The sequence below is a fragment of the Erinaceus europaeus genome, chromosome 8, assembly GCF_950295315.1.
Source record: "Erinaceus europaeus chromosome 8, mEriEur2.1, whole genome shotgun sequence".
Classification (NCBI taxonomy): Eukaryota; Metazoa; Chordata; class Mammalia; order Eulipotyphla; family Erinaceidae; genus Erinaceus; species Erinaceus europaeus.
Window position 1 is genome coordinate 97,865,571 of NC_080169.1, and position 144,179 is coordinate 98,009,749.

The 144,179-nt window shown below is 39.4% G+C and overlaps 1 protein-coding gene and 1 long non-coding RNA gene across 5 annotated transcripts; both read right to left on the bottom strand.

Moving 5' to 3' along the window:
• Positions 1-3,817: 3,817 nt before the first annotated feature.
• Positions 3,818-7,853, bottom strand: LOC132539793 (uncharacterized). Its single transcript, XR_009551087.1, has 3 exons — positions 7,369-7,853; positions 4,875-5,038; positions 3,818-4,318 (listed from the first exon to the last, which is right to left on the bottom strand). It is a non-coding gene; the product is annotated as an uncharacterized LOC132539793 (long non-coding RNA).
• Positions 7,854-30,074: 22,221 nt separating this feature from the next.
• ZNF800 (zinc finger protein 800) lies at positions 30,075-85,075 on the bottom strand. 4 transcript variants are annotated; one of them, XM_060196521.1, is made up of 6 exons: positions 84,934-85,075; positions 84,316-84,438; positions 77,380-77,475; positions 64,487-64,630; positions 59,342-61,034; positions 30,075-31,209 (listed from the first exon to the last, which is right to left on the bottom strand). In XM_060196521.1, the coding sequence occupies exons 2-6, from the start codon at positions 84,374-84,376 to the stop codon at positions 31,017-31,019; spliced, it is 2,187 nt and encodes a 728-aa protein (XP_060052504.1). In that variant the 5' UTR covers positions 84,377-84,438; positions 84,934-85,075; the 3' UTR covers positions 30,075-31,016. The 4 variants fall into 4 exon arrangements, with proteins under 4 accessions (XP_060052504.1, XP_060052505.1, XP_060052507.1 ...); XM_060196522.1 differs by lacking the exon at positions 84,934-85,075 and adding an exon at positions 84,577-84,800; XM_060196524.1 differs by lacking the exon at positions 30,075-31,209 and adding an exon at positions 56,367-58,132.
• Between the last annotated feature and the right edge of the window lie 59,104 nt (positions 85,076-144,179).

Consider the following 144,179-nt stretch of genomic DNA (forward strand, 5'->3'; position numbering starts at 1 on the left):
AAATTTTGCTCTGGGTCACACTTTGTTTCCCTGACCGGGAACTTTGGTTTCTTGTGACCCTAATCATAGAGCTTGGGAGATGCACGGAGATTTCTCCTTGGACTTTCTGGATTCCCTCACCCATGTTTCCTGAGGAAAAGGACTACATTTTGCTCCGGGCAACAATTTGGTTCTTTATGACCATGATCGTAGACCTTGGGATATGTACGGAGATTGCCACTGGGACTTTCTGGACTTCTTCTCGCATGTTTCCCATGGAGAAGGACTACTCCAATTTGAGGAATGTTCTCCAGTACCCTGGCAGTCCCCAAGAATGGAGACACGTGATTAGTTCTACTCTCCTGATTGGATTCTTTCTTCGATGGGAAGACGCTTTTAAAAGTAGATGCCTGAAGCAATACAGCAGGAACAGTCAGAAGCACCCTAAATGGAATTTTGAAGAGCTTTTTGGACTAGGACACCCTCCGGGGACTCATGATACTACATGGTGAGATCTGGTTAATCTGGTTAAAGTTGCATATCATAAGAGAGTGATTTGAATGACTGAATTTTTGTATGACATTGACTTAAAAAAATGCTAGACGCAGCCATTTCTAGAGACATCCAGAAACAATCCAAAAAATTGTTTTTTCCTCCTTTGATTTCTTTTTTTACGTCTTGGCATAAATCTGAAATGTTTAATCCTGAAACAGTATGAATTATGGGCGGGGAAGATAGTGCAATGATTATGTTAATTATTCTCATGCCTGAGGCTTCTGCCATGGTTCTTCTGTTTACCTTTCCACATTTTATTGAGTTTAAACTGTTTAAACAACCTTAAAATCATACTAGAAAGGACTTCCAATTATAATGAAGTTATCAATTATAGTAAACTTCTAATCTGCTAAAAGTTTTGTTTGACAAGTAAGTGAATTTTAGCTGTCAAGTCTTCACATGAAAAAGCATCTACTCAAATGGAATTCCTGGAAATCCATTTGGATCCTGTTCTCTGACATCGCCCACAAGATGGAATGACTACAACACCCCTGGAAACCAATGATGTGACCTGGCATGACCTGAAGAAACAGATTCACAGACTACAAAGATCACTCTCTACAGAAAAGCAGAATTCTGGTGGCTGACATTCCCCATTGAGACAGACATGCAGCGTTTCATACCTTGGCATTTTCTTCTGTGGTCAGCTACTTTGGACTGACACCTCCATCGGACTTACTGGTACACGCTGCTATGTTTCTCAAAGACTAACTTCAGCCAGTTGCCTTGGGACTTTATAGACCATGTCCCTCGCCTGCAGGTTCTTCTCCCAGAGTCAGAAAACTCCCCTTCCTTACTAGGTCATGCCCACAGAGGCAGGAAACACCCTTTGAGACAAGAGATGCCCACAGAGGCGTGAACGCCCTTTTGAGGCAAGAGATGTCCACAGAGGCATGAAGCGTCCCCAGAGGTAATAGATGCCCCCAGAGGCAAGAAATGTCCTTTCGCCTGCTAGGCCTTGCCCTTTGAGGCAGGAAATGCTCCCCTTGGCATCACACTGGTTCTTGCTGCTCTCCTATTTTGTTAATCCATGTCATATGCCAGTTCTTTTGAAAATGCCTGTATGATATAGGTTTCTGTTCACCCCTACACTGCTATTCCCCTGACAGAGATGAAGCCTTTTACAGACATTGACCCAGTTATATATGGCCATAAAGTAAGAGAGAGATGTTGGGGAATTGTGAGGATGTGGTTGAGCTTGGAAGGGCTTGAGCTTGAGGGGTGTGTCAATCCTGTTAGTCTCTCTCTCCACGGAGAGGTTGAGCAAGGAGGGACAGTAGAACCCCAAAAGGTGTGCCTCTTATCAGTCTCCCTGCCTCACAAAGTGCCCCGCAATCCCAATACTATGGCCATTAGTTTAAAAGAAAGGGGGAATTGTTGGTATGCTTCTAAAAACCCTTTCTGTTTCATTAGTTTAATACCCCCTGCTTAACACTGTATTCTATTTACATAACTACTGTATTCTATTTACATAACCACTGCTGCGGTCTATTTACATAAATCACTTTTACATTTACATAAAGCACCACCCTCCCTCCAGGGCATTGGTGGTTCAGTGGTAGAATTCTTGCCTGCTCCACCCCCTCTCCTTGTCACACCCTGATTTTCACCAGTCACTTTTCTCTCCACCCTCTGTATGTCACATCTTGTTTACACCCTACTTGGAAAGTATGTAAGGACAACATTGTTCGTTTTAGTTAGTTGGTAGTTGTGTTAGTTTTAGTCTAGCTCAGTTTAGATTGCGCTGCGTCCTGCATGAATAAAGAGATACTGCGTACAGCTTAACCATGAGTCCCTGGTCGTCTGTCTCCTCTCGTGAAGCCAGCCCGACACTCAAATGCACTGAATTATTCCCTTGATTCCCACCAAGGGTCAGACCAAGTGTTAGCCATTGCTGGCTGAAAAGAGGTTCAGGGAAATGAAGCCTTTGGCACGCAGAAGAAAGCACATAGAGCTGGAGAGGGAGAGGCGAGAAAAGGAGAGGGAATAAGGCTGAGGCCACTGACCACTAGGCCCATACGGCCCCGTCTTCACCTTTTTATTGTTCTCTTTATTGTTGAAGGAGGGAGGAGGCTTCCAATCCTAGGCTGTGAGGCCCCCATCTGCCAAGCTGACCTCTCTTCTATCTCTGTCTTCGTCTGTCTCCTAATAACCTTTATATCGTAGGCTGAAGCAATCAACTTAGACATGCGTAGTCATTGCTACATCAGGCATCAGCATTACACCTGTCAATCATTTTTAATTGCTGTATCTGTGAATATCACGCCTGCCACAAACAAAACCCTGATTCATATGTTCCTCAGATGTTTGTTTCTCATCATTTCTCCCGTCTTTTAGTGGCAGGCTGACAGTTAAAATTTCATAGTCAGCCTGGAGAGGTACATTTAACCTTGTAAAACTTCAGGCTCCTGCTTTTATGCTACAGAATTTCTCCATTTCTCTTTTGTTTTGATTTTTTTAAGTATCTTTTATTAGACAGAGATCAGCGAGAGAAAGTCATTCAGAGTATCACTGGCACATGTGAGGGCAGGGGTTAAAACCTGGGACATTATGCTTGACAGTTCAGTGCTTTATGTGCCATGTCACACCCCCACTTCCTTAATCCTCCATGCCATACTTTTTCTTTTCAGAAGCCTGGATTTTAGTATCTGTATGATTCCACCACTTCCACAGATTCTTTTTTTTTTTTTTTTTAATATAAGATAGAAATGGGGGGGGTGAGGTAAAGGGAGAGAGCATAGCACTGCTTCACTCCTCATGAAGTGCATGGTGCTCTGTGCTGAAGTTTCAAACCCAGATCCCCATGCATGGCAAAGTGTGTGCTCTCCCAAGTGAGCCACCTCCTCGCCCCCGGCTTAATGTCTATGATATTTTTTATGAGTGAGTGAGATAGCAGAGAAACAGAATACAAAGCACTGCTCCACTTTCCAGAGAGTTTCACTAGTTTTGTCTTTGTTGTTCTCATGGAGTATCAGAGATCAGACTCAGGTCCTCACATGAGGAAGGCAGACACTCTACCACAGAGCTACCTCCCTGACCCCTGTACTTTATCTATCATGAAAGCAAAACTATCTGGTATTTATTACTTTTGTAAATCTATATATTATGGCTATGTCAGGCTCAGAAAAAAAAAAACACTGATATTCCCAGTCTGATGTCTTAGTAGCAACTTAACCAGATAATCTTTTTAGTTTTTTTTAATTTTATTAGTGATTTAATATTGATTTACAAAATTACATGTCAACAGGGATATAATTCCACACCATTCCTGCCACCAGAGTTCTGAACCCCCAATCCCTCCATTGCAAACCACCAGTTCTCCTAAGGTTGCAGACATGGGTCAACTATCATCTCTAAAAGTATTTATCTACATTTGTACACAATTGCCCCCCTTTTCTTCCAGGTCCAATCCTCTCTTGTCCTCCAAGCCACTCATGACACTATTGCAACATCCAAATGTCCCTCCCTTTTTCTTCCTTTCTCTCCTGATGGAGCCAGAGTTCAGAGCCTTCTTATCCTTTTCCTCTTATCATTTCTCCCCCACTGGGAGGATGGATCAAAATTGATTTTGGGCATTATGGGGTGCAGAAAGTGGAAGGTCTGGCTTCTGTAATTGCTTCCCTGCTGAATATGGGCGTTGATAGGTTGATCCATATTCCCATCCTGTCTCTCTCACTCCCTGATGTGGTGGAGCTCTGGGGAAGTGGGGCTCCAGGACACATTGGTGGGGTGGTCTGCCCAGGGAAGTCCAGTTGGCATCATGGTAGCATCTGGAACCTGGTGGCTGAAAGAAGAGTTAGCATATAAAACCAAACAAATTATTGACTAATCATGAACCTAAAGGCTGGAGTAGTTCAGGTGAAGATTTGGGGGTCTCCATTTTGTAGACAGTTAGTAGACCTATTTTAGTTATATTCCAAAGGGCCCATAGACTAGGAAAGCTATCAGGGGAGGGGATGGGATATGGAGTTCTGATGGCGGGGATTGTGTGGAGTTCTACCCCTCTTATCCTGTGGTTTTTTTTCAGTGTTTCTTTTTATAAATAAAATTTATATAAAAAATAAATAAATGCGGGGCCAGGTGGTGGTGCACCTGGTTGAGCGCACGTATTACAATGCTCAAGGACCCAGGTTCAAGCCCCCGGTCCCCACCTGCAGGAAGAAAGCTTTACGAGTGGTGAAGTCATGCTGCAGGTGTCTCTCTGTCTCTCTCCCTCTCTATCACCCTCTTGATTTCTAGCTGTCTCTATTCAATAAAGATAATAAAAATATTTTTTAAAAAATAATAAATAAATAAATAAATAAATGCATTCCAACACTATTGTTAAACAAAAAAATTACTTTTGGGGTGCAGAAGGTAGGATTCCGGCTTCTGTAATTGTTTCTCTGCTGGACATGTGCATCAGCAGGTCTGTTTATCTTTCCATAGTTGGGTAGCATTCAGGAGAGGTGAGCTTCCAGGACACATTGATGGGGTTGTCTGCCCAGAGAAGTCAGGATGGTGTCTGGAAAGTGGCAGGACATAAAAGTGAGACAAAATGGTTAATGAGCAGGAACCAAAAAGTAGGGATCTTATGGTGGAAGAAAGTTAGGAGATCCATTTTAGGCATGTTTCTAGGAGCCCATGACTATGGCAGTTTTTGCTTGAGTTTGATAGCTAGCATGAAGTTGGATTAAAATATTGTCTGAGATCAACCCCACCAATGTGCCTTGCAGCTCCACTTCCCCAGAGCCCTTCCCCACTAGGGAAAGAGAGAGACAGGCTGGGAGTATGGATCGACTTGTCAATGCCCATGTTCAGCAGGGAAGCAGTTACAGAAGCCAGACCTTCAACCTTCTGCATCCCACAATGATCTTGGGTCCATACTCCCAGAGGGATAAAGAATAGGAAAGTTATCAGGGGAGGGGATGGGATATGGAGGTCTGGTGGTAGGAATTGTGCCAAGTTGTACCCCTCTTATCCTATGGTTTTGTCAATGTTTCCTTTTTATAAATAAAAAATTTAAAAATATATTGTCTGAGAAAATGATGTCAGTGAACCTGAGAAGTCAACCTCACAAATCTTCAAATCCAGTGAGACTTTTTTTTTTTTGAGACTTTTCTTAACACATGGGACTATCTACATCCATGTTAGATGGCACATCATTTAACTAAGTAACAGATACCAGATTAGTCTAGGGTTTAAGGTATAGGATACAGGTGTACACGTATCCATAAGCATGGGGCAATCATATAACTAAAAGTCAAAGTGTTCAGTAATGGTTGAAGTGCTTAAAGAAGACATCAAAATTCTATAATTGATTGGACTTAAACCAAATTAGCTGGGAAGCCTAGTAAAAAGGCCCAAAGAAGACAGATGCCCAAAACCTAACTCTGGCTGGGCTCAACAAATGATACTCAATGCCTAAACAACTGAGAGAAAATCTAGGATCATTAGATAAACTGAGGACTACAAAAGTTGGATAACAGCAAGAGACTGGCCCTGGGAAGTCCAGTTGGCATCATGTTGAACCTGGTGGCTGAAAAAGAGTTAAGATAGAAAGCAGAACAAATTATTGACTAATCATGAACCCAAAGGCTGGAACATTGCGGATGAAGATTTGGGGGGTGGGGGGGGTCTCCGTTTTGGAAAAAGCTACTTTAGGTATATTCCAAGGGGCCCATGACACAACTAGTTTTTGCCAGAGCCTGACATCTAATATGCGGGTGACCTAAGCTATTGTCTGGGGGGATGGTGTCATAGTTGGAAAAAGGACCAGAGAGTAGCTCCCAAATATGGGAAAAGTATATAAATATTGTTAACTGTAAACCCCACCAGCTTGATCTGGGACCCATATTCAGTACAGGAGCCTGTGTAACCTCTGCATCCCTGTAGGTCTGAGCTCACATTCCATAGGCACTGCTAGGAACATTTCAAGCTGTGCCAATTTCAGGACCCATCATCCTTGGGTGATAGGCAGAGTATGCTATCCAACCTCCCTTTACAGAATGGAACATTCCCTATCATTGTTGATCCATATTGAGGGCCAGGTCCTATATGGGCCCACAGAGAGGTCCATTTTGTTGTTCCTGATGGAGATGACAAGTGACAGTGGTGAGAGGGATCTGTTAGAAGTCTAGGTCCATCATGTCTGTGTGGGAATCCCAGGACTCCCTGATTAGGGCCCCAGGTGATGGGATGGCTTGGTAGTGACTAAAGAGTCATCATTAAAGTTTGCCGGTCTCTTGCCCTTATTCAGCTTCTGTAGTCCTTACTTTGTCTGACAAGGTTATCTTTGGAGTGGTTGAGGGATGTGCAATAGAAGGTAGGTGAGGAGGGTATCTAGGTCTAAGTAGAAACTGTTTTATTGGGTACTTTATGGTGTCTTTTTAGGTCTTTCTGCTTGCTTCCTCTAATCCAACTTTCTAGCCCTTTTTCTCTACTCTGACACCATTCTCTCAGGCGATATTCGTATCCAATCTCAGGCTAGCTACCAAATTCAAGCAAAATTATCATAGTTGTATGCCCCCAGGAACATGCCTAAAATGGATTTCCTAGCTTTCTTCTACTCTAAAATCCCTAATCTCATCTACTCTAATCCTAGTTTTTGGTTCCTGTTCATTAACCATATTGTCTCAATTTAGGTCATCCCACCTTCCAGATAGCAAGTTACAGTTGTTACCGTGACTCCATCCCGACTTCTCTGGGCAGACAACCTCACCAATGTGTCCTAGACCCTCACATGTCCAGAATTCTGGTCCACTAGGGAGATAATAGAAACAGGTTGGGGGTATGGATACACCTGTCAATGCCCATGCCCAGTGGAGAAGCAGTTATAGAAGCCAGAACTCCTACCTTCTGCTCCCCCAAAACAACCTTGATCCATACTCCTAGTGATGGAAAAGTGATAGGATGAAGAGGGCTCTGAACTCCAGCTCCATCAGCACCCAGAGAGAAAGAAAGAAAAGGAGAGGGACATATGGAAGTAGTTATGTTGTCATGAGTAGCTTGGAGGGGAAGAGAGGATTTAATCAGAAAAAAAAGGTGGGGGCAACTATGTATAAATATGGACAGATAGTTGTAGAGATGATGGTTGGCCCGTGTCTACAAATTTAGGGAAACTGTGGTGGATTGTAGTGGGGAGATTGAAGATTCAGAACTCTGGTGGTAGTAATGGTGTGGATTCAAACCCCTGTTGCATATAATTTTGTAATATGAAAACAAATAAACAAATAAGAAAATGGTGTCAGAGTAGAGAAAAGGGTTAGCAAGTTGGATTGAGGCAGAGAGTAGCTCCCATTCTTGAAAATAATTCTGTGGATAAAATTAACTATTAAGCTCTATCCACCCTGACCAGGGCCTATATTTATATTTACATTTTTTATATTTATATTTATCTCCAGAGCCTGTGTAACCCCTGAGACCCCATTAGTTTGAACTCACAGCTTATGGTCACAGCTGGGAACATTTGCAGGCTGCCTTCATTTCAAGACCAGTCTTCCTTGAATGGTGGGGCAGGATACCCCAGCTTCCCTTTGGAATCTGGGGCAGTCTCTACCATCGCTGCTTTATGGTGAAGGCAAGGTCCTAGGAGGGCCCACAAGAGGGCTTATAATTATGTTACTGATAGAAATGACCAGTGGTGGTGGAGAGAGGGATCCATTAGAGGTGTAGGCCCATCATATTTTTGTAGGAATCCAAGGATTCCCTGACTAGGGCCCCAGATGATGAGGTGGTGTGATATTGACCAAAAGGGTCATTATTAAGTGGGCCAGTCTCTTGTCCTTATCCAACTTATGTAGTCCTCTCTTTGTCTGATGACCTTAGACTTTCTCCCAGTTATTTAAGCATTGAGTGCTATTTGTTGAACCCAACCAGAATTAGTTTTTTGGGGACCTATCTTCTTTGGGCCTTTTACTAGTTTAACCAGGTAATCTTGTCAATTTTTTATCATTGATGTGACATGAGTTTACATTATAAAATTTTAGGGGTATAGTTTTACACTTTCATATGTGTATACAACCACCTGCGCCCACCAAGAAAGCCCCAGTATCACTGCACCAAATACCCCCTCTAGTTCTCCCTGCTGGAAATCCCTATGCCTTCCCTCTGATAACCACCATAGTGTTTACACAGTCTTAAGAATACCCTCTTTGGGCCTCTACAGGACCTAGCCCTCAATGTAGAGCAACAATAGTAGGGGTTGCCCCACTCTCCAAAAGGAGGCTGGATCAACATACTGTGCTACTTGAGGAAGACTAGTCATGAAATGAGTGCAGCCTAGAATGTTCCTAGTTATGATTATGGAATGCGAGATCAGATCTACAGGGATACAGAGGTTGTTCAGGCTCCTGTGCTGAATACTGGCCCCAGATCTGATTGATAGGGTTTATAGTTAATGATTTTTAAATTAATTATTTATTTATAAAAAGGAAACACAGACAAAACCATAGAATAAGAGGGGTACAACTCCACACAATTCCCACCACCAGAACTCCATATCCCATCCTCTCCCTTGATAGCTTTCCTATTCTTTAACTCTCTGGGAGTATGAACCCAAGGTCATTGTGGGATGCAGAAGGTGGAAGGTCTGGCTTCTGTAACTGCTTCCCTGCTGAACATGGGTGTTGACAGGTCGATCCATACTCCCAGCCTGCCTCTCTCTTTCCCTAGTGGTACAGGGTTCTGGGGAAGCAGAGCTCCAGGACACATTGGTGGGGTTGTCTGTCCAGGGAAGTCTGGTTGGCATCATGCTAGCATCTGGAATCTGATTGAAAAGAAAGTCAACATACAAAGCCAAAAAATTTGTTGACCAATCATGGACCTAAGGGCTGGAATAGTGCAGATGAAGAGTTGGGGGTGGGGGCAGGTCTCCATTTTGTAGATAACTAGTAGGCATATTTTAGTTATATTCCAAAGGGTCTGTGGCTATACTAGTTTTTTTTTTTCTTTTTCTTTTTTCCCCTGAGCCTGAAATCTGATATGCTGGTGGATCCAAGTTATTGTCTGGGGAGATGATGTCATTGGAAAAAGGACCAGAAAGCTGGTAACAATTTTTATATACTTTTTCCAAATTTGGGAGCTACTCTTTTCCCTTACCCAGCTTTCTTGTCCTATTTCCAGTTCTGATACCATCTCCCCAGACAGTACCTTTAGCCCACCTGCAGGTTAGCTATCAGGCCCAGGCAAAAATTAGTAAAGTCATGGGCCCCTTGGAATATACCTAAAACAGACTTTCTAACTTTTTCCAAAATGGAGACCTCAAATCTCATCTGCTATATTCTTACCTTTAAATTCCTGCTTATTAAATATTTTTCTTCTTTATATCTCAATACCTTTCAGTCACCAAGTTGCAGATGCTACCATGATGCCAACCTGACTTCCCTGGGCAGATGAACTCACCAATGTGTCCTGGAACCCCACCTCTCCAGAGCCTACTAAGGAAAGATAGAAGCAGTGTGGGAGTGTGGGAGTGTGGATTGATCTGTCAATGCTCCAATCCACTGGAGAAGCAATTACAGAAGCCAGACCTCCCACCTTCAGCACCCCACAATGATCCTGGGCCCATGCTCCCAGAGGGATAAATAGGAAAACTTCCAATGGAGGGGATGGGATATGGAACTCTGATGGTGGAAACAGTGTGGAATTGTACCCCTTTTATCCTACAGTCTTGTCAATCATTACTAAATCAATTTAAAAAAAGAGTAAGCTTATATGTTTTCTTCAGATTTGTTTATTCTCTTCATATGAGTGAAACTGTCTGGTACTTACCTTTCACTTCCTTATTTATTTCACTTGGCATAATCACTTGTGGCCCCATCCATTCTATGTCGGGAAGATCTCTAGCTGCCTGAAGTTTGCCTGCTCAGATTGATGGTCATAGAAGTTTCTAGCTTCACCTTTGAGAATTTTCTTAGAATTTTCAGAATACAACCATTACTGCTCTCAGGTCCCTGGGGGAGTGTTGAAAATGAAAGATGGGGGTGGGGGGAGAGAAAGAGAGTGAATATAGATTTGCTTTGGTTCAGTTTCTCTGTTGTCTCCTCTCTGTTATCCTCCTCACTGGGAGCCTTAACCTGTAAACTCATAGGACTCCACAATTATGTTAATAATAACATTAGCTATAAGGCTCCCCATCATGAAGACATGGGATTAAGTCTCACTCAGGATCCAGCTACCTGGCTGTGGCTAGAAGGAGCTTAGATGCCATCTTTATCTCCATACCCATGCTTTCTTTTACTTATTTCTTTGGAAATGCATCCATGACCTTATATAACTAGAATCTAAATTCTACTAAAATAGGAGAGATAGCATAACGTTTATGCAAACAGACTCTCATGCCTAAAGCTCTGAGACTCCATGTTCAATCCTCCATACCACCAGGAGCCAGAGCTAAGCGGTACTCTAAATTATATAAATTATAAATTATATACATATATATGATTCTAGATACTGCTAAGCAGTGTCCTCAGCCCAGTGTTTTATTCTTTAAAGAGAAAGGAAGAGACGCCAGAGTACCATTCCACCATCCAAAGAGCTTCCACTATGTTGTCCTTTGTGATCTCATGTGGTACTGGGGCTAGAATCCATGAACACACACACACATACACACACACACACACACACACACACACACACACACACACACACACACACCAAATATATTCTTTACCAAGTGAGTTATCTCCACAACACCACTACCCCCATCTCCCCACCACCACCAAATAATTTAACTTGATCAGGTATGCTGGGTTTGGTATCTCCCAGGTTAAAACTCAAATCACTGGGAGCCAGTGGTAGTGCAGTGGGTTAAGCACACGTGGTGCAAAGCGCAAGGACCAGTGTAAGGATACAGGTTTGAGCCCCTGGCTCTCCACCTCCAGGGGAGTCACTTCACAGGTGGTGAAGCAGGTCAGCAGGTGTCTATCTTTCTCTCCCCCTCTTTATCTCCCCTTTCTCTCTCCATTTCTCTCTGTCCTATCCAACAACAATGACATCAATAATAACTACAACACTAAAACAACAAGGGCAACAAAAGGGAATAAATATTTTTTTAAAATGTTAAAAAAAAAAAAAAAAACAACTCAAATCACTTCCCAGCCAAGGAATTTCTGTGCCAGCTTGACAAGAGGCCACTGACTGGCTGTGTCTATACTGGCCTTTTCTCATTAGTGGGGAGGAGTGAGACTCAGCATCAAGCTTAAGAGGAAGAGTAGTCTTTCAGTTTACTCTTTCAGAGTATAGCTGCACAACTGTCTCTTATGTCAGAGAAATCTTGCATGCTAAGGTTCTAAATCAGGAATTGACAGCACAGATTTTACATTGGGGTTTGATAACAAGTGTGCATTAATAGGTTTCTGGCCTTTGTGTCCATATTTCTCACAAGTTCTTTGAAAAGATGGTCGATTGCTTCAAGACTAAGGTTATATATGTTTGGCACTTGTGATCAAATAGTACTCTTTCATTTGCACTCATGATTCTAGACCCCTAACATTCTAAAATCATTGGATTTGAAAATTCTAGTTAAATGCTCTAATTCACATAGACTATTGAGTAACTAAAAGCATTCTACGTTTTGTGCCAGATTTACTTTTTAGTACTTCACTTACTTAACCAGATTGATGTTCTCGGGCTATTTTTTAAGAGTGAAGAATAAAGGACAGAGACCCTGAGAGCCAAGACTGATGGATATTTGCCTGTATTTTCACAGATTGATTCCAGTGGGGAGAGCCATTCATCATCAACAGCCTGAGGTGATGGTTTAGTTTTAAGTCAGAAGCTAACACCACTGCCAATGGGCCCATTGATCTTCTGCTCATGCCATCCTTGGCCTATCCGTTACTTCTTAATAATAGTTCTTTTTCTCTTTTCTTAGGAAGAATTGATTTTTAGGCTTAGCCCTTATGAGTCATAAAAGAGAGAATATTAAGATTTTTGCCTTTGGAAGATGAAAGACCATGAAAAGAATGTGGAATTAAAATGGACCTTTATTTTTAATATTATATTCTTTCTGGAAAAATCAATATGACTGAAAAGGAAAAAGGAAAAAAAAATATGCCCTAAAGTTACTGAAAATAAATTTAGCATATCTAAATCAGAGAGAAATACTTAAGTTAATTTTATTTAAATTGGGAGGAAAAAAAGCAATAAACTTCTAAGAGAGATTAAGAAGCATGAAGCCCCTGGAGGAGTTCTGCCTCTCTACGTGTATGCATGAAACTTTCCCAGTTTCTACTAAGTGGAAGGAGGGAAACTCTTAGAAGGAAGAGCAGTAGCAGTGAAAAAGCAACAGCTAACTTTGTAGTATTTACGTCATGCCAGGCCCAAAGCAAGGTCTTTACATGCTTTGTTTAATTTAGTCCTAAAGCAGATCTCTCAAAGATAAGTAATTAGTTACCATTATTCCCATTTTATAGGGAAAATACCCAAGACATACATATGAATGGTTTATTTAAGATAGTATGATTACTAAGTAGTCAGGCAGGGTTTAAGCCTAAGAATTGATCCTAATGCCCAGACTCACAATTTCAGGAATGACCAATTTTTACAGGGTCTTTAATCCAATTTCTTGTTTTTGTGGATGAAGAGGCTACAATCTAGAGTGTAAATGATTCAAACCGGATTATATAGCTGGAGTTAGTGGAAACATAGGCTAGGAGGCCAGGTCTCCTTACTTCTAGATTGGCATTATGTAAAGTGAACTAAAAAAAAACAACCCCTATATCTTGTGGAGTTCATCCACCATTCCATTTCCCATAGAGATAAAAACATACAGCATCAAGTTCTCGCTCTCTCTCTCTCTCTGACACACACACACACACACACACACACACACACACACACACACACACAAATGTTCATTAAGAAACAGTATTAGACAATCTGAGCAAGCACTCTCATAGGGGATGTCTGTAAGGAGGTAGAGCATATCTAGGCAGGGTTTTACTGCGCAAATTCAAGAGACTTGGGGAAAGCTAAGTGTTAAAGGTTTGCTACATTTGCTCTATATATTCATCTGTGTCTCCCCACTCTCCCTCCATCAAACTTCTTTTGCTGCATTTCAAAGTCAGTTGTAGGGGGTCTGAGAGAGAGCTCAGTGGCAAGAACCTGCATGCCTGAGATCCAGGTTTGATCTCCTGCGCCTCATATGCCAGAGCTGAGTGGTACTTTGATCTCTCTTTCATAAAAATAACATTTTTTTAAGTTGCAAACGTTAGTTCACTTTATTACTAGATAAATTACCCAGTATATTGTCAACTATAGTCCTGCAGAAAATCAAATATTTGCTTATAGATCTTTTCTCTTTTGGATATAAAGTTTACAGTGAAATGTACACATTTTGATCCATTTATGAGTTATCTTGACAAATGCACACACCTCTAATTCACCCCCATCGAGGGATTAGGTTTAACCCAAATCCATATTAAGGCATAAAATACTATCCTTGAGGACTCCAGAAATTGCCTCCGGCTCCCCTCCCTGACCGCAGGGACAGCCACTCTTCTGATTTTTCTTTTTGTTGTTGTTGTTATTTGTTTGTTTCACCATAGATCAGTTTTACCTGTTCTAAGACTTTGTGAAAATTGAATCACAGTTTAGACACTCTTTCGAGTAAGTTTTTTTTTTTTAACTCAGCATAGTGTTTTTGAGATGCTTATATGTGCTTATGAGTAAAAAGGTCTAATTCTTTTTACTGGTGAGTGGTACCTTGTTGTGTCTATACACCACAGCTTGTTCCCTCTTCTTGAAGAACTTCTCACGTGTTTCCAGTATTTAGCTGTTTATGAAGTAAACTGTATTTTTTAACAGGTGCTTAGGTAAGCATGTTCCTTAAGTTTCCATTAAACAAATACTAAAAGTAAAATTATGAGGTCTTGGGGTAGATACATCTTTATATTTAATCTTTATGTTTAAGAAGCTTCCAGATGGGAGTCGGGCTGTAGCGCAGCGGGTTAAGCGCAGGTGGCACAAAGCACAAGGACCGGCATAAGGATCCCGGTTCGAACCCCGGCTCCCCACCTGCAGGAGAGTCACTTCACAGGCGGTGAAGCAGGTCTGCAGGTGTCTATCTTTCTCTCTACCTCACTGTCTTCCCCTCCTCTCTCCATTTCTCTCTGTCCTATCCAACAATGACGACGACAACAACAATAATAACTACAACAATAAGACAACAAGGGCAACAAAAGGGAATAAATAAATAAAATATTAAAAAAAAAAAAAAAGAAAAGAAGCTTCCAGATACCCTGCCCTTTCTGTAATTGTAATTGTATAACTTCACATTCCCTGCAACAATGATTATAAGGCAATTCTAGTGGTTCCAGCCTTTGGTGTTGCCTGTTTTCACAGATCCTTTTTTAATTTTTTTTATTTAAAAAAGGAGACAGTAACAAAACCATAGGATAAGAGGGGTACAACTCAACTGTTTCCACAGTTTCAATGATTCTGGCAGCTAAAATTTATTTAGAAAGTCCATCTATTTTCTTCTCTCGCAGATTACAAGGAGAAAGCAATAATCCCTTTCATCTGCCTCAATGTTCATAATAGGATTCATTGGCCACTACTTATGTGCCAGATGCTATGCTAAATAAGTATATGACCTAGTTGTATAGAACTCTTATTATCATCATCTTACTGATGAACTGAGACTTAGTAACTGCATCAAGGACACACCTCAAGTCAATGGTATTGCCTGTACTTGCTCTGACTCCTAAATCCACAGTTGAACCTCTTTGTACTAGCACGCAACCCAAGGCTGGTGCTAGGAAAGAAAGTGCCTTCATATTTGTAGCCACCAACTCTCCTTTCTTCTGTATAACTAAGCCACCATTGTTCATTGATGAGAGGACCACATTCAGAGAACTGAAAAGCAGTAATCATATTTGTGCTACAAAGTCAGTGGCACTACTGCTTCAAAGTCAGGGTGTAAATGTAAATAAATCAGTGCTCATCACAAAAATAGTATGAAATAGGACCTTTAAAAAATATTATGGGGGACCAGGCGGTGGCGCAGCAGGTTAAACACACCTAGTACGAAGCGCAAGGACCCACGCAAGATCCCAGGTTCGAGCCCCTAGCTCCCCACCTGCTTGGGGGGGTCGCTTCACAAGTCTGTCTTTCTTTCTGCCTCTCTATCTTCCTCTCTTCTCTCAATTTCTCTCTATCCTAGCCAACAACAACAGTAACAACAAGGGCAACAAAATGGGAAAAGTGACCTCCAGGAGCAGTGGATTTGTAGTGCACACACTGAGCCCCAGCAATAACCCTGGAGCAAATATACATATATATCTTTATTTATTGAATAGAGACAGTCAGAAATCAAGAGGGAAGGGAGAGATAGAGAGACACCTGCAGCCCTGCTTCACCATTTTCAAAGCTTTTCCCTTGCTGGCGGGGGAGGGGGGCTTGAACCTGAGATCTTGTACATTGTAACATGAGCGCTCAACCAGATGTGCTGCCACCTCCCAGCACTAAGAATAGTCCTTTTTTTCCTGTGTGTCCACATACTCTCTGAAAAAGAATAGATTCTACTGTCACCTCAGGGATCACATTCACATATAAGTGAAAATCAGCCTTAAATTTTTCTGTTACACAGCAAAAATAGTGAACTTTGCATTATTAGAGATAGTGAGTTTTAATTACAGCTGGTGTTTATTCTGTTGAGAAAAATGATTTTATTTTAACTTAAGGGATTACTTAAATGTGATTTCTGCTGGCAGCCTAGAGGAGTATTATTGACTGATACTTCTACAATAAAAAGATGTGAAACTCAAATACACTAGTAAATATTTAAACACATTATCTCCAAATTAAAGGGGGAAAATCTTACCAAAACAAATAGAGGGTTAGCCTTGAGAAATAGAGAAGTATAAGTAGTATCCTAATTGATGCTTTCATTTTTATTTTCCTTAATTGTCAACTTTAGCCCTCTTGCCATCTTTAGCATAATAATATAGTTGTAATTTCTATTGTAAGAGTATTTGACTTTTATTAAGTTTCCCAAGGACACTGAGTTAAGTAATTCCATAAATTCCAGTTTAGTCAGCATCAAAAGATAAAATTAGTGCCTGTGGCCAGAAACTACTAGATGTCAGATTCACACCCCCATCTTTTGCTTATCTCATTAACCACACTCTCCATTCATACTTTAATTCTTTTGTCTTCCTTCCTACTAACTTATTCAATCAAAATGAACTAAATTTCTTTGGTGGGAGCCCCCGAAAGAGTGACAACTCAAAAGCAAAGCATATTCCTTCTTTTAGTTCCTTCATTGTCTTCTCATCTTACATGAGAACTCAAGGGCCTAAAAGAAAAACCGCTGAAGTATGATATATTTTAATTTGATGATTCAAAAACACTTATTTGGACCAGAAACTCAGTCATTTTGTAATGGATTTTTGCAGGTTACATATCTGTGGTCCTTTATTTAGTTTCTCCGACTTTATGACTATGATATAATGCTGATGTGGGCAAGTGCTAGAAAGAGTTATATTCAAAAGGATCATCTCCCAATTACTTAAGAGATATTTCCTGGGCAATTAATCAAGAGAAATAATTTCTGACATTCTACTGAACTTAGTGTGCTGTCTTACAGTTTAAGTAGTCAGCAAATATCTACACTATGAGATACGAGTAGGAACATTTTTTAGGGCTATGAACTTTAAGCCTTGCCCTCATTGTTCTTTCTTTCAGAACCTGTTTGCTTTTATTAAATTTAGGGCTTCTGTTGGCTTAAAAACAGAATCATTCTAAGATTTGTAAGAACTATGGTGTTTATCTTTGAAAGGTGGTAGGGTAGGAATGCAAAAATTTGATGGTGGCTGCAGTGTGGAGCTATACCCTGTAATCTTACAATCTTGTAAACTACTGTTAGTCACAAATAAAAAATGGGGGGGAGAAAGAAAGAAAGAAAGGGGGAAAAAGAATCATATGGCAATTGGGCGCTTTCAGAAATTCAAACATGTCATCCTATTTGATTTATTACAGACACAGAGAACAATCATATGTCGCTGAATAGTGAACACCAGGCAGGTAAAACAATAGCAAACTGCTCTAGAGTATTATTTTAGCCTGTGAAATTAGGTTTGCATATATCATTCCCAGATTTCTGATACTACTACAAACAAAAGCCTAAAGTGAAGGATGAATTATATTATTTATAGGAAATGTACTTTCTACAAAGCACTTTACAGGATTCAGATAAAAGAAATATGTCAAGGAAATTTATCAAAGCAATCAAATTAATTAAATTGCTAATTGTAGATCCTTCTAGTAAGGAACAATTAGTGCTATTAAAGAATGATGTAGGGGGTGGGGTAGATAGCATAATGGTTGAGTAAAGAAACTCTCATACCTGAGGCTCCAAAGTCCCAGGCTCAGTTCCCCATATCACCATAAACCAGAGCTGAGCAGTGCTCTGAAGAAAGAAAGAAAAAGAAAGAAAGAAAGAAAGAAAGAAAGAAAGGAAGGAAGACATAGAAATAAAATTGCAAACTTAAGATTTGTAAAGCTAGTACTATTTTTCAGCTCAAAATTGATAAACTGATCCTAAACCCTGCCATCAAAATTGAAAGTTTAATCCCCACCACGAACAAGTAATGAAACTGCTTAAAAGGGAAGTATAACAAGTCTCTAAGCACCATGCTCTTTATAAATAAAACTGAAATCTGACTTATGATAAATCAAAGTAGAGAGATTTTTTTAAAAAGTCACCCAGTTATTATGTGTTCCTTCAAGTTTGGGGCTCCGATAGTTGGTATGTGATTCTGTCTTGTATTGGTTTCCTACTGCTGCTGTAACAAAGAATGAAAAACTAGGTATCTTTTTTTTTCCTTTTTAAAATATTTATTTATTTATTTATTCCCTTCTGTTGCCCTTTTTTTTTTTATTGTTGTAGTTATTATTGTCGTTGTTGGATAGAACAAAGAGAAATGGAGAGAGATGGGGAAGATAGAGAGGGGGAGAGAAAGACAGACACCTGCAGACCTGCTTCACCACCTGTGAAGCGACTCCCCTGCAGGTGGGGAGCCAGGGGCTAGAACCAGGATCTTTATGCGGGTCCTTGTGCTTGACGCCACTAAACCCGCTGTGCTACTGCCTGACTCCCAAAAACTAGGTATCTTAAGACATCACATAAAGTATTACCTTCCTGGTTTCCTTGGTGCATCCCTACAACCTCTGCTCTTTCATTACATCTCTAACTTTTGCCTCCTCTTTCACTTAGATCCTTATGAGAAAGAAAAAAAAAAAAAAAAACAGTATAGCCACAGGCTCTTTGGAAGATAACTAAAATATACCTACTAGCTATCTACAAAATGGAGGACCCCCCCCCAACTGTTCATCAGCACTATTCCAGCCCTTAGGTCCATGATTGGTCAACAATTTGTTTGGCTTTGTATGTTGACTCTTTTTCAACCACCAGGTTCCAGACACTAGCATGATGCCGACCAGACTTCCCTGGACAGACAACCCCACCAATATGTCCTGGAACTCTGCTTCCCCAGAGCCCTACCCCACTAGGGAAAGAGAGAGGCAGGCTGGGAGTAAGGATTGATCTGTCAACGCCCATGTTCAGCAGGGAAGCAATTACAGAAGCCAGACCTTCCACCTTCTGCATCCCACAATGACCTTGGGTCCATACTCCCAGAGGGTTAAAGAATAGGAAAGCTGTCAGAGGATGGGATGGGATGCAGAGTTCTGGTGGTAGGAATTGTGCGAAGTTGTACCCCTCTTATCCTATGGTTTAATCAATGTTTCCTTTTTATAAATAAAAAATTTTTTAAAAAAAGGATCCTTATGACATTGGAATCACCCACACAATTCAAGATAATATGCCCATTATGAGGTTCCTAGCTTGATAACGCCCCTGTAGTGGTTCATTTCATAATGCAAAACAATCATATTCATAGGCTTAGGTATCCTGGGGTGGGGGCAGGTGGGTGGCTCATTATTCTGTCCACACCTCAGGAGTACCTATGGCTAATTGGGAGGTACTGGGACATTGATCCCATTGGGCAATCTGTTCTTAAAGGGCTGGTCAGAGTAAAGGATAATGTAGTGTGTGTGTGATTCCTAGGTAATAGGGGAAATACATTTATTCTAGAAGTCTAAGGCCTCAAAGAAAAGTAATAACCAAACAGTTCTTCAGGCACTTCCTAAGGAGCAAACAATGTGCTCAAGAGAGAGAGAAAGAGAGAGAGATCAGTCTTCTTCTGTTTGAGGTCTAGTGCTAGCAAGTGAACAATTTGTTATCAGTCTACAAAGTTGAAAAAAAAATATAAGAATCAAAAGCAACCTTTTAGGAAACCTTATAGAGGTTTGACAGAATAATTTTATGCCTGCAAAATGTGATCACTGAAAATTTGGCTTTGTATTTTGTATACTTCATTTGGCTAGCAATTTTAGCTTTCTTGTGTATTTTCAAAAGTATACGCCCACAGCAGATTGGAAATCATTTGGAAAGTATTGTTCCTTCTCTCTTCCTCTCACCAATAAACAAACATAACAGCAAAACCTACTTCTCCTCAGAAGCCCTGAGCTAGAAGATAGTGCATCACTCACAGAAGGTGAAAGATCTCCTGGAAATATACAAAGAGCTAGAATCATTGTAATCATTTAACAGTCCCAGGGAATTACACACCAACTCATAAATTCCCTGGCTTCCTACCCCTTCTCCCACCTCAGGTTCCCAAACCAGATATGAGGCAAACTAGGATTAAGCCCCCAAATGGGGGAGAAGCCAACACACCCTCTACTTTCCGTAGTCACCTCTAAAGGAGGTGGGGAGGCTCAACTTTAAACCAAGTTTAGTGTTTATTTTTACAAGGGACTAGACATTTTAATTCCTGAACTGAGAATGTGCCCTGTAGTTTAAAAACAAATACAGGGCTTTTTTTTTTTTTTTTTTTTCCCACTGTATAACAGTAACCAGAGAATTCGTATGGTCTCTCAAATTTTTAATACAGGGTGCACAGAACCACTTTAAAGGAATAGTTGACAAAAATAGAAGTTACATTATGTTTTTTTTCCCCTCAAGTCATGATTGTTCAACTTATTAATTATGTAACTCTTAGAGATAAGGCAAGTCTTAATATAGAGTCACTTGTGTGATGATTTAAGGCAGCCTTTCTCAACCTCAGTTCTTTTTTCCCTATTGGGCTACATAATTCCTTTGGGGAGGCCATGGGGGGTCCTGTGCATAATGAGGTGTTTGGCAGCATCCCCTCACATCTGAACTTTAGCCTTTTCACCCTCAGTTGTTACAGTCAAAATGCCATGTGCCAAATATCTGCTTCAAAGTACCCCTCATATCCTATGGTTTTTGTCAGTGTTTCCTTTTAAAACTAGAAATTAAAAAAATAAAAATTCCCTCAGTTGAGAGTCACTGATTTAAGTAAGACTTCTTTCTACTCATCCCTATTTGACAACTACTATCTGAGGAATGGAAATTCTATCACTCAACATACACATTGCTCATTCCAGGCATGTTCTTTGAAAATCAAAGTCCTCTGAGAAAGGACATAGAGCTGTTATCAGTCACTGATACCTTAGTGTAAATAGGATCACCAGATTTTGTTCACAGAGTGACCTTTTTTTTTTTTTTTTTATACTCATTAGCTGAATCAAAGTGGGAGGCACAAAGACCTGGGGAGATTCTTTTCATTCAAAGACATCTCTTGAACTCATCTTCTCTGCACCCCTACTACCAATTGACCTCTACAATATATTTGGCACTTATATTTACTGCCACTAATAAATTTTATCATGTCCTCCTATAGCAGTTTCATGTCCCTTAATCTTAGTGCCCAGATTGTCCTTGTAGTGATCTTTCAACATGCAGTGTCTTTACTTATAAGTATTTAAAGGCACGCCATTACTGAGAGGAAAGCATTCACACTCTACCCTAACTCCCTTTACACTGAATTATTTTCTGAGGAGAGACTTTGCCCTACTATTCCTTTCTCTTTCTCTTTCTGTCATCATCTGCCATCTGCTGCAAAACTCCCACTCAACTTTCAGTTTCAACTCAGGTACTCCAGTCCTTGAAAATCCTCTGGTTGGCACAGCAATATTGAAGTGTTTCTTTTCTCCCCCCAATATCAGTGATCATATCTTTAGCACAGCCTCACCTCTTTGTGTGTTTTTCTCACCAGATTCTTTTCTAGACCTTGAGTTCATTGGAGGTAAAACTCTTGGACTGACTGTGCACCTGAAGAAAGTCAAGCTGCTGTTTATTGAACTCTCTGCAATCAGACTTCTGAGTTCTCTCCAGTCTCCTCTGGTCATGGGTGGGGGTAGATAGCATAATGGTTATGCAAAAAGATTCTCATGCCTGAGGCTCGAGAGTCCTAGGTTCAATCATCATAAACCAGAGCTGGCTCTGGTACAAAAAGAAAAACAAACAAACAAAAACTGGTTACACTGTATGCCTTGCTTTCAATTCCTTCACACAGACTTCCTTCAGTTCTAACTCCACATGCTCTCACCTACCTCCCACCTAACCACTGGTCTCCTTGTTTGCAAGGTCATTTCTCCTCCCTCCCCCCCCCCCCCCCAGCCTACTCCTCTTCCTGAAAACTCTTGTTGTTCACTTCTGAACTACATGTGACTTTTGAGAATTTAACTTGAAGTTCGGACCAAAGGAGACAGACCCCTCTGCTACTCTTCCAATGAATCCTGTGTTTCTTTTTATACCATTCTGCATGCATTACAATTAGGTGTGACATATTGTTCTAGCACTCAGGTGAAAGAGATGTGCATTACTTTAATATTCCAAGTAAACTTAAATATGATTCTGAACTTCCTGCACACCACTCTGACAAAAAAAAAAGTCAAAGGCAGTCATATTTTGATAAAGTTGTACAGAATTCTGGATGCTTCTAGGGAGTGAAGATTTGGGGGTAAAAGTTTCTGATCTTCAATCCATTGTAGTTCACAATCACTGCTGAGCTCTTCATTGTCACTCATTCGAAGAGAGGTGGCTGGTCTTTATGCTGAGCTTCAAGGTCCCATCAGTCATGGCACTCAGGGCTCGAGCAGTCAAAGAGGACTCTGCAGCCATTTCCCTCTACGGCCCCCAAACTTTTTAATGTGTCACTGCTACCAGGATTTCGACTTTTGCTTCTCACCCTCTAAATACTAAACTTACACTTAACATTTCTGGGGTGGGGTGGGGTGGGGTTGGGGGTAGAGGTGTGGAAGGCAAGAGTGAAATGAGATTTATGTACCATTTACTCAAGTAGCTTCAATGTTATAAACCAAGACAATGAATATTAAATGGGTTTTATTATTCTATGTTAAAAAACCAATGTGTGTGTTTATGTGTGTGTGTGTTCTTTTTTTTTTTTTCCTAGATGGCCACATTCAAATGAAAATTCTTGGATTTCTGAGTCCCATGTTATAGCATAGTGGTCTAGTGAAACAGGGCCCTATCCCATCTCTCCAGCTGCATTCCACAGAGGAGTACCATATACACCTGTGTGGATGCTCCACCCTGCAAAACTAAACTCTATGGTCAGGGAGATCACTGTGGTAACACACAGGAATTGCATGCAAGAGGTCCCAGGTTCAATCTATGGCACGCACACACACACACACCCAGCCAAATCTGAGCATTGTGCTGATAAATAACAATAATAGTCAATTAATCTAAAAATCATGTACACACCCCTGCAAAAAGCCATTCTGTAGCCACCCCTTGGGTGAAGTGTTGCTAAGTCAGTGTGACAATAAGAAGAACCTGATGAAGGTCCAGGTGATGAAGTTCTTTGGGGTGAGAATTCTGGATCCCAGGGACACAGGAAATGGTCTAAAAGGGTGGAGAGGGGGGGCCTTGGGGTCAGGCTGGGCATATTCCTTTGGTTACAGACTCTTCACTCAATAGTACAAGAGTGAGCAAAGCAGGGCCCTGTGTGGTACCCAAAGCAGGGTCTCTCTTACCTGGATCTGAGGGCATATTGAAAGCAGGTCCTTGGCCATGGATAGGCCTAACTTCTCAGCACACAGAGACACTAGAAAATAAACTCAATTTATATATTGAATCAACTGAGAGTTATACTATCAATAGGAATTCAATTGATACAGATGTATGGAAGCTGAATGAAAGTAGCACTGGGATATTGCTAAGCAAATAAAACTGTTTCCTGAAATTTTATTAAAAATATTAACAGGTTTTACTAGAAAAAAAATCTATCTAAATCAATCTCAATGTTTAAAAGGCATTATTTTAAAACAAACTTGTAAGATTTAATGCAGGACTTCTCAGAGACTTTAACATAAGAATACGGTCTGTGGGGACCAGGTGGTGGTGCACCCAGTTGAGTTTCGATGTTATAATTCAACCCCGTGGTTCTCACCTGCATTGGGGGTGGGGAGCTTCATGTGCAGCCAAGCAGGGCTGCAAGTATCTCTCCTTTCCTCTCCCTCTCTATCTCCCCCTTTCCTCTCAACTTCTGTCTCTATCCAGTAAGTAAATATTTTTTTAGGTATGTGATTTGTGAACTTCCAAATGGGCAAATAAAGTCAATAATATTTTCCAAAGTTGAGTGTGTGTGTATGTGTGTGTGTGTGTGTGTGTGGTGTGCACGTCAGCTAAAGCACACACATTATTTCTTGGCGCTGAATTCTGTAAAACACCATCAGTGCAAAAAAAAAAAAAAAGATCACTACCTTTATCAAAGATCTTGAGTGCAAGTGACAAGAAATAACATATTTAAGGAACAGAAGAAATAAACAGAAAATTCTCATGGGAGTCTTCAAGGACTAGACTTGAAAAGCAAGCATTCTGGGTAGTAGAAACCACAGCAGGAAAAGCCCAATCCTTACAATGAATTGATTAACTTCCAAACATCTCTACTTCCGACAATATAAAGAAATGCAAGTAAATGCTCACGAATAATAAAGACAAAACCAGAGTAGGGAGATACCCAGGTGTATCATCATGCCTGAGACCCTAAAGGACTCAGGATGACCCCCAGTACCACCACACACTGGAGTTGCACAATGTTCACTTTGGACTTTCTCCCCCCACCCCTAAACCATATATCTAGGGGCCAGGTGGTGGCACACCTGGATGAGTTCACCCATTACCATATGCAAGGACCCAGGTTCAAAGCCCTGATCCCCATCTTCAGGGGAGAAGCTTCACAAGTGGTGAAGCAGCGCTGCAGGTGTCTCTATTCTTTTCTATCTCCTCCTCCCCTCTCAATTTCTCTCTGTCCTCTCAAATAAAATAAAATATTAAAAAGAAAAGAAAAAGAAGTCTAAAAAAAACAGTATGCAAAAGAATATGAGTCCAATTCTATCAAAAAAGAAAAATGTATAGAAATAGTTCTATAAGAAATTAACAATATGCTAACAGTGCTTATTTTCTAGATAGTAAAGTCACAGGTCAACTTCATTTTATTTAAGCACATGAATTATTGATACATTTGTTAGTATAAAAATAAGTGTTTTAGAATTTCTTTTTCCAAGTCTAAAAATATAGTTTTAATGGAAAAATTTTCTGACATCCATGGTCACATTTGTCAAATCCAACTCAAATTTCATAAACTTAGATGATGAGTTTTTCTAGCTGGCAGATGACCATTTCAGTTCCATATACCTGAGTATTTCTATGCAATAAGAATTTTAAGAATTTTTTTTTGGTCTTTTACATAAGTAACTAGGACATTATATATCAATCACAATTGCAGTAATGTGCTGGTACTAGTGATTCACAAGTTCCTGTTGTCAGTAATTAACATATATATATATATATATATATATATATGTGTATATATAATATCACTAGTGAGCATTATTGGTAGAATCGTATAACAAGGATCTCTATGTATGCTTCCATGCAACTTCATACACAACCATTTCACAGATAAATTAACTTTTTTTCAAACAAAATTAACTCTTTACTAATAGAGTAACATAAATATTAATAAATTTATTCTTTATTAAAGAGTTAGAACAATGAAACCTCATCACACTATCCTACACAACACCAGTCAAAAATTAAATAAAACAACAGTTGTGATCCATTATTTTTAAATAGCAACAATTAAGAAACTACATACCAAAACTTTCAAGACAGAGTCAAGGCTGTTCTGAGAGGAAAATTATAGTTTTACCTTTCTTATTACTATTAAATAAGAAAGAAAAATAAATGAACTAAATCACCAAATACATAAAAAAAAGTCAGGAAACAACTAAGTACTTAAGAGAACAAAGAAGGGGTTAATAGAGATTAATAATTAAAGAGAAAAATATCAAAATATGATTTGTGAGGTAAATTACATGTTGACTTTTTCAAGACTGATATTTCTAATAAAAGAAAGGAAAAGGTAATTTAAACAATTAGAAGTTTGAAAGGAGGTTTAACTACAAATGCATACAAAATACCTTAATATGAAATATTTATGTAAAAGCTCATAAATTTTAAAATTCCATGAAAATGCATGATTTTCCTTAACAAATATTATTTTAAAAGCTGGTACTTAAATAAGAGAAGTCTGATTAGGTCAAAGCCATAAAATAAAATAAAATTCTTCAGAGAATTATCTTCCACTCACCTAGCCTGACAGAACCTTGGTACCTAAACAGTGCTACTATGGGTGAATTCTTCCAAGCCTTCAAAGAATATGCAATTACTATACTATCGGGTTGTCAGAAAAGGCATGACATATTTTTCCTATGCAAAAATGCATCAACTTTTCTGACAACCCAACATATACTGATTTAGTATAGAACAAAATATTTTGAAGTTGACGTAAGATTAAAAAATGTAAAACTACTATCCAACCTCACTCATGAATATAAATGCAATTATCTTAAAATGTAAGGAGCTAAATTCAACAGTTTTATACTGAAAGGGAAAAAATCACCATGAAGAAATAGATTATAGAGGCGGGGGTAGACAGCATAAGGATTATGCAGAGACTCACATGCCTGAGTCCAAAGTTCCAGGTTCAGTCATCTGTACCACCATAAACCTGAGGTGAGCAGTGCTCAGGGAAAGGGGAAGGGGAAGGGGAGGGGAAGGGAGGGGAGGGGAGGGGAGGGGAGGGAAGGAAAGGAGGGAAGGAAGGAAGAGGATAAAGGAAGGAAGGTATAAAGAAAGAGATTGCATCTCATGCACAAATAACCCAATGTTGAGAAATCTATTAATATAATTTATTGTAATAGTATGTCAAGGGAATAAAACTATGATATAATTTCTACTTGTTCAGAATGTTTAATATAATTAAACAACAGTTTCCAATAAAATGCCTAATATGCCAGGAAACTATTTCCTTCACTGATAAAGACTGATATTTCAGTCTAGTTGTTAACATTATAAGCTGGTGATTAGTGTCTGTTAAATAATACCATCATTTAGTTAACATATGAGGTATAAAAATTGTAAAGGAGAAGAGAGAAGTATCATCAATTACACTTAAAATTATTGTCTACTTAGAAGGAAATGAACTACTATACAAGTTAAAAGTTACCAGATCAAAATATTGATTATCTCACAAGGAACAACAAATTATAAAACATAAGAAAATGACCCTAAAAGAATATAGAGCACATAATATTAAGATTTATACAGAACTCACAAAATTATGGGAGAATGTATAGAAAGTCTTCAATAACCTTGGCATGTGATAAGCTCCAAAACTGAGAAAGTTAACATCACAAAGATGGCAGTTCTCAGTTCATCTATAATGTTAAGGTAAATCTAAACAAAATGGCAATAGAATTTCTTTTGGGACTTTACCAAAATATAAGTAAAGTCTATCTGGAAGAACAAATGCACAAAATAGCTGAAGATATTTTGAAAAATAGGAACATTTATCTTATTAAAAAGTTTAATCACATGATAAAGCAAATTATAAAATGGCGTTATTTAAAATAGCATTGTCCATGAATAGAAGATACAAAGAAATCCAAATAATAAATCCAGAAACCACTCCAAGTATATGTAAGAATTTAATATTATATAAATGTGGAATTTTCAAAACAGCTGATGAGGAAATTTCAATAAATGGTGATGCAACAACTAAATAAATATCCAGACCCTTAATCACATCTATATCAAAAATAAATTCCATTTGAAGTAAAGATTTAAATCTAAAAAATTCAAATAAATGAAAACAAATATTTACATAGCATTACACAGAGACCTTTACAAATACATCATCAAAGGCAGAAATCACAAAAGACAAATTTATCTAAAGGAAACTGTAATGGCTCTGTGTATCAAAGATATCATGAATTGGTACATATATGACAAGGAAAATATGTCTGCAGCATATAGAATTAGCAAATAGTTAGTGGTTCACTATAGAAAGAGTTCTTACACATCATTAAAATGTGAACTAAGAGAAAAAGTTGGCTAGAGTGTTCTCTTGTGCCTTCTCAACAGATGTGTTATGCTAGGAGCTGGGAATACAGTGTTGTAGAATCTGAACAATTGGACAAAGTCTCTTCCCTCTTTCACTCCAGTCTGGAAGCAGACACACATATACAAGGAAACAAAGTTACAAATTGAAAGAAGGGATGGGATAATCAAGCAAACAAAGATAGCAATTGGGAGGAGAAAGGAAACTATTTCCAATAAGGTAAACTGGATAGGCTTTCTTCAAGATGTAAGCTAGAGTGCTTGAGGTATAGAAAAAAAAAAAACTTAGCTCGTCAGAGGAATCAATATGACTGCATTAGGATGGGCATAAAGAAACATTGAAAACATTAGAAACATTGGAGGTTAAAAGAAAAAAAAAGACACTGGTGGTATTTAGAGAGCTAGGTAAGGGTTAGGTTGTGCAGGGCTCTGTGAACTGTGATAAGGAGTTTAGATGTTATAAGCAGTGATTTGCTTGATCCAATTTATGAGCAAAGTCATTGCTGCCATCCTATCAAGGATGTGCTGAAGTAGGTCATGTCTCAAAGATGGGAGCAGAAAGGCTAGTTAAGAACTAGCAGGCACAATAGTTGAGTGAGAAAAAAAAATATGTATTGGTCAGGACTAGAAGATATTTTTTTAAAGAAGAAAAGAGCAGATTAAAGACATTTTTGTTACAAAACCAATAAATTGTACAGATCAACTTGATGTTGATCAAGTTATGAAAGAGATCAAGGAGTAGGTTTCTGACTTAAATAACAGGTTAGATGGGGGTGTGATCTGTTATAATGGGAAAATGAGACAAGATTTGAGGTAGAAAAGAGGAATTTAGAATGTGGCATGTTAAATTTGAAAGTTGTGAGTCATCCAAAGGGAGGCATTAAATAAACAATTATATATAGGAGTCTAAAATTTAGGGAAAAACTCAAGGTGGAAAAATATAAATGCAGGACTCATTAGCATAAAGGTGGTACTTTTACTTCATGGCAATTGAATTAGATTACTCTGAGGGGAAAATAAAGACAGGAAAGAGGGACCAGAATGTAGGGGAGAAATCTCTACCTTTCAGAGTTAGGCAGGAGATGGGAATATAATCCTGAGGAGTAATCAATGAAGCAGGAAGAAACCTGGATAAGGACGGTGCCTTAAATATGATTGGAGAGCATTTCAAGAAATAGAGCTTGGTCAAGGTGAGGGCTGGAGAGTCCCCTTTAGGATAAGGCAGGATAGAAGTTACTGGTTTCTTCCTAAAGAACACTTTTCAGTGGCGGTGAACTCCTATCAGCACATAGATTAGAAGGCGAAGACAACATATAAGGACAACTCCATAAAGAAGGGTGGTTATGATGGAGTGAACTGAGAAATAGTTAGTGGATGGAGATGTGCAAAAGGGAAGGTTTGGTTAAAATGGTAGACACTGTAGGGTGTTTGCTGGTTAATGAGAATGATCCACTTTAGAGAGATTGCTGAAGCAGAGGAGGTAAGCAAGGAGACAAATCCCTGAAAAGGGAGGGTGGGGTGGTTTCTAAAGCAGGAGGGGAGAGGTTAACCTTGAAACTTCCTCCACAGTCACAAAAATAAAAACTGGCACCAAAGTAGCTCTCTCTCTCTCTCTCTCTCTCTCTTTCTGAGGGAGTCTTGTTGAAGAGAGATGAGGATAGTTGTATACAATATATTTTATTTTCTTGGTGTGTGGGGCGGGAGGGGGAGAGAAACAGAGGAGAGGATCAGAAATCTTTGAAAAGGTATGGTTTTAAAAGTGGAAAACTGAGAGTAGCAGGAACAAGAGTACCAGTTTGAGGTTTGACATAATAGACGGGTAAGCAAAACTAGTTGGCTGAATGGTGTGGTTTTCTTAAATAAAATGATCAATGTCCAGTCAGACCCATAGACTGGAGATGCTAAGATTCTAGAGCTGCCTTTCAGACAGGAACACAAGTTGGAAAAAACTGATACTCGAGACTGTTGACAGCACTGTAAATTTCAAGATTGATTACAATGATGGACGAACAGTGAGCTCCAAGACAGGAACTGAATCCAAGACAAGGGCTGATAAATATTGGGAGAAAAAGAAAAGAGATTAACGAACTAGCTAGTTATAAGTCAACAAGAGATCCAGGTTAAGAAGTTGGTGATCAGAGTGGAATGGTCGATGATGTTCGGATCCTCCAGAGAAGCAGACACCAAGACATGGTTCAACGTGTAAGAACTTTATTGAGGGAACATCTGTGAAGGACAAAGGGAAGGAAGGGGTCAGGAGCAGAGATGATGAGGCTTTCATTTCATATCATAATGCGAGTCTGGCCCCTGAGAAAGGAGGGGTGACTGGGCAAGAAGAGGCTTAGACTGCATGCAGATTGGCTCTGAGAAAGTTTCAGCCAAGCTGCTGAGTCCCCAGGTCAAAATTACACACCAGGGGAGTACAGGATCTCTCAGGAATAGAAATCATACCTCCCCACCCCCCTACCTCTACCCCTGGGTGCTCAGTACTGGGGAAAAGTCCAGAAGAATGGCTTCCTAGCTGTGGATCCCTGAGAGGAGCAAGGATCAACAGTTGAAGGGAAGAACTGGTCTTTGGAGACCAAGTCACAAGAAGGAAGGGCGCAGATGCTGGAGTTCAAGTTCAACCACAGCCATGCATTACTAACGGGGCAGGGGTGGCTGACGATGGGGTTTTGGGGTGCATAAGACTAAAATAGGAGCTAGCCTTTGGAGGACTGATCCTGAAGGACACCGGCCGGGAAATCGATAGGTCACACAGAGGGGAAGAGGATGGTTCTGTCCAGCGGGAATAGCCTCAGGGAAGCCAGGGGCGTGTGGCGGGCAGGCAGAGGAGGTCATGCTCGGCGAATAGCGACAACTAGCAGGAGGCCAAGCCCCACCTGCCGGCTCTAAGGCACACGGTCCTCGGGAGAGGCTGCGCGGGGCAGGCTCGGTGCGGCAGGCTCGGCGAGGGCGGGCGAGGGCGCGGGGGAGGGAGGGCTGCGAGGAGGCGCCCTGGGCGGCCGGGAGTTGGCCCAAGGCGAAGAGCGCTTCCGCGGGCTCCAGGAGAGCGGGGAGACGGCGCGGCGCCTGAGGTACTGGGGCTGTGCGGAGCGGGCGCGGGCGCGGTCCCGCGGGCGGCCGGCGGCGGCGCTCAGGGCGGCGCGGGCTTTTTGAGACCCCGCTTGGCGAGCTGGCGCTCCCGGGCGGCGCCGCCGCGGAGCTTGGGGCGGCAGCTGGCGGCGGCCTGGCGCGTGGTGACGGCGGCCGCGGGCGGGCAGCGGCTCCCCGGGGCGGCCGGGCGCAGGGCGGCGGCGCTGCGGGACGAAGGCTTCCCCTTCCCGAGGCTTCGGCCCGCGAGGGCGGCAGCGGTCCCCAGGGAGGAAAGACAAAGACAGACGGTTAGAAATGGCGCCTCCAAACGGACTGAAGAGCCGCGAACCCCAGCTCGGCGGGGCGGGGTCGGTCCCACAGGTGCGGTGCCCCGGGGAGCAGCACCCAGCTGAAGTCTGCCTGAGCCGCGTCCCGGCTTCTAGGGAAGGGGAGCGGCACCCCTCACCTTTTCAGCCCCCTTTGGCCAGTGCAGCATCCCAGAATATGCAAAAGCAAAATAAAAGGCAAAGGAAACGCAAGAATATGTTTGCAGAAAAACGGGAAATGTCCTTATTCAACAATAAAGTGTTGGTAAGATTATTGTCTCTTTTCATATAGTTGATAGTTAAGTTGCTATTAAAATGGTGCTGGGGAATAAGTTATACCAAAACACGCAAAAGAGTTTACACTGGATAAAAAAAAAAAAAAAAAAAACCAACCCAAAACCCAAACCCATCATTTTCTGTGTATATAGTTATGGATGTTAATGTGTATACACACAAAAAAATTTGCCAAGAATGTTTAAAGTAATGGTAAGAAACACATCTAAATGTTAAATGGTATTTCCATGTGATGAAGTCGCAAGTGCCTTTACTTACTGATTTCACAAACTGAATGCAATATGTAAGTAAGTACCCATTCGTTCTCCCCATTCAAATTTATGGTCATAAATACTTTTATACTGTGTGGTAAAGTGGTGGGTATGAAAGATTTTAAGAAGGGATGAATGATAAACAGAAGTAATTTATCTTGCTCAAAGACTGAGTAAGCCTCACGATTACAAGGTAGTTTACCTTCTAAACATTACACATTAATCAAAACCACTCTAAGTAGTTCTACCTTACTTTACTCTCTTCATCATTTCTATTTTTGAAAAATAAAGTCTCTGGAGTATTAACACATCTTAATTTGACTTACAATCTTCACAGGATAGGGAACACAGAGTTTGCTTTAAAAAAAAAAATCACCGTATTTTCTTTGGGAAATATTTTAAAGAATACCAGAATACCAACATTTAAGGGTACTCAACAATTCACTTCAATTTGAAAAGCTTAATATGAACAAAACCAAAATGTGATAATGAAATAGAGTCTGAACTTCATGGTCTTCCAGTTTTAACAACTTAAACATCTTAGCAATTATTAATACATAGGGAATCTGTCCTGCTAAACTTGCTCAAGGAAAATGGATAAAGACAATGAAAGTATGCTATTGTAATATATAGGAATGGAGTTCTAAGACTTTTTCTACTAAATGGATAGAAAAGCCATTTATAAACCATGGTGACCTCAGAGTTGTCATTGTGATTACAGATAGCGATAAGCATGTCCAAATTAAATTACTGGTGTGCTGTTTAAATAGAGCTGACTTAACCAACCAATTAGGCTACCCTACAAAGTTTCCTACCTTCTGAAGGCATAATACAGAATTTATATTTAAAGTTTTAGCTTTAGCAAAATTTTATCAGAAATAAAATTGACAAATAATGAGTCAAATTTGTGCTAAACTACTTTTTAAAATATTTATTACCTCTCCAAAAACTTCTATTTTTCATCAAATTATTTACCATATCAGGACAACATACAGATAAAAACAGAAGAGCAATTTATTTTGGATGCTGTAGTCCAACTTTCATTGTCCCTACAGTGATTTCAATTTATTTTTCATTTTACCTCCTATTACATGTCTCAGGTGCAAGGACAAAGCAAAGCAAAGCAAAACAAAACAACAACAACAAAAAGATAATATGAGGTTCCTACTTTTGAGCTTTACCTAGAAAATTACACTTAAATGGTTAGGGTAATTCAGATCCTAAGTCATCCCTGAAGTTCTTCTAAATTTAGCTTTTTTCATAGCCTTTAGATGAACAAATTTGCTCAAATTCATCCCATTTTCTCCATACTAGCTCAATTTTAAGTTCTTAACTTTTTAGGAGAGCCAAAGACCAGCTGGAGATTCTGATTCAAGAAAGGGACAAAGCATTTTCAGGAATGTTTTATTTCTGATTTCCCGAACAAATGAAATATATGAAGAAACAAATTCATAAAGATTTATAGCTTCTAAAAGGAATTAGCTACAAAGAGTTAAATTTTAAAAATTCTGACTTCATAATAGTTTCCCTCAATCTTTGGTTACTACATTGAGATTCTGATACAGTCTTTGACATTTCAACATATACATAATCTGAGGCCAGGTGGTGGTTCATCCAGTAGAGTGCACATGTCATCATGCATGGGGACCTGGGAAGCTTCAGGAGTGGTGGAGCAGTGCTTCAGATGTCTTTCCTTCTCTCTCCCTCTCTCTCTCTCTCTCTCCTTCCCTTCCTCTCTCTCCCCCTCTCCCTCTCTATTTCTAGCTATCTGTCAAGACAAAAGAAAAACATGGCCTCCAGGAATGAAGAAGTTGTGTAGGCACCAAGCCCCAGTAATAACCCTGGTGGCAAAACAAACAAAAACTAGTATAACTCACCTATGATATAATCAACTGCAACTTTTTCTCTCTGGAAATAATGTGTAGAAATCCTTGACTTGCAAAGGCATAAGTACCAATGCAAAATTCCATAACATGTGTTTCAGGTTAAGACAGCCGGTGTAGTCAAACTAAATCCTTCAATAGTTGAATGTTAGAATCAAGACACATTATTTCCTCTGCCTTCAAATTCAATCAAAACCTCTGGCAAGGCATCAATGTTCTGTCTGGTAGAGAAAACATACCCTGGGTTCTATTTTTTGACAATACCTCTTGGAAAGCTAGTTTCACCACACTCAAAGCTTCCCTCCTGCAGGTAGGAACTATAGGCTTGAATCAGGGTCCTTGCACATTGTAACATGTGTTCAACTGGGTATGCTACTACCTAGCCCCTTTAATAAACATCTAAGCAAAATTTATTCCTGAAATATTGACAGAGGGCAAGAACAAATATCAACACATATAAAGGTTAGTAAACTGATGAAGTTCTCCAAGTAGAAAGCAACTAATTTAAAATCCTGTTCCACTGTCCATTTGTGTCACAATCCTTCCAATGCCTAGACACATATATTAGCTTATATATAAGATGCGTTATATATAAGTAACTTTTTGACGATTTACTGAGCTGTGAATAGGTACAATCAAACATGGAAGGGTACAGGGATGTAGAGGTCACACAGGCTCCTGTGCTGAATATGGGCCCCAGATCAAATCTATGGGGTTTACAGTTAACAATATTTATATGCTTTCTCCATATCTGGGAGCTACTTTCTTTCCTGATCCAGATTTCCAGCCCTTTTTTTCCAGCCATGACCATCATCTCCCCAGACAATAACTTGGATCCACCTGCATATCAGATGTCAGGCTCAGGCAAAAACTAATAAAGTCATGGGTCCTTTGGAATATACATAAAATAGATCTAATAGCTACTTCCTAAATGGAGACCCCACATCTTCATCTGCAATATTACAGCCTTCAGGTCCATGATTGGTCAATAATTTGTTTGGCTTTATGTGTTAACTCTTTTTCAGCCACCAGGTTTCAGATGCTACCATAATACCAACCAGACTTCCCTGGACAGATGACCCCACCAATGTGTCCTGGAGCTCTCCTTCCTCAGAACCCTGCCCCACTAGGGAAAGAGAGAGACAGGCTGGGAGTATGGATCGACCTGTCAAGGTTGCCAGACCTTCCACCTTCTGCACCCCATAATGACCCTGGGTCCATATTCCCACTGGGATAAAGAATAGGAAAGCTATCAGGGGAGGGGATGGGATATACAGTTCTGGTGCTGGAAACTGTGAGGAGTTGTACTCCTCTTATCCTATGTTTTTTGTCAGTGTTTCCTTTTTATAAATAAAAACTAAAAAAAGATATAAGGCTTTTATGCTTAGACCTACCATAAATTAAAAATTCAAATAAAATAATAGGAAAACCTTTTCAATGCATTTGAACAGAAAGTGTTAAAAGATTTATTTTACTAAAATGTATAAAGCTATAATAAAATATTGCCTTCTTGCAGCTGTACTCTTCTACTCCAAGTCTATAAGCAGTTCTATTATTTATTTCAGTTTTTAAAGGTCACAAATCATCATAAAATCTTACTGAAGTTTGACACACAGTCTCCTAGGAATTCCTTTTAAAGAAAGGCTTTAGAAGTGCATGCTCTATTGAGTTATCTCCTGGTTCCCTAAGGGCTGACTATTTAAAAGTCTTTTTGCATATCCTCATAAATATCCATGTGCTTGGGTTACAGAAAATAGGCTGCTTAATTTTAGTTCCAAGGGGATAAGTCTCCACTTGAACTCTAGTGGCTATCTAGAGGGAAAGATCAAATCTTTTACTGTTAGGTTCACCCTCCAGAAAAGTGAAGGAAAAAATAGGGAGAAATTAGCAAGGGTCATAGGATTATGACAAGGCAAGACAACAGAGATAGTTTTACTTAAAACTATTTCCTTTGAAAAGCTATCTTTTAAAATAGTTAAGGGACTTCTGTAGGTGTGGTCGTAATGTAGCAGCTGCCACATGTTGTTGTTCCTCTGATTAACTAGTTAAAGCAATAAAAAAAAAAATCACCTGAAAATCATCAAATTACAACTGGATTTCTTCAGAAACTCAGTAAACAACAGATGGGTGCACGCACATGTGGTCAGTAGATTAAAAAAGGGGGGGGGGCAGAGTGATGTGATCAATGTGAGTAAACTAAGGCCAACCATCAAAGACCTAGACAGCAGAACAGAAACTCTTAAATCTCAATCTTTGCCTCACCTTTGCAGAAGAAAAAGTGTTGGATGGGATAGGTTAAGAAAAAAAAAAAGGATGAATACGGGATAACTCCACATGTAAGTGGAACTTGGGAGACAGGGTTAAGAAGCGGGGGGCATGGGATGAAACTTGGACTGATAGAGGGGTACTGCAACAAAGCAAAGGAGTCTGGGGAAGGAAAGGAACAGGGAGTCTGGGGGAAAGGAGGGTTTGAAGCCCTTGATGGGGGGGACATGAAAGTGTGCAACAGACACTTATTATGCAGAACAGGGAAACCATACACATGTGCAGACAGCTGTCCTATATTTCACTAACCCCATCCAATAAATTTTTTAAAGCTGTTTTTATTGGTAGCTTGTACTATCTTGGTAGCTACACAGTGAAGCAGTCAGAGGCAAGAAGGTGGGAAATTTCTAGGCACTTCACTTCTGAACTCAGGATATTAAACTGCTCAGAAGGACTCATCAGTGTTTAAAGTAAAAACCTGACCAAGCACTAAAGTCCTGTGGTTGGTTCAAGCCCCAATAGTAGCTTAGGAAAATAAATCCTAGCCAAACTCCAGGGGTATGGCCAGGAATTAGCAGCTGTGACACTTTGCTCCCCTGATCAACTAGTTAAAGTAACAATGAAAAAAAATCACTTAAATTTTTTTTTTTTCTTTTAAGAAACTCACTTAGCCACTGGTGGGTGCAGGCAAGTGTGGTTAGTGAATGGAAAAGGAGTGAGGGACAAATTCTCAGGACTTACTAAGTCCTGCTTAATGGCAGTTGGTGACATTTTGGTAGTTGCATAGTAGAACAAACTATTGGAGGAAGGAAGGCAAAGAATTTCTGGAAGCTTAGCCTATAAACTGAGGGGCATCAGAAACTGCCCGCAAGGACTACCAGGGTTTAAGGGAAAACCTGTTGAGAACTTAACATGTGGGTTGCTAAGGCCTTTGGCACCCAGCTAGGGAAATAAAACTTGCCCACCTTTCGAGAACTCAGGAAAATTCAGTTCCCCATGCTGTTATCCTCTAGAGGCTGGATCACAGCAGCAAGATGTTATAGTGACATCATAGGAACTAAAACAGGCTGGCAACACATTATAGACTCTCTATCCCCCACCACAATATAGAAAAATGAAAACAACACCATAACCGCAGTGCCAGCTTCTGGTACAACAGAAGTCACATTCGATGCTGAAGCTCTGAATTACTACTACAACACAAAAAGCAATGTCAGAAACAACAAATGAACAGACAAGACATAGATCTGGAAGAAAATGAGAGCAGTAGATTTCAGAAAATTCATTATGAGAAAAGAAACTAATTAACATACAGACACAAATTCAATTACTCAGAGATCATTTCACCCAAGTTACAAACACACACAGAAAAAAAAACTTCAGAGTTGCAGAGTGTGAAGGACCCTTTGAATGGACTCAGGCTCAGGTAAGGAGGCTTAGGAAGTAAGACTAAATCAGGTGGAGGAGAGAGTATCTGTGCCAGAGGACACAACCGCCACACTCTATGAATTTAAAGCTTTTGAGAAGGAAAGGTTTAGGAAAAATGAACCAGTTCATTATATAAAACAAGTGTGTAATGATCTCAAGGCAGCGAAAGTAACACAATAGTAGATGGAGACCTTAACATACCACTGACAGCAAGAGACAGAAAATTCAAACAAAAAAATCAACAATGAAATAGAGGCCTTAAGTGAAGTCACAGATGAGTTGAACTTAACTGATATATTCAGAAACTTTCATCCCAAAAGAAAATACTATAAATTCTTTTTAAGTGCACATGGAACATTCTCAGGACATGTTAGGACAAAAGAAAGCCTTAATAAATATGTGAATATTGAAATAATAAAAAATATATTTTCTAACCATGAGATGGTAAGGTTAGAAATTAACCACAAAAAGAAACAAAGAAATACACCCAAACTATGGAGACTAAAAAAAAAATTAGATAGATAACATACATAGTCAACCCATATCTGTGATCTTGGGAGAACTATTGCAGTTTCCTCTTCAGAGGATGGGCACACAGGACTCTGGTGGTGGGAACGGTGTGGAATTATACCACTATTATCTTATAATCTTGTACATCACTAATAAAACATTGCAAAAAAAAAAAACCAATATGCTTCTGAGTAATACTTGAGTTACTGAATAAATCAAAAGAGAACTTAAAAATTACCTGGAGAACAATAAAAATGAAGAGACAACTATCAGACCCTGTGGGACATTGCAAAAGCTGTTCTAAGAGGGAAGTTTATAGACATACAAGCCCATATTATCAAACAGTGAAGATTTCAAGTAACCTACCTAACATCACAACTGAGTCAATTAGAAAAAGGAGCAACAAAGAGTTCCAAGTGTCAACAGGAGGAAGGAAATAGTCAAAATCAGAGCAGAAATTAATGAAATAGAAAGAAGAAAGATGATCCAAAAGATTAATGAACCCAAGAGTTGGTTCTTCGAAAGGATAAATAGGTAAGCCATCGGCTAGGCTCAGAAACAGAGAAAAATCTATGATAAAATAATTAGAAATTAAGTAGATAAAATTATAACCCAAAATGGGGAGATCCAAAGATTCACAGGCAGTTATTACAAACATCTCCATGCAAATAAATTGGAAATGTAGATGAAATGGATGCATTCCTAGAATCATCCCACCTGCCAAACCCAAGAGGAAGTAGACAGCTTAAACAGGACAAGCAGTATTATAGACACTGAACCAGTCATAAAAACAAAACAAACAAACAAACAAAAAATAGGCCCAGATGACTTTACTAACAAATTCTGTAAGACTTTCAAAGAACTAACACCAATTCTCCTAAAACTCAAGAAAATTGAAGAGGGGCAATCACTCCCAACATGTCCTATGTAGCTGATATCCCTCTAGTCCCCAAAGCAGGGAAGAACTCTAAAATAAATAAAGACTTATATCTCTGATGAAAATTGATGCAAAGATCCTGAACATGAAAATTGATGCAAAGATCCTGAATCTTGGTAAACTGAACCCAACAACATATCAAGAGAATAATTCAACAAAGACCAAGTGGGATTCATCCCTAAACAGGGATGGTTCAACATCCACAAATCAATCAATATAATCCATCATATCAACAAAAAGAAAGATAAAAATCAAGTGGTCATATTGATTGATACTGAAAAGGCATCTGCCAAGATCCAACATTCACTTATGATAAAGAAGGCACTCCAGAAACTGGAAATAGAAGGAAAAAAATTCAACATATTAAAGAACATGTATGACAAACCCATAGCTAACATCATTCTCAATGGGGTAAAGCTGAAAGCTTTCACTCCTAAAATCAGGAAACAGACAAGGATTTCCAACTATGTCCACTATTATTAAACAAAGTCCTCAAGGTGTCTGCCACTGTATACAGAGAAGAAAGAGATGTCAACAGTATACAGATCGGGAGTTGGGCAGTAGCGTAGCGGGTTAAGCGCATGTGGCACAAAGCGCAAGGACTGGCATAAGGATACCGGATCGAGCCCCTGGTTCCCCACCTGCAGGGGAGTCGCTTCATTGGTGGTGAAGCAGGTCTTCAGGTGTCTATCTCTCCCCCTCTCTGTCTTCCTCTCCTCTCTCCATTTCACTCTGTCCTATCCAACAATGACGACATCAATAACTACAACAATAAAACAAGGGCAACAAAAGGAAAAATAAATAAATTTTTAAAAACTTTAAAAAAGTATACAGATTAAAAGGAAGAAACCAAAACTACCACTATTTGCTGGTGACATGGTAATATATCTAGAGAATCTCAAAGATTACACACACACACATACACACACACACACATACACACACTCCACTATCCAAAGCACTTCTGAAGAAAAAGGAAAAAACATATATATCATGCTCCCCAACTTCAGTTTATATTGTAAAACAATAGTAATTAAGACAGCAATGATACTGGAATAAAAATGGACACTTGGATTAGTGGAGCAGAATTGAGAGCTCAGGAATAAGCCCACACATATAAAGCCACCTAATATGTGACAAAGGGGACAAACCAATTCAGATGGAGTAAAGAAGGTCTCTTCAACAAATGGTGCTGGGAAAACTGCGCAGCCACATGTAGAAAAGTGAAACTAGACCACCACCTAATACCATATAACAACATTAAATTAAAAATGGGAAAGACTTGGATTTGTGACTAGAAACTCTAAAATCCAGAGAAGAAAATAGTGAAACTTTGCAGGAACTTCATATTTAAGATGTAGTTGGAGATTCAACCTCATGGGCATAGGGAATGAGAACAAGAGTAAACAAACAGGACTACATAAAACTAAAAAGTGTCTACACATCAACAAACTACACAAGGATAACCAGGCAACACAGTAAATGGAGAAGACATTTGCACATCACACATCCAAGAAGTGACTGATAGCAAGCATCTATAGAGTTGGTACAGCTCTACAAAAGGGGAAAAAGTGACCACATTAAAAAAAAAAGTGGTATAAAGAAGTAAACAGTTTTCTAAAGAGATACACATGGTCCACAGACATGAAGAAATGCTCTACTTCACTTGTCATCAGAGAAATGCAAATTAAAACTGTATCATCTCACAGGTGAGAGAATGGTTTACATCAGCACATTAGGAAATGACAAGTGTTGGCAAGACTGGAGACAAAAGGACTCTGCTACACAGCTGTTATGAGTACAAACTAGTGAAGTCCCTTTAGAAGACTATATGAAGAGTCCTTTAGCAAATAAAAGTGGAATTACCTTATGGTCCAGCAATACTACTCTCGGGCACTAACCCAGGGACATTCAAACACTAACTCAATGGGACATATGCACCCCTATATTCATAGGTGTATTATTCACAATAGCCAAAGAGTGGAAGCAGGCTAAATACTCACTGGCAGATGACTGGCTAAAGTAGTTATGGGATATATACTCCATGCAATACTACTCTGTAATGAAAAAGGATGATATTGTGCCCTTTGGGACAAAATGAGTGGAAGTAGAGGTTACTAGAACTAGAGCTTACTTAGTAAGTCAAGAGATGAAAGACAGCTACCAGATGGTTTTACCCATATGTGGAATGTATAGAACTGATACACAGGAATTTGGGGGAAAAAATAGAAACAAGTAAATAGTTTTTAAAACTGTGATAATGAATTATGGTGGCTACCTTTGGGAGGTGACAGAGTAAGATACAGAACTACAGTGGTGGGTGTGGTCTAGAATTATCACTGTAATCTTATAATCTTGTAACCCACTATTAATCACAAATATGCAAAAAATAAAAGATAAAAAAGACTTGGATTTGTGACTATCCCCAAAGCCTTTTATATGTAGCATATTAGCTGACAGTGCCTAATACTGCAACCAACTATCCAGCACGTTTTTGAGTATCATCAAATACATGTTATACATGATGGGCAGGGATGACAGATGGTGCTAGCCAATCATTTCCAGATGAAAAACTAAAATAGGAAGACAATGATGAAAATCATATAATAATCTGCATCTTATCTCCAATTAGATGCTTCACAATCACCTCAAATTCAACACATCCAAACTTTAATTCATTTCCTCCCACCCCCTAGGAAAGTGGTTCTCTTCCAGTGATTCTTACCTTAAAAAAAATGATACTATCCACCTGCCTAGCCAGAATGCCCAAATTTGGAAATGCCTTCTTTGTATCTCCATCATGTAGGTGATTCCTCTTCTGAAAGTTACACTATCTTAATACACACACACACACACACACACACACACACACACACACTTAATTTTATTTGATAGGACAGAAACTGAAAGGGGAGAGGGAGATAGAAGGAGATAGAGGGAGGGAGACAGACACCCACAGCACTGCTTCACCACTTATGAAGCTTTCCCCCTGCAGATGGGGACTGGGAATTTGAACCCAGGTCCTTGAACCAGGTAGTGTGTGTACTCCGTTAGGTGTGCCACTGCCCAACCCTGTTACACTATATTTTTGCCAATTTCATTGCTATCCCTTAAATTTAGGTCCTTATTTAAGATTCTCAGACTGCTTAAACGTGTGGGGTGTGTGTGTGTGTGTGTGTGTGTGTGTGTGTGTGATGTGTGTGGGGTGTATGTTTTATTAGGAATGAACTCTAGGGTTTTATGTATGAAGCATATGCCTGATCGCTGAGCTATATCCCCACCCCTGAAACTTCTGGTTTTCCTCACTGCAAATCAGGCCTCCTATCCTTGATCAATTTATTTTCTCAGTGCTATCAAGTGCCAATGCTTTCAATGATAGGGCCAAGCAAAAAAACACCAGGTTCCCACCTACAAGAGGGGAAGCAGTGCTGCAGGCATCTTTCACTCTCCTTCTCTAGGTCCCCTCCCCCTCATTTCCTCTCTGTTCTATCAAATAAAAGGGGAAGGAAGGAAATTAGTTGGTTGCTGCCGGGAGCAATGGATTTGTTATTCAAGCACCAAGTCACAATGATAACCCCAGTGGCAATTAAATATTTTTTTTTAAAAAAATCTTTCATTCACTGCCCTTAATACTGAAAATGTGAATTAACTAGTTGATATACAAGTTCCTCCTTGATTTGAGCATTATATTATCTTATACTCTTGTTTCAGCATATGGCTTTATGCCATGTCTCTTTAATACCTGAAAAATTTGTGCCTAACTCTTAAAAAATCAAGAATGGATGAAATGAGTCAAGCTAACAGTGAAATCTGAAATCTTTTTTTTTTTTTGCTTCCAGGATTATTGCTGGGGCTCGGTGCCTGCACTGAGAATCCACTGCTCCTGGTGGCATATATATATTATTGAATAGGACAGAGAGAAATTGAGAAAGGAGTGGGAGATAGGGAGAGAGAGGAAAAAGAGACACCTGCAGACCTCCTCCGCCTCTTGTGAAGCTTCCCCTCTACAGCTGAGGAGCCAAGGGCTCAAACCAGGATCCTTGCTCTTAGTACTATGTGAGCTTCACCAGGTGCGCCCTCTGAAGAATATTCCTTAATTTGTTTTCTGATACCCAAGAAGACTTTGGGTGGGTAGGTTTGTTTGCTTATTATTACTAATTGTTTCCTAAATAATTTGAAAACACTTTATTTCGTCTTCTATTTCATAGTTAAATTGAAAAATCTTTGACTTATAAAAATGGCAGTATCTCCCTGAACACAACTAGTCCCACAAGTTATAGGAGGGCTTGCATCACTCTAACTTAAAAGGAATCTGGGTTAACTCAACCTAGCACATACCTGTTTGGCTGCATGCCTAGGGCGCCACCTCTGCATCCATAAGTTAAACAAGTCCAGCTGCCACCACATGACAGCTCCCAAATCAACTGCAGTTAGGTCAGCACTGTATTAATGTAATGTAATTGTTAACTTCCATTCTCCCACAAAAGGCAGAAGGTAGAAGCTCATTACTATTGATATTTCAAACAACACTAGAACTACATACAGACAGGTCCATGAGAATGTATGAAGTGCCTTCAACTTTCCTGCGTTTGCTATGTCTTGTTTGCCAATAATGAAAAGCTATATATCATTTATCTGCTCATTCAACAAATATCTTTAGTGTTACTATATCCCAAGCACTGTGCTAGGTGCAAGGGCTATAACTATCCCCAGTTTCTTACAAAAATATTGTAGGTAAGAAGACAGACATTAAACGAATCAACGTACAACTTTAAGTAAAAGCTGAATCTGATGACAGTAAGAAATGAAATACGAGACAGAACTACAGGGAGATACAGTTTATGTTGTCTTTATTCAGGATGTTACTTAAGTTGAGATCTGAGCCATGAGTAAGTTAGTCATGTAATGAACAGAATATAACAGACCTATGTTTGGGGGAGATAGTTCTGACAACATCATGGAAGACAGATTAGAAAGGAGGTCAGTTAAGAAATTGCAACAGTGTAGGTTAGAGATAAGAATTCAAACTAAACTACTAAAGGTGGGGATGACAAGGAAGAGCCAAATGTGAAAAACACTCAGAAACAGGCATTGATCACTGATAACGTAAAGGATGCAAATAGAGAAAGAAGTCAAGATATTCCCTAGCATTCTAATTAGCGTGGGTAGCTGGGAGGGTAGGAGTATGAATAGCTGAGACAGGAAACACATAAAAAAGAACAAGTTGAAAGGGAAGATGCTAAGTATCGTTTACTGAGATCCTGCTGGTGCATTTAAAATATGGGAAAATAATGAAGACAGTCACACGGAGATGTTTAACACACAACTTTGACAAATGCTGATTTTTTTAAAAAAGTATTTACTTATTTTCATAAAAGAGAATGAAGCACTGCTCATCTCTAGCATCTAGTGGTGACAGGGATTGAAACTGGGAATTCTGAGACCCCAGGCTTGCAAGTCTGGTGTACTACTGCTTCATCATCTCCCCAGTTCAGCAAATGGTCTTACAGTCAGTCAGAATAGGCAGGCTAGACAACAGGTCTGGGGTCATCTTCACAGATACTGTAAATTATGCTCTGAGTGGAAGAAATAACTGACAAAGTTCAAAAAGAGAAAATGGGATTAACGAAATGCTGATACATAAAGATCGAATAAAAAAATAAAAATCAGTATCCAAAGAAGATGCATCAGAGTTCACAGGAGCATCCGTTCCATACATCCTTACCAGAACCCACATGGTCCATGTCCTATGCTATGTTAAAGCTACCAAGAAGAGACAGGACCCTTATTCAGAGGGATTCTTTGTATACTGGCCTATGCTTTACTATATAGATGCTTAGAGCCCATGGAAGAGACATAAAAACATGCCATTTCAATAAAATTATATGTACAGTACTACAGAAACACACAATAGGGAAATCCAGACAAGTCTCTATGGTCAGGAAATACTCACTGAAGAGAGTATTTATCTTAAGTAAAATCATGCAAATCAGTAATGGCAATGAGATGAAATCAAGAGAATGATCTGAACTCTAGAATACTGAACTGTATAACAGGCAAAGCCAAGAGCAGCTGAAGTGATCTGAACTGGCAAGTGTATTCCTGGAATGAAATAAGAGGACTTATTCCAAAAGAAGCTGGGTAAGATGGAGAAAGGAGATTTGATAGAAAGTCTGCAGGTTATTGAGGAAGTGATACAGAAGGAAAAAAAGGCAGGAGGGTGGGTGGGTGCAGAAGTTGCCAAATTGGGAGGGGATACAGGTAACGATAACTTATATAAAGTTTCCTGAGCTTTATGTAATTATATCTACCTCCTTATTAGATTTCAGTAAAGTATTACAGGGGTTAATTATCTTCCAAAGCTTCCGAAGCATTGTTTATTTTAGATATAACAACATACTGACAGAGACTCAAGGTGATCCAATTATAAGTGACCACGAAAATCTGGGAAAAGTATATTTGTAAGCACCAGTGGCCAGAGGTCAAGCACAGCAATATGAGGAAAGCCACCAGATTTAGCATTTATGTGGTTACTGATGACCTTCAGACAAACTTTTAATAGAAATGTAAGCATGTGTTTTTTTGGGGGTGGGTGGGTGGGAGGGGTTCACAAGAGAATAGTGAGGGTATGGCTCTGTACAGTTTATTCCACAATTAGCTACTGGATATGGTACTTTTCACTACACAATATCTATCAAACGCTTACACTACACTAGAAACTGTTCTTGGCTCTAAGGAAATAATGATCAAGGTACATATTTCCCAAGAGTTTACAGTCTAGCAGAAAATAGACAATTACAGTGATAAATCAGTGCTAAAACTGAATAGTATGAGAGCACATGGCAGTTAAGACAGTTAAAGGAAGGAGCAATGAATAGTTCTAGCCAGACAGAAGGTAGGAGAGAGGGGAAGTTTACTATTTGGTTGCAGGGAGTTTGAATCTTTTTAAAGGATGAGGGAAAGGAGCTTGTGGAAGAGAAAACATGAAGAAGGGGAAAGAAAGGAGTTGTTGCAGGGCCTAGGGAAAGGAGGCTGGCAAGGTGGAAGTGTCACATCTAGTAAGAACAACAGTACTTCCTCTAAAGAACTAAAGAGAAAATAGAAAACAAAGTAACCTGGAAAGGGACCAGAGAGAAATGTCCTTTATTTTTAGCAATGGCAGAGGCAAGGTTGCCTCTCACCAAGGAGGAAAAGTAGGGAGGAGGCTTGGCAACAGTAGTTTTGAATTAAGCAATCTGAGACTTGGATAACTGAAGTGATAACTAACCTACTGCAGTTTCTGAAATTATACAAATGACAGAAGAGGCCATCAACAATTGCATACTTGCTTTGGTTATATTTGGTAGTATAAAGTGAAATGTGAAGCATATTTCACAGAATTTAATAGGCATGAAGTAAACAAAGGTAAATGTTACAGAGAATTATCTAAGAGTCACTACATATATATCCATAAAGTGTGCAATTAATTATGGATTACTTTCATGAATACCATGAGTTTTTAATATCAGTAGCAATGGCAGAAGCTAGAAGGCAAACACAAAGAAGACAGGCAACAGAAGCTATCAGTAACAAACAAGGAAGATTTCATTGGTAAAGAAGTTATAGGGAGCCAGGCAGTGGTGCACGCAGTTAAGAGAACGCATTATAGCGAAAAAGGACCCAGGTTCAAATCCCTGGCCCCCACCTGCAGGAGGAAAGCTTCAGGAATGGTGAAGCAGAGCTGCAGGTGCCTTTCTGCCTTTTTCCCTTTATCTCCTCTTTCCCTCTTAATTTCTCTCTGCCTCTATTCAGTAATAAATAAATAAATAAATAAAAATATCTAAAAAAGAGTCCAAGAAATTTTAAAAGTAGTAGCTAATATAAATTAGAAGATGAGGTTATTAGACAAGAAATAAAAGCAAAAGCATCTTATTTTTCTGCCTTCTCCATTCTCTTATAATCCAGGTTATAAACCAGGTACATAACAAAACACTGGGGATATAAAGAAGAAACATAACGCTTGTTTGCAAACTCAGAATATGTTCATGTGCCTGTAAACTACTGCTCACCAAAAAACTGAAGTTCTGAGTTTCACTATTATAGCTACACATTATTCCACAGGACATGAATCACAAAGAAGCCAAATGGTATCAAAAAGTTCAGCAAATTCTTAACAATTAGCCAAGAGTTCTGCCAAAATGGTAGGTTAAAGATCCATAAAATAGTTTTTTCCAACTTAATAAACTTCTGCTTTATCAAAGATGTCACATCTGATGTTTCATTAAACAGCTGAATTAACAATAAGGCAACAATAAGGCAACAGGCATCAAATGACAAAGGAAGATAAGTCAAATCTAAGAGCCAGAGAGTATTTTGGAAGCATACTGATAGCAATTCCAGTGATCACTGCAACAGTAACAATACATTTACTGACCTCAAGTCAGGCACTGTGCTAAGTGTATTATACACAATATAAAAAACATTTCTATAAATCTCACAATTCTACCTACCAAGTATGTCCTAATATTAATCATCTTTTGTGCACAAGAAAGCTGAAGCTCAAGATTAAGTAAACTGCCCAAACTACACAGCTAGAAAATAGTCAGGACTTGAACTCAGATCTGTTTGACTTAAAAACCCACATTTGTTAAAGAATAGGAAAGCTGGGAGTCGGGCGGTAGTGCAGCGGGTTAAGCGTTAAGGACTAGCCTAAGAATCCCAGTTCCAGTGCCAGGCAGACTCCCACCTGCAGGGGAGTCGCTTCACATGCAGTGAAGGAGGTCTGCAGGTGTCTATCTTTCTCTCCCTGTCTCCCCATCTCCCTTCATTTCTCTCTGTCCTATCCAATGACAGCAACAACAACAACAACAATAACCACAACAATGATAAAACAACAAGGGCAACAAAAGGGGAAAAAATGGTCTCCAGGAGCAGTGGATTCGTGGTGCCGGCACCGAGCCCTGGCAATAACCCTGGAGGCAAAAATAATAATAGGAAACCTAACATGGGAAGGCATGGGATACCGAGCTCTGGTGGTGGGAATTGTACCCCTCTTATCCTAGGGTCTAAGACGTCAGTGTTTCCATTTTATATAAAGAAATTGAAAATAAAAAAAATAAAAACCCACACTTAATCACTTTCTGTTCTCAAAAGAACAAAGTGGTGCCAGATAAATGATGGGACATTCAATAGTGTCTGTCTTTGAAGGAATAAATGCAAGGGATAAAGTAGCTACTGTAGAGTAAATCCAAACGCAGATTATACTAGTAGAAAAGCAAAAGCAACACTTTACGGATTCCCAGGGCCAGGTGGTAGCACACCTGGTTGAGCACACGCATTACAATGTGCAAGTACCCAGGTTCAAGTCCCTGGTCCCTACCTGCAGGGGGAAAGCTTTCCAAGTGGTGAAGTAATGTTGCAAATGTCTCTCTGCCTCTCTCCCTATTACCCCTTTCTCTCTTGATTTCTGGCTGTTTCTATCAAACAAAGATAATAAATTAAAAAAAAAAAAACCAACACTTTATGGATACCCTAAATCTCCAACTCAAACAGTAAAAAATAACTGGGTATTTGGGAGAAGAGCAGCAACTAACACAGTGGCATAACATGCTTCTATAGGAAATACCAGACTATAGGAAAAGTCCCAACATTTTGTATAGAAACATGGAAAAAGATGTGAATTTCTGACAACCCAATATGATGGGCTTGGAGTGAAAACTTCAAGAGGTCTATAAGCATGCAAAATCAGGGAGAGAATCAACATTAGACAGCTCAGAAAAGGAACTGCTGCTACTTATCAGAAAACTCTTCCCCATGTTTCCTCAGCACATAAAAGATTATTAATGCTACAGTTGCATAATAATCAAATCCACAGGTTACCTTCAATTCTATCACTTTTAAAAATGGAGGGCAGCAAGTATAGTGGAAAGATTATTACATTCTAGGATTATCTAGATCTTTCTAGAAAGACTGATCAACAGATTCCTTTTAATGGGCCATGGCAATGTTTTATGCTATCGGCTACACTGAAGGAAGCTTTGGTACTGAGGTCAATTTTTCCACACCCTCATCTCTCTGAAAGAGGCAGTCTGGAGCTGATTATTAAAAAAAAAAAAAAAAAAAGCAAGGTCTGAGAAGAAACTAAGGCTGCAGTGAAGAGGGCATGCAGTCACTGAAGTCACAGGAATTCATTCTTATAACACTTAGCTGAAATACATATATGAAAATGGTTTGTATAATTACTTCTAGACTCCAAAATGACCTGGCCATTCTATCTTCTTTACACAATTTCTAGTAAGTCCTCCTTTCCTTTTTAACTACAGATCAAACTCTAGTGACAAAAAATTGAAGAGCAGCTTAAAATACACACACACACACACACACACACATACACACGCACGCACGCACGCATGCACGAACGCGCGCGCGCGTTCTCATACACTTGCAATTAGATGACCTGGCAAGCCGGGTGGTGGCTGGTAATCCAAGATTGTAGCATCTGTTGTTGGTCTATACTGTGTTACCTAGGCTGTGTAAACTGGTACAAAGTCTATGGAAAACAGTCTATGATCTAACAGTACCACTACTAGGCATATGTATCCAAAAGACACATTCAATAGAAAGGATATATACATCCTTATGTTCACATCACAGCCATACTATTCACAAAATATGGAAGCAACCTAAATGCCTGGATAAAGAAGATGTGGGATATATACTCAAGAGAATACAACTTGGCCATTAAAAAAGATGTCCATACTCCCAGAGGGATAAAAAAATAGAAAAGCTATCCGGGGAGGGGACTGGATACAGATATCTGGTGGTGGGAATTGTGTGGAGTTGTACCCCTCTTATCCTATGGTTTTGTTAATGTCTCATTTTTTAAATAAATAAAAAAATTAAAAAGATGATACTGTGTCCTTTGGGACATAATGGATGGAACCAGAGGTGATATGCTAAAAGAAATATGTAAAGAGGTGAAAGATAACTATTACATGGTTTTTCATATGTGGAATACAGATAGATAAACAAAATAACTTGTAAGAAAAAAAAGTAGCCTTACTATCTCCAGACTTTGTAAGAATTATGGTGGGCGAGGGCATAGAACTTTAGAGGGCACAATGACTTACACACACACACATACACACACACACATACACACACACATACACACACACACACACACACACACACACACACGAATGTGAAACTGTACCCTTAAATCTTGTAGCTTCATGAACCACTCTTAACTCAGATGATAAAAATTGCAAAAAATGTTTTAGCGCTAAAAAACTTTTCCTTAGGTATTTTTGATATAATTCAATCACTTATGCACACTATGCTTCAGTAATTTATCATTTTTTAACACTTTTTTATATTTATTTTATTTATTCCCTTTTGTTGCCCTTGTTGTTTTATTGTTGTAGTTATTATTGTTGTTGTCATTGTTGGATAGGACAGAGAGAAATGGAGAGAGGAGGGGAAGACAGAGAGGAGGAGAGAAAGATAGACACCTGCAGACCTGCTTCACCGCCTGTGAAGCGACTCCCCTGCAGGTGGGGAGCCGGGGATCGAACCGGGATCCTTATGCCGGTCCTTGTGCTTTGCGCCACCTGCGCTTAGCCCGCTGCACTACAGCCCGACTCCCAATTTATCACTTTTTTATTAGAAGAAAAGTGTTCCTTGTTTTTTTAAAACTACAGTCATAATTAGCAGGTATTAAGACTCAGCTCTATCAAAGCACCAACCTTTCTTTAAAAAGAAAAAAAAAAAAAACCCAAAAGCTGAATCAGGGAAGTAGGCTCCCAAATATGGGAAAAGTATGTAAATCTTGTTGACTGTAAACCCCGTCGATGTGATGTGATCTGGGGCCCATATTCAGCTTAGGAGCCTATGTGACCTCTGCATCCCTATAGATCTGAGCTCACATTCTGTGGTCATGAGTAGGAGCATTCCAAGCTGCCCCAATTTCAGGACCTATCTTCCTCAGGTATAAGAGTCAAAAAAATTTATACACCTTTCCCATATTTGGGAGCTAATCTCTTCCCTGATCCAGCTTTCTACTCCTTTTTCCAGCCATGACATCATCTCCCCAGACAATAAATTGGATCCACCTGCATATTATGTCAGGCTCAGAAAAAGGGGAAAAAAAAAAACACAAAAAACAACAAACTAGTATAGTCATGGGCCCTTTGTAACATAACTAAAATAGGCTTACTATCTATAAAACGAAGACCCCCACATTTTCATCTGCTATATTCCAGCCTTTCTGTTCATGATTAGTCAACAATTTGTTTGGTTTTACATGTTAACTCTTCTTTCAGCCTCTAGGTTCCAGGTGCCACCATGATGCCAACTAGACTTCCCTGGGCCAACGACCCCACCAATGTGTCCTGGAGCCCTGCTTCCCCAGAGCCCCACCCCATTAAGAGAAGAGAGAGAGACAGGCTGGGAGTATGGATAGACCCGTCAATGCCCATGTTCAGCGGGGAAGCAATTACAGAAGTCAGACCTTCCACCTTCTGCACTCTATAATGTCCCTTGGTCCAAACTCCCAGAGGGACAAAGAAAAGGAAAACTTTCAAGGGAGGGGATGAGATATGAAGTTCTGGTGGTGGGAATTGTGTGGAGTTGTACCCCTCTTATCCTATGGTTTTTGTCAGCATTTTCTTTTCATAAATAAAAATTAAAAATTAAAAAGAAAAAAATTCTTGTCACAATGTAGTATGACTAAAGGCCAGCCACAATTTCACTTCTCAGAGTTAATTTTTTAGACAATCACACAAATAAAGAGATTAAAACCCACATTATAAAACCAGTTGTAAGAATTCTATGCACTTCAGATCTCCTTTGGGTGAAATAATTTCTCCTCTAAACATAACATCACTACAGAGCAGAATATCCATAGGTTGCAAGTCATTATTGCTCCATACTTCAAAGTGAGTCATTTCAATTCAAAGTGTTTTTTTTTTTTTTACTTTGGCAATTTTTCCAATCATATCATTCTATTGCTTAAATTTTACAATATTTGTGTGCTAATTATACATTCTAGATACCTGACATAAGTTATGTATTAGAATCATTAAGAAATTACACAATTCAGGTTTTAGAATAGTAGCACACAATCTGAAGCTCAGGATAAAAAAAGAAGGCTCATTGAAATCTAGGAGAAAAGGTTCTCAATACAAATTAGGACAGTTACTTAACACCAAAATTTCTAAAAATCATCTTACTGCTTAAAAAGCAAGATCAGGGGCCCAGGTGGTGATGAGCCCAGTTAAGCACACATATTACCATGTGCAAAGACCTGGCTTCCACCTGTTAAGGGGGAAGCTTCATGAGGGGTGAAGCAGATCTCTAGGTGTCTCTCTCTCTTTCTTCCCCTCTGTACCTCCCCTCTCAAGTTCTCTCTGTCCTATCCAGTAAAATATGGAAAAAAAATAGTAAGCCACTGGGAGCAGTGGATTCTTACTGTCAGCACCCTGGTAGCAATTAAGAAAGAGGTGGGGGGAGGGGGAGAGGGAGAGAGGGAGAGGGAGGGGGAGAGGAAGAGGGAGAGGGAGGAGGAGGGGAGAGGGAGGGGGAAGGGGAGGGGGAAGGGGAGGGGGAGAGGGAGGGGGAGGGGGAGGGGGAGAGGGAGAGGGAGAGAGAGAGAGAGAAAAGAGAAGGAAAGATCCAAGAATAGTCACTTTAAGTGGGTAAAGCTTCTCAGCTGGTAACTTAGCAGACTTGGGTCTTCACTGATATTTGGAGCACTGTCACAAGTAGGTACGACTTGCAAGACTTTTGACAAGTACCATTTCTTATCTTTTCACAACACATTCAGTAAGAAATTCTTTACTAGGTCCAAATCATGATCTCCTGAAGACTCTCTCTTCATAATGGAATGCTTTCTTCAAGTCATACTACATATCTTCAAATCATAAGACATATCTTTTGTCTTACAACTTTAGTTTTACAAATATATTTCAGCTGTTCATCAATTGATATTTGTTCAATGTCAATATTTTATACATTATCAAAATTAAGGTGTTTACATTTAGGAATAATGAAAGCTGAAAGATAAATTATTTTGGGAAATAATTACAAAAACAGTTTAACTGTCAATGTATGTGCTTAAAGTTATAGACTACTTTTCCACAACTGAAAAATTGAGTAAAAATAACTAATTATATCTAACTAGATGATTTGGAAGCAATTAATATATTTAGTTGTCCTCATTTAACAAACTAAATACAAAAGCAGCAATTAAATTTTCTCAGTAGCAAGAGTTCCCCCTTATAATGCACATTTTCATCTTAAACTTAACTTGAATGGACAATTTAAAAATTCTGCATTTTAATATGCTATGAAAATCACATAGTATTCATATCTAATAATGTCAACATCCAGGCATTGTTCTGAAAGTTTTACAACTATTTTTTATTTGATCCTCAGAACAAATCTTGTTAGGTAAATCCATTTTGCAGGCAACTAAAGCACAAGTGTTTGATTAACTCACCAGAAATTACATAGGCAACAAATGAGTAGACCCAAAAATTTCACCAATTAATCTGTCTGTAAATACAGTAGAGCAAATTGATAATATAGTAAGATGGTGAATGTGTTTTGTAAATGATTAAACATGCAAATGTAACATTGTTGTGCTGATTAAAGGTATGGGTTTTATATTCAGACCTAGCGTCAAGTGTGAACTCTATAATTTACTAGCTATACAATCAATAAACCCTGAGCTTCAATGAAAGTAATAGATGCTTGAGTTTATAGTCATTGCTGCCTTAGAGGCATAATGCAAGTAAAGATTTAATAGAGTGGATGACATATTCCCTGAGTATTTGCTAATACCTACTACTAACAATTTTCTATCATCACAAACTTTCGACTTAGGGTGACATTTTCTAAAATAAGCGAAAATGATCAATACTGAGCACATACAAGTATATGAAATTAAGACACAAATTCTAAAAATACATAATAGCATCATTTTGAGCTGGAGAAAATTATTACTTATGTCATTACTAAATATTTGTTTAAACTGATAAGGTGGTGGTGCATGATAATGAGTACACACATTATCATACACAAGGGCCCAAGTTCGAAGCCCCATTCCCACTTGCAGGAGGGGAAGCTTCATGAGTGATGTAATTCTACAGGTGTCTCTCTTCCTCTCTCTCCCTCCTCCACTTTCCCTCTTAATTTCTCTGTAAAAAAAAAAAACAACAACAACATTATTTAAAGGGCCTGGATTAAAAGGAAAATGTGCTAGAAACTGTAAGAAATTATCAAGATACAGCCCCTGACTTAAAAATGCATAATCAATCAAAATTAATTCTGCTGAGGAGGCACAAAACAGTAAAGCCTCCAACTCTGGGCATTTCCCCAACCAGATGCACCTGTGGTCTTCATTATGCTCTCCTCTGATATAGTAGCAATGGACATATGGAGAAGAGTAAAAATAAATAAGCATACAAAATCAAATGTGGAGTAACAGATTCATGGGAGGCAGAAAGATACACTTGCCTCTTTCTTAGCCTTCTCAAAAAGCATTGTAGATATCTTGCTACTAATGATCTTTAATTAACACGAAAAGAACAAAGATATAAAATAAATAAACAAAGATACAAAGAATAAAGAGTTAGAAGGTCACAACAGATCTATAAACCTGGCACCCACAGTTCTGAAAGCAGCAGCTTTGGTGCTGTGGTCTTTCACTCAATTTCTCTGCTGAAAAGGAGGGGGGGAAGCAAGCAGAGATGGGGAGGAGGACTGAAGCAAATATGACAGGAAGAATGAATTTTTTAAAGTATAGAACAATTGTAGATTAGTTTAAGTGTTACCTACTTTATTCTGCATTCTACCATGTGCCTGATGTCTTAGAAACTAAACTAAGATAGTCCTAAAATAACTGATACTCTTTTTGAATCCCAAGGTTTTCTTTAGCTCTTTAAGTCAAAGAGGGAAAGGACAGCACAGAAGAATTTTGCCAAACAGCACAGATGAAATCACACTGAACATATCTTAAGAACCCAGCTTCAAATCAGCTAAGAGTTATGACTAAATCTTAATCTAAGTAATCTATGAATCCATGAGAACAGCAACTTCTGAAACTCCCAAGAATCTGAAATACTTGCAAAGGCTACTACAGGAAGCCTAGCTACCCTTGTTCTAAAATATTAGAAGAATCTGTCTCATTTTTAGTAGTCATGCTATTTGAACTGACTTTTGCAACTTCATAAAAGGCAGTAACTATCTCCAATTTACCATAACACCTAAAAGGAAGTAATTTCAATATTCATAGCCTCAAGTTATAGCAAAACCATAAAACTCCCTGTAAAAGCAAACTGAATACAATAGCCTATTGACCGTCCACAGAGCAATAGAAAGTCCATATACACGAAAAATGTAAAATAAAGTAAAAAAGAAAAATGTGTATGTATTTCAGCAACCAAAAACTTAGCTCCTATGTACAAAACTAGACTGAAGTTAAGGATGATATGTACATACATATTTTTCAAGGGGTTTCTTTTTGCGGTGTGTGAGGAAGAACAAAGACATGAACTCAAGTATATCTGCATGTTGTAATGAACACCTAACCAGTCCTGACTTGCACCATCCAAACATACAAAGGGGAAGGGCAAGCCGTCCCGTTCATGCTTCTCTTCTTCCCACCACACCTTTAGAAGTGGAAGATATCTTCAGGAAGGAAGATGAGTTGAATTCTATAGGAAAGCTCTTAATCTAATATCAGAGGTGGATATAATTTGTAACCAGAGAGAGATCCTAACTTAAAAAAAAAGGCTTTTAATGGCTCTTTATATACTTATGGCTTTATACACTTCTACAAAAACAAAAAGTGCTATAAATATTTCCTTATATAGCTTACATGCATGGAGAAAAACTTCAGGCACATAGTTCTCAGGACACTTCTCAGAAGTCTCAAGCCTGAGTCTCTTGAGATGACAGGGCTCAAAGTCAACATAAAACAAAAAGTTAAGAATGGGAAGAACAAAAAGTTTTAATCACTTATTTATTAATTCCGTTTTAGCCTCTAACTCCTCCTCCATTAACTTAAATATTATGAGGTAATATCCCTACTCATTCTAGGCCTTTCTAATTTAGACAAATCCTGATCATGCTATTTCTTTCCCTATGACAGGTAAAATCTTTCAGGTTTTGGAACCTTCATTTTCTCCTACATTCCTGCTCTGTGGCCTTAGATTTATGATAGAAGGAACATACTGTGAATAGTCTTGTGGAAACATGTGAATAAAGTATGGGAATCCCAACAATTAGCCTCCCCTGAACCAACACCAGGCTCTTTCTTCCCTGCAGTATTTAGCTAGTAAGACAGAGGAGGAAAAAGGAAATAAAAAGGAAAAAAAAAAAGCTGACAAAGAGATGAGCAGGTGCTGCTGCAGCTGCAGCAACAGCTAGCTTCCCCAAGCTTTCCTCCTCTTTTCACTAATTATAGGCACTGAAGTCTGGAATATATCTTTGGAGTATGTTGTGTGTAGGAATACATAAAAGATAACACCTTGCGAGAGTCAAACATACAGGTTTAATAAGGAGCAACTAATAGATTGCTTATAAATAAAATATTACCTACACATTGTTCCCTAAATATATTATGCTATTATTAAAATTAGAACTATAAGTACAAGTTTTCCATATGTAGAAAAGTAATTTTTTAAATTAAAGAGAAATTATCACTTTAATTCTTAAAAATAAACTATCAGGATATAATTCAAGTGTAGTTGCTCATAGTCACTGAGTACGTTTAGGTTCGATAATAAAACATTTTCAACCAATGCACCTTCGTTGAAGCACATTTAGCTGAAATAACTTTGAGTCTGGTTTATTTTCATCACATATAGTACATTTTTCCAACAAGAGCATGTACATTCAATATAGAACATTTCCAGCAACAGTTACAGACTTTCTAATTTCCTTTCACAGTATATTTTAGTGCAGTGCACTGGGAAGGGTAAGTGGTTTTCTAGTTATAGAAGCATTTTATTATGACCTTGTGGATCTTCAACATTTTAAAAATTTATACAAAAGTATATTGATGAACAGGGTCCCTTCTAAGTACAGGTATGAATATATATATATATATATATATATACATATATATATTCTCTGATGTGCTTTTTAAAATTATATTTTAACACAAGTTACTAAAAAAATCCCCTAAAAAGTACAAAAATTGATACACAAAAATCAGCCCCAAATTACATAAAGATAGGTATATTTCTGTTTTTCCTAAAATCTTGATTATAAAAGTGGACAAGAATTCATTATTCTCAAGTTTAAAGTAGGGATCAAATATCTAAAATGGTCATTTAAAATTTTTCTTGGGAGAAAAACATCAGGGATTACATCTCAATATTTCTTTTTAAATGATATTCACATAAACTAGTATAAGAAGTGGTTTGCATGGATTGTCTACATCCATAAAATATCACTAAACTATTTACTACCTTCATATCAGTAATAGTAGAGGTGAGTTTTAGAGATAGAAACTAAAAAATTAAGTTGCATCTATCATTAAAGTGCTTTGTATAAAATTTGAGGAAAATATGGGCACGTTTAATTTGTATTAAAACTTCAGATGTTTGCAAATGAAAAAAATGTAATGATCCCTGGGTGAAAATTAGCCAGAGCTTTCCTGTAATATACCTTTTAGAATGAAACTTTGAAACATTTAAGTTGTCGAAAGTAAAGCTGTTAAAAACAAACAGATGCAAAAATAATTTCAAATATTTAGTAGCCCAACTTTTATAACATGTTGCTACTAATTATCATTTGGTCCTACTTTGCACTCACTAGAAATCATTTATCTGTATAATCCAGGTATATCCATTTAAAAATATTGCTAAATAAAGTGGAACAAAGTTAAAATCACTAAGATTTAAAGTCTTTATCAATTAACAATCATCAGTGGTGATGTCTTCTTCAGGTTGTTGATTAGTCTCATCAACAAACTGTTCAGAAAATATAATTTGCAACATTTTTTGTAGAGACTATAGGCCAAATACACAAGGTCAAGGGAAGTTAGCTGACAGACTGACAGCAATATATAATGTCACAGCTACTTGAAAGTGCTGGCAAAGGCAGTGCCTTAAAATAAGTGGTTAAATGGTATTATTCTAGTCAGAAAACAGCAATTACAGTCAAATATTGAAAATATTTTTCTATTTTTTTCCCTCATAGTACCATTTGAAGATGTTTAGTGGTTCTAACACCAATTTAAAGTCTTTCCACAAAAATGAACTCCAAACCTTTTGTACATCACTTGAAGTTATCTGAGGAGAAATGGGGATAAATGAACATTTTTGAGTTTACTAATATGACCTTGTTTCTTAAATTATACAACAGTAAATGACTTCTAAAGGATGGTTTCATCTAAACTTTCAAATATATATATATTTTTTAATGTGTGGTAACTAAGCCACAACATTTAACCTACTCAGCCCTCTAAATATACTGCTTTAGAACCTGAATCAAAAACTGATACTCATTAAATACCTTCCTACAGGGGACACTGGTGTTTAAGATGTTTTTTAAATATCTAGAGAGGATTGCAAAAATAAGTGTAGGAAGTCTGCTCATTTTTATTGCATTTTTTAACATCTAAATTTGTTCCAAACTCCTCTTTAAAAAAGTATTTTTCTTTCTCCTCAATAGGAAATTTACTTTTCTCACAACATACTACTACACACATTAAAAAAAGAATTTAAAAAACCCTACTTAATAATATTACAAGAAAAAGTAATAATATTAAATATACTGAAATGATGATCACCAACATTTACCTAAACAAAAAATGGGAAAACCAAGAAAACTTGGGACCTAACTCATCATTTTCCCATAGGTGAAAATGAAAATTAATATCTAACAATCCCAATGACAAAAAAAATCCCAACTTCTGTTTCCCTTTTGCCTGGAAGGACTATGCTATAAAGGTTAAGAAATAAATGCTAATCATTCTAAATTCAATCTGTTTCTTTTTACTTTTTCTGAGTGCAGCATTTTAGTTAACATCACAGATTAAATTTTACATTAATTACAGTGCCTCAAAAGACTTTTCCTATAATTATCACCTTCGCAAATTTATCCTAATATATCCTACATTGTAATTAGTAGACTAAGTCACTGAATCAGATTAAACTTGTGCAAAGTTAAACAGAAGGCTTCTATTATAAACATAAGCTGGTGTCAATGTTGTATTTTACAGCATTAGAAGGGAAACACTGACCCTGTGCCATCTACACTACAACTATATTGCATTGTCCTGTGAAAGGTAAGTTCTAATGTTAACTTTTGTTCCCAAGCCACTGGAATAAAGGTCACTGAAGAAGTAAATGCAATGTGCACATTACTCTTACAGTTCCCACTGCCAAAAGATACATGGAAGCAAATGTATTAAAATGGAACCAGTTATAAATTAAGGTCAAATGAACTTTTTTAGTTCGGTGGGGCAAAAAAAGCAAAACTCTGTAACTGTTCCTCACCAGACAAGAGCCTTAGATCTTGTACTTCGGCCTTTGGTTTTGTTTCCTTCAGGTGAATTGGAAGCATTTGCTTTATGAGTTTTCTTATGATGTTCAAGATAAGTCTTTTTGGCAAATGCCTTCCCACATTTATTGCATCTGTGAAGAGAAAAGTTTTTTGTGACTTTTACTTCAATACCAACATCGGCTACTTCATACTTTTTAGTAGGAGAGTTAGAAGTGCCATCATGTTTCGAATCACTATGCTTTGCTTCATCCCTTGGAGGGCCTCTTTTTGCCACTTTATTTAGAACAAAATCAATGGGCTTTTTAATAGCCCTAATCTCTAAGCTGGCTGTTATTTTCCCAAGATAGCGCGATGACTTTTTATGAACCACAGTTATATGTCGTATCACATCACGCTTCCGACGAGTTTCATAAGTGCAAAGAGGACACTTGTAGAATTTAACATAAATGTTATTTCCATCTGTGTGCAACTCAATGTGTTTAGTCAAGTTCTGTTTGGAAGTAAACTGACGTTTACAAAGTTTACAGTAAAGTTGCTTAAAGTCAAAGCCAGCTGAAAGTTTTGGTTTCCTGGTTTTTTGCTGGCCACCTGCAGCAGACAGACTAGTTGATTTAGGGCTTTCAGAGTCTTGTTTAACTTTATTTTTCTGTGCTGCCGGTGTGTTCTTTTTTTCATTTGAATGATTTGTTCCCTTTAATTCATTCTGTGGAGAATGGGCAATGGAAGGGGGTGAAGATTCTACAGAATCTGCTGGTTCATCTTTAACTTTTATTTCTGAACTGTTGGCAGTATTATTAGTGCCTTTTTCTCTTTTAGAGTTTGTTCCAGCAAGAGTTATCTTGTGAACAATTTGCATATGTCTTTTAAGCATTATTTGTGAACTATATTTCCTCTTGCAAAGGAGGCATTTGCATGCAGTTAAATTGTATTCAGCCTTTGAAGACGACTTTTGTTTTCGAGTCTTAAAAGATTTTTTAGGAGAAACAGAATCCAGGAACAAAGGTTGCCCAGGCTTTGTTGCTATATCAGGAGTAATTGAATCCCTCCTTAGTCCTCTATGAACTTCATCAAAATGCCTCCTTACATTCGCTTTTGTAGCAAATGATTTACAACATACTGGACAGCTCCTACTTAAAGGAACTAGAACATTCTTACTGCGTCCTTTAGTAGACTGGTTTGGCTTCTTTCGAGTTTCAATGTACTTCTTAAGTTCTTCCATCTTTTTTTTGTGCACTTTACGAATGTGACGGCGAACACCTCGTTTGGAATTGAATTCTTTTCTACAAAGACAGCAGATCAACTGGAGACCAAAATCAGAACTGTCAGAAGTTTCCAAGTCAGCTTGCGATTCCTGAGGTTGTTCAACAGATGGAGGTGCAACTTCATCTGAAACAATCTCATCAGGAGGGGACTCTGCAGTTTCCACCACCATATCTGCAGCTGGTGCTGTTTTTGACTGTTCAGTGCTAGTTTCCTGTATTTGAACTTCAATTTGCTCAGGAGTACTGCTGGATTCTGTGACTTCAGTAGGATTATCAGTCTGTGAAATATACTGAAACACTGCATTTTGATTAGTTTCTATGGGTTCTAACTTAATAATATATTCTCGCTTATTCACACTTGGGTATATGGCTTCAAGGAGATCACTAATGGCTTGACTTTGTTTATCATTTACATCGGGAAGGTCTGTTAAGAAAAAAAAAAAAAACCAACATTTTAAGTTAAAATAATTAGCCTGTTCTAGCCATCTAATTTTTATATATTATGAACTTCTAAATATTCCATTGCTGTTTCATATCCTCCTAAGAGTATTATCTACTTTTCAACATCTTATAAAGGTAAGAACTTAATTTGTAACTTAAAATTGCAATATGGTACACAGATAATAAAAAATAGATACAATCAGTAGAACTACATACAATTCTAAGTGTCCTTAATATGAAATAAACAAGCACACATGAGTATCCTCAACAATAAAAACATTTATTTTTATTCTACAAGTTTTGGGCTAACAAAAGCAAATCAAAGTTCTTATAACTCAAGACAGATAAAGCATCCTGAGAATGTTATTGTATATAAAATGTTTCTTGAGGACTGAGCAGTAGCACACATTACTTACAATTTGTAAGGACCTGAGTTCAACCCCTAGGTCATTACCTATAGGGGAAAGACTTCACTAACAGTGAAATAGTGAAGCAGGTCCCTGTCTTTGTCTGCTGGCCGGTCGGTCTGTCTGTCTGTCTCTCTCACTATCTCCTTCTCTGTCATATCAACATAAGTAAAATATTTTTTTAAATAAAAGAATAAAATGGGGGATCAGGTGGTAGCACAGCAGGTTAGGCGCACATGGCATGAAGTGCAAGGACCAGCATAGGGTTCCCGGTTCGAGTCCCCGGCTCCCCACCTGCAGGGGGGTCGCTTCACAAGTGGTGAAGCAGGTCTGCAGGTGTCTATCTTTCTCTCTCCGTCTACTCCTCCTCTCTTGGTTTCTATCTGTCCTATCCAACAATTACAGTGACAACAACAATAAGGGCAATAACAAGGGCAACAAAATGGAAAAAATGGCCTCCAGGAGCAGTGGATTCGTAGCGCAGGTACTGAGCCCCAGTGATAACCCTTGAGGCAAATAAATAAGTAAGTAAATATTAAAAATAAAATGCTTCTTGCAAAAAAAATATACAATACATTCCTATTACCTTAACCATAGTAAATAGTTTACTCTATCTGTACAAGGACATTTGAATTTCTTATAAAAATATCTATCGGAATATCAACATGATGTAAAGAAAACTTACATTGTTAACTTACATTGTTAACTTACATTGTTAAACTTAGTCTGTTACATGTTCCTCCTCCCCCCAGTGTTGGGGACACACATCTAAGCAGTTCTACTGCTCTGAGCAGACTTTTTTTTTTTTCTTATAATTTCAGATAGAGAAAGAACACTGAGTAAGAGAAACATGAGAGGAGACACCACAGCACCTCTCCACCATTCACGAAGATCTCCCTGGTGCCGTGTTTGCTGCTCACCAATGTGGTGATGCAAAGGGCTTGAACCAGTCTTCATGCATGCTAAAGTGTGTGCTCTACTGCATGAGCTATTTCTTACTCCTACATGTCTTAATGACATAATTATATGTAAATAATTATAAACTGTGGATTTATTCTAAAACATTGTTTTATTTACTTGCACAAAAATTAGTCTCTCTATAGGCAATCTTGTACTCCTACTATAAGAGTTATCCAATAACTAAAGCCCTGGAATTGGGAGCATGAGGTCCCAAATTCCATCTCTGACATTTCATGTGCAAAAGTGATGCTCTGGTTATTTCTCTCTCTTGCTTTCTATCATGGGTTAATAAATAAAAATCTTTAAAAAAAAAAAGAGTTGTCCAATAACACTATTATATTTCCACATGAAACTCTAAAGTGAAGCTACAAATAACAATACTTTATTATATATTATATGTGACATAACAATATATAATAATAAGTCTAATATCTATTTAGAATCCAGGAAATGATTTGTTATGGCTCTTGTAGTCTACTCATCTCTCTTTTTTAAATGGACAAATAGGGTAATATTGTCACAGAATGATTTCCAGAGTAAGTATTGACAAGAGCTGACAACCATTCAAGAAATTCATTTATCTAATTCCTTCTTTAATTCTACAATACCAAAAACCTTAATTATCAAATTATTCATTTTTCTACTGGTCACTTAATTAAAAGCTTTGATTTAAAAATAATTTACATGACCACCTTTTTATTTACATCTCAGTGATAAACAGAACAGGAAGATCTAAATAGTTAGAAAACTTTCTGAATAGGAAATGTTTTCTTTTCCTCTTTTGTTGCCCTTGTTTGTTGCAGTTATTACTGTTGCTGTTACTGATGTCACTGTCCTGTTTGGACAGGACAGAGAAATGGAGAGAAGAGGGGAAGACAGAGAGGGGAAAAGAAAAACAGACACTTGCAGACCTGCTTCACTGCTTGTGAAGGACCCGCCCTGCAGGTGTGGGAGCCAGGGGCTCTAACAGGGATCTTTACACTGGTCCTTGTGCTTTGTGCCATGTGCACTTAACCCACTGCGCTACCACCTGACCCCCCAAATAGGAATATTTCATCCATATTCTATCATAATTAATTCAGTTTGCTACTAACAGTTTAAGCAGTACTTCTGATATTAGAGTCTGCATTTCATTCCCACCCCAAAAGGGCTATCCGTAATGGAACAGCACAAAATTCCATAATGGAACTATAATCATCAACGTGCCACAGTAACTTCTGTATTTTGTAAATCCATAAAGAGCTTAATGCCTGAATAAGGATAACAAAGGCATCTTAATACTTGAATAATTTTGTTTTTAAGGTAAGAAAACAACATCATTGTTTATACTGCATACTTAATTGTGCAAAGACAATACTCTGAACTCAATAAACAAAAAATACTGATTTATACCAAACATCACCACATAAAGATTTTTCAGATCTTAAGTAAGCCTGCAATACAATCTATCTTCTGGTAAAATGACTAATCTAAAAAAACAAATAAATAACTCAAAAGGCCAGGGAGTTGGTTCAGTAAGAAAGTCAAAGGATTTAAATAATTTCACTCAAAATACAACTAATCATCAAACAAGACCCAGAAAACACTAGAAAGATTAATATCCTTAGTGTTATCTATCATTCCCAAAAAACCAACTCATTTGTTCATCCTTTTCTCTACTTCCAACTTGGGTCTCATTCAATTAAGAGGAATCTAAGTAAATGATCATTCATACAGGTAACAAACTGTTCAAGAGGAAAAATATTAGTGTCCCCTCTTTAAGCAATAACATTTTATGTTACAGAAACCCTAAGTATAAACTATATGATCCATATAAACATTCAAAAACAGTATGTAATATTTTAAAACAAGCAAATTTACTCAGAAATATAGCATTAATATCTTTAATAAAATAGAAGTGAAAAGCACTAATATGAAAGCACCTAAGAAACTGAGTCACATATTACATTTTACTCTCTATCATTAAATCATCTGTCACCAGATATCAGTGACTTTTAACAGATTATAGTTGTAGAACTAAGAACACTTAACTTTAATATGTATAAATGAGCATATGAACCAAACTTACTGTCATCCATCTGAAGACTGGGTGGGCAGTAGAATTTCTTATGGGTAATTAAATTTGGTAATCCTCTGAAGAGACTGCGGCATAATTTACATTCAAAAATAGTGTCCACATCTTTTAATAAAATATGCTTAAGTTGTTTAGTCCCTGAAGGAATAAGAAAAGAAAATCTAATATAAAAGGTTACTTTAATAAGTAATTTTAAACTGGGCAGTCATTGTTGGTGATGAAAAAGTTACACTACTTTTAAAAAACAAAATACAGGCATTCCCAATTTCTAGTACAATGTATTCAGAACTAAGATATAAAGTAAGTCCTAAAACAAAACACTACTATTATTTGGAGTATTATCCCAGCTAAAATCAATGATCTATTTTTTGAACTCAGCAAGAATTCTCAGACTGTACCAAGAGTGATTTCAACATCTGGTTGACTACCACAATGACCAAGGAATACAAACTTACGTGACCTACCCCTAGATATGGCATGAGAAGAATCGAATACCTGCTGTGCCTGTCAGTTTTTAAGCAGCTTCTTCAGCATTAATCTGCATTATAAAGTGAATGTGAAATTTAAACTTTTTCCCTTATTTTTCATGAGAGAGATACAGAGACAAGGACCAGAATACTACTCAGCTCAAGCTTATGGTGGTGCTGGGGATTGAACACAGGACCTCAGAACTTCAAGCATAAAAGTCTTTTTGCATTATCATTATGCTGTCTCCCCAGCCCCAATAGGGACTTATAAAATATTTTTAAGTAATTAACTTATTTATTTGATAAAGATTGACAAACATCAAGAAGAAAGGGGAAGATAGAGAAGGAAAAAGAGAGACACCCGCAACACTGCATCACTGCTTGCAAAGCTTTCTCCCTACAGGTGGGGACTTGGGACTTGAACCCAGCTCCTTGAACATTATAGCATGTACACTCAATAGATTATAGCTCTATTTTCTCCTGATTCCTAAAAGGTCAAAGTTTGTATCACTGGACTGCCTATGACTTTTCTGTTCAAATTTAGCTCAAATTATCTCAGGTACTGGGCCAACGTGGGATTATGGGTGATAGTACAGAATTCTAGACCATATTTTCTAATTCGGCTTAAGTCTCTTGATACTATTATATTTATATTCAAAGCTTTTATCCCTCAGAAATTTAAACCAGTTCAAATTAAGTAAACATATATAAGCACAAGTTCAAAATCTGTCTTCTCTACAAGATTATAAACTGTAAGAGTCCAGAACAAGTCTCAATGACAAAGTATTCAATTCTGGTAATACTCATAGTTTTTGAAGAACTGCCACTGATCTAGGAAATCTAAACATTATGATGAAGATCAAAAAACAGAAAAATTAAACATCAATAAGCATCTGGTCTGTAAAGTAAAACATGCACCAGGAATAAAACGCAGACAAAAGGTTTTATTACTACTTCCTGCAGGCCTCTGCCACAGGTAATCTGACAAAACTGATCTTTAAGATGTACTGTGGGGCTAAAAGCATGGCTTCTTGTATCCTCCAGGACGATGGAAAAATGCATGATTTTTTCTTTTTTTATTAGTGACTTAACAGTTTTACAACAATGTAAAGTTTCAGGGCTATAGCTCTAAGAAATTAAAATAAGAGCATTAATAAAAACATGTTCAGTCATAACATTTGCTCACAAGGAACAAAATATTCAAATAAGTACAATTTAAAATAAAAATATACACAAAAATCAGACTGATCTGTAGTCTTTTTTTTTAAATATTTATTTATTCATTCCCTTTTGTTGCCCTTGTTTTATTGTTGTCGTTTTGTTGGATAGGACTGAGAAATGGAGAAAGGAGGGAAAGACAGAGAGGGGGAGAGAAAGATAGAGACCTGCAAACCTGCTTCACCGCCTGTGAAGCGACTCCCCTGCAGGTGGGGAGCTGAGGGCTCGAACCGGGATCCTTACAACGGTCCTTGTGCTTTGCGCCACCTGCACTTAACCTACTGTGCTACCACCCAATTCCCTGATCTGTAGTCTTTTACTAAATTAATAAGCCTGTAGTTTCCTCAAATTAAAAAATGGCAATATTGACTTGAGAGAAAAAAAGGGGTCCCCAAAAGTAGCTTTCAGAAGATTTAGGTGCAAAATGGTCTATTAGTCAATAAGCTCTGGGGACACAATGACAAAAAATAAATAATCTCAGTAGTGTAATTAAAAGTATAGGTTCTGGAAATGGTTCTGTAACTTATTTACATTTCATTTTTGTATTAATGATTTTGCATGTTTATCATCATTTTGAAGTAGGTCAGTCCTCTAAATTCTAGTACAAAAAGACTGATTATCAGGATACCAGAATTTACTCAGTCTTTAACACATGGGTAGTAGGAACATCAGCATATAGGCCATTTGGTCTGTTCCTGCCACAGAAAGCAGAACTTTCTTCTTAGCAGGATTAAGTACTAATTTTTAAGTTGATAGTTTTGTATGGCCTGCAATCATGTTATAGATGTCCAAATGGTCCTTAACAGGAAAAAAAAAAAAAGTTTCTTTAATCCTGCTTTAGAAGAGTCCAATTCTGAGGAGCTAGGCAGTGGCACGCCTAATAAGAGTATACACATGGCCTAGGTTTAAGCCCCAAGTCCTTGCGCACTGTAATGTGAGCACTTAACCAGGTGCACCACCACTTAGCCCCATAGTATTTCTTTAGTCCATGTCACATTACAAAGTATCTTGGCATGAGGCAGAATGGTGATACACTTTTATTTCTGGCACCAGAGCTGCACACCTGAACAATTCTTCTGCTCCCAGAGGACTTCCCCCACTTCCCCCTTTTAAAGTTCAGATACAGACAGACAAACAGGGGTGGGAAGTGGGGGAGGCATGCAAGGGAGAGGAGAAGAGAGACACCACAGTAACGAACCACTTGATTCATGAAGCTTCCCCTGGTGCAGTACATCGTGCTCCCATGTGGTCTCAAACCCCTGATGCTCATGTATGATAAAGTGGTCAATAGATTTTAGGTTAGCTGTTTCCCAGCCCCCAAAGTACTTTAGGTAAATCTTTCTAACTCATTATAAATAGTTCTCAGGAAGGATAGCTAAGGGTAATAGAATTTAGAAGAAAGACAATTCTAAACAAAAGACCTGCTGCTAGACTCACACTAAAAAGTTCAATTCTGCCTATAATGATCTTTTTCTTTTGGAAGAGGGACACAAGAAAAAAAAAACCTTACGTAAATGCAAACATTCAACTCAAAGGGCAACAGAATGTCCCAGTGGCAGAGTGTATGCTGCACTGAGTGAGGCCCCAGGTTTACCTTCCAGTACATTAAAAAAAAAAAAAATCAGCTAAAGAGTTAGATTTAAAATGCAAGTACAGATGCTAGAGGACTAGCTCCCCAGGTAGGACATCTGTGTTACCAGGTAAATGGCCTAAGTTTGAGCCTGGGCACACCACACAGAGAGTGCTATGTGGGCATGGGCTGTGACGTCTCTCTCTAAGTAAAAACCACACAGGGCCTAGCTCATAAAATAACAGCAAGTGCAAAACAGGGGCATACATTATAAACAAATTAACAACAACCAAAACCAGCAACTTAGAAGACTTCCTTCCAAATCAATACCATCACTTTGTCTACCACATTCTCTCAAACACACACACTTCAAAAAAACATCAATTTCTTATTTAGTCCTAACTAGAGGATATATATTGTTCCCAATAAACATCTTAGAAGAAGTAGGAAGAAGAGGAGGAGGAGAAAAGGATGATTATCTACCTCTAACAACTGATCAGCCTTAACCATCAATACAATTACTCCCTCAAGTTGCCTCAATAGACACGCAGGCATTCAGTTGTGCTGATTTAAGCATTCAAAATTCTTTCAGGCACATGGATTTACCTAATTTTCCCTCCCTCGCCCCCCCACAAACACATACACACACACACACACACACACACCTTTCAGGTCCTCACTTCCCATTTTTTTTTGTTTGTTTTGTTTTGTTTTTCTTCTCTAATTATCACATTCTCCCACTTCTCTGATCTATGGTATTCCTGTAGACCTCAGGTTAGATTCCATTTTCACTCGAAGGCCCTTCTCTAAACCTTCTTGTTTTTAAAGAATTCTTCACCTGTAGTCCATATAATGCTCTATATTTCAGGACTAGTCTATCTCCACTATTTTATAATTACTTTTCTGTACTGTCATTAAACTGAAAGCCCTAAGAAGGCAAGAAAAGTTTTCTTTAATGTTTACCACTATGCTTCCAGTCCTTATCATGCCTGACTGTTATTTGTTAAAATACATATTGAAAAGTTCTATGTTTAAGAAAGGCAACCTAAGGGGCCAGGTGATGGTGCACCCGGTTGACCACACATGTTACAATGTGCAAGGACCCAGGCTCAAGCCCCCCGTCCCCACCTGCAGGGGGAAGCTTCACAAGTGGTGAAGCAGGGCTTCTCTCTCTGTCTCCCTCTCTATTTCCTCCCTTCCTCTCATTTTCTGGCTTTTTCTAGCCAATAAATAAATAAATTAAATTTAAAAAATTTATAAAAACAAGGCAACATAGCAAGTAGAAGGTATTTATATAGTGTACATATGACAATAGTTCTGTATCAAAAGATATGAAGAATTCATACAACTCAAGAACCGAAACTAACTAACCCAATAAAAAAATTGTAGGGCAAGGGAGATAGCATAATAGTTATGCAAGAAGACTTGCTTGAGGCTTGGAGTTGCCAGGTTCAGTCCCCAGCAACACTACATACAAGCTAAGGCTGAGCAATACACTTGTGATGGTAGTTGGGATGATAGTAATAATAGTAGTAAAACCACAAACAATCTGAATACAGTTCTCCAAAGAAGATATACAGATGGTCTATGAAAACATGCTAAACATCACTTATTTGTAGTGAATTGCACATAAAAACACACAGATATCATCCCACACCAGTAAGAATGGCCTACACCAGAGACTAGGAAGAATTATTTGTAAAGATGTGGATAAAAAGGTATCCTGACATATGTGTGCGTGTATATCATAAAAAATAAATATATGTATATTTTTTGATAGAAACACAAAGACACAAGCAGAGAGTGAAAGCTTCCTTCAGTGTGTCAGGACTGGGCTCAAATCTGGTGACACATATGGCAAAGCAGTGCACTATTTCGCCAGATCTAAGTAATTTTATTTTATTTTATTTATAAAAAAGAAACACTAACAAAACCATAAGATAAGGTAAGAGGGGTACAACTCCACACAATTCCCACCACCATAACTCTGTATCCCATCCCCTTCCTTGATAGCTTTCCTATTTTTAAAAAATGGAAATAGTGTATGAACCTATAGGAATAGTCTTGGGCACTGTTATCCAAAGGATACAACAATACTAAACCAAAAGACTTTATGTACCTCTATGTTCACAACAGCATTATTCACAATAGTCAAGAATGAAATAAATCCAATGCCCAAATACAGATGATTGAATAAAGAAGCTACTGGAGGGGGCTAGGCAGTGGTACCCCTGGTTAAGCACACATGCTACAATGTGCAAGGATCTGGGTTCAAACTCCTAGTCCTCACCTGCAGGAGAGAGGCTTCACAAGCAGCAAAACAGTGCCGCAGGTATACCTCTATCCCCCCCTTGATGTCCATCCATCTTTATCCAATAAATAAATAAATAAATGCATAAATAACTTTTAAAAAGAAAAAAAAGAAGCTGCTAGATACATATTCAATGGAATTCTACTTGGTCATTTAAAGAGGAAATCATTCCTTTTAGGATAAATTGCACAGAATTCAAGATGGGCATGGAAGTGAAATAAATAAGAAAAATGACAGATAAAACCTGGTGGATGGGGAACGCAAGTAACAAAAGTAAATTAACTGGAAAATCAAATCAAATCTTCTCTCTCATATAAAACAAAAAGAATTCCTTGATCATGTAAAAAATATTAAAAATAAATAAATAATATGCTTCCATTTCATAGAAACAATTTATTCATGGGCTAGCTTTAGTGATCATTCCAGATTTTGCTGTCTTTCCACATGGGGACTAAACAGCATTCTTCTAATCAGCTAGCACTTTCTGATGAGTGGGCTCACTAACAATTAGATGCAGCCAACCAGCAGTGGCTCTGTCAATTAGCTAGAGCTCTCTGCCACTTGAGAATGACATGCTCATTTAGACACCTACTTAGTGTTCTTCAACAGAAGCCAGATGGCCGTTTGTCTGGTAAAGACACACATTACTATACACAAGAACCCAGGTTCAAGTTTCCAGTCCCTCACTTGCAAGTGTGCATGTGTGTGTGGGGGTAGTAAAGGAGGGAGGGGAGTTCACAAGCAGTGGAGCGGTGCTGCAGGTATCTCTCCCTCTCATATATCCCCCCCCGCCCCCCAGAACATTTTAAAAACAGAGAAGCTGGGAATGGAGAAGCTATGCAAAAACTGCTAGATAATAACCAAAAATATTCATCACAGAGTAAGGCAAGTTCCTCTCTATCTCTAAACCAATACTTACATCCTAAGCTTTTGCTATTAGAGTTAGAACTGAGGCATCACCATTTCATCACAACTTATACTGCAATTAATGTTGCTTTAGCAGTAAAAAAAAAAAAATCTAAAAAGTTACATGACTAAATCTAAATTTAGAAGAAAATGACAATAGCAAACATCAGACAAAGCTAATTTTCCTTTCACTATAGTTCCTCCTTAAGATTAAAAAAGGGACATTTTACATGTATTTCTAGTATACTCTACAGAAAGAATTACTCTTTTAAAATGCTGCATATTTTATGTACACTACATCTTGAGAATTCAAAATAAGGTGACAACTTCATATTAAAGGCTACCTTTGTTGAACAAATGATTCTGTTTCTTTTTAAAAAATATTTATTTATTTATTCCCTTTTTTGCCCTTTTTTATTGTTGTAGTTATTGTTGTCGCTGTTGGATAGGACAGAGAGAAATGGAGAGAGGAGGGGAAGACAGAGAGGGGGAGAGAAAGACAGACACCTGCAGACCTGCTTCACCACTTGTGAAGCGACTCCCCTGCAGGTGGGGAGCCTGGGGCTCGAACTGAGATCCCTCCACAGGTCCTTCCGCTTTGTGCCATGTGTGCTTAATCCGCTGCTACCGCCCGACTCCCATGATTGTTTCTTTTTCCTGTGTGTGTGTGTGTATACACATATGCATATCTATCTATCTATTTATTTAATTTATTTGCTACCAGGGTTATTGCTGGGCTCTGTGCCTGCACTATGAATCTACTGCTCCCAGCAGCCATTTTTTTCCTTTTTTTTCCTCTCTCTCTTTTTCTTTTTTTCTATTTGACAGGACAGAGAGAAATTGGAAGGGGAAGGGAGCTAGGAAAGAAGAGAGAAAGACACCTGCAGAGCTTCTTTATGGCTTATGAAACGACCCCCTGCAGGTGGGAAGCAAGGGCTCAAACCTGGGTCCTTGTGCATGGTGATATGAGTGCTAACCAGGTGTGCTACCGCCCCTCCCCCCATTTTTGGTTCTAACCTTAGTACATTCTACAGTTTCTTTGCTTTCCCAGAAGACTAAGACTAGGAGAGAACATTAAGCTCAATTAAATTAATGTCAATAAACCTGAACTTACTCCTGAACACACTCATCAACAAAGACCTAGTGTCACTGCCATTATTAGACTGCTCCCTTCCAGTCTTTCTTACTTTTACTTTTATTTTATTTTTTTAAATATTTATTATTTATTCCCTTTTGTTGCCCTTGTTTTTTTATTGGTGTAGTTATTATTGTTGTTGTTGTTGTTGAGTAGGACAGAGAGAAATGGAGAGAGGAGGGGAAGACAGAGAGGGAGAGAGAAAGATAGGCATCTGCAGACCTGCTTGACCGCCTGTGAAGCGATTCCCCTGTAGGTGGGGAGCCAGGGGGCTTGAACCGGGATCCTTATGCTGGTCCTTGTGCTTTGCGCCACCTGCGCTTAACCCGCTGTGCTAGCGCCCGACTCCCTTACTTTTATACTTATATAATTTTCTCATTTAAAATTCTGCCTCTGGGGGAAGGAGACAGTTTACCCAGTAAAGCATACACTTTACCATGTGCAAGGCCTGGGTTGAGCTTCAAGTATTAGAATGGAGCACATGCAAAGGAGAAACTTCGTGAGCAGACTTGTACTGTGATATGTTCCTCTCTAGTTCTCTCCCTTTCCCCTATCTTTCACTCCCTCTCAGCTTCTATGATTTAAGGGGGGAAAAACGTATGTGAGCAGCAGAATAATCACACAGGCAAGAAGACCTAGCAAAGACCTTGTAACAACAACAAAAAGCAATTGCTTCAGTGTGGAAAGGGAGGTCAGGAAAGAAGCAAACAGAAAGCAGGAATTCAAAACAAACACTATGTCTCAAGACACCCACCCACCCAGGGGTTTCTGAGCAGAAAGTCTGTAAGTTGGATCAAAACATCCACCTCTGAATAAATGTCCAACAATAGTGGAATGTAATTTTAATAAAGCAAAGGTATATACAGAGTTCTAGAGAGTCTGTCAGGAATATGAGGAAGGAAATGTTTATCTACAGGAGGTTACTAGAAGACACAAAAATTATGTTATACTAGGTAGTACTTGGCAGCTGTCTGAATGGAAACTGGGGAGAATAATGAAGAGACTTTTTTGACTTGTCACTGACTTACAATCATATACATTTTATATATGATTTATATATGCTTTATATTTCCATATGTGAATTAGTATCACTGCATACTCATCAACAAAGATCTGGTGTCACTGCCATTATTATCCTGGTCCCTTCCAGTCTTTCTTACTTTCATACTTACTACTTTAATGTTGCATTAGGGCCTCATCTGTATATCTTGGAACCTCACTTTCCCAGAACCCTACCCAACATGGGAAAGATAGAAACATGCTGGGGGTATGGATCAACCTGCCAACACCCATGTCCAGTGGAAAAACAATTACAGAAATAAGAACTCCCACCTTCTGCATTCAATTTTGGTCCATACTCCCAAAGGGATAAACAAAAGGGAATTTTTCAGTGAGGGTGGGGGTTGGGACACAGAACTTTGGTGGTGAGAACTGTATGGAATTATACCCCTATTATTTCACCATCTTATAAACCATTATTAAGTCATTAATAAAACATAAAATAAATAAAATAAAAATTCACTTCCTAAAGTTTAAAAAAAACACACAAATTTTAGGGCATAGATCTTGTTGAAAAAGTGTTACTTTGTAACAAGTCAGAACATTTAGGAATGAACCAATTCTAACCTCTATTATAATGCTATAACAAACTGAAATTATATAAAATAACACTAATTTTTTTTTTCTTTTTGTCATCACTGGAGCCTTACTATTCCAGGATGACTTTTTCAGAAAGACGGGGCAAGGTGGTGGTGCATCTGGTGAGCACACATGTTAACAATGCACAAGGACCCAGGTTCAAGCCCTGGTCCTCACCTGCAGAGGGAAAGCTCCACAAGTGGTGAAGCAGTGCTGCAAGTGTCTCTCTGTCTCTCTTCCTCTCTGTCTCCCCTCATCTCAATTTCTGGCTGTCTCTATCAAAGAAATAAGGATAATAAAAAATTTAAAAAGACAAAGACAGAAACTAGAAAGAAAAAGACACCACAGCACCGAAGCTCTCTTCAGTGTGGTGGAGGCTAGGCTCAAGCCTGGCTCACTCATATGAGAAAGCAAGCACACTATCCCAATGAGACACCTTGCAGCTACTAATTCTTAACATTTTTAAAAAGAATCTCACAGGGGTCAGGGAGTGGTGCACCCATTGAGTGTACGTATTACACCACGCACAAGGACCCAGGCTTAAGACCCCAGTTCCCACCTTACAGGAAGGAAGCTTCGTAAGCATTGAAGCAGTGCTCTAAGAGTCTCTCTTTTTCCTCTGCCCACCATCCTTCCCAATTTTTCTCTGTCTCTACTTAAAAAAAAAAAGTCATTAAGAGTGGTAGACTTATGGTGTAGCCACCAAGCCCCACGAATAACTATAGTGGTGAAATGGAAGGAAGAGAGGGAGGGACAAGGGAGATGTGAACCAATCTATAGGGACTAGTTAAGGGGTTGAAAAGATAGCATAATGGTAATGCAAAAACACTTCAATGCTTTAGGCACCAAAGGCCCAAGTTCAACCCCCAGCACAACCAGAAGCCGGAGCTGAATAGCTCACCTGGACAGTGTGCCTACTTTGCCATGCATGCAATCCAGGTGTAAACCCAGATCCCACCAAATTAGAGGAAGCTTGGTGCTGTGCTATCTCTGCCCTCCCCACCCCACCCTTCCATCTGAGAAAGTCTATCCACAGTGATGAAACTCTGGCAATAGATAATTATAAAAATAAACTTAAGTGTAGAAAGCTATTACCTGCTCTGAGAAAGAACAGAAGTATCCTTATCTCTTTATTTAAAATACCTATGAGAAATTCTTACTAACCATTCTAAACTAACCACTCTGCTCCTAAGGTAATTAATCTAGAAATATATTTAAATACTGTCCATGATACATCAGTTTTTGTTTCTTTTTTCAGCCACCAGGGTTATCACTGAGGCTCAGTGCTTATACAACTACTCTAACTCTCCTGGTGGTCTCCCCCCACCCCCACACCACCCCCTTTTTTGTTTTTCTGATAGAGAGAGAGAGAATAGAAAGGAAGAGAGAAGAACAGGCACCTGCAGAACTGTTTCACAACTGGTGAAGCTTTCCCCTGCACGTGGGAACTGGGAACCTTAAACCCGTGTCCTTGAGCATGTTACTGCATGCAGTCTACAGGGTGCGCCACTACCCTCGTGTCCTTGAGCATGTTACTGTATGCAGTCTACAGGGTGCACCACTACCTGCCTCATATAAATCAAATTTTAACTTACTGGAGGACAATTTGACCTCTTAGTTATTTCTGTCAACCAACAGCAATTATCAAAAGTAAAACAGGTTGTGGAGATATATCAGAGGTAGCGCACCACATCTGCATGTCTTAGGCCCCTGAAGCCCCAGGTTCAACCTCCAGCACCACCACAAGCCAGAGATGAGCAGGGCTCTAGAGTCTCTCTAATGAATTTTTTTTAAAAAAATTTTTATATTTATTTTCCCTTTTTGTTGCCCTTGTTGTTTTTCATTGTTGTTGTAGTTATTGTTGTTGATGTTGTCATTGTTAGATATGACAGAGAGAAATGGAGAGAGGAGGGGAAGACAGAGAGGGGGAGAGGAAGATAGCTACCTGCAGACCTGCTTCACCGTCTGTGAAGTGACTCTCCTACAGGTAGGGAGCCGGGGGCACAAACCAGGATCCTTACACCCATCCTTGTGCTCTGCGCCACGTGCGCTTAACCTGCTGCACTACCGCCCGACTCCCTCTAATGAAATTTTTTAAGAAGACAACAGAGGACACTCCAAAAATAGGCTATGCCATCTAACAACCTGGGCTCATGATGCTTACTGAATTAAACACATAAAAAGTAATGTCATGAAGACGTTAAGTGAAAAGTCTATGAAGTAAATCTTTGTGTCTACTAAGCACAGTACTTCTAGTTGTTTTAATTTTGTGTGTATATGTGTGTTTGCTTTTGTTTTCACCCAAGCACTGCTCAGTTCTTGCTATTGATGCACCACAGAGCAGACTTGGACCTCTCACATGCAAGCCTTGTGCACTTGTACCATTGTGTGGTCGTCTCGGGACCAAAAACCCTTTATTTTAGATTAAGCAACACTATATTTCTTAGAGTCCTAACCTAAAGCAAATATATAGTTTTCTTTCCAAAGGTTTATAAACAGACACCTCAGCAAATTCTCATCAATAACAAAACAGGTGATTATGTATAAATTTTCTGTGACATCTTTCACTAAGATACTCAGTTTTATAACAGTAACAAATGATACTCCAGTCTCTTAAATCTCTCTCAGTAAGATATCTGCTCGCCTGTATTTGAGTGAATAATTTGCAATGTCATGAAGGCCCAATCTACAAGAGCTGCAGAGTGGAACGTATGCATCACAGCAGCCTAACTTCTGATCTCACAAGAGTTTTAACAGTTTTCAAGTATTTATATGGAGCAAGAAACTTGTACTTCAAAGCAATGGATTGCAAATGCACCCACATATATATTATGTTATATACATCATGTCTAATCGTCACAGTCACTTAATAAAAGAAAAGCAAGTCGCCTGGGAGGTAGCATGGCAGATAAAGTATTGGACTCTGAAACATGAGGTCCTGGGTTCAATCACATGTGCCAGATACTCTGGCACTCCCTCTCCTCTCTTATGTTAATAAAAAAATTAATTAAATTTAAAAACCTAAACAACAACAAAAAAAAACCTAAACAAAGGTATCTAAAGATATTAGGACTAGAATATGTCTCTCTCTCTTTTTTTTTTTTTTTCTTTTTCTTCTATCTTGTGCTCTATTGAAGGTAAGGAAACTATAGAAACTCCAGGGTGAGGCAAGAGGTGAGTCATATATATTAAGATGGTAATGTAATTAATCTAGAACAAATGACATCTCAGACATTCTGAGTAAACAATCTACACATCCATACCATAGCTCATAAAGGTGCAGAATAATTTCCTATGCCCTTGAGAGTGCATAAAAAAGTACCAAAAAATAACAATGAATCTTTAAGATACAGAGTCAGTTTACCAGCAAATATACCACAAAGATGTCTGTATTTCCTTAAACCATATTATCAACAATCAATTTTATTTAAAAATTCATATATTGCATACAGTGACAAAAAAGAATCTCTATAGAAAAGAATCTCTACATCAAAACAATATTTACTTTTTGAAATATAAGAATTTTAAGTACTTTACAAAGAAAACCAATGAATATAATTTTAAGAAATATTTCTAAGAATTCCTAAGTCAGTTTTTAACTACTATGTAACTACTGAAAAACATATCCTAAAACATTCATACCTGATCGAAAGCATTCAATTATCTGCTGAATACCAGATTTGGATGTCTGTAGTGGCTGCTGTAACAAAGGAGCATCTCCAGGTTCCAGGATATAAACTACATGGAAGACAAACACCCATCCCAAACCCAACAAAAAAAGGTTATTTAAATCATTTGCTATTTAAATAAAACAACGGTTACTACAGTCATGCTAATAATAATCATACTTTCTTGTATGTCACCATAATTTTTGTAAGGTAAAATGAAATAATAAGGAAAAAGTAAAGTTATTATAAATTCAAGGCTAAAGGAAGGCTAGTTAAGAGTAGATCTTAGGTTCAAATGTAATTATCTTACTATTTTGGCAGTATTTAATACATATTCTTCAAGCACATCTTTCAATTCCCCTTGATTCTATATGTAACCTAAATTCCAGGGCAATGGTGGCCTAGCCACCTTACAAGCCATTCCAAGACACAATGGATAATGTAGCAGAGTTCTCTGGACAACTACAAGAACAAATCTCAAAACCATTGCCTAAAAAAAAAAAGAGAAATACACAATGACAGAACTATAAGAATGTTCACTGCAACACTCTAGCATCAAGCATCAGTAAGAAAAATTTCAAACTATTTAAAACTGCCTCAAAAGGGAGTAAAATAAATAAACTATGCGCTATACATTCAACAGGATCTCTCATGGTTATCAGGAATCATGAGCTGGATCTATATTTATTGATGACAAAGGACACCAATAATAGACTGGTAAGCAGCAAAGTGGATTATATATATTTATATTAACTAATATATGTGCCATCAGGTCCAAAACAAGTACATTCAATATATTAAAGTGTATATGTATCGACATTAAGAAAAGCATAAAAAGTCTGGAGGGACACAAATAAAAAAAATATTCTGTCAAGGTGAGTTTATATGGATGGTTTTCACTTTACTAATGCTTCAAAATCTGAATACTTCTAGTAGTGCATTTCAGAAAGAAACACAATTCTGTAAATAGTATTGCCATTTAATTTTGTTTTCTAAGGACACTATAATGTTCTACTCAACTATTACCATCTTGACTCAGGATTATCCACTTCATGGGAAAATAAAGAAGATGACTTTAATAATGTGTGGTGCTACTATTTCAGGGCCTGCGCTTAGACAGCATTACATTTCTGATAAGGAAACAAACGGCTGCATCAGTACACACATGGGGAAGGAACTATGTCTCAGAACCAAGTCATTTCATTTGAAGAGACTTGGGGGTTATTTCAAATTAACTGAGAGCATATGCACAAACACATATGCACAAACACACACACACCTCATTCTGAGAACATGTGACATAACTGTAATGATTAAGAACACAGGACTCCAGACCTGGACTGACTACATTGCAAAGCTTTCCTGCCATTTATTAGCTACAGGTAGGGCAAATTAAATTCTCTGATCTCTCTCTACTTATCTCCAATGTGGAAATAATAAAAGCACCAAAATTATAGAGTTGTGGATACAGTATGTGCTTAATAGATGTTCTCTACCAACTGCTTTCCTGACACAAGAAGCTGGAAAGTCTTTTTCAAAACCTAACAGAAGTAGCATTCAATCCCTCAGAAACAATGACAGAAGTTTATATAAATAGATTGATGATAGTATTCATCTGGATTAGAAGGATCTCGTTTCAGGATTACATTATAATAACTGATACCTGGTTAGAAAACTACTAACTATGAAAAAGAGGGCATAATTTAAACAGATGTAGAGAATAAAAACTTCATGGCACAGTTTTTTAAAAATATCTTTAAAATTTTATTTATTTTTCCCTTTTTTGCCCTTGTTGTCTTTTTATTATTGTTGTAGCTGTTATTGATGTCATCATTGGATAGGACAGATAGAAATGGAGAGAGGAGGGGAATACAGAAAGGAGGAGAGAAAGACAGACACCTACAGACCTGCTTCACCACTTGTGAAGCGACTCCCCTGCAGGTGGGGAGCCGGGGCCTGCATGCCACAGTTTTATAAATGACAACAATTCTAGAAAGAATAAAATAGTAATGAGTAAGGTCAGGATATGGGAAAACATGCAACTTTTCCTTAATCCCTTTCCATCCTTCAGAAAACTTGCTTTAATACATTGACCTCCACTTCCATTAACATCTGATTTTGAAACTAGAACAGAATTTTGCCACCCACACTTTCCAAGCAATGCTACCACCTTCCAGCACTGCTAACATCAAAGCATATATATATACATACATACATATATATATACATACATACATATATATATATATATATATATATATATATATATATATATACACACACACATATATATATATCCTGAGATCCCATTTCAATAACCCCAGGGTTCCTTCAGCTAAGTATGGTCACGTCTACCTGTTAAACAAATGTGTGCAGCTGTCACTGTAAGAAACTTTTCTTTCTTCATTTGAAAGCATGTTCTCAACCCTGGAAAACTTTTTAAAAAATATTTATTTATTTTCCTTTCTGTTGTCCTTGTTGTTTTATCACTGTTGTGGTTATTATTATTGTTGTTATTGATGTCATTGTTGGATAGAACAGAGAGAAATCAAGAGAGGAGAGGAAGACAGGGGGAGAGAAGGATAGACACCTGCAGACCTGCTTCACTGCTTGTGAGGTGACCCCCCTGCAGGCGGGGAGCCAGGGGCTTGAACCAGGATCCTTACACTGGTCCTAGCGCTTCACGCCATGTGCGCTTAACCCTCTGTGCTACCACCAGAAGCCCCCCCCCCGAAAACTTTCTATATTTTCATTTTGTAAAATTTTCTTCCTTTTACATATCCTATCATCATACCCAAGGTTAAGCCTCATTGAGATTAATATGATCACCTTAAGGAAAAAAAACAGAGTATATCCCCCCAAAGAAAAAATTCAAACTCTTCAAAATGAATGTTGCTTTTCATTCTCCCATGAACACACTCCCCAGAATAAAGTATCTACTTCTGTAAGAGTGTCTTGTACCTTACAACAAGTCTGTTAAAAGGGCCCCTCTACTTCTGATGTCTGGGATTTGATTACATATAATAGAGGGTGAAAGGAGCAGTGGAGGATAGAAAAAAAAATTGTTGAGGAGGGGAGACTACAGATGAAAAGAGATTGTCTAAGTAGTGATAACTAATAGAGTTGTAGGATGGTTACCTCAGGCTCTTTTTATCATTTTCTCTTACTTTTTAATGTTTGAAAATTTCTATGAGTCTTAAAAATACAACTATGAAAATACATATACTAATAAGCTTATAGCACTATCTTTTGCCAGAAATTAATCCATTTTATCAAAGTCTCCTCAGAAATACAAAGAGACTTATCTACTGTTCATGATCCAAACCAGGAAAGATGACTGAGGTGAACCCATTAAAAGAATTTTTCAAACACTGTCATCTTTTCCACTCCAACTGAGGACATTCTCTTAAAAACTATTACAAGACAAGATATTTAGTAATGGAAGCATCCTGCCTCCAGTACATGTCTTCCTCTGTAATAAAGGCATCTAAGTATCCAGGAAATTAACTTCCAGTTTTCCAAACTAAATCATCAGTAAGTGTTTCATTCTAGCTAAAAAAGCAAAGAAACACTAACTACTTTTGAACTGATAGTGTGGAAATAAAATGCAATGAAAAGTTTCCAGTTAACTGGGTAAAAAAATTATGGGATGTATATTCAGTGAAATACTACTCTGCAACTAAAACAAGTGAGATTGCATCAATGAGGGGGGAGGGAGAATGAATGGAACTAGATGTGATTATGCTAAGCAAAATAAAAATAAAAAGTGAAGGACAACTACCTGACAGTTTCACTCATATGTAGAAGATAGATGGCTAAAGCAAATGAACTTAGAAAAAAAGAAAAGGAAGAGAATGGGAGGCCAAGGGGGAAGGGAGGGGAAAGGGAAGAAGGGGAAGGGGAAGAAGAAGGGAAGAAGAAGGGAAGGGAAGGGGAGGGGAGGGGAGGGAGGGGAGGGGAGGGGAGGGGAGGGGAGGGGAGGGGAGGGGAGGGGAGGGAAAGGAAAAGGGGAAAGGAGAAAGGAAAGAAAAGGGAAAGTGAGCCAGACACTGAACTTTAGAAGATGTTGTTGATTTACACTAAATACACATACTTGTGAAGTTATGCACCTGAATTCTTAACAATTGTGTAAAACTGTCAAATTGTTAACTTTAAAGAGAGGGGAGAAAAGGAGGCCAGGCAGTCAGTTGTGCACCTGTTTGAGCACACATGTTACAATGAACAAAGACCTGGGTTTAAGCCCCCAGTCCCCACCAGCAGGGGGAAAGCTTCACAAGCAGTGAAGTAGGGCTGCAGGTGTCTCTCTCCTCTCTCTCTCTCTTTCCCTATCTCCTTCTTCCCTATTGATTTCTTCCTGACTTAAAAGTTTCTAGTAAAAAACTTTTAAATTATTGCAACTTAACAAATTTCTTGTTAATGAGAGAGAAAAGTCCTAATACTTATGTGAAAGTTTATCCTGACAAACAACTTTGAAACAACATTAAGCGCTAAGAAGATAAGCATAATGGTTATGCAAAAAGACTCTCATACCTGAAGTACCAGAGGTCCCAGGGTTAGTCCCTAGCACTACTGTAAGCCAGAGATGACCAGTGCACTAGTGAAAAATAATGAGTAAGTAAATATATCAAAGTCAGGAGACAGTTCACTAGGTACGGAGATAACTCCCTCAGTAGAGCACACAGGCCAGTACCACAGGGGAGCACCATGGACAGCACCAAGGAGTTGAATGGATGGCAGTGCTGAGGTATTCCTGCTCTCCAGGCCGGGCACTCACTCAAAGAAATGAAGAAAAGAGGGGTCTGGGGATGGAGCACCTGGCTAAGCACACAGTTACCATGTGCAAGGACCACACAAGGGTTCAGGCCTCAATCCCCATCTACAGTACTGCAGGTTTCTGTTTTCTCTAGCTCCCCCTTCCATGTCAGTTTCTCTCTGTCTCTGCCCAATAAATAAATTAATAAATAATAAAAATATTTTTTAAAGAAGTAAAGAAAGATGAGTGGGAGAGGCTTTTTACACGTGTGAGAACCTGGATCCAGGGTCACATAACAATAAATGGTTGTTTCTAATAATTTCAGATTAGATAAAGTATATAAATACTTGTATAAAGGACTGCCATCCATTGTTTATTTCTTCTCACTTTGAAGTTCTATGATGGAATGCCTTTCCACTATGCATATCCTCACCACCTTAGACATTGCTTAGCACCCAATAATAGGTGCTCAATGATAATTTGCCAAAGAAATGAAAGAACAAAGAAATTTCTTCCTAAATGATTTTATTAACTAACTCAAGTGCCTTGAAGTACTCTTTAAAAAAAAAAAACTAGAATAAAAACTACACAAAACATTCAGCCCTCTAGTTCAAAACTATCAAACTACTCAACATCTGATTAAACATATAGAGATGTATCTTCACTTCAGACACATATAATAAGTAGTATGAGGGGGTGTTAAAAGTTGGGCTGGGGGTGTCTGAATAAACACTGAATCCCCACCTGGAATTACAGACTTCTTAGCAGAGGTGGGTCATAAATAATTTTCAGTAAATCCATGGGACTAGACAAACAGCACAAATTTTATTTTCACATGAAACCAAAGTATTCTAAGAATTAAAGTTCTTCCCATTGTTATTTACTCTCATTAGACAGACATCTCAAACTGAACTTAACTATGACACAACTGAGTACATTCATACAGAAAAGATACTGCAACAGAAAGCAAGCAAAAAGCATACAACATCCTAATAACTTGTAAGCCAAGAAAATGGCAAAGTGCTGCCTTGCACTAGAGTAGCATGCCCTTCCCTGGGGTTACTGGCAGTAAGTGCTCAATCATTTCCTTTGAAATTGTACCTCTAAGTGTGACAAAATGCATCAGGGTTCTCAAAAGCAGAAAAATTACCAGTGGGGCCCATGAGTTGGCACAGAAGATTGGGAGTCAAACCCTCAGAGTTCAATCCTGGCATCAGGTGATGCTTTGGTTCTCTTTCTCTTCTCCTTTCTTGCTCATAAATAGATTTTTAGAATCTTCAAAAATATTTTTAAAAGAAAAACATCAATAATTTCTATGATTCAGTATTAATTCTGAATTTTCTGATATTCTTCATAAGCTTCTAATTCAATTTTTCCAATTCTTAAATTTAGCCGAAAAAAGTTTCATTGTACAGAAGTTATCTTTCAAAGGTAAGCTGCAGGGCCAAGTGGTAGCACACCTGGTTGAGCACAGGCACTCTGGTCCATGTTCAAGGACCAGAGTTCAAGCCCCCAACCCCCACTTACAAGAAGTTTCTGGAGTAGTGAAGCAGTGCTGCAGGTCTCTCTCTCTCTCTCTCTCCCTCCCTCCCTCCCTCCCTCCCTCCCCCTCTATATCTCCCTTTCAACTTCTGTCACTATTCAAAATAAACAAATATATTTGGGAAATTTTTTTAAAAGGCTAAACTGTATTTAGCAAAACCTGAATCCCAACAAACTAGAACGCAATTTTTTTTTCCCCAAAAAAAACCAAAGTGATAGTAAAAGCTGATGAGAAATTTTGGTTTTTTTTTTTTCCTTTCAACTTTAGATAACTTTCCCAGAGACTAAACCCTAGTATCCTACTATCTACTTTTCCTTCTCTCTCCAAGTTTCAAACATGCACAGCGCATGGGGCTACTATAGCTGCAGGCTGCCTAGAATGGGCATGAAAAAGGGGACCGAGAGGGGGAAGCGAGTCTACACAAAAGATTGCAGGTGACACACATGGCAGCTCTTTCTTCTTTCTTTTCTTTTTTAATGGATCAAGCGGGGTTAGGAGGGGCAGGGGTGAGATCGGCCGCCACCAGCCAGAGGAGTCGAGCGATTCTCCCTCCGGCTGGAGGCAGCGGCGACCTGCGGGGAGCGCGGAGCTGGGGCGCGAGCGGAGCGCAGTACCTGGTTCACAGCATCCGTGGTGATGGTGGTCAGTCTGACAGTATTTGTCCCTTAAAGGCATTTTCAGCGGGCGCGACCTACTTTCCTTTCACTGGGAGCAGCTCCGCATCGCGGCCGGCCGGGCTGTGGGGAGAAGCAGCGCAAGCCCGTCATCACTCGCCCCGAACTTCCTGGGGCGACTGCGGCCGCCTCTCCCCGCGCCGCTCGCCGCCCTCCCCCCCCCGCCCCCACGCCCTCGGCGCTCCCGGCACCCGCCCGCACCTTCCTCCCCAACGGAAAACGCCAAAGCTCGTAACGCTACTGCAGGGAGCCGGGCTCCGGGGCGGCCGCTGGGCCGCGGCCCCGCACAGGTTCGCCGCGCCACCCGGAAACGCAGGGCGCGGGCCCGGCCGGCTGCGCGGGCGGCGGCCTCGCCGTCTGGGGCGGCGCGCGCGGACCCGGAGGCGCAGGGGCCCCGTCCAGGCTGCGGAGGGAGGGGGTGGGGGGGGAGTGCGGCGGCCCGAGTGGGGTGAGTCCGCCCGCCCGCAGGGCCTCCGGCGCGCACCTCCCGCCACTCACGTGCGTCGGGGAGTCCCCGGCGCAGCCGCCGCTCCCCACGGCCAAGTGCGCCCAACTTACTTCACTCCGAGCACAGGCCGGGCGGCCGGCCGGCGGGCACCACCTGGCGCAGCCTCCGCCGACCCCGCGGACACAACCGAGCTTCGCTCCCGACGCGCCGCCGAAGAGTCCCCGCGGGAGCCGGCGCGGACACGGAAGCGCCGCCGCTCCACACGTCCCTCCGCGGCCCCGGGCGACGGCGACGGCTCGCGGCGTCCCTCCGCGCTGGGGCGCTGGGCGGGCGGCCGGGCGGCGCGCGGGCGCAGGCAGTTGACAGGAGGAACCGCCCCGCGGCCACAGCCGCCGCCGCCGCTGCTTCCACGGAAAGACCCGGAACCCGAGCGGGCAGGAGCCCAGGCGCCGCTGTGGGCCGGGGCAACGGCTGCCTCCGGAGCCGGCTCCCTCGGGGCGCCGCTCCACCTGCAACGGTCAGGCTTTGGGAGAGGGGCGGGTAAGGACGGGGGTCTCCCCCCGCCGGGGCCTTTTTGGGGAAGTCGTTGCTGTTTCAGCAAACTTTATCAAGTCCTTCGCTCGCTCGCTCGCTCTGCCTCGTCCTCCCCCGGAGAACCGGAGCTCCCGCCGCGACGCGGGTAGGCAGGGGGGGAAGCGGGGGCTCTCCGGCAGCGACAGGGAGCGACTGACTGACCCCGGACGGAGATGGGGCGAGGGCAGGAAGTGACAAGCTCGCCGAGTGGGTGGGGGAGTGTGGCCGGCACGCCCGGGAGCGCCGCGCGCATGCGCCCGCCCGGCCGCCGCCGCCGCCGCCGCCGCCACCGCGCGTCTCCCTCCCCGCCGGCCCACCGGCGGGCGGCCAGTCCAGCGGGACAGGGGTTGGCGCCGGGGCTCCCGGCTGGCGGGGCCGCTCTCCCTCGCGCCCGACCGGCCGGCCGATGGAGAGCCGGAGCCCAGGGACAGACAGATGCGGGGCCCTCCCGACGCGCCAGTCGGCGCGCCCACCAAACTGTTGCTCTTGCTGCGGGCGGAACAGACTGGAGGGAGGGCTGGGGAAGCTCGGGAGAGAAGCGCAGGCTGCTTGGGCAGACCGGGAAAAGCCCCGATCAGAGCCGCCTGCGGACAGGTGGGCAGCGCGCTGAGCAGTGGTTTGGGGGAAGGAGGAAAAAGGGGGGGCTTTTATTTTTCTTTCTTTCAACACGACCACTTCCACAATGTGCCTCTCGGATCTTGGGGTGTCGGGGGTGGACGGGGGCGGGGCGCGGAGCTGAAAGTGAAGCCGGGTCACGGGGGCGGGGCGCGCTTTCCCTCCTCCCGGCGGGCCTGGAAAATCCCCAAAGATCGCAACCTGTCTCCTGGTGCGAGATGCAGGCGCGCTCCGGGGCCAGGCAAGGGAGCCGCCTCCCTCGCCGCACCCCGACTCCTAGAGCGCAAAACTGGATCAAGAAGCCAGTAAAGGCTTTTATCTCTTCCCCCCAACACCACCTCTACCCCCGCGCGCGCCCTTACACCCTGGAGGCTCCACCAAAAACCTTAGTCTAACTTGAGCCCGTCAGTTTATGACACTGCTTTGTCACAGAAAACGAGGAGGTAACTACCCCCATCTAGATGCAAAGAAGAAAAGAGGGAAATGACTGAGAGCGCCTGTGGTCCAATGCCCGGATCTCTTGACGGGATGAAATGTGTCCAGCTTAGGGGCATCCCAAGTACCGAGATGCGCATCTTGTGCCAGAAGTGGATAGGAAGTGGGATTTGGAGGAGTCTAGGCTAAGGCGGTCACCCACCAAGAGTCTCGCCTATGGGTGGGGAGGGATGTCCCTTAAAATATAGAACCTATCTGGGAGTATGGATCAACCTGCCAAGGCCCATGTTCAGTGGAGAAGCAGTTACAGAAGCCAGACCTTCCACCTTCTGCACCCCATAATGACCCTGGGTCCACGCTCCCAAGTGGGATAAAGAACAGGAAAACTTCCAGTGGAGGGGATGGGATGTGGAATTGTGGGGCTGCATGGTGGGAATTGTGTGGAATTTTACCACTCTTATCCTATAGTCTTGATATTCTTTATAAATTTTTTTTTAAAAGACAAAAAAAGAAAACCAGAGCCTAGGCTTACTCTCCACCCCACCCTCACCCCCCCCCCAGCTTCACTTCTCAGGAGTGGAGCACAGAAATTCATTTCCACAGGTGGCTTTTTTGATTAAAAAAAAAAAAGCAGCTAGAATAGGGAACCCTTGATTTAGCCCTGTCCTTGCCTCTGTATGAAAAGGCAGTGGCAAACAAGTGACTGAAACCTATTGTCAGACGTCAATGGAAAGTTTATAGTAATTGAAAACTTTCTTAAGAGTATAACTATTTGGGACCAGGCAGTAGTGCACCGGGTAGAGCACACACGCTACAACGTGGAAAGGCACGGGGTTCAAGGCCCAGATCTCCACTGGCAGAGGGAAGCTTTGTAAGTGGTGCAAGTATTTCTCATATTTCCCCCTACCCTATCAATTTCTGTCTCTGTCCAATAAATAAAAAAAAAGAAATTATTGAATGGAGCATTTGCCCAGTTGGGGGAGAGTTTGCAGCAACATGATTTGGGGGTGACAGAAAAATGATAAGCTTTTTGAAAGGAACTTCAGGGTCAGGAGGACCCAATAAAACACCAACATTATTACCATGCTTGGGGCTCACCAGCATTGGAGCACTGTGACAGGTGTCTCTCCTTGTCTATGTCTCCCTCCTTTTATCTCATACCCTCTATCAAAATAATGGCTGTGGGGAACGGTTGAGTTCAGTAGGCACCAGTCTCCAGCAATTACCCCAATGGCAAAATAAAAAGAATTCCATACAGTCTTAGGCACACACTAGCCAGTTACACAAGGAGTATGCTTATTTGTTTTCTTCTGTTTTATTGTCAACACTCACCAACAACGTCAAACTAAAATTTAGCTTTGAAATGCCATAGTTTATAAAGCAGTGGAAAAATGTCATACATCCACATGATGTTTGTTAGATAAATGAGAAAAAAAAATCAAGTTTGTCTAATTGCATGCAATATGCTTAGGCAAAGAAAATTTTTTTTAAAAGATTTTATTTATTTATGAGAAAGATAGGAGGAGAGAGAGAACCAGACATCAGTCTGACACATGTGCTGCCAGGGATCAAACTCAGGAACTCATGCTTGAGAGTTCAAAGCCTTATCACTGCACCACTTCCCGGACCACAGGCAAAGAAAATTTTAATGTAACACCATAACAGTGGAATTAAGTGGTGATTTGTATTTAACATTGGAGATCTATGGTAAAATTGAGGAATTTCATTTCAAGAGCTTTCCTACTTTTTATATAATTATATTTTATCACAGATCTTTAAATGAAAGTATACCTATTAAGTTGCCATAAACCTGAAAAGGTAATTCTTCATGTATGATTTACTTTTGCCAACCAGCTATGAGTGAAAAATATTTAGTTTCCTAAGTAAATACAGTTAAAAACTTACAATTTGTGACTCCCAGAGGGTTCTCAAAATTGCCTGCTAATAGAGTATGTTTTAGATTAGCTTTCAAAAAAATTAAAATTAGATACAAGGTTGGAATGTACATACGAGTAAAAAAAAAGTCAGTAGTGAATCATAATTTTAAATACAGGACAGAGTGGCCCATGAACTTGATTTTATAGATGAGAAAACTAAAATCCAGAGTGGTTAAGTGATTTGCTGGAGTCACCCAGCACTAGATTGATGTAGCATTAGTTACTGAGCAACTAGAATCATGATCTACCTCCAAAAACACTGCATAAAAGCCATCCCAGGAAAGTCATCTGTCTTTCCCCTCCATTGTTCACTGCAGTCACATATGTGACATGTTATTACAGCTTTAATGAGCTTTCTGATTCACAAAGTTAAAGTACATCTTTAATGATTAACCTAAGGTCCTTTTTACAATTTAAACTTCATCTCGCATCTTCAGAGCAGGAGAACAGATCATACAGATTTGCACACATTATTGCTACAGAACAAAATCACCCTAAATTTTGTACTTTGAGAGCTTGTTTGGAGGTTCTAGCAGGAGAGCACAGCTAAACCCTTGACTGAAGACTTGTCCGTCTCTATTCAGAGAAGGCCTTCCTCTTAGAGTGAGCACGCAGGTTCAGGAGGGACGCACATGGAGAGGTAAGAGAGGAAGGAGACACGCACCTAGCCAGCCAGATCAGCCGAATCAACCCTGGCGACCAGTGGGGTGACAGATGTCACAGCCTGATCGTCCTCACATCTGATTTTGTACTTGAAAGCCACTCAAGTGCTTTCAATTCTGAAGACCAAAGATTTGGGCTGGCCTTGATGGGATCATACATGTAAATAGTACACTCATCTGGCAGCTTGATTGGGTGCACTCCTAACTACCATGGTGTTGACTATCAGCTGTACCTTGTTCTCTCTATGCAGTACTTCATCCTCAAAAATTAGCCGGAGGTTGGGGGAGAGAATGGTGGCATGCCTGGTTAAGCGCATATATTACTATGCACAAGAACCCAGTTCTAGCCCCTACCCACCAGCAGGGGAGAAGCTTTACAAGCAGTGAAGCAGTGCTGCAAGTGTATCTGTCTTGATCCCGAGACCAGCATAGACTCGGGGATTATAGAAACAGTTTTTTTCTTAATGGAACAATGCAGTTATATTTGCATATAGGAATGGGAGGAATTATGATCTTTGTGTAGAGTCAAAATAATTATTTCAAGAATGATGCTAACTAAAGCTGCAAAATTTTTTAGTGCTTGTTGATTTCTTTAAGAACTAGCAGGAAAACATGAGTCAAACCTATTCTCTACCTTTACTAGTTGGGTGAGTCTGGTGGCTTTGTGTAGTAAGCAAACTTTGATGAGTCTATAACTTTTCTTGCCAAACTTCCTTTTATCACCATTTCATTATTTTAAGATTTCCCCTTATATTGTAAGTATTGTGTTGTCAGAAGAGCATTTTTCTGTTTTTCTATGTAAAAATGCATCGTGAGTTTTCTGACAACCCTGTAGAGCTCATCAAATCATAGAATAAAAACATCAAGTAGAATCAACCATAGTTCCTACAGAACCTATCCACTCTGGTCTATATTTTGCTAGCTGTGATAATGATGTGCCCTTTTACATCACAAAGTATTATATCCTTAAATGTGCATAAATCAAATTACGGACTAAAACAGAGGACAAGTGTTTAGAAAGGTCTTGGGAAAATGGACTTTAAAAGGACAAAATATGGTGCAAAGTGCAAGGGCCAGCGGAAGGATCCCAGTTTGAGCCCCCCGGCTCCCCACCTGCAGGGGTCACTTCACAGGCAGTGAAGCAGGTCTGCAGGTGTCTATCTTTCTCTCCCCCTCTGTCTTCCCCTCCTCTCTCCATCTCTCTCTGTCCTATCCAGAAACAACAACATCAATAACAACGATAATAACCACAACAATGGTAAAGCAACCAGGGTAACAAAAAGGGGGAAAAAATAGCCTCCAGGAGCTGTGGATTTGTGGTGCAGGTACTGAGCCCCGGGCAATAATCCTGGAGGCAAAAAAAAAAAGGACAAAATATTAAGCTGTTGATCTATTATCAACAGTACAGAACTTCTAAGTGCCATGCAAACAGTTTATCAAGAAAGATTTTAATAGCTTGTCTAGAAAGATTATTTGTAGGGGAGTAGGGACTGAGTGTGTACCAGAGTTTCTACCTATTGGGAAATTCCTAATGCAAATCTGTATCTTCCCCTTCTGTCCCTAAAGGCATACAAGTCTTGCTAGCCAGGTGACACAATCTATGCACTGTGCTCCCTTGTGGACACCAAACTATTTTTTAGATCACTTTATTGAGGAAATGTTGATTTACAAGATTGTTGTCACAGAGGTACAGTTTCTTTTTTTTTTTTTTCTTTTATTCTTTTTCCACTAGAGTTATTGCTGAGTCTTGGTGCCAGTTTCTAATCTCCCCAAGATATCACACCTCACTTCCCACCAAACTGTCATCTTTGCTACCAAAGGATAGAGTCCCCAACCCCCTCTCACCTCCTTTTTCTTTTGCTAAAATGGATCAGAGTTTTGTTAAAGTTTCACCTTTATTTACCCTTGTCTTGCTTCTTAATTTCCCTTTTTGTGACATATTTTTGTAAATATTTATTTTGGATAGAGACAGGAGTTAAGGGGAAAGGAGAAGATAGAAGGGGAGGGGGCAGGCAGTGGTGCACTGGTTAAGTGCACATAGCACAAAGCTCAAGGGCCCATGTAAAGATTCAGGTTGGAGCCCCTAGTTCCCTACCTGCAGGGGGTCAGTTCATGAGCAGTGAAGCAGGTCTGCAGGTGTCTATCTTTCTTTCTTCTTTTTTTTAAGTCTTTATTTTTAATTTTTTAAAATATTTATTCCCTTTTGTTGCCCTTGTTTTTTATTGTTATAGTTATTATTGTTGGTGATGATGTCGTTGTTGTTGGATAGGACAAAGAGAAATGGAGAGAGAAGGGGAAGACAGAGAGGGGGAGAGAAAGATAGACACCTGCAGACCTGCTTCACCGCCTGTGAAGCGATTCCCCTGCAGATGGGGAGCTGGGATCTCGTGCTTTGTGCAGTCCTGTGCTTAACCCGCTGCACTACCACCTGACTCCCTATTTATCTTTATTTTGGGGAGAGATGCGGAGCGAGGAAGACACAGAAAGAAACACCAGAGCACTGCTCAGCTCTGGCTTGTGGTGTGGGGGGATTGAACCTGGGACTTAGGAGCCCCAGAGATGAGAATCTCTTTGCATAAGCATTACACTATCTACCCCTGGCTGATGTGTATCTTTCTCTCCTCCTCTCTGTCTTCCTAACACCAACAATATCAGCAATAACAACAATGGAAAAAAGATGGATGCCAACAGCAGTGGATTCGTGGTACTGGCACCGAGCCCCAGCGATAACCCTGGAGGCAAAGAAAAAAAAAACGGGGAGAAGACTCCTGTAGCACTCTTTCACAGCTCATAAAGCTTCACCACCCGCTCTCCCCTCCCCCACCCCCCACCCCCGCAGTAAGGACAAGAGGCTTGAACCCGCATCTTTGCACTTGTATGCGTCAACAAGGTGCATCAACCACCTAGTCCGTGTTTCTTAATTTCTATCGACGAATAAGATCCTCTTTCTCTTTCTGGTTTACTTTGTTTAACATGATTCCCTCCAGGTCAAACAATGCCTTAGAGTGCTTCCTTTAAACTCCTTAGAGTTCTTCCTTTAAAATGCATTTAATAAATACTTATGTGAATTCCATAAGGGAAGGGAGAATGTACTTTGTTATGTAATGTGGGGGTTGTGTATAAATATGCATTGTAATATAATTTTGCCAGTGACTTGGACAGTGTTCCATGGAGTTTCTAATTTTTCACTGACTCTAGACAACTATTATCTCATTTTACAAATAGGGAAACATCAGTAGGATCTGAGGGAGGATTTAAACCCGAATTCTTGGATCATACCTCATGCCTCAAGTTACACATCCTAGTTATTGCTAAAAGTTCATCTCCATCGCAGACCTATCCCTGGACTCTCTAAGCTCTATTTCTTTTGTACACATGAGGCAGACTATCTGATTTTCCCTAGGCATTTCAAAATTAACAGGACCAACACTGATCCTCTCACCAAATCTTTTCTTTCACAAATCTTAACAGTGTTGCTATCTTTGCAGGTTTTCAAGGTAGGAGCCTTAGAGTCATACAGGTTAACATCCACAGAAATTCAAGTCACTTACATGAAATATTTCTCATCTTGTTCCTCCCAAATTCTCTGAATTTTTAAATGAAAATGGTTTATTTTTGAGTAATTTACATAAAGTCAGGAAGTTTGCTGGATGTTTGTTCTGCTTTGAAGTTGTCAGTATCAGCAGAGTATTTATAAAGTAGTTTGCATGTAGTCATCATGTATACAGTAAGAGAAAAAGGTTGGTGAGAATTTTGAAAATACCTGGAAATTATTCTCTCTCCATAAGAGTAGACTAGAAAAAAATCTACAGAGTCCAGATTCTCAGCAAATGTCACCAGGAAGTATCAGATGAACTGATGACACATAAGTGCTGGAGTTTAAAAGTATTGTGTTCAGTGTCACAGAATGACACTTTCTTTTTAGTATTTTATGGGGGATGACCTAAGTCTAGTGTCACTATTTTTCGAGTAGAAATGACTTTCATTTAAAAAAAAAAGTGGGTCAAACTTTAATGTGTGTTCCTAATCATCTTACTGGTAGAAGAAAGTGTACTGACTTTGTCAGTATATGACAGTTTCATTTATGGGAACAAAGTTACTTTACATTTCTCAGAATTAAAAGCAAAAATTCACTCACACACACACAGTTGCTATAGGATATCCAGAAGTTCCCCCACCAATGTGAGTTCTCTTTTCTTAATTGCTTATTGAAACTGAGAACAGTAATGTGAGAAAAGATCTAATTAAAGCTCCTATAAAAATGTTTCTTTTTTTAGTCTTAAGCACACACTAAAATGAATTAAGATGCAAAATAATGTCAATTAAATTAGTAAAATGAATATATAAATATTACACAATTTATATGCTGTATTCTATTTAGAAGACACCTGAAGCATATGCCCCCCATCTAAATGTCCCATAGGATTTCACTCTTTAAAAAAAGTAGCTCATGCCTTTAGGAATTAAGTCTTAAAATGTTTTATACAACAAAATTAGAAAATGGGGGGGCAGTGGTGGCACACTTGGTTACAAAGCTCAAGGAGCAGGGTTCTAGCCCCCAGTCACCACCTGCAAGGGGATAGCTTTGTGAGTGGTAAAGTAGGGCTACAGGTGTCTCTCTCCCTCTCTATCACCTCCTTCCCTCTCGATTCCTGGCTATCTCTTCTAGTCAATAAATAAATAAAGATAATTAAAAATTTAAAAATAAAAAAATGGAGTAGGACATGGACAAATCTTCACTGAAGAAGAGATCCAAAAAGCCAGCTAATATATGAGAAAGTGCTCGCAAAGTCATTGATTATAAGAGAAATGCAAATAAAGACAACTATGAGATACCATTTTACATCTGTGAGAATGTCATATGTTATAAAAGACAAACAGCAAATGTTGGTGAGATGTATATACTGCTGGTGGGAATGAAAATGGGTCCAATCCTTGTGGACTTTAAAGCAGTCTGGGGACTTCTCAGTACACAAGAAATAGAACTACTCTGTAACCTGGCAATGCTTCTGGGAATTTACCAAAAAGAAACAAAAACCCCTATCAGAAGACATCTGTATACACCTATGTTCATAGCATCACAATTCATAATAGCCAAAACTTGGAAGCAACTCAGATGTCAAATAACAGATGAATGGCTAAGAAAATTGTGTTATATATACACAATGGATTACTTCTTAGTTGTTTAAAATGATGAAGTCATCTCTCTGCTTCACATTGGATGGAACTGGGAGAGATTATGTTAAGTGAGGTAAATCGAAAAGAGGACAAATACCAGATCATCTCACTTTCAGGTAGAATTTAAGAAATAAGGACAGGCAAGGAAAACACAAAGCAAAACTTAGACGTAGCCATCTGTTATTTGACATTTGAGTTGCTTCCAAGTTTTGGCTATTATGAATTGTGCTGCTATGAACGTAGGTGTATACAGATGTCTTCTGATAGGGGTTTTTGTTTCTTTTTGGTAAATTCCCAGAAGCACTGCCAGGTCATAGAGTAGTTCTATTTCTTGTGTACTGCACCAAAGCAAAAGATGGTGGGAAAGGAGGGTTTAGGAAGGGGTAAACAGGGCTTTGGGGTCATGACATGTGATGACGGAAGATGTCCTAAGTTGGGGATAGGAGAATTCTGCAGATCGCTACTACAGGGGAGGAGAAACTGTACCCATGTATCAGCAACTGTACTTAACCATTAACCCCCACCCAATAAAATGAGGGTGATGTTTTATAGCCTCCTTATAACATTTATAGGCTAAAAAGAGCTGAGAATTTCAAAGGAAAAATATTAAGAGGCAGCAAAAGAATAGGAAAAGTTAACTAATTGAATCATTCAGTGATAAATACCTGGTTAGGCACTTTGTAGTCACTCTCTCACAAACAAAGAAAATCTTAGCCAGCTTTACTATAACCTTTGTTTTGTTCCCTGAACATAGACATGAAAGGAGTTACATATTCCCTATCATTTTTAAAGATATTTTATTATCTTTATTTGTTTATTAGATAGAGACAGCCAGAAATCATGATGGAAAGGGGTGATAGAGAAGGAGAGAGACAGACATCTGCAACACAGCTTCACCATTCACAAAGCTTTCCCCCTGCAGGTGAGCACTGGAGGCTTGAACTCAGGTCCTTGTGCACTGTAACATGTGTGTTCAACAGGTCACGCCGATACCTGGCCCCTCCCTCCTATCATTTTTATGTGACCTAGGAAAGAATCATTCCCGGAAATCTCAAATGACCTAGATCTGATACTTGATGCTTAAATCAGAGAGACACACATGTCTGGTTCTCACATGTCCCAACAGTTTAATTTGCACAAAATACTTTGCAGTTGAACTGATAGTAGAATGAGGTTAGAAAGAAGTTAAGAGATAGGGGAAAAAAACTGTTACAGTTAAGTTATATGATTTAGTTAACTGTCATTACCAAGAACAATATACTGAAACTCATAAAGGAGAGTGTATGAACTTTTATGTTATGTCCCATACTCAGCCCCTTAATGAGGAGATGAATTCCAGTATGTTTGTGATCCTCTTAAGAATTTATTTAAAAAAATAAGAATTTAGTATAGGGTTTGGGGGGGAGAGAGAGGGTTATAGGGTTTTGGTTTGAGAGAGCTTAAATGGTTATGCCAGAGACTTTTACATCTAAAACTCAGAAGTCTCAGGTTTAGTCTCCATTACCACCATAAACTGAGCAGTGCTCTGATAAAGAGGGAAAAAAAAACATAGTGAATGAAAGAAAACTTCTTGTGACCATTGCCTCTGAAATGTTAGTTGATTAGACCAGTCATCATTTCAAGAGTCACCACCCTATAAAGGCTGATATGTAGTAGGAGTCCAATTGATATTTTTGAATAAATGAACAGGAAGAAGTGGAAGTAAACTCAGAAGTGGTGTAAGAGCAACCAAAGGATAACTCACTCATTAACTCAATATTCCTGGATATAAATAGATGAAGCACTCTGGATTGCAGGCTATATAGTTGTAACAAAATTAAACATGATCTTACTTGCTCTCAAAGAGTTTACAGTGGAATTGACAAGATAGGTATTCACCTAAAAACCACCCATTAAAATACAAATATAACATACATACTATAATATATGGTATGATTAAAAAAAAACATGGCATTTTGAGAGGGCATAATAGAGGGATAGGAACTTGTCAGGAATATTAGGGAAGACTTGGTAAAGGAAGTGATAAGGAATTACCCAGAAGGTAGGTTGAAAGAGCCAGCATTCATAGGCAGTCCTAGCAAGTACAAAGACCTTTGTGTGAGATGAGGTTCAAGGGATGCTGGGATGTCTTCAGAAAAGGTTCTTTTAATCTTAAGATCAAAGTAAGAATACCAAGGTAAATATGAGGTTGCAGATTTAATCACAACAAACATGCATTATGCTTGTGTACAATATTTAACTATACAGATAATCTGGAGTATCATTAGCACTATATAGTTATATAATGCAATAATTAGACAATGTAATAACAACATACTTGATATAATATTTACCTTTTAATAATAAATATTTCAGGTGGCCAGGTGGTGGCATACCTGTTTGAATACACATGTTACAATGTGCAAGGACCCAGGTTCAAGCCCCCAGTACCTTGCAGGAGAAAGCTTCACGAATGGTGAAGCAGTGCTGTGTGTGTGTCTCTGTCTCTTTCCCTCTGTTTGTATCAACCTTCCTTTTGATTTCTGTCTCTATCAAAATAAATAAAAATAATTTTTAAAGTACAATAAACAATTCAGTGGATTTTAGTATATTTACTTAGTTCAACCACTAATATCACCTTCAATTTCAGAAACCTATTTATCATTCCCCCCAAAAAAAGCTCTTATAGGGTGGGGGTAGTATAATGGTTATGCAAAAAGACTTTCATGCCTAAGACTCCAAAAGCTTGAGGTTCAATTCCCCTGTACCTCCATAAGCTGGAACTATGGTCTGGAAAGGAAAGGAAAGGAAAGGAAAGGAAAGGAAAGGAAAGGAAAGGAAAGGAAAGGAAAGGAAAGGAAAGGAAAGGAAAGGAAAGGAAAGGAAAGGAAAGGAAAGGAAAGGAAAGGAAAGGAAAGGGAGGGAGGAAGGAAAGAAGGAAAGAAGAAGGGAGGAAGGGAAGGGTAGAAAGGGAGAAAGGGAGGGAGGAAAAGGGAGTGAGGGAGGGATAGATCTCTTAGTTACTCTTATATTCTTTTCTCCCTGTAGTCTGTGTCCTGTCTCTATGGATTTCCCTATTCTGGACATTTCATATAAATGAAATAATATAGATGTGACCCTTTTTGTTTGGTTTCTTTCACTTAGTATATCCTCAAGGTTCTTCCTCATTGTACCATATGTCAGAAGTCTTATGTGTTTTGATTGACAAATTATATTTCCAGTTTATGGATATATCACATTTTATTTATCTATTCACCAACTGATGAATATTTTTCATTTCCAATGCTGGCTATTATATTTTGGCTATTATAAATAGTGTTGCAATAAATGATTGTGTACAAGCTCTGTAAAGGACAGATATTTTAATATTTCTGGAGTGCCTACACAGGGTTGGAATTGCTATTTCATATGGATGTTCTGTTAGTGTTCCCCCCTTTTATTATTGCCACAAGGGTTATCACTGGGGTTCTGTGTCTGCACAATGAATCCACTGCTCCAAGAAACTTTTTAAAATTCTGTTTAATCTGATAAGAGAAACTGAGAAGCAAATAAGAAGTCACTATCAGGCCACCCCATCAGCTGGGGCCCTAGTTGAGTCTTGAGATTCCCAAACAGCCATGATGGGCCTAGACCTTGAATAAATCCCTCTCTCCATTGTTCACAGTCATCTCTATCTGGAACAACAAAATAGACCCCTTTGTGGGCCCCCGTAGAACCTTGTCGTCAACTTGGATCAACAACAGTAGAGAATCTTCCATACTCCAAAGGGAGGCTGGACAATATACTCTGTGCTACACCTGAGGAAGATGGGTCCTGTTACTGAGGCAGCTTGGAAGGTTCCTACTCGTGACCACAGAATGTGAGCTCAGATCTATAGGGATGCAGAGGTCACATAGGCTCCTAAGATGAATATGGGCCCCAGGTCACATCAAATCGATGGGGTTTACTGTCAACCATATTTATGAAGGGAAGAGCTACTCTCTTCCCTGATCCAGCTTTCTGGTTCTTTTTCCAGTTATGACATCATCTCTCCAGACAGTAACTTGGATCCACCTGCATATCAGATTTCAGTCTGGGGGTCGGGGGAAGGGGAAAAAAAAACTAGTATAGCTACAGGCCCTTTGGAATATAACTAAAATATGCCTACTAGCTATCTATAAAATGGAGGACCCCCCCCCCCCAACTCTTCCTCTGCACTACTCCAGCCTTTAGGTTCATGATCAGTCAACAGTTGTTTGGCTTTATATGTTAACTCTCTTCAGCCCCAAGATTCCAGATGCTAGCATGATGCTGACCAGACTTCCCTGGACAAATGACCACAGAATGTGTCCTCGAGCCCTGATTCCCCAGAGCCCCACCCCACTAGGGAAAGAGAGAGACAGGCTGGGAGTATGGATTGACCTGTCAATGCCCATGTTCATTGGGGAAGTAATTACAGAAGCCAGACCTTTCACCTTCTGCATCCCACAATGACCTTGGGTCCATACTCCCAGAGAGTTAAAGAATAGGAAAGCTATCAAGGGAGGGTATGGGATACGGAGTTCTGGTGGTAGGAATTGTGTGGAATTGTGCTCCTCTTATCCTAAGTTTTTTTTTCAGTATTTCCTTTTTTAAAATAAAATAAAAATAATAAATAGAAAAGCTCTTTCAGAGTAAGTATACGATAGCTCACTTTTGACAATGGTGTGTGCTCCCCCATGTGGGCACAGGGCTGCCCTGCATTGCATCCCTTCTGGGGTCCATAACTGAGTGAATAATCCATCCACTCTTGGTATCCCACCCCCCACCCACTTATCCCTTATCCTTGTCCACAATATGTAAAGCCAGGAGAAAGGCAGCAAGCCTCCTGTCCCCTCTAAAATCCCCTGAGAATTTAAAATAAATAATAAAGAGAAATAGTTTATCAAAATCTTCCCACCCTTATTCACATCCCCACTCATTTAGTCCACAAAAAATGAGTGAATTTTATTTTTATTTCTGCTACAGTGCAGGGTTCTTACTCCTCACTGGCAGTGCCCTCATGGTATGTGAACTTTTGGTTCAGTACACTAAGTTACTTTGTTAGTCTGCAGTTGTTACCATGATATCCAAATACATATCAGAGGAAATTTTGGGGTCCTTAAAACAGAAACAAGAGGTTCTTGGGAAATATTCATAAAATGGTTGTTTTTAAATATACTTATTTCTCTGGATGGATAGTCCTTAAACAAATGAAAATGGAATTGCCTTATAACCTAGCAATTCCACTGTTAGACACTTATCCAAAGGACACTTAAACACAAATAAAAAAAAACACAACAACACTAATTTGAAGGGACATGTGCACCCCTCTGTTCTATTACTTACAATAGCCAAAGAGTGGAAGCAGCCTAAATGCCCATCAACAGATGATTGGCTAAAGATGTTATAGGGTATATATTCCATGAAATGCTACTCTGCAATCCAAAGAGATGATTCTGTGTCCGTTGGGACAAAGTAGATAGAACTAGAGAACTAGAGACGATTAAGCTTAGTGAAATAAGTAAAGAGATGAAAACAACTATCAGATGGTTTCACTCATGTGGAATCTAAGGAACTGATACATGTGTGTTGAGAGTACACTGCGCTTTATTGACTGTAAACAAGAGGAAGGCTGGACCACGTGTGCGTGATTATCATAAGGTTAACATCAATATAGGACAGATGTTACATATTGAAGGATTTCAGGACAGATCTGGCCTTTATTGCTCTCTCCTGCTTGCCTTTGGCTCCTTGTCTGTCAGCCCTGCTTCTCCCATCGTGAAAACTGAATGCTGGTGAGTAGTGAACAAGATGGTTAAGGACTCATGACTTATGTCAAATGACCGGTTAAGCCATCTCCTCCTTTGTTTATTTTCTTACCACGGTTTTTTAGGAACCTAATAAACCTGGTGCTCAAAAGATTTTTTTTTTTGCAATACACATAAATTTGCAAACAAACAAAAATAGAAGGAATTGAACTGATTCTAAGATTTGTGAGAACTATGATGGTTATCCATGGGAGGTGAGAGTGTAGGGACATAGAGTTTTGGTGATGGGTGTGGTGTGGAATTGAACACTGTAACCTTACAATCTTGTAACCCATTGTTGATTACAAAAAATTAAAACAATAAACATTTCTGTCATTTCTAACTAGTATCTTAATACTATGTAATCTATTCTGTAAAAATTACATTAAATTATGTAATTCATATCGAGCTTTCATCTCCTTTGTTAGATGTATTCCTAGGTATTTTATGTTTTGATGTGAATTTAATTACTTTTCTTAATTCTTTTTTCTGATTGGTTAGGTATTGGCATGCAACCAACAGATTTACCTATACTTTGCCAATTGGCTGCACGCATGTATTGTTTCCAATAGTTTTTAGTGGAGTTTATAAGGTTGACTATATATATTAATATATCACCTGCAAATAATAACCTCATTTCTTTTCCAATCTGAATTCCTTTTACTTCTTTTTTATTGTGGGATTAATATTTTACAGTACAGTAAATATAATTTTTGATACATGTGTAAACTTTCTCAATTTTCTGCAAAACACCCTCACCCCGTAGGTAGCTCTTCCTCTACCATCATGCACCCACCAGGACCAAACTCAGAACAAGTTTTATTCTGTGTTTCCCCTTTCTATATTTATTTCTTAACTTCTGTTTGTGAATGAGATCGTCCCATCTCACTTAGCATGATTCATTCAAGCTCCATCCAAGATGAAGGTGAATTCATCATTTCTAATAGCTGAGTAGTATTCCATTGTGTATATGCACCACAACTTTCTTTTTTTTTATTTTTTTATTTATGAAAAGGAAACATTGACTAAACTATAGGATAAGAGGGGTACAACTTTGCACAATTCCCACCACCAGGACTCCGTATCCCATCCCCTCCCCTGATAGCTTTCCTATCCTTTATTCCTTTGGGAGTATGGACCCAAGGTCACTATGGGGTGCAGAAAGTTGAAGGTCTGGCTTCTGTAATTGCTTCCCTGCTGAACATGGGCGTTGACAGGTTGATCTATACTCCCAGCCTGTCTCTCTCTTTCCCTAGTGGGGAAGGGCTCATGCCACAACTTTCTTAGCCATCTGATGTTGGACACATAGGTTGCTTCCAAGTTTTGGCATTTCTTATTATTATATAATTGCTCTAAAATCTATAGTTCTAAATTAAATAGAAGTATGGAGAGTGGACAACCTTGTCTTATTCTTGATCTTAAAGGAAAAAATCTCTCAGTTTTTCACTGTTGAAGATCATGACTGGATTTGTAATATGTAGCCATCATTATACTGAGGAATATATTATATTCTTTCTACATTTTATTAAGTTTTTTTATACTGAATGGATACTGGATCCTGTCAAATACTTTCTCTACAACTATTGACAGGATATATGATTTTTGTCCTCCCTGTTGTTGATGTGATGCATAACATTAGTTCACTTATGTATATTGAACCATTCTTATACTCCTAGACTAAATTCCATTTGGTAACATTATAATTGTTAATGTGTTTGTTTGACCAGTAAAGTCCAGTAAAGACCAGTAAAGCTTATTATGGTGCTGGGAATTGAGCCTTTGATATCTCAGACATGAAAGGCTTATTGTATGTATAACCAGTATTCTATCTCTCCTATCCTAGTATTGTTGAATTCAATTTGTTAGTATTTTGCTGAGAAAGTTTGCATATATACAGAGGTATTGCTCTGTAATTTTCCTTTCTCTATATGTCTTGAGATTGGTTTTTGTTTGTTTGGAAGTGCTGAATTTTTTTGTTCTTTTTTTTTTTTTAATGCAGGAATGGAGAATCAAACCCAGGGCTTAATTTATGTCTGCCACTGAATCAACTCCTTGTTTCTTTTAACTTTTTTGTGTGATGTTTTCAGATGGTTGTGGTATCATGACAATGTCAATCTCCTATGTTTTGGAAATATTCCTCCTTCTCAACTTTTGGAAGAGTTTGAAAATAACAGAAATAAATTTTTCTTTGAAGTTTTTCAGAACTCACTAGTAAAACTGTCTGATACTAGATCTATGGTTGGGGAGTATTTTTTTTTTTTTTTTTAGTTTTTAATCTCAACTACTGTGCTTACAATTGGTTTATTCAACTTTTGCCTCTATTTTTGTTTGTATGAAGTCATCTATTGTTAATAATTTTAGTTTTATTTTTTGTTTGCTTTTACCAAAACACTGCTTAGCTGTAGCTTATGGTGGTGCTGGGGGATTGAACCTGGGATCTTGGAGCCTCAGGCATGAATGTCTGTTTGCATAACCATTATACCAACTCTCCCATCCTCATATACTGTGATTATCAAAGTATTGTAGAATTTAGACACTATAAGACAACATTAAAAATAAAGAGCAAGACAGAAGAGATGGAAAGATATTCCACGTTCATGAACAGGGAGAATTAATATAGTCAGAATGGCCATCTTACCAAAAACAATATACAGAGTCAATGCAATCCCTATCAAAATCCCAATAGTATGTTTTAATGAACCAGAACAAAAAATACCTAAAATACATATAGAACCATAGAAGATCCTGACCAACTAAAGCAATCTTGAGGTGCAAGAAAGAAGAAAAATGGCGGCATCATGTTACCCAATCTCAAACTATATTACAAAGTGGTAATAATTTTAACATTATAGCTTTGCAGCAGAAGAGACACACAGGTCAATAGATTAGAATAGACATCTCAGAAATAAGCCCATATACCTATCAATATTTCATTTATGACAAAAGGAGCCATGATCACATAATAGAAAAAATATATATGTATGCATATTCAGAAAATGACACTACATTACATTTTTTAGATAAAAGGAGAGACCACAGGACTGAAGTTTCCCTCAGTGCACTTGGCGCCAGGCTCAAACCTAGTTCATGCAGATGGCAAAGCAGCACACTATCCAAGTGAGCTATTTTCCTGGCCCATCACTACATCAAGTATAGAAGATTCTACATCACAAAAGAAAACAGCAGCAGAATTTAAAATGAGCTTACTGAATGGGAGAAGATTATTGATACATCATACATCCAATAAAGGGGTTAATATTCAAGATTTAGATACGAAAGGAAAAAACAACTGTGAAATTCAATAACAAAAACCCAATTTTTAAAAAATTTCTATATTGGGGAATTAATGTTTTACATTCAACAGTAAATACAACAGTTTGTACATGCATAACATTTCTCAGTTTTCCATATAACAATACAACCCTCACTAGGAAAAAACCAATTTTAAAATAGGCTGAATTACTAAAGAACTCTTTCTTTCTTGCCTCCAGGGTTATCGCTGGGGGCTCAGTGCCTGCACTAGGAATCCGCTGCTCCTGGTGGCCATCCCCCCCCTCCCCATCCCGCCCCTGTGTTTCATCGGATAGGTCGGAGAAACTGACAGGGAAGTGGAAGATAGGGAGAGAGAAAGATAGATACCTGCAGACCTGCTTTACCACATGTGAAGCATAGAACCTCCACCCACCCACCCCACAGATGGGCAGCCAAGGGCTCCAACAGGGATCCTTGAACAGGTCCTCACCCTTTGTACTATATGCACTTAACCCTGTGAGCTACTGCTCAGCCCCCCTGAATAGCTTTTTCTACACAAATATGGCCAGGAAGCCCCAAAAATGTTCATCATTACTTATTATTAGGGAAATGCAAATCAAAACTACAAGGAGATACCATCTCCCTCTTATAATAATAGCTCACATTAAAAAAAAACTTCAGAATTATTAAAAACAGGTTTTGGTGAACCTGTGGAGGAAATAGATCCCTTGTATAGTTCGTAGGTATGTAAATTGGTACAGCCATTTTGGAAAAGTAATATAAACCTTCAATAAAATAAAATAAAATCATTATCACACCAAACCAAATTCTGGGTACTTATCGAAAGAATCTAAACTCACTAACTTGAAAAATTTTATGTGCCACAATATTTACTGCAATATTGCCTTTACTAAGTAAAATATGGAAATAAACGAAATGTCCACTGAAGAAATTCATCAAGGAGGCCAGGCGGTAGCGCACTGGGTTAAGCGCACATGGCCTGAAGCACAAGGACCTGCGGTGAGGAATAGGATTCGAGCCCCTGGCAGGGGGTTGTCACTCTGCAGGCAGTGAAGCAAGTCTGCAGGTGTCTATTTCTATTTGTTCATGCTTGGCCAACAATTTGTTTGGCTTTGTATGTTAACTCTCTTTTCAACCAACAGGTTCCAGATGCCAGCATGATGCCGACCAGACTTCCTTGGACAGACAACCCCACCAATGTGTCCTGGAGCTCTACTTCTCCAGAGCCCTTCCCCAATAGGGAAAGAGAAAGACAGGCTGGGAGTATGGATCGACCAGTCAACGCCCATGTTCAGTGGGGAAGCAATTACAGAAGCCACACCTTCAACCTTCTGCTTCCCACAAAGACCTTGGGTCCATACTTCCCAAGGGTTAAAGAATAGGAAAGCTATCAGGGGAGGGGATGGGATAGGGAGTTCTGGTGGTGGGAATTGTGCGAAGTTGTACCCCTCTTATCCTATGGTTTAATCAATGTTTCCTTTTTATAAATAAAAGATTTAAAAAAAGAGAGAGAGAAAAAAGAAATTCATCAGTACTAAACCAAACCTACAAGAAATAATGAAGGGACTCACATGAAACAATAACATAAAATGTCTTCACCCATAGGGGGAAAACGAGCAAATTCAGGATAACAAGCAAAACTCAAGCAAGCCTATTGACCTGGAGAGCTGATCTGAGGTTAACAAAGGTGTGTGGGGCTTGAAAAGAAGGAAGTGGCCCTATGGACTTTGGTGGACAGATATTGGTTATATGGTGACAGTGGGGTAGCACATTTTATGAAGGTGAAAATGATACTTCTGAATTACTTAGAGCCTTGTAAATCATGGTTACCTCGAAAACACAAACTATTATTAAGAGAAGAAAAATTACAGGAGGCTGCGAAGTAATGCTCCAAATAGCACACTTTACAAAGTGAGAAGAACCCCTCCCCCCCGCCTTGGAATCACTAGTGGTAAAGTAGTGCTGCAGGTCTCTGTCTCTGTCTCTCTCTCCCCTCCTTCTCTCTCTCTCTCTCCTCCTCCTTCTCTCTCTCTCTTTCTCTCTCTCTCTCTCTTTCTCTCCTCTCTCTCTCTCTCCCTCGCTCCTCTTCCCTCTCAATTTCTGTCTGTCAGAAGAAAGGCAGAAACAGAAAGAAAGAAAGTCATTGGGATCGATATTATTGCTAAGCCCTAGCAATAACCTTGGTGGAAATATATATATATATATATATATGAGGGCTGGGTGGTGGTGGTGCACCCAGTTAAGCACACATATTACCAAGCGTAATAACAAGGGTTCGAGCTCTTGCTCCCCACCTGCAGGGGAAAGCAGATCTTCGGGTGTCTATCTTTCTCTGTCCTATCATCATATATATAATTTTCCCTTTTAATTTGATAGGACAGGGAGAAAATGATAGGGGAAGGGAGATAGAAAGACACCTGGTAACACTGCTTCACCACTCATTATGAGTTCCTTCCTGCAGATAGGGACTGGGGGTTGGAACCCAGGTCTTTCTTTGCACATGGTAACATGTGCACTCAACCAGGTATGCCACCACTTGACCTCTGAAAAATAAATTATAAAAAGGAAAAATATTACTGTGAGATCATTCAGGCATGGTATTATGCATGTGTGAGGCTATGGTTTCACTCACTAACACCATCTTTTTTTTTTTAGTAAGTAATTTATGATTTCAGTTTATATGAAATTCTAGAAAATGCCACGTAATTTGTGTCTAGAGAAATAGAGAGGAGGGACTCAGAAGAGCATGAGAAAAGACATAAAGGTTTAAAGGATGTTATCATGGCTGTGGTGAAGGTTTCATATGTGAATGTATGAAGATGTGTAATTTGTACATCCGAATATTTCAGCATGTGTGATTTTAAAAAGATTACATAATTAGCAATGATCTGGTTTTTTTTTTTAATAGTTATGCTTATGAGACTAGAGCACTGCTCCATTCTGGCATATGGTGGTGCTAAGAACTGAACTTGGGCCCTTGAGCATGCAAGACTCGTACTTTAATGCACTGATCCACTTCTCTAACCCAAGGGTTTGGCATTTTTCAGTCTTACTTCATGTCTGTTCCTCAAACTTCTTCAATATGGTATTGTTTATTTTTCCTATCTGCCTTTATCTTCTTTGCCTTTGCAAAAATAACAGTAATCCAAGGCCTTTTTAAAATACCAAACATTAGGTGCAGTAAGATATTTGCACAGGAGAGACGTCCATTTGTGTGTGCAATGTTTTATCACTTCCTTCTAATGTCATGATGAAAACGGATTATTTTATACTGTACTCATAAATAAGACCAAACTCATTTGTATGAACATTGTACTCCTTCGTTTCCTCCATTTCCACTTTCTGTAATTTGCCGTGGCTACTATCCACACTTCAGTGATGATTCTTTCTTTCTTTCTCTTGTATACAAATATGTCTAATCTGGTATTACATGCCTTAATTCTAACTTATCTTTTCATTTCTAATTGTACCTCTGCTCTTTTATTTCCTTATGTATATCATGTTCAGAAGAGGTGTTTTTTTTTTAACTTCTCCTAAATTCAAACCTTTTCATTGTAACAAGATTCAAGCAACTGAACCATTCATTAGCTGTTCTAGTCTAGACATGGCTATGCATTTACACATTGAGAGATTTATTATTTCACAATAAATTACTTTATCTTTATTTCTCCTTTATATAAGGTTTAGGTTATGATATTGATTTTTTTTCTGAGTCAGGTATGATCATTTATATTAACTATGGCTTTCATCTCTGGATAATAAAGGAAGCATTATGAAACATTAGCTATGAAAAAGAAATGTCTCTGAGAGGGCTGAAAACTTCTGTTTAATATCACATTCATCTGCAAGACTGTGAGGTTTATGGTCTATCATAGGAGGAAAGCGTCTCTTCCCTGTTCTGTCACAGACTCTTATGATCTCAGGTACAGAGACTGACATGCCAATAGGGATTTAGATAACCATGCTTGCCTGATTGCAAGATGAAAGAAGTCAGGTAACTTCTCTCTCATTCCCAAAGCAGTAAAGCTCAAGGCTCAGCTTCAAAGGTGACTGATACTAAAACTCATAACCTAAGGAATGAATTAAGATGAGTTATTCTAATGACTTCTAGCTTTAGAATTGATGTTTTAAGCAGGCTGTGGGTGTCACATGTCTGGGTTCTATAAACTTCAGCTACTGTTCAGAGAACTAATTATGAGAAACTCATGTACAGACCCAAGAAAAACACAGCAGCCTTTCTGGGTTTTGCTGAGCTCTCTCATAAATGTGGCCAGTATTCATTCAGTTAACCCTTTAACACTAAAAGTCAAAAGGCAACATACAGAATTAATTGCATATTAGTGTTTGCAAAGTCTTGAAACATGTCACTTGGTATATTGAAATAATGTTTAAGACAGAATTCTTCTATATCATATCTTAAAATGACCTAGTTGCTTACTTGTTTTCTGATTATCTAGAGCTTGAGACTAATGAAGACAGGTCTTAAAAATGGCAGTCCAGTTGCTACTGCACGTAGTAAAGAAAGAAAGAAAAGAGTCTGTATGTACTCTTGCTTTCTCCCTCTGAATTCTTCTTCTTCTTTCTTTATTTTGCTTTTTATATCTAATGTTAAGTGTCACTTACAAGCTATGATGCTCCAGAATGGAGAGAAGGAAAGAGATATCAAATGTTTCAAATTATTTGAGAGAAGGCAGTGTAAATTCTATAGGCTGGAATAATAATTGTAAATAACATTTAAAAGTTAAAAGTTTCTTGAGTCTTATAACGTGACTGAAATTTGTTTACTCTGTATATGTAGCACACCCTCCAATTTATTTTTTTGCATTGCTTATATCATTAGGACTTCATCAATCCAGGTTAAGTTGAGAAAGAGAGAGAGAAAGAAGGAGGAGGAGGAGGAGGAGAAGGAGATGGAAGAGGAGGAGGAGAGACTAATCACAGCACCAAAGCTTCCTTCATTTCAGTGAGGGCCAGGCTTGAACCTCGGTTGCATGCATGGCACAATATCCATGTGATCTATTTTACCAGCCCTGTCTTTATTTCAGTTTGTTTTCTCTTGTTTGATCAGTCATTTAAAGTAAAATAAAGAACATCTGTGAACTATATCTTCTCACATACTTAGCAATCCTTTCCCCTTCTGTATTAGGTTTCTAGGGTTTCCATGAGTACCATAAATTAAGCAGCTAAAACAACAGAAATCTATTGTGTTGTAGTTCTGGGTCCTAGAAGCATAAGTTCAAGGTCTCTACCTCTGAAGGTACTAGAAAAGGATCTGGATTAGGCCTTTCTCTTAACTTCTGGTAGTCTTTGGCTTGTGAAAACAGCAGTTTTCATGTGGTGTCCTTCCTATGTGAGTATTTATGTATCCAAATTTCCCCTTTTTATAAGGAAAACCAGGTATATTTACCCTGATCTGGTAGTATCTCATCTTAGCCAATTACCCTGCAGCAACCCTGTTTCCAAATAAAGTTACTCCCTAAGGTGCTAGGATTGATTTCAGCAATTAAATCTGGGATGGCAGACACCATTAGGCCTGTAATTTTTTTTCACCTTTTACTTTACTGTAAAAATGCTTTGTCTAAGAAATCATTGCTGTGGGAAAGGAAGTAAAATAGTGGTTTTGGTGAGAGTTTGTCAACTGTGACTCTAGTTTCGATTTCTAGTCTTCTTAAGTATTTTTCTTCTTGATTTTTGAGAAAGGAAAATGCCAGATGACTTAGACACTTAAGTCTTTCTAAGTGTTTTTCATAAAAGACAACATAATAGAAATAGAAATGCAGCTACCTGTCACAGAAAAATTATCAGCCAAACTTCAAAGTGTCAGAAATTGCAACATAAAGTTTGAGCATTGTTGTATGCTTTACATTGGGTTCTAGTTCTCCCCCGCCAAGAGAATTAGATCAGTCCAGTTAATTTCGCGGGCCGCTTGGCCCCGCCCCTGGGGACCCCGCCAGAGTTCGGGAGTGCCAGAGTTGGAGAGTTCCTGAGTTCCTGAGTTCCTGAGTGACAGAGTAAGAGAGGGTTCCTGAGTTCGAGAGTTCGAGAATAAGAGAGAGTGCTTGCCTCGCCGCCAAGAGACAGCAGAGTTCTGTTTGGTGATTAGTTGGTCTTAGTTTATGAATCGTTGTTCCTGAATAAAGAAATACAGCTTCCCTGCCCAGCCATTGTCTCCGCGTCTCTGTTACCCGCCCGTGAAGCTAGACCCGGCCAGCAGGAGCCTACGAATTTTAACAACAGGCATATAAACACTGCTGTTATATACCTGAGCTTGCTGTTGCAATTTTCCTCGAGGTTAAGAACCCTCAGAGCAAAATACAATTCAAGCAAAATTAAGAAATAGAGGGGAGAAAGAGATAAAGAAGTCTTTTTGTTTTGGCTATTCCCTCCCCTTCCTTCCCTTGCACAGCCTTCCTCAGGTACCTAATTGTCTTTCCTACCCAGGATCTTGTAAGTTCTGTAGACTTTGGCTTCAGTGTGCCAGCCTTGCCAATCAACAAGTGTCATTTTCATTACAGTTCTTGCTTTCAGGTCCATCCTGCCACTGCCACTGCCACTCAAATTTTGCTATTAGGACTTTACCCTGAATTTGAGCTCGCTCCCCACCTGCAGCAGGGGTGCTCCATAAGTGGTGAAGCAAGTCTGCAGGTGTTTATCTTTCTCTCCCTCTCTGTCTCTGCCCCCTCAATTTCTCTCTGTTTTATTGAATAAAATAATTTTTTAAAAAGGAATTTACCTTCAGATATCTTACAGATCTGACTTTCCTTAAGAATCAGTCACACTAAGATAGCATATTTGATCAAACTTTGCAAAAATGAATGATTTGACCCATGATAATGTGATACTGGGGGACAGATCAAGCATCTTTCTATTCCTTATAGGTAAATGTGGTGGTGGAGGCGGGAATATGAACAATGACACATGCTTTTCATAAAATTTGAGTATAGTGACTTTTTTATTGGGGTCTTCAGGCAGGGATAACTACGTAGCATGCAAAATAAAAATGTAGGGCTTCAGGACCAATAATCTCAGGGGTTATAATAACCCCTAAGAGATCACAACCTCCACAACCATGCACATCTATAGCCTGCACTAGAGATGTTCTAATAAACTTCTCAGAAGACACCTATCAGATGTGCCATGATGCTGTCTCCCTGAGACTAACACAAAGCATATACTCTACACTGACCCTCCTTGTCCATATACCTTGGCTGCCACCAACAACAGACAGTAACTACAGAATGGTGATTTCTTTTCTTGGGTGAGGCAATTTGGTTTCTGGTCCAACCAGAGGGTTACAATGTTCATGGGGCACGAGTTAGCAGGGGATATCAAGATGAGCACAAATACCAAGAGCAAAGAGTAGGCAGTCAAGAGTTTGTCCAGGGGCAGTGGTGGAGTAAGTGGTACTGCATATGAACAAAGACTCCAAAATCCCAATAAAATACTACAATGTCCCATTAGACTTCACTTGGAAACACAGATTAAAGACAAAATTGAGTGGGTCTGAGAGATAGCTTACTTGTTAGAGCACGTGCCTTACCATGTGTGAGGTCTTGGATTTGAGGTCTAGTACCACGTGGCAATGCCATGGACAGCCTCAAGAAAGCTTGATGGATGGAGGAGTAAGTGTTGTTTTATGTGTCTCTCTATCCCATTCTAAGTAAAAATGTTCTCGTGAGGTCATTTAGTAGTATCACACATGCATGAGGCCTCAAGATTTTTCTCTTGTATCCCATTTTAAAAATATGTATGGACTGAGGAGATAGAATAATGGTCATGCAGAAGACTTTCATGTGTGAGGCTCTGAGGTCCCAGGTTCAATCCCCCAAACCACAATATGCCAGAGATGATCAGTGCTATGTTTTCTTTCTCTGTACAGCTCTATTTTCATAAAAATCAATAGAGAAATAGATGTATATAACATGAAAAAAAAATGAGTTTCAAAAAAGTAGCCACAGAGCATTAAACCCTAATCACAATGACTCCACAGAAAAAGTAATGATATATCCTCTTCACCCTGAATTCTAATATTACTTTATTGAGGAAATTTTGATTTCCAAGATTTGTGATGTCACAAGGATATATTTCCACATTTCCCCCAAGACAGGTATCAGTATATTTCAACCTCAACTAAATCATCATTTTACTCAACCATAGGGACGTAGGTCTCCAACCTTCCCTTAGTATTTGAAATGAAAAGATTAAGATCTCTGTCCTGAACTTTTGGCTTACAAAAATGTATGATGGTATCCTGAAAGGGCTAAATTAAGTTCATTAAGGTTAATGTACCAGAGTTAAAACTAACAACCCAAACCTGTTCACCTCATCTTCAAGTACATAGCTAGACTATTTCCTTGTGATTCTGACAGATAGATGAAGCCATATAACCAAGTTCTCCCCAATATAATGTTAACCAGAGTGACATATGACACTCCCAGGTTATACCCAGAAGAATCTACAACTGCTTTTCTGTCCTTCCCATTTTGTAGGCTGGTTATAAACAATAATGAGACTCTACATCTAAGTATTCTGGTTGGTGCCTGGCTGGTGCCCTCTCTAAATAGCAATCAGATTAAATCTATGATTTAAATAAGAAAAAATCTTTCAATAGAAATAGGCTGGGGGTATGGTTTGACCAGCAAACATCCATGTGAAGAAGCAATTACTTGTGGAAAACTGGTCCTGAAATGAATGCAGCCTACAATGCTCCCAGCTATGACCATGGACTGTGAGTTCAGTCTGACAAGAACTCAGAGGTTATATAGGATCCTATGCTCCTATAAATGTGAATATATGTGGGCCCCAGATCAGATCAATATAGTAAAGAGTTGATTGTATTTATATGTTTTCTTCAAGTCTGGGAGCTACTCTTTGCCTTAATCCAGATTCCTAGTTTTACTCTCAACTCTCACATCTTCCCAGAAAACATTTCTAGTCCACTTCTAAGTTAGTTAGTTAGTTAGTTAGTTTGTTTGTTTTTACCAAAGCACTGCTCAGCTCTGGTTTATGGTGGTGTAGGAGACTAAACCTGAGATTTTGGTGCCTCAGACTTGAGAGTCTCTTTGCATAACCATTATGATATCTCCCCCCACCCTCTATGTTAGCTATTAAACTCAAGCAAAGATTACTAAAGTCATGATCCCCCTAGGAACATACCTAAAATAGACTTCCTAGCTTCTTTCCACCCTAAGATCCTTATTCTCACTTGCTCTGTTCCTATTGTTTGGTTCCTCTTTATTAAATATTATATCTTATTGCCTTTCAGCCACCAAGTTACAGCTGCTACTATGACTCTATCCTGACCTCCCTGGGCAGATGACTTTACCAACCTGTCCCAGAGTCTCACCTTTCCAGTGCCCTACCCAACTAGGGAAAGATAGAAATAGGCTGGGTGTATGGATCAACCTGCCAACATCCATATCCAGTGGAGATTAACAAGATTATAAGATTTAAAAAACTACAGAAACCAGAACTCCCACCTTATGCACACCCCAAAAAATTTTAATCCATAATCCCAGAAGGGTAAGTGATAGGGGAAGATGATGAGAGGACTCTAAACTCCAATTCTACCAGGATCCGAAGTATTTTCCACTAGGAATCTTGTCTTTATACCATCACTGAAAGAGAAGCAAAACTGGAAAACACTAGAGGGAGTCAGGCACTGTTTCTTTTACCTAAAAGAAAAAAGAAGAAAAAGGAAGGACATTCAGAAGTAGCATCAGTTATTGGTGTGACACAGAAAGGAAGTGAAGGCAAGATGGTAGAAAAAAATTGCAAAAACATATAAATATAGATAGACAGTTATAGCTATAAAGTCAACCTACATCTGCAGTGGGAGAACCACTGCAGTTTCTAACGGGAGGAATGGGGACACGGAAGTCTGGTGGAGGGAATGGTGTGAAATTATACCCCTGTTATCTTATAATTTTGTTAATCAATATTACATTATTAATAAAAACTTAAGAAAAAAAGCTGTGTGGTGATACATCTGGTTGTGTACACATATTACAGCATGCAAGGACTTGGGTTCAAGCCCTCAGACCCAACCTGCAAGATAGAAGCTTCACAAGTGGGGGGGGGGGTTGGCGAAATGGCTGCTGGGAGCACTGAAGGGAGGGAGAGAGAGAGAGAGAGAGAGAGAGAGAGAGAGAGAGAGAGACCTGTAGCAGTTGCTGGGCTCAATGCACTAACAATTTACAACCATTTCTCCCTCCTTCTTTCCCTCCCTTCCTCCCTTCCTCCCTTCCTCCCTTCCTTCCTTCCTTTTCTTTATTTTTCTTTTCTTTTCTTTCTTTTCTCAGAGAGAAATTGAGAGAGGAGCCAGGAGATAAGAGAAGCGAAAGAGAGAGGCCTGCCTGCAGACCCGCTTCATTACTCCTGAAGTGGGTCTGCTTCAGGAAGGAAGGTGGGCTGAAACCTGGGTCCTTGTGCTTGGTGATTTGTGTGCTTAACCAGGTGTGCCACTGCCTGCCCCCCCCACAGGTCTCTATCTTCTTCTCTATCCGCCCCCCCTCAATTTCTGTCTCTATCTGGAAATAATAAATTAAAATTAAATTCATAAAAAGTAAACACAAAATATTTTTAAAATATTGTTTTTTAAAAAGAATATGTTTAGAATTTGCAGAGAAATTCTCTTTATTCTGCATAGTCACTGTATATAACCCTTTGTCATGCTTAATGGCACTCAGCTCCATGGGCTATTACTCTGTTTAGTTGATTGGCAGTTATAATGTAATAAAAAAGGATTCATATTTTAGCTACTCACTCTTTATTGCAGCAACTGAGATTGACATTTTTTATTTTCCTCACTGATTCTTTAAGATACATTTTCTTTACCATAGATCTATTGTTTTCATTTCTTCAAATGCTTTTCATTTAAATTTCCTTTAGGTACTTCCTGTGAGTTTTATGGGCCTTTACTCTTATTCTTGCTGCAATTGTCATTTCTGAAATCAGTGAAGCTCAGCCTTTTATAGTGTTGACTTATACCGATCTAGTGAGCTAGGTGGAAGGTTGGCATTCTGATTCTCTAAAGTTTCCTACCCAGAGAATGACTCTGGTTATTAGGCAACGTTGTTCCAATAACTTTTCCAATAATTTGTTCTCTCTTTGATGTTCATTTTTGTTGTTTCCCATTTACTGAGTTATTGTCTTTGTGTTGCAGTGTAGTAAAGAAAGCACTGAAGTAGAATCAAAAGTCCTGTACTGAGCCCAGTGGTCATTATTTACTGATTTGATGAGTCACGAGTCTACTTTGAAGCCCACTGTTTTTCACCAGAAAATGAGAGTATAGTAAATTCATCACGAAAGTTATGAAAAATAAATAGTATTATAGTGTGACCACAAAATTTTCAAGTCATTACACATATACACACATTATCACAGGAGATAGACTGAATGAGAAAAAGAGAGAGAGTGAACCAGAGTAAAACTCTAGCACAGGCTCACCATAAACCAAAGGGAGGCTGGGGTATCTTGCCCTACCACTCAAGGAAGACTGGTCCTAAAATGAGTGTAACCTGCAATGTTCTCACACCACTAGGGACTTAGAGGTTACACAGGCTCTAGTGCTAAATATATATGCCCTATATTGGGTAGATGGAGGTAAATAGTTAATTCTATCCACAGAATAATTTTCAAGAATGGAGATACTCTTTGCCCTAATCCAACTCTCTAGTCTTTTTCTCTACTCTGACACCATTTTCTCAGACAATGGGTTTACCCAACTTTATGCTAGCTATCAAACTCAAGCAAAAACTACCATAGTTGTGGGCCCCTAAAACATACTAAAATGGACTTCTGAGCTTTCTTCCACCCTAAGATACCTAATCTCATTTGCTCTGTTGCTACTTTTTGGTTCCTGTTCATTAACCTTTTTGACTCACTTTATGTCCTTCCACCTTCCAGACACCAAGATGCAGATACTACCATGATTCCATCCTGACTTCCACCCTAAGACACCTAATCTCATTTGCTCTGTTCCTACTTTTTGGTTCCTGTTCACTAACCTTTTTGACTCACTTTATGTCCTGCCACCTTCCAGATACCAAGATGCAGATACTACCATGATTCCATCCTGACTTCTCTGGGCAGACAACCTCACTAATGTGTCCTGAAACCCCACCTCTCCAGACCCCTGCCCCTCTAGGGAAAGATAGAAACAGGCATGTTCAGCAGAGAAGCAATTACAGAAACCAGATCTTTTACCCTCTGCACCCCATAATAATCCTGGGTCCATGCTCCCAGAGAGACAAAGAATGGGAAAGCTTTCAAGGGAGGGAAGGGATATGGAACTCTGGTGGCAGGAACTGTGTGGAATTGTACCCCTCTTATCCTATGGTCTTGATGACATTTTTTATTTTATAAATAAATTTCTAAAAATGTGAAGAAAAAAAAGAAAGAAACAGTCTGGGGGCACGGATCAAAATCCCAAATCCAGTGAAGAAGCAATTACAGAAGCCAGAATTCCTACCTTCTGCAGCCCCCAAAAAACTTTATTATTATTATTATTTTAATTCTTTTTTTTTTCCTCCAGGCTTATTGCTGGGCTCGGTGCCTGCACCATGAATCCACTGCTCCTGGAGGCCATCTTTTCCCCCTTTTTGTTGCCCTTGTTGTTGTAGCCTCGCTGTGATCATTATTATTATTGCCTTTGTTGATGTTGTTCATTGTTGGATAGGACAGAGAGAAATAGAGAGAGGAGGGGAAGACAGAGAGGGGGAGAGAAAGACAGACACCTGCAGACCTGCTTCACTGCCTGCGAAGCGACTCCCCTGCAGGTGGGGAGCCGGGGGCTCGAACCGGGATCCTTACGCCAGTCCCTGCGCTTTGCACCATATGTGTTTAACCCACTGCGCCACCGCCTGACCCCCCCAAAAAAACTTTAATCCATACTCCCAGTGGGGGAAAAGTAATAGGAAGAAGAAGGCAAGAGGGCTCAAAACTCCAGTTCCATCAGGTCCCAGAAATAGGACAAAAAAGGGAGAGATATTTGGATATAGTAATATATAGGGTTAGGTGTGTCTTGGAGGGGAAGAGAGGATTGGACCTGGAAGAAAAAAGGGGCAATTGTGTACAAATGTAGACAGATCATTCTAGAGATAACAGTTAACCCATGTCTGCAACCTTGGGTGAAACACAGTGATTTACAAATCAAGGGACTTGGGATTCAGAACTCTGGTGATGGGGACAGGATGGAATTATACCCCTTTTGACATGTCATTTTTTAAAATCAATCTTGAATCACTAATAAAAATTAAAAAAAAAAAAACCTTGCACAGGTGGTGCTAGGAATTGAACTCAAAACTCATGTGCCAAGTCCAATGTGCTAGCTACTATGTCACCTCCCCAGTCAACCAGTAGCTACTTTTATTGTTTTCAGTTTTGACTCGCTTGCCCTTATTAATATAAATTAAGTAAAGATGGGCATAAAGAGAGTGAAATTCAAGGGAAATAAAATCTGCCATTAGATGTGGTCGGGGAGATGGCCCAGGGGAAGAAAGGAGTGCTTTCAAGTATGAAGTTTCAGGTTTGCTTCTGGAACCTCACATGTCAGTGATGATCTAGTTCTTATCCCACCCCCATTAAATAAATAAATGGGTTTCATTTTTCATTTGCCTTTAGAGCGGAGCTTATAACTTGTCTCTGTAACATTGTTTTTGCCATCTGCACATCCCTCACATACAAGTCTGAGTATTTTTTTAAAATTCATACCCTTACAGGGGGCAGTTTGGTTAAAAAGGTTTTCTTTTGTTTTTAATAATTTCTTATTAGTGATTTAATAATGACCGATAATATTGTGGGATAAGAGAGGTGCAATTCCATAAAATTCCTACCACCAGAGTTCCATATCCCATCCCCTCCACTGGAAGCTTGCCTATTCTTTACCCCTCTGGGAGTATGGACCAAAGATCTTTATGGGATGCAGAAGGTGGGAGGTCTGGCATCTGTAATTGCTTCTCTACTGGACACCAACATTGGCAGGTTGATCCATATTTCCAGCCTGTCTTTCTCTTTCCCTAGTGGGGCAGGGCTCTGGGGAAGTGGAGTTCCAGGACACATTGATGAAGTTTTCTGCCCACAGCAGTCAGGTTGGCATCACAGTAGCATCTGCAACTTGGTGACTGAAAAGCATTAAGGTATAAAGCAGAACGAACTGTTGACTAATCATGAACCTAAAGGCAAGAATATTGCAGATGAAAATTTGGGGTCTTTGTGGTCCAGGAGGTGGTGCAGTGGGTAAAGTGTTGGACTCTCAAGCTTGAGATCCCGAGTTCAATCCTTGGCAGCACATGTACCAGAGTGATGTCTGGCTCTTTCTCTCTCCTCCTATCTTTCTCATAAATAAATAAATAAATAAATAAATAAATAAATAAATAAATAAAGTCTTAAAAACTTTTTTAAGATTTGGGGTCTCCATTTTAGAAAAAAACTAGGAAGTCTATTTAAAGTATATCCCAAGGGGCCCGTGACTTTACTAGTTCTTGCTTGAGCCCGACAATGAACATGCAGGTGGACTACAGATATTGTCTGGGGAGATGGTATCGGAGTTAGGAATAGGACTAGAAAGCATCTGAGCTGAGAGTAGTTCCCAAATATGGGAAAAGTATATAAATACCGTGAACTGTAAACCCCAATCGATCTGATCTCAGGCCCATGTCTATTCATATTTAACACAGGAGCCTGTGTAACCTTTGCATCCCTATAGGTCAGAGCTTGAGTTCCATGGTCATAGCTAAGAACATTCTAGGCCGCACTCATTTCAGAACCAGTCTTCCTTGAGTGGCAGAACATGTTGACCCAGCCTCCCTTCAGAGAGTGGAGCAATTTCTACCACTGTTGTTCTACACTGAGGGCAATGGTTTATAGAGGCCCACCAGAGGGTTTGTGATGTTGTTTCTGATGGATATGACCAGTGATGGTGGAGAGAGAGATCTAAGAAGGTTCTCTTTCAGGGACAGGCAATGACACACTGGTTGAGCATCACATCCTCACTTGAAGAGGGGATGATTCATGAGCAATGAAGCAATGTGCACATGACTGTTTTTCTCACTCTTTATCTCCCCCTTTCCTCTCAATTTCTCTCTATCCTATCAGATGAAAAAAAATTAAGCTATAAAGAAAAAGTTTTATCTAATTTTTTAATATTGTATTTCTTTAGAATAGAGAGAAATTGAAAGGCATGAGCAGATAGAGATAAATATAAAGCTAGCTAGATAGGTAGAGAGAGAGAGACTTGCAACACTGCTTCACTGCTCATGAAGCTCCTCCCCTTGCAAATGGGGGGCCAGAGGCTTGAAACCAGTCCTTGAGCGTGGTAACTTCTGTGCACTTTACCAGTTGTGCCACCATTCAGTCTCCTCTTTATTTGTTAGTGAGAGGGATAGGAAGAGAAAGAGAGAGAAAAGAAAGAGAAAGAGAAAGAGCATCACTCTAGTACCTGTGCCACCGGGGATCAAACTCAGGACCTCACGCCTGACAATCCAATGCTTCATCCACTGCACCACCTCCTGAACCATCTCTTTAATTTTTTAAAAAAATTTCTTTAGTGGGGGATTAATGGTTTACAGTCAACAGTAAAACGCAATATTTTGTACATGTGTAACATTTCCACATAGCAATACAACCCTCACTAGGTCCTCCTCTACCATCATGCTTCAGGACCTGAACCCCCCCACCCCCACCCCAGAGTCTTTTACTTTGGTGCAATAGACCAAGTCCATTCCAAGTTCTGCTTAGAGTTTTCCCTTCTGCTCCTGTTTTTCAACTTCTAACTATGAGTGAGATCATCCCATATTCATCCATTTGTTTCTGACTTATCTCACTTTACATGATTCCTTCAAGATAGGAGCATTTTTTCATATGTGTGTTGGTCTTTTGGGTCTTTTGGTGGATATTCTGTTCATATCCTCACCCCATTTTTGGATGGGGCATTTTTTTTTTTGCTGAGTTTAGTAAACCCTTTATATTTTTTGTTTATTAGCCTTTTGTATGATATGTGGCATGTAAAGATCTTTCCCCATTCTGTCCTGAAATTCCCAAACAGACAAGATGAGCCTAGAACTCAAATAAATCCCTCTCTCCATTGTTACTGGTCATCTCTATCAGGAACAACACAATAGACCCCTCTGTGGGTCCCCATAGGACCTTGCCCTCAACATGGATCAACAACGGTAGAGAATGTTCCATATTCCAAAGGGAAGCTGGACAACATATTCTATCTTCCACCTGAGAAAGGTGGGTTCTGAAATTGGGGCAGCTTGGAACATTCCTACTCATGACCACAGAATGTGAGCTCAGATCTATATGGATGCAGAGATCACATAGGCTCCTAAGCTGAATATGGGCCCCAGATCACATCAAATTGATGGGGCTTACAGTCAACAACATTTATACATCTTTCCCATATTTGGGAGCTACTCTCTTCCCTGATCTAGCTTATTGGTCCTTTTTCCGGCCATGACATCATCTCATCAGACAATAACTTTGTTCCACCTACATATCAGATGTCAGGCTCAGAAAAAAAAAAAAAAAAAAAAAACACTAATATAGTCATGGGCCCTTTGGAATATAACTAAAATAAACCTACTAACTATCTACAAAACAGAGACCCCCAAATCTCCATATGCAATATTATAGCCTTTAGGTTCATGATTAGTCAACAATGTGTTTGGCTTTATATGGTCACTCTTCTTTCAGCCACCAAGTTCCAGCTGCAACCGTGATGCCAAATGGACTTCCCTGGGAAGATCACCCCACCAATGTGTCCTGGAGCTCCGCTTCCCCAGAGCCCCGTCCCACTAGGGGAAGAGAGAGACAGGCTGGGAGTATGGATTGACTTGTCAATGCCCATGTTTAGTGCGGAAACAATTACAGAAGCCAGACCTTCCACCTTCTGCATCTCATAATAACCCTTGGTCCATGCTCCCAGAGGGATAAAGAATAGGAAAGCTATCAGGGTATGGGATGGGATAGGGAGTTCTGGTGGTGGGAAATGTTTGGAGTTGTACTCTTATCCTATGGTTTTTGTTAATGTTTCCTTTTTATAAATAAAAATTATGTATATATATTTTTTCTCCCATTCTATGAAGAGTCTCTGTTTGAGTAATAGTTTCTTTCGCTGTGCAGAAGCTTTTCAATTCAATGTTGTCCCTGTTGGGATATTGTACAGATGTGGTTGAGTTAGACAGGACCCACAAACCACCATATTCCCATGCGAGTATTATTTACATATCAGTCTTCTGCCTTGTTTTAAAAATGACTCCTCCACCACCATATTACCCCCTCAGGGTATCTCCTGTTCCTGCCAGCTAAAACCCTAGCAACCGTTGCTATGGAAGCTTTCTACCTTCCCACAGTGCCTTGTTTTCTCCATCCCCTTTCCTAGCTAATCCCGTTCTGACTTGCCACTTCCAGAATTCTCCTATAAAAGTCACTTCTGTGGGAGTTGGGTGGTAGCGCAGTGGGTTAAGCACAGGTGGCACAAAGCGCAAGGACTGGCGTAAGGATCCCGGTTCGAGCCCCTGGCTCCCCACCTGCAGGGGAGTCGCTTCACAGGCGGTGAAACAGATCTGTAGGTGTCTGTCTTTCTCTCCCCCTCTCTGTCTTCCCCTCCTCTCTCCATTTCTCTCTGTCCTATCCAACAACAACCACATCGATAACAACAACAATTATAACTACAACAATAATAAAAAGACAACAAGGGCAACAAAAAAGGGAAAATAAAAAAAAAGTCACTTCTGTTTCCACTCTCTCTCTCTTTCTCTTCCACATCCCGACCTGCAGAAGGGCTGTTGTGCATAGTGGGAGGTGGCCATTTTGCTAGCTCCACGTGGCCTAAACCTGCTGTGCTCACACCCGACTCTGGAGTGTCTGCATGAACAAAGATTTGCGTTCCCGCTCCACCATGAGTTGCTAGTCTCTTCTCTCTCCGGCAATGCTAGCCTGGCAGTCCCATTGGTTTATTTTTGGTTTTTGTCTTCCTTGCGGTTGGACTTGTATCACTGAAGATGCCTGTAACATTTAGATGAAAAGAATTCCACCAATATTTTCCTTTAAGTATTTGATAATTTCCAGTTTAGCATCCAAGTCCTTGATCCATTTGGAGTTTACTTTTGTGTGTGGTAAAATGTAGTGGTTCAGTTTTATTCTTCTGGATATTTCAACCCACTTTTCCCAATGCCATTTGTTGAAGAGTCTCTCTCCAATTAATAGTTTTTGTCTCCTTGTAAAAAATTAGGTGCCCATAGGTGTGGGGTGAGGCAAGTGACTAACAAAATGTTAGAAAGATGAAAAAAATTTCAGTGTTCCCCCAGCAATGAAACTGTTTCCTCTACCTTTAGAGCTTCCCTACAGAAATCACTGGCACATCTTCACCTACATGGGGGGGGGAGGGGGGAGGGAGAAGAGGAAAGGGGGAGGGAGAGGGAGAGAAGAATAGCTACATTTAGATTTGGATAGGGTAACTTTGTTTCATAGGGATACATGGATAAATGTCCTCCTTATTGGAAGTGAAAGAACAGACAGACTTTATGAAATGAATGAAAGAGACTAAGAATAACAGCTGGGGCCGGGTGGTGGTGCACCTGGTTGAGTGCACATGTTACAATGCACAAGGACCTGAGTTCAAGCCCCCGGCCCCCACCTGCATGGGTAAATCTTCATGAATGGTGAAGCAGCACTGCAGGTGTCTCTCTATCTCTCTCCCTCTCTATCTCCCCCATCCTCTCAATTTCTGGCTGTCTCTATCCAATAAGCAAATAAAGATAATAAAAATTTAAAAAAAAAAGAATAACAGCTAAGAGACTGACAAGTCAGAAAAACATGTATAGACACATCTAGATTTTAGTCTATATAGAGAAGGGCCACTTCGTTCTAGGCCACTAATACTTGAAATATGATACAACAGAGCAGTTTGTGGTAAATATAATCCGGAAAAGACTGCCATTTAGTAATTAGTCTCTCATTTCATTGTTTTTACTCTGATAATTAAAATCTTTGTCCTTTAGACCACTTACCTCCCAGTCACTCTTTTATAAATATGATTGCAATTTCCCAGAATTAAAAACTGTTTTGTACTCACTGCAGTTAATTATGGAAAATATCTTTCCATAAAAGTTCAGGTGAATTCTGTTAACTAATATAAGAATGAAAAGATTGTTATGACACTACGTGACTTAACATATTCACTCCACAGTGACTCTATTTTTACAATTACGTATAGGAGATAATAAAAAAAAAAAATGCTGTTATGGTGAAGAGGGCCAGTGCTTACAAATCATTACAAATCCTGAAGGGTAATTTTATGTATTTTCCATGGTGTGTGTGTGTATGTGTTATGAAAAACATTTTGAAAAGGAAATGATAATATTCCTTATCTTAGTCCAAAATATATATTAAGTTACTTTTTAACTTTAAGTGTGGATTTAAAGTAGTAGTGTTAGAACTTCAAAGGTGTTTGTTTATTAAGAGATTAGTAAAGCTTCTCTATTTGGCTTCTGATTAAGCCTTACCAATAGCTACAGAGAAAACAGTCATTCTTTTGATTCAGTCAATATTTATTGAGGACCTACTATACACCCCACTGGGCTTTAGAGATTCAGTTTTATTGATAATAGCATGATTACTATCCTCAACATGTATGAAGCCTACTAAAGAAATTTTCAGTACACAAAAAGGAAAAATATATAATTATGAATCTCAAAATTTGTTCTGAGATCTATGTAACAGACACAATTATTGTCATTTTTTATTTATAATAAATAGTAGGTTACAAGATTATAAAATTATCCTGTAGAGAACCACACCATACCCCCCACCAAAGTTCTGTATCCCTACCTTTTCTCCTCCCAAAGATAACTGTCATAGTTCTCACAAGTCTTAGAAACAGTTTGCTTCTGTTTTTATTTTTCAAGTTCATATGTATCAGCTCTCTAGATTCCACATGGGAGAAGCCACCCAGTATTTCAAACATAACTTTTCCTAGAAGAATAATCCTATTTGTCTATCAGTGAGAGTTTTTTTTAAGTCATACTTCCAGATCTAAAAGTTTCTGAGTATAAAATGTCTCAAACTAACATAAATCATGGATGCCCTGGGCAGTGGGACACATGCAGAGAGCACAGTCTCCACCTGCAGAGGGGAAGCTTCAAGATCAGGAGAGCAATACTGCAAGTCTCTTTCTCTCTCAGTCTCTCTCTCTCTCTCTCTCTCTCTGTCTCAATGGGAAAAGGAAGGAAAAAGAAGAGAAAATGATCACCAGGAATGGAGGAGTCATTTGTGTAGGCATCAAATCCTAGCCATAACCCTAAATACACACACACATACACATACACACACACACACACACACACACACACACACACACACACACACACATCCACACACATTTGGAGGGTCAGATGGTGGCACATCCAGTTGAGCTCACATGCTACAATGCACAAGAACCCTGGTTCAAGTCCCCATTCCCAAATGCATGTGGGAAACTAAGCTTCATTAGTGGGGAAGCAGGGTAGCAGGTCTCTCTTTTTCTATATCTCTCACTCTCTCTTTTTAAGTGCTTTTTCTTCTTAGCTATTTTAAATTATTTATTTTATTGCCTTTATTTATTTATTGGAGACAGCAAGAAATCAAGAGGGAAGGGGAAGACAGAGTGGGATAGAGACAGAGAGATACCTGCATACCTGCTTCACCACTTGTGAAGCTTTCCCCCTGCAGGTAGGGAGGCTTGAACCTGGGTCCTTGCACATTGTAACGTGTTCAACCAGGTACACCACCACTCAGTCATATGGGGAAGATTGGGGTCTTTTTGTTATTTTTAAATATTTTATTTATTTATTTATTTACTTAATAGAGACAGAAATCGAGAGAGAATAGGAAGGTAGGTAGAGAGAAAGACAGACACTTGTAGCATTGCTTCAACCACTCTTAAAGCTTCCTCCTATAGGGGCGACCAGGGGCTTGAACCTGAGTCTTTGAGCATTACGGCACATAGCTCTAGCAGATGGATCACACCCAGCCCTTTGAAATTTGTTTTAAATGCAGGCTATATATTAGGTTATACTTGAGTATTACTAGTTCTTTTTTTTTTAATATCTTTTTTTAAAAAATATTCTATTTATTCCCTTCTGTTGCCCTTGTTGCTTTATTGTTGTAGTTATTATTGATGTTGTCATGTTGGATAGGACAGAGAGAAATGGAGAGAGGAGGGGGAGACATAGAGGGGAAGAGAAAGACACCTGCAGACCTGCTTCACCACTTGTGAAGTGAGTGGGGAGCCGGGGGCTCAAACCAGGATCCTTAAGCCTATCCTTGTGCTTTGTGCCACCTGCGCTTTACCCACTGCACTACTGCCCAACTCCTGAGTATTACTAGTTCTGATGAGATGTGGTTGCCACTACAGAAGAGCATACCATATTTTTTGGAAAGTATAGAGGTATGATTCACTCTCTGGAGAGATTAAAGGCTGAGTTAGAGCTGCAGAGACAGAGGCAGAGTAAAGTGAGCCACTTTCTGCAAAATTCTAACAATTTTACTGAATTTCTGTGGTAGGCATTTAGACGTTCCTCATGCTAATCTTTCAGTTTTTCTATATATTTACAATTTTTATCATAAAAAGTTGGAATACTAAGCACAGAAAAAGCCAAAGAAGATATATGTCAAAATACAGATAGTAGTTACACAGAATAATTATACATGATGTCCCTTTCAACTTACTCTCTGTAATTTTCTTCTTAGTTATCATATATTATTTTTGTAATCAGGGAAAGTGAGTAAAAGAAATACAGACATAAGATAGAATTAAGTGTGAACAAAAAATAAAAAGCCTTAAACCTATCCATTTAAGGCAATGGCAGTGAGGGCTATTGTTGCCTTGGTTCTGACATTACTTAATGTATAAATAGATCCCCAAAGGAAGTTCAAGGTATATGAAGTCATATTTCAAATAGCTTTTTGGCAAAACAACAGGGAAGGCTACAAAAACAGGTCAACCCAGATATAACTGCTCCAAAGTTCATTTAAAAAAGATTTTCTTTTTCCATCTTAAAAAAAAGTGATGCAATATTTTTGAGGAGATAGAATAGAGATACCTAGAATGTGAAGAACAGTAAAGAGGAACAGTAGTGGAGAAATGGAGAGGGTTTTTGGAACAATAAGGAAAACAAACTAGAGATTAGTTTGTTAATGGCATGCGTGAAAAACAGTTTAGCGAGATTTGATCTGAGTATAGAGACAAAAGTCCAACTTGGCTCAATGCTTGCTGAGAACATCTAATCTGAGCCAATGCCCAAACTGTAGCACAAAACTCCTGTAATCAGTAGGTCTAACAAAATACACAAATAGGAGTCTGCTGGGGCCCCAGAGATGGCACAGTGGATAAACTCTTGGACTCTCAAGCATGATATCATATGTTCAACCTCCAGCATCATATGTGTCCCAGTGATGCGTTCTCTCTCTCTCTCTCTCTCTCTCTCTCTCTCTCTCTCTCTCTCTCTCACACACACACACACACACACACACACAAATAAGCAGGGGCCAGGTAGTGGCACGTTTGGTTGAGCACACATTACAGTGTACAAGGACCTGAGTTCAAACATTTGGTCCCCACCTGCAGGAAGGAAGCTTAATAATTATGGGTGGAGCAAGGCAACAAGTGTCTCTCTTTTCTCTCCCTTTCCTCTCAACTTCTGCTTATATCCAATAAATAAAGTATAATTAAAAATAAATTAAAAAATATTTCACCTTCAGGAGAGATAGCATCATGGTTTTGCAAACAGACTCTCAAGTCTGAGGCTCTAAGATTCTAGATTGAATAAGCTGTATTACCATAAACTAGAGCTGAGCAGCACTTTGGCACAATATAAAATAGAACAAAATTTCCAGCTTCAACAAACAACTTTAAAGGGAAGGAAAAGGGAACATAGAATGAAGTTTGGACCAGTGGTGTATACTGCTGCAAAGCAAAGGACTCTGGAGTAGGGGGAGGGGAAGGAGGGGGGTTGGGTATCCAATGTACTATGGTGAAGGTGAAGCAGGATTGGGGTTTTTCCAAAATGGAGACCCCAAATCTTCATCTGCAATATTCTTGCCTTTAGGTTCCTGATTATTAAACAATTTCTTCTGCTTTGTATCTTGGTGCTTTTCAGCCACCAAGTTACAGATACTACCATGATGCCAACCTGACTTCCCTGGGAAGACAACCTCACCAATGTGTCCTAGAACCCAACCTCTCCAGAGCCCTCTCCCACTAGGCAAAGATAGAAACTGGCTGGGAGTATGGATCAACCTGCCAATGCCCAGGTCCAGCAAAGAAGCAATTACAGAAGCCATACCTTCTACCTTCTGTACCCCATAATGATCCTGGGTCCATACTCCCATGGGGATAAAGAACAGAAAAACTTTCAATGTAGAGGAAAGGATGCAGAACTCTGGTGGTGGGAATTATGTGGAGTGTGTTTGGTTCTTTAGGATATATCCCAAGGAAAAGAACTGCTGGGTCATAGGGTAGGTCCAATGATAACCTTCTGAGATTTTTCCAGACTGCTCTCCACAGAGGTTGAACCAATTTGCCAGTAATGCAGTATGTTCCGACATGATGTGATCACACTTTAGAAAAACAATTTAGTGGCAGGTGGTGCTCCTCAGTAGTACACTTCAAAATTTTCTTGTGGTCACAAATTACTAGTTTTTTTCTCTCTTAATTCAAACACTCAATGTCAACGGATATAGCAACAGATGCTTCCAAGCAAAGAGCAAGGATCAGCATAAGGATCCGGTTCAAGCCCCTGGCTCCCCACCTGCAGGGGAGTTGCTTCACGGGCGGTGAAGCAGGTCTGCAGGTGTCTGTCTTTCTCTCCCCCTCTCTGTCTTCCTTTCCTCTCTCCATTTCTCTCTGTCCTATCCGACAACAAATGACATTAACAATAACAATGATAACCACAACAAAGCTACAACAAGGACAGCAAAGGAGGGGGGATGGCCTCCAGGAGCAGTGGATTCATGGTGCAGGCACTAAGCCCCAGCAATAACCCTGGAGGCAAAAAGAAAGAAAGAAAGAAAGAAAGAAAGAAAGAGAGAGAGAGAGAGAGAGAGAGAGAGAGAGAGAGAGGGAGGGAGGGAGGGAGGGAGGGAGGGAGGGAGGAAGGAAGGAAGGAAGGAAGGAAGGAAGAGAAAGGAAGGAAAGAAAGAGATGCTTCCAAAAAGAAGATAAGATAAACTGGTGTTCATATATGCAAGGAATATTATTTTTAGATATCTAAAACATAAACAAAGTCAGTGGCATAACAAGTGATGCCTAACCTAATACTAAGCTTTTTAAGCATGAAAGAAATAAGAGTGTAAACAATAGTCACTGTTCAAATTTATCTGGTGTCAGCTTTTCTTCAACATAAAGTATTGTAAATTAAGTTACTGATTTCCCACTACCCCCAAAGAATATTTGCAATGTCTTTTTAAAACATGTTCATTTGTTCTTGGAGAAGAGATATAAAAATTGAGAAGGGGAGATAGAGGGAGAGAGAGAGAGAGAGATACCTGCATCCCTGCTTTACTACTCTTGAAGCTTGACCCCTGCAGGTGGGGGCCAGGGGCTTGAACCAGGGTCTCTGCACATTATATTATAATGTAAGCACTTAACTAGGTGCACCACCGCCTGACCCCAGGATATTTGTAATATTTAAGTAACTTTTCATAATGCACATTGTAGAATGATAAGGATCTAAATACAAAAGCACAAACTTGACTAAGTGCCTTCTCAATCAATCTAACTCATAGAATTTATCAAAATCCCTTGAAAAATAAGAAGAATTCACAAAAGAAAGATAAAAATAAACTGAACAGATGAACGAATGTTTGGTGCCACTAATAACAAAAGAACTGTAAATTAAAATGAGATGCCATTTTTGGCATATAAACTAACTTTATTGCATAATTATATAGGACACACATGGCTGCTTTTTGTTAAAATACTCACTGCACAAGATAAAATTACATGATTATTCTCAAACACTGCCTATAGACACAACTTTGTTTAATCTTACCAGGAAACAATTTGACAACCTAAATTATCCACCTTGTACACCTATGTATAGGATAGTCTCCTAAAATTAAAAAAATGTTTATTTACTATTTCATTAAACTGATATACACCAGTATATTTTTATTTATTTGTTAGCTGGATAGTGACAGAAATCTAGAAAGAAGGGAGAGATAGAAATGGAGAGAGAGAAACAGAGAGTGAAAGAGAGAGAGAGACAGAGAGAGAGAGAGACAGAGAGAGAGGGGGAGAGAGACCTGCAACATTGTTTTACTTCTTGCAAAACTTTCTCCCTGCAGGTGGGGAATAGGGACTTGACTCCTGATCCTTGCACACTATAACATGTGCACTTAACCTGGTGCACCACTGCGTGGCCCTTTAAGTAATCGTTCTCATTTCATTAAGTCTATTGTCACTTCTAGAGTTTTCCATTATAAATGCTGTAATGAGCCCACTCTTATTACATAGACTTTTCAACATCTTGGATTATTTTCTTGGTAAATATGCTTAGAAGAGAGTACTAGATCAGAAGATAGGATTTTTTTTTTTTAAGATTTGACTTTTACTCAATCCTATGTACTGGTGGCTTTCCACAAGATGAGAAGATAAACTCTTTAAATGTACATATTTTTGTCTGTTCTGTTAAATACCATCACCCCAGTAATTGGCATATACATATTACTCCTTTAATAAATATTTGTAGAGTGAATGGTTCACTAATGTTTTTATACACATAAATTTCAGCATTTTCCCTTATGAGCTGCTGTTTCATTAATGAAGCCTGGAGAACTACAGATACTTGGTCAAGACATACACATACAGACAGGCAATTTGGGAAGACCCATATATTAACTCATCTCTTTGTTTCTGGTCTTTTGCTTTTTTTTAATTTTACATTTTTTATTTACTAGTGACTTAATATAGACTTACAAAATTATGAGATAATAGGGATATAATTCCATACCATTCCCACCATAAGAGTTTTGTATTCCCAGTATCTCCATTGGAAACTACAGCATTTCTTCTAAGGTCACAAATATGAATATATATATATAATATATATATAATATATATATATATTCCCATTTTTCCTATGGTCCTGCAGTCTCTTCCTTTCTAAATAACACGTATACGTATTGCTACTTCCAAATGTCCTTCCTTTGTCCTCTTCTCTCTCTGGGTCTTGATGAAATTGGAGTTCAAAACCCTCTAGTCATCTTCCCCCAACATTTCTCCCCCTCTGGGGGTATGAACCAAAATTCTTTATGGGGTGCTGAAGGTTTTGAGTTCTGGCTTCTATAATTGCTTCTCCACTGGACACAGGAGTTGGCAGGTGGATCTACACCACCAGCTTAAGCAGTACTCTTTAATTTTAATTTCTTTATTGAGAGATTGATGGTTTACAGTCAAAAGTAAAATACAATAGTTTGTACATAGGTAACATTTCTCAGTTTTTCCCATAACAATTCAACCCCTACTGGGTCCTCCTCTGCCATCATGTTCCAGGACCTGAACCCTTCTTCACACCTCAAAGTCTTTGATTTTGGTGTAATACACCAACTTCACTCCACATTCTCTAAGCAGTACTCTTTTTTTAATATAAATCTTTTTTTAAATATTAATTTATTTATTTACTCCTTTTTATTGCCCTTGTTGTTTTATTGTTGTTATTATTGTTGTTACTGATGTCATTGTTGTTGGATAGGACAGAGAGAAATGGAGAGAGGAGCAGAAGACAGAGAGGGGGAGAGAAAGATAGACACCTGCAGACCTGCTTCACCGCTTGTGAAGCGACCCCCCTGCAGGTGGGGAGCCCAGGGCTCCAACCAGGATCCTTAGGCTAGTCCTTGTGGTTTGCTCCACCTGTGCGTGACCTACTGTGCTACCACTGGACTCCCTCTAAGCAGTACTCTTAAACAGAACATTTTATTCTGAACTATAAATATTCCAGACTAAGAGTAAAGGCTTCTAAAATTATCAGTGTTTTGTACCATCACAAAAAAATACTAAGTGGAATCATTAGAAAAGTCCAAATGAAATATATTAGTTCTTCTCACTGGCATCTTGTACTGGAGCAGAAAAACTCATTAGAGGTTTTCTCACCTGTAACATTAATGTCGAAAAGTTAAAGCAAAAGAACTTTAAATAACGATCCTTTCTCTCTTCATATAAAAATCCAAGCCTTTTCCTAGTTAATTCAATAGGTAATCTATTGAGTCAAAACAAAGCTTATTAATATATGTTATCTACAGGGCACAGTTTCATTAGATCAAAATAACACAGTAAGGTAGGCACTACATATGAAAAACCATGCTTCTCTTAATTCATACCAAATAATATTGCATCTGCCGATCCCAACCTAATCAACGCAACAAGTACAACCTCAGCATGCTTCATTTCAGACTATGTCCAGAAACTTCGGGTGTGGAATGACAACCCTTCAGCTTCATTACTCGGGTGAGACCTTTCTTTTCATAGTATTCTCTAATTCCATTCCAGGTGGTTCACTTCCTAACAAAGTCCCAAAACCTAGATATAGACCAGGTCCCCTGATGGAGCATATGTTCACACATATCCATAAACTAGGACAAAATATATACCTGAAAGCAAAAGTACACAATAGTCTGCAGTGAGTACCGGGCAGCACTTCATCTGCACTATTCCAGTCTTTAACAGTCCATGATTGTTCAACAATTTGTTTGGCTTTGTATGTTAACTCTCTTTTCAGCCACAAGGTTCCAGATGCCAGCATGATGCCGACCAGACTTCCCTGGACAGATGACCTCACCAATGTGTCCTGGAGCTCCACTCCCCCAGATCCCCACCCTACTAGGGGAAGAGAGAGACAGGCTGTGAGTATGGATCAATCAGTCAACGCCCATGTTAATTGGGGAAGCAATTACAGAAGCCAGACCTTCCACCTTCTGCATCCCATAATGACCTTGGGTCCATACTCCCAGAGGGATAAAGAATAGGAAAGCTATCAGGGGAGGGGATGGGATACAGAGATCTGGTGGTGGGAATTGTGTGGAGTTGTAACTCTATTTTCCTATGGTTTTGTTAATGTCTCTTTTTTAAATAAATAAATAAAAGAGAAAAAAGAAAAACCATGCTTTAATGGTAGGGACTGTCCCACTCTCTGAAGGGCGGCTGAGTCATCCTACCCTTCCGCTCAAAGATATTCCTAGCTGTGACCATAGACTGCAAGCTCAGACTGACAGGGAATCAGAGGTCATACATACTGACTCCTGTGCTAAATATGAATATATATGGGCCCTGAGTCAGGCTCAGTTAATATTACCTATAGATTTTCTTTAAACCTGGGAGCTACTTTCTGCCCTAATCCAACTTTCTAGCCCTATTCTCAACTCTGACATCATCTTCCCAAACACTATTTCTAATTCCATGTTAGTTATCAAACTTAAGCAAAAACTATGGAAGTCATGAGCCCTTAAAATATATCTAAAATAGACTTTCTTGTTTCTTTCCACCCCAAGGTCCCTATTCTCATCTGCTCTATTCTATTTTTGCTTCCTGTTCAATAATCACTTTGTCCTGCTTCATATCCTATCACTTTCAGTCACCAAGTTGTAGATGCTATCAGGATTCTATCTGACTTCCCTGGCAAACGAACTCACCAATGCATCCTTTCCAAAGCCCTACCCCACTAGAGAAAGATAGAAACAGACCAGGGGTATGGATCCACCTGCCAATACCCATGTCCAGTGGAAAATCAAATACAGAAGCCAGAACTCCCACCTTCTACACCTCAAAAAAGAAATGTTGGTCGTCTATTCTTCCAGATGGGTAGAAATGATAGAGGAAGATGACTACAGAGTTCTGAACTCCTAGTCCATTAGGACCCAGAGAGAGAAGAGAGAAAAGGGAAGAACACTACGGATTAATAATAAGTGTAGGTGTAATTTAGAGAGGAAGAAAAGGATGGACCATAGAAAAAATGGGCAAATATATATACATATATACAGTTATAGAAATAATAGTCGACTCATATCTGCAACTTTGGGAGAGCTAATGTAGTTTCCAGTGGAGGGAATGGAGATACAGAACTCTGGTTGTGGAAAAGATATGGAATTATACCCCTGTTACCTTACAGTTTTGTAAATCAGTATCAACTCACTAATAAATGACATAAATCTTGATAAAGTTCTTATATAACACAGTAAATCCTAACCTTGGGATTTTCAAAATAAATCAAATTCCCCAATAACTTGGTTATAACAATATCTATTGCCCTCTTAAACTCTAAGACAGCAGGAACCTTCCCCATCCTCTATAAAAGTCATATTTCTCCAAGTCCTGGAACCTCTGGTGTAGGGATTGCTTTCCTGCATGCTTCTCTCCATCCATACCATTTGATACTGCATCCGCTGATCTCAACCATATCAATGAAACCAGTACCACTTTGACATGTTTCACTTTGGACTTCACTAGGTGTGGGATGTCAACCCTTCAGCTCCATTACTCTGGTGAGACATCTCTTAGCTCATAGGACTCCTTAATTCTATTTCAGGTGGCGCACTTCCTAACAAAGTGACTGAGCCTAGATATAGACCAGGGCCTATGAGATAGGGCACATGTGCCCATGTATCCATAAGTTAGGGAAAAATATGTACCTTAAAGCAAAAGTGCACAATAGTTTGCAGTGACTCAATTAAGTGCAGCAAGCAAGTAGAAAGACCTAAAGAAAAAAAAAAAAAAAAGACACCACAAAGCACTTAATCAAATATTCTCTACTTCGACTTAGATACCCTCCTCACCTACTTTCTATTTCACTTCCCTCTATCACCCTAAGGCTAACCTTGTCAGGTAAAGTAAGGACTAAAAAAGCTGGACAAGGGCAAGAGACCGGCATGCTTTAATGATGGTTCTTTGGGTCACTACCAGATCATCCCATCACTAGGTCCTAGTCAGCGAAGCCTGGGATTCCCGAATAGATATGATGGGCCTAGATCTCTAATGGATCCCTCTCTCCACCGACACTGGTCATCTCCATCAGGAACAGCATTGCGGACCCTTTTGTAGGCCTCTACGGGACCTTGCCCTCAAGATGAAACAATGGTGGGGACTGCCCCACTCTCTGAAGGGAGGCTGAGTCAACATATTCTGCAACTCCAGGAAGACTGGTCCTGAACTGGGTGCAGCCTAGAATGTTTCTAGTTGTAACCATAGAATGCAAGCTCAGACCTACAGGAATGCAGAGGTTACACAGGCTCCTATGCTTAATATGGGTCCCAGGTCAGATTAATGGTATTTATATACTTTTCCCATATTTGGGAGCTACTCTATTCCTCAATCCAGCTTTCTAGTCCTATTCCCAACTCTGACACATACCTTTAGCCCACCTGCATGTTAGCTGTTGGGCTCAGGCAAAAATGAGTAAAGTCATGGGCCTCTTGGAATATACCTAAAATAGAATTCCTACCTCCTTCTAACATGAAGACCCAAATCTCATCTGCTGTATTCTTACCTATAAGTTCCTGATTTTTAAAATTTCTTTATTGGGAGATTAATGGTTTATAATCAACAGTAAATTACAATAGTCTGTATATGCATAACATATCCGAGTTTTCCACATAACAATTCAACCCCCACTAGGTCTTCCTCTGCCTTCATGCTCCAGGACCTAAACTCTCCTCTCCACCCGAGTCATTCACTTTGCTGCAATACACCAAGTCCAGTCCAAGTTCTGCTTAGCGTTTTCCCTTCTGATCTTGTTTTTCAACTTTTTTTCTTTTTCAATATTTTTATTTATGTATTATTGGATAGAGACAGAGAGAAATTAAGAGGGGAGGGGAGATAGATAAGGAATGAGATAAAGAGATACCTACAGCCCTGCTTCACCACTGATGAAGCTTTTCTCCTGCAGATAAGAACCAGGAGCTTGAACCTGGGTCCTTGCACACTGTAATGTGTGTGTTTAACCAGATGTGCAACTGCATGACTCCTCAAGACCTTATTTTTTTCTTATTTATATAATTTTTATTTATAAAATAGAAATATTGACAAGACCATAAGATAAAAGGGGTACATTTCCACACAATTCCCACCACCAGAACTCTGTATCCCATCCCCTCCCTTGATAGCTTTCCTATCTTTTAATTACTTTATTTTATTTTTAATTTTTATTTATAAAAAGGAAACACTGACAAAAACATAGGATAAGAGGAGTACAACTCTACAAAACTCCCACCACCAGAACTCCTTATCTCATGACCTCCCCTGATAGCTTTTCCTATTCTTTATCCCTCTGGGAGCATGGACCAAGGGACATTATGGGGTGCAGAAGGTGGAAGGTCTGGCTTCTTTAATTGCTTCCCTGCTGAAAATGGGCATTGACAGGACAATCCATACACCCAGCCTTCCTCTCTCTCTCTCTCTCTCCCTATCTATCTATCTATCTATCTATCTATCTATCTATCTATCTATCTATCTATCTATCTCCCCCCCCCCCAGTGGCACAGGGCTCTGGGAAAGCAGGGCTCCAGGACACATCAGTGGGGTCATATGCCCAGGGAAGTCCAGTTGGCATCATGTTAGTATCTGGAACCTGGTGGCTGAAAGAAGAGTTAACATATAAAGCCAAACAAATTGTTGACTAATCGTGAACCTAAAGGCTGGAATAGTGCTGATGAAGATTTGGGGGTCTCCGTTTTGCAGATAGCTAGTAGGCCTATTTTAGTTATATTCCAAAGGGCCCATGACTATACTATACTAGTTTTTTGTTTTGTTTTGTTTTCCTGAGCCTGGCATCTGATATGCATACCTCTGGGAGTATGGACCCAGGATCTTTATGAGGTGCAGAAGGTGGAAGATCTGTAATTGCTTCTCCGCTGAACATGGGTGCTGACAGGTCAATCCATACTCCCACCCTATCTCTTTCTTTCCCTAGTGGGGCAGGGATCTGGGGAGGTGAGGCTGCAAGACACATTGGTAGGGAAGTCAGGTTGGTATCATGGTATCATCTGGAACCTGGTGGCTGAAAAAGGTTAAGATATAAAGCAGAACAAATTGTTGACTAATCATGAGTGAAATCATCCCATATTCATCCTTTTGTTCCTGACTTAATTCACTTAACATAATTAATAAACAGGTTCCTGATTATTAAACTATTTTTTCTGCTTTATATCTTAATGCTTTTCAGCCACCAAGTTGCAGATGCTACTATGACACCAACCTGACTTTCCTGGGCAGATGACCATACGTGGAACACTACCTCTTCAGCACCTGTTCCCACTAGGGAAAGATAGAAACAGGCTGGGAGTATGGATCGACCTGCCAATGCCCATGTTCATCAGAGAAGCAATTACAGAAGCCAGACCTTCCACGTTCTACACATCCTAGTGATCCTGGATCCATGCTTCCAGAGAGATGAAAGAGCTAATGTGAACAGAAGCCTAAGTCATTACTATTGAATTTCAGAATTCTGAACTTAAGTCTTCAGTATGTATAAAAGTCTCTAGTTTTGACATAGCGTTCTATCTTGGAATTCTTACTTAATTTTCTTCTTGGTCTTTCATCTGCTTAGAATTAATCACAGCATGACTGTGAGGAAATTAAGAACCTTTATTTTATTTTATATTTTATTTAATTATTTCTCCTTTTTGTTGCCCTTGTTGTTTTTATCATTGTTGTGGTTATTATTGTTGTTGTGATTGATGTTGTTGCTGCCAGATAGGACAGAGAGAAATAAAGAGAGGAGGGGAAGACAGAGAGGGGAGAGAAAGACAGACACCTGCAGACATGTTTCACTGCTTGTGAATCAAACCAGAATCCTTATGCCAGTCCTTGAGTTTCACACCATGTGCACTTAACCCGCTGCACTACAGCCCGACTCCTCCATTATTTCATTTTTTTTACCAGAGCACTGTTCAGCTCTGGCTTGTGGTGGTGCGGGGGATTGAACCTGGAGCTTGATGGAGCCTCAGGCATGAGAGTCTGTTTGCACAGCCATTATGATATCTACACTGGCCTAGGAATGTGTTTTTAACCATGAAAAAACAACTGTATGAAGCTATTCCTCTGGATCTAGTGATACCTGTCACTTTCATTCAGTCTGAGCTAGTCCTGACTTAGGATATTTAAAGACCTTAGCCACACGATTGGCCAAACCTTTACACCAGGGACCCAGTGGCTCAGAGTGGTTGCTGAATTTGCGTATCTACCCTCTGCGGCATCCCTATATTCTTTTTTTTTTAAGAATTAATTTATTGGGAGTTGGGTGGTAGCACAGCGGGTTAAGTGCAAGTGGCACAAAGCACAAGGACCAATGTTAGGATGCCGGTTCAAGCCCTCAGCTCCCCACCTGCAGGGGAGTCACTTCACAGGCGGTGAAGCAGGTCTGCAGGTGTCTATCTTTCTCTCCCCCTCTATCTTCTCCTCCTCTCTCCATTTCTCTCTGTCTTATCCAAAATCAACAACACCAATAATAACAATAAAACAACAAGGGCAACAAAAGGGGATAAATAAATATTTTTAAAAGTTTTAAAATCATTTTTTAAAAAAGAATCAATTTATTTATTTATTCATGAAATAGATAGGAGGAGAGAGAATCAGACATCACTCTGGTACATATGCTGCCGGGGATCGAACTCGGGACCTAATGGTTGAGAATCCAGTGCTTTATCCACTGTGCCAACTCCCAGACCACAGCATCCCTATATTCTTTATGAAGCATATTTATAGACACTCATGACAAGCAGCCTCTATGCACCTGTCTGATCCTGCCTAAATCATAGTACTTCCAAATTCATATGCTATTTACCCTCTCTCCCCATGTATTTCTGTCTAGTTCAGAGGACTAGTCATTTGCCTTGTTTCTATACCTTTATGTCCTCTTCCTTCCCCTACTTCACTCTGACTTTAGGGGTGGTGACTTCCCATTTCCCCTGATATTGAACTCCATTTTTCATTCTAGTCCAGATGAATAGTCATCTTCACAGCTTCCACTCATGGTCAAGGATGTATGGAAACCTCTCGCAGTATTGACCAACAGTCTTTTGACTTTCAAGTTAAATTCTCCTAGAATTGCTCTCTATGTTCTTATGAATGAGTAAATCATAAATTTAACATATGCTTGAAACAGTGAACCTTCAAATCCCAATCCTATGGAACTGAGTCCATTTCTCCAGTCACCTCACATTGACCCTACTACCCAGGTTTCATTATACAATGCCTCTGAAAACACAGGTTAAATTATTTTAATTTATCAATAGAACTCAAAGTTAAAACTAAGTGATTATTTTCAGGACTATAAATTCAACGTTTATTAAAGTTCTCAGGTACCATGTCTTCTCCCCACCAGTATTTAAGTACATATGTACACACCAAATAAATCTTACAGTGATATAACTCTAATTAATAAAACATTTCCCATGTTTTGTTTGCTTGACAGAATACATAGGTTATTACACAAATCATCACACACAAATCAAACACAGTGGAATAATTTCACTTTCTTGGTGATTCTGGATTTGGCTATGACACTTACTTTGGCCAAAAAGACATTTAGCAGAATAACATGCACAGAGACTTGGTTAGCATTTGCTCATTGGTACTTGCTTCCTAAAATCAGAGCCATTATTTTCTAAGAATCCTGGGCTCCATTGCTAAAGCAGTTGCAAAGAGAACTGAGAGGAACTGTATTGACAGACTCAGCTGACTGCCAAATTGGCGGAGGCCATCTTGGATCATTGAACTCCAGTTAAATCCCAAAATCATGTCGCCGTGAATGATCCCAGGAAAAGTAAACAGGAGAACTGCCCAACTAAACTCAATCTTATCAATGAGCAGATAAATTGTATTTTAAATACCAAGTTTTAAAATGATCTGTTACTTAGTAGCATAACTATGTACAGAATGACCCTAACAAATATTTCTCCAATTTTCTAAGTTAGAAATGTGAAGGTCAGAGAGAGTGAGTAATTTATTCAATGTCTGAATACTAGAAAGCAGCAGAAAAAGACCTAGAACTTTAGTCTCTCCCTTACTAGGACAAACTAGGTTGCCACGACCTTTACTTAACTTGTAAACATCATCATCTAAGACCCTACTCCTCCCCAGACCTCACTTACTGACCTAGTCACCAACCTTCCACACACTGCTTTTTGAGGATGAGATCTTGAAGCTTCCTAGGGACCTGCTGCCTGACCTCACCTTGTGCCATCATCAGCAAACCCTAATGCCTGAAACTATTCTAAGTGAACCACTGAATTTAGTTGGTAGGTATGTTAAAAAATGAGGTCTACCTGGGTCCATACTCCCAGGTTAAAGAAAAGGGAAGCTATCAGGGGAGGAGATAGGATATGGAGTTCTGGTGGTGGTAACTGTATAGAACTGTACTCCTTTTATCCTATGGTCTTGTAAGTATTTCCATTTTATAAATAATAATTTTAAAAAAGCGAAGTCTATTTTATATACACAATGAGTTACACTATACCAGGAGACAACCTTGAGTTAGGTAATTATAACTGACACAAACAGAAACATGCTTATCTTGTCTAAAAAGAAGTAATAAGACTATCTAAGGATTAAAGAAGACTTGTGTGACAAAATGTGAAAAAAATGATTTTGGAGTCAAAAGTCTTGTTCAGAGAAAACATACTTCTATGAATTCTTTAATACAAAACTAAAGAATGAAATAGAGCTAAATGACAAAACAGTGACTATTGGGAGCAGCATTCAAGGTAAACCTCTCAGGCCCCCTGAGAAGGGGCATAGCCAGGAGGGGCAACATGGGTACACCATGACCTTTGGCTATGCTCTGCAAATTCCCCTATTATTGTTTATGCCTGGCTAGCTGATGTGGACTTGGTGGCATGTAGCTGCTCCCCTGTTTGTGCTCTGCTGATTCTGGCAAGACTTATTAATCTTAAGAAACAATAGCCAGCTGCTAAATAATCATAGTATAGTATGTGAAAGTAAGCAAATCCAGTAGCCACTCCCCTGTTTTACTGTTATGCTCAGCTGATCATATTCCTGGAACTAGGTACAGACAGAACAATAGTAATGGGAACATAGCAACTGTAAAAAAAATAATAAGTTTGTAAGTAAATCATTAGAGGAGGAGAGCAAAATCCAGTAATCCCTTGATCTTTACCATAACCGATTGATCTTTACTATAATCAATTGATCTTTAACTAACTGCCAGTAAACCATGATACCTTGTGTAATCTTGTATTGTGTAGAACTATCTTGTGTGATCTTGTATTGTGTAGAACTGCTTGCTTTCTGTATAAATTTGGAGACTCAGAAATAAAGTTGCCTTGTCTCTGACATGGTCCTCCCTACCTCATTAATCTCTCATTCCTTCTCTCAGGCTTATTATTAGACTTTACTCCGTGCAGGACGCAGAGACAACAAGTGACAATGTGCCACAAAAGTGAATACAATATTGGAATGGCAATGTTGGGGTTAATAACACTCTAGCAAATGAATTATGAAAAAAAAAACCTCAGCTTTTGAGAAGTGTGTTTAAGAATTAACAAAAGAGTATGATGCTATGAGTAGATTTGTCCTTCATTTCCTACCCACCCCAAAATCTTGAATAATAGCAACATGCTTATTAGGTTAATGCATGACTTCAGTGTCAAGTGAAAGGGATTTGAAAGAAGTCTCTGATCCTCACCTGCAGATGTGCTTATGTAGGGAAATTGTGAGGCTGTGGTAGAGCCTGGCAGGGTTTGACCTGAGGGGTGTATCTATCCTGTTAGTCTCTCTCTCTACCGAGAGGTTGAACAAGGGGAACACGGGAACCCCAAAGGTTTGCCTCGTCTTACCAGACTCCCTGCCTCACAAAGCACCCTGCATTTTTCTGCCTCCAGGCACCCAGCATTCCTTAAAACATTAAGCCACCTCCCCCTGCTCCACCCTGCATTCCTTGATACTATGGCCCGTCCTTTTATTATCTACATATCAATCTTCTGCTTTGTCTAACAAATGACTTAAGGCCTCTACCCTATACCCCCACCTATTCTGCTCATTTAATATATTCTTTTTCTACTCTCAAGACCACAGGGTATTACTAATCCTACCAGTTAAACCCCTAACAACAGTTGCTAAGGAAGTTCCTATCTTTTTCACCTTCCTCTGCCCCTTTCCTAACCATGTATGGTATTGTCAAGCCACTTCCATTTCCAATTGGTCTCTTCCATGGTCCGGCCTGGGGAAGCGCATGGGCAGCCGGCCATTGCAGTTTGCACCACGTGGCTTAACCAGGTGTGCTACCACCCGACTCTGGGGTGTTTGGATAAATAAAGATTTGAACTGCCTCGCCTCCACGAGCTTGGTTCCTGGGTCATCTCTCTCTCTCTCTCTCTCTCTCTCTCTCTCTCTCATCACTAGCCTGACATGCTTATTTTGTTATTTAGAGAAGGCAAGTTACAGCAGTCAGATGACTCTACAGGTAGAGTAGGATGCCCACGTGAAGTCTCAAGTTCCAATCCATGGTATGCCAAAGTAGGTATACTGGTTATATCATTCACCTAAATGAGTATACTTGAATGGGGGCTTATAAAACAGCCCACCTGGATAGTGTACCTTCATTGCTATGTATGCACCCCAAGTTTGAGCCCAGCATCCCCTCACTGGAGGAAGTTCTGGTGCTATGTTATCAATCTTTCTCTCTATCTTTGTATCTGAAAATGCCTGAAGGGGCAAAGTCCCAGTGACAACAACAAAAACATATGTAAATGAAATACATTTTAGTTTTTTATTCATGATATAATGATTTGCAAGATTATATGATAACAGAGGTAAAATTCTATACAATAGACATTACCAGAGTTGTGTCCCATCGCCTCCACTGGAAACATCTCTATTTTTTATCCAGTCTGGTTGTATGGACAAAAATTCATCCTGAGGTGCAGAAGGTGGGACTTCTGGCTTCTGTAATTGCTTCTCCGCTGGACATGGGCATTAGCAGGTTGACTTGTACTCCCAGCATTAAACAAAAAAATAATTAAGTCAAGCTAACTAGTCTTCCTAGATTTTGGTCCAGGATCCCCAAACTAAAATTTAAAACTAAAAAAAAAAAAAATTCTTACATATGAATGTTATGTTGCCAATCTCTAAGTCATTTGAGGAACAACTCTGGTATGTAGTGATGTGAGGTCACTATGAAAACTAGCTCAAGCATAGAGTTAAAAAAAGGGGGGGGGGCGGATAAAACCTGCAAATCCACAAGGAAGCTTTTCCTGGACACTCTGGTGTTCCTGCAGTCCTGAGTCCTCTTGCAGTAGAGAGAGTGGTCATAGGGGCATCTCCAGCCCTCCTGTAGAGCTTGGTTCCATGTTTGTCCCAGTGACCTGTGAGTCTTCATATGTTCACTCAGCAAAGAAATTAAGCATAGGCTCATCCCCATGCCTGCTGTCTTAACTCGTCCTTTAGCCTTTCTCTGGCTCAGTGTTCTTATGTGCAAAGATGAAGACAAGAACTCATGCTCCACAGATTTGGCAACATGTTGGGGTCAGTCAGTAGCACAGCGGGTTAAGTGCACATGGGGTGAAGCAAAAGGACCTGTGCAAGGAGCAAGGCTCGAGCCTCTGGCTCCCCACCTGCAGGTGGAGTCACTTCACAGTCGATGTAGCATATCTGCAGGTGTCTGTTTTTCTCTTCCCTGCTCTGTCTCCCTCCTCTCTCAATCTCTCTCTGTACTATCCAACAACAACAACATCAATGGAAACAACAATAATAATAACGGCAACAAAATGGGGAAAAATGGCCTCCAGGAGCAGTGGATTCGTAGTGCAGGCACTGAGCCCCAACAATAACCCTGGAGGAAAAAAAAAAGGGGAGCTCTGGTGGTAGTGCCAAGGGTTAAGCGCACTTGGTGCAGAGGCAAACACAGGCTTAAGTATCTCGGTTGGAGCCCCCGCTCCCCACCTACAGGGGAGTCACTTCACAGGTGGTGAAGCAGGTCTCAGATGTCTGTCCTTCTCGCCCCCTCTCTGTCTCCCCTCCTCTCTCGACTTTTCTCTGTCCTGTCCAAGAACAACAACAGCAAATACAATAATAATAATAATAATAACGACGACGACAACAAGGGTAACAACAAGAGCAACAAAATGGGGAAAATGGCCTCCAGGAGCAGTGGACTCGTAGTGCAGGCACTGAGCCCCAGCAGTAACCCTGTAGGCAATATATATATATATATCAAAAAGAATTACTAACATGTGAAAATGTAATCATGCTTTGAAAAATACAGAAGTGTCCAGATGTCATCAGGATGCCGGCCAGGCTTCCCTAGACTGAAGACCCCACCAATGTGTCCTGGAGCTCTGCTTCCCCAGAGACCCACCCTACTAGGGAAAGAGAGAGGCAGACTGGGAGTATGGACCGACCAGTCAATGCCCATGTTCAGCGGGGAAGCAATTACAGAAGCCAGACCTTCTACCTTCTGCAACCCACAATGACCCTGGGTCCATGCTCCCAGAGGGATAGAGAATGGGAAAGCTATCAGGGGAGGGGGTGGGATATGGAGAATGGGTGGTGGGAATTGTGTGGAATTGTACCCCTCCTACCCTATGGTTTTGTTAATTAATACTTTCTTAAATAAAAAAAAAATACAGAAGTGCAAGAAAACAGTATTTTCGACCCAGTGAAAAGTATGAAAAGGCCTGGCATAAGGATCCCAGTTCGAGCCCCAGGCTCCCTACCTGCAGAGGAGTCGCTTCACAGGAGGTGAAGCAGGTTTGCAGGTGTCTTATCTTTCTCTCTCTCTCTGTCTTCCCCTCCTCTCTCCATTTCTCTCTGTCTATCTAACAACAACGACATTAACAACAACAATAATAACTACAATAACAATGAAAAACAAGGGTAAGAAAAGGGAAAATAAATTTTAAAATAAATAAATATTTTTTAATTTCTTTATTGGGGAAATAATGTTTTACATTCAACAGTAAATACAATATTTTGTACATGCATAACATTTTCTAGTTTTTCATATAACAATACAACCCCCACTAGGTCCTCTGTCATCCTTCTTGGATCTGTATTCTCCCCACCCACCCACCCCAGAGTCTTTTACTTTGGTGCAATATACCAATTCCAGATCAGGTTCTACTTGTGTTTTTTTTACTAATAATTTTTTTTAATTAAAAAAAAAAGGAGTATGAAAAGGCAACACCAGGTGACACTGCCACAGTGCTGTCTCACATGAAACCAAAGGCATATCAAAACACAGAAGACCCAATATGGATCTGAAATATAGAGAGCCTGCTTGGGGAAAATGTGATCGCATTATTCTGAAGTCCTCAGCCTAAGTAAATAATATTTTGAAGAATGGCTGTGTTAAATTGAAGCTACCCTTGAGTGACTTCGAGCTATGCAATTTGCATTTAGCCCCTGCTTAATTATACCCTAGGAGAATCACTCTAATTCTTATTCACGACAATAATCCTGCAAAATTTAGTTTAGATCAACTTACAAAACTTGCACATGAGTTAATAACAACAAGACAATAATTTCTTTCATTTTTTACTTACTTTCTGGATAATGATTCCCTTTCTTCTGCAGAATAGGGTTCTTTTTATAGGCAAGCCATACATTTATTTGTCCAATGCCGTTCTACTATCTCTATATGTAATTTTACATGCACCAACAGTGAAAGAAGAGTGCTATACTCAAGCCAGTCTGCTCCATTCAATTTGGTAGATGTTTTTAATCATATCACATCTAGAGATTTTCCTATACCTACACCACATGCACTTCGCTTTTTTGTGGACATTTGTGAGGGAATACACATATAAATGAGAATCTCAACATCCAAGATGGTTGCATTCTAAAAAAAAGAGACAAGAAAAAGCAAAAACTATTATGTAGACTATAAAACATGAAAGAGATCACATC

What these genes read in the sequence shown, in the direction of transcription:
- ZNF800 (XM_060196521.1), bottom strand. Translation starts at nt 84,376, where the DNA reads ATGCCTTTAAGGGACAAATACTGTCAGACTGACCACCATCACCACGGA. An exon ending in CAGTCTTCAGATGGATGACA is followed by an intron (nt 61,035 to 64,486) that starts GTAAGTTTGGTT and finishes TTTTCTTAACAG; the next exon opens with ACCTTCCCGATGTAAATGAT. An exon ending in AGATCTAAGGCTCTTGTCTG is followed by an intron (nt 31,210 to 59,341) that starts GTGAGGAACAGT and finishes CGCGGGCCGAAG; the next exon opens with CCTCGGGAAGGGGAAGCCTT.